This window comes from Lepidochelys kempii, chromosome 14 (genome assembly GCF_965140265.1).
Source record: "Lepidochelys kempii isolate rLepKem1 chromosome 14, rLepKem1.hap2, whole genome shotgun sequence".
Classification (NCBI taxonomy): Eukaryota; Metazoa; Chordata; order Testudines; family Cheloniidae; genus Lepidochelys; species Lepidochelys kempii.
The window spans coordinates 30,763,452-30,905,576 of NC_133269.1; the positions used below are offsets into that span (position 1 = coordinate 30,763,452).

The 142,125-nt window shown below is 47.3% G+C and overlaps 3 protein-coding genes, 2 long non-coding RNA genes and 2 pseudogenes across 10 annotated transcripts; 2 read left to right on the top strand and 5 right to left on the bottom strand.

Annotated features, from left to right (window-relative positions):
• Positions 1-2,685: 2,685 nt before the first annotated feature.
• On the top strand, positions 2,686-13,955 carry LOC140898210 (uncharacterized). Of its 3 annotated transcripts, XM_073311712.1 has the most exons (4): positions 2,686-2,817; positions 3,929-4,009; positions 9,957-10,186; positions 10,397-13,955. In XM_073311712.1, the coding sequence occupies exon 4, from the start codon at positions 10,482-10,484 to the stop codon at positions 12,399-12,401; it is 1,920 nt and encodes a 639-aa protein (XP_073167813.1). In that variant the 5' UTR covers positions 2,686-2,817; positions 3,929-4,009; positions 9,957-10,186; positions 10,397-10,481; the 3' UTR covers positions 12,402-13,955. The 3 variants fall into 3 exon arrangements, with proteins under 3 accessions (XP_073167813.1, XP_073167811.1, XP_073167812.1); XM_073311710.1 differs by lacking the exon at positions 3,929-4,009; XM_073311711.1 differs by lacking the exon at positions 3,929-4,009 and having other exon boundaries at positions 9,957-10,102.
• A 7,309-nt stretch (positions 13,956-21,264) lies between these two features.
• LOC140898115 (uncharacterized) lies at positions 21,265-77,376 on the bottom strand. The gene is made up of 8 exons (XM_073311565.1): positions 77,327-77,376; positions 62,703-62,952; positions 56,611-56,720; positions 55,201-56,050; positions 51,166-51,218; positions 34,712-34,831; positions 32,249-32,362; positions 21,265-24,964 (listed from the first exon to the last, which is right to left on the bottom strand). Exons 3-8 carry the CDS (start codon positions 56,678-56,680, stop codon positions 23,787-23,789), a joined length of 2,385 nt encoding a protein of 794 aa, XP_073167666.1. The 5' UTR covers positions 56,681-56,720; positions 62,703-62,952; positions 77,327-77,376; the 3' UTR covers positions 21,265-23,786.
• On the bottom strand, positions 37,219-42,162 carry LOC140898242 (uncharacterized). Of its 2 annotated transcripts, none has more exons than XM_073311813.1 (3): positions 41,694-42,162; positions 38,431-39,037; positions 37,219-37,860 (listed from the first exon to the last, which is right to left on the bottom strand). In XM_073311813.1, exons 2-3 carry the CDS (start codon positions 39,014-39,016, stop codon positions 37,610-37,612), a joined length of 837 nt encoding a protein of 278 aa, XP_073167914.1. In that variant the 5' UTR covers positions 39,017-39,037; positions 41,694-42,162; the 3' UTR covers positions 37,219-37,609. The 2 variants fall into 2 exon arrangements, with proteins under 2 accessions (XP_073167914.1, XP_073167915.1); XM_073311814.1 differs by lacking the exon at positions 41,694-42,162 and having other exon boundaries at positions 38,431-38,842; positions 38,939-40,337.
• An 8,237-nt stretch (positions 77,377-85,613) lies between the features above and the next one.
• Positions 85,614-95,165, bottom strand: LOC140897981 (uncharacterized; annotated as a pseudogene).
• Positions 95,166-99,959: 4,794 nt separating this feature from the next.
• LOC140898252 (uncharacterized) lies at positions 99,960-111,610 on the bottom strand. Its single transcript, XR_012154930.1, has 3 exons — positions 111,524-111,610; positions 109,598-109,783; positions 99,960-100,928 (listed from the first exon to the last, which is right to left on the bottom strand). It is a non-coding gene; the product is annotated as an uncharacterized lncRNA (long non-coding RNA).
• Positions 101,845-119,772, top strand: LOC140898249 (uncharacterized). Of its 3 annotated transcripts, none has more exons than XR_012154924.1 (3): positions 101,845-101,924; positions 114,258-114,377; positions 115,051-116,064. It is a non-coding gene; the product is annotated as an uncharacterized lncRNA (long non-coding RNA). The 3 variants fall into 3 exon arrangements; XR_012154923.1 differs by lacking the exon at positions 101,845-101,924 and adding an exon at positions 116,091-119,772 and having other exon boundaries at positions 114,038-114,377; positions 115,051-115,390; XR_012154925.1 differs by lacking the exon at positions 101,845-101,924 and adding an exon at positions 117,168-119,772 and having other exon boundaries at positions 114,038-114,377; positions 115,051-115,390.
• Positions 119,773-129,634: 9,862 nt separating this feature from the next.
• Positions 129,635-133,593, bottom strand: LOC140898116 (uncharacterized; annotated as a pseudogene).
• Positions 133,594-142,125: the final 8,532 nt, after the last annotated feature.

Consider the following 142,125-nt stretch of genomic DNA (forward strand, 5'->3'; position numbering starts at 1 on the left):
ATGAACAGAACAGGTAATCATAGAATCATAGAATATCAGGGTTGGAAGGGACCTCAGGAGGTCATCTAGTCCAACCCCCTGCTCAAAGCAGGACCAATCCCCAGCTAAATCATCCCAGCCAGGGCTTTGTCAAGCCTGACCTTAAAAACTTCTAAGGAAGGAGATTCTACCACCTCCCTAGGTAACGCATTCCAGTGTTTCACCACCCTCTTAGTGAAAAAGTTTTTCCTAATATCCAACCTAAACCTCCCCCACTGCAACTTGAGACCATTACTCCTTGTCCTGTCCTCTTCTACCACTGAGAATAGTCTAGAACCACCCTCTCTGGAACCACCTCTCAGGTAGTTGAAAGCAGCTATCAAATCCCCCCTCATTCTTCTCTTCTGCAGACTAAACAATCCCAGTTCCCTCAGCCTGTCCTCATAAGTCATGTGTTCCAGTCCCCTAATCATTTTTGTTGCCCTTCACTGGACTCTCTCCAATTTATCCACATCCTTCTTGTAGTGTGGGGCCCAAAACTGGACACAGTACTCCAGATGAGGCCTCACCAATGTCGAATAGAGGGGGACGATCATGTCCCTCTATCTGCTCGCTCTGCCCCTACTTATACATCCCAAAATGCCATTGGCCTTCTTGGCAACAAGGGCACACTGCTGACTCATATCCAGCTTCTCGTCCACTGTCACCTCTAGGTCCTTTTCTGCAGAACTGCTGCCTAGCCATTCGGTCCCTAGTCTGTTGCTGTGCATTGGGTTCTTCCGTCCTAAGTGCAGGACCCTACACTTATCCTTATTGAACCTCATCAGATTTCTTTTGGCCCAATCCTCCAATTTGTCTAGGTCCCTCTGTATCCTATTCCTGCCCTCCAGTGTATCTACCACTCCTCCCAGTTTAGTATCATCCGCAAATTTGCTGAGAGTGCAATCCACACCATCCTCCAGATCATTTATGAAGATATTGAACACAACCGGCCCCAGGACCGACCCCTGGGGCACTCCACTTGACACCGGCTGCCAACTAGACATGGAGCCATTGATCACTACCCGTTGAGCCCGACAATCTAGGCAATTTTCTACCCACCTTATAGTGCATTCATCCAGCCCATACTTTTTTAACTTGCTGACAAGAATACTGTGGGAGACCATGTCAAAAGCTTTGCTAAAGTCAAGAAACAATACATCCACTGCTTTCCCTTCATCCACAGAACCAGTAATCTCATCATAGAAGGCGATTAGATTAGTCAGGCATGACCTTCCCTTGGTGAATCCATGCTGACTGTTCCTGATCACTTTCCTCTTATGTAAGTGCTTCAGGATTGATTCTTTGAGGACCTGCTCCATGATTTTTCCAGGGACTGAGGTGAGGCTGACTGGCGTGTAGTTCCCAGGATCCTCCTTCTTCCCTTTTTTAAAGATTGGCACTACATTAGCCTTTTTCCAGTCATCCGGGACTTCCCCCATTCGCCACGAGTTTTCAAAGATAATGGCCAATGGCTCTGCAATCACGGCCACCAATTCCTTTAGCACTCTCGGATGCAACTCGTCCAGCCCCATGGACTTGTGCATGTCCAGCTTTTCTAAATAGTCCCTAACCACCTCTTTCTCCACAGAGGTCTGGCCATCTATTCCCCATGTTGTGATGCCCAGCGCAGCAGTCTGGGAGCTGACCTTGTTCGTGAAGACAGAGGCAAAAAAAGCATTGAGTACATTAGCTTTTTCCACTTCCTCTGTCACTAGGTTGCTTCCCTCATTCATTAAGGGGCCCACACTTTCCTTGGCTTTCTTCTTGTTGCCAACATACCTGAAGAAACCCTTCTTGTTACTCTTGACATCTCTCGCTAGCTGCAGCTAGATTTGGCCCTCTTGATCATCAAGTGATCCATCCCCTGTGGCCCATTCCCAGCTTCTGGCAAACAGAGCCGATAGAAACATCCCTGTCCATCCTGGTTAACAGCCATTGATAGACCTATCCTCCATGAATTTATCTAGTTCTTTTTTGAACCCTGTTATAGACTTGGCCTTCACAACATCCTCTGGCAACCGGTTCCACAGGTTGTCTGTGTGTTGTGTGAAAAAATACTTGTTTTTGATTGTTTTAAACCTGCTGCCTATTCACTTTAACTGGTTAAACTATTTTATAATGTATTCCTTTGTCTTTTTAAAGGAATTGAATATCTCTGGGGGGCAGCCACAAGGCAGGATGGAAACACAATTCCAAGGAGTGGATTACTTGTAACTAGAGTAATGGTCCCAAACAGAATTTGGATAAGAGATCCCTCCTTTATTAATTAATTGCTACTTGAGCTGTTTGAGCCCTCAAGTCTCCCATATACCTACTCTGATTTCCCACAGACCTGCCAGAAAGATATCTGGCTTGTGAGATTTCAGGTGGGTTGCTTTACTTTTACTGAGTGCAGGGTTCTATACCTGGCTTACAATGGAAGGTTATAGTTTCAGCTATATAGCTATGGAGAGACCAGCATTGCTCCAGAATATACATCTGTCGACCTGATTCGTTCCTGTGCTGCCTTTCTGTCTCCGGTGGGGAGGGGAGAGAAGGAAATTTTGATTAGGGAGCTGTGGCCACCAGAGGGCTCTGGTTATTGTTAAGGGAGGGAGGCTGCTACCTCCATGGCTTTTTCAGCCCAGAGCCTGATGATAAGAGGCTGAACTTCCTGGGTCACAGGACACTGATGCATCCCTTCGTAATTAACCCCTCTCTCTGCCCAGACCGGGGGGCACTTTCTGCGGTAGCTGGAACCAGCCCCTGGGCAGCCCCGGACTCTGCCGACACCAGCCCCTGAGCCGGAGCCTGCAGGTGAGGGGAGAGACCCGGGGAAGGGCTGGGGCCGGGCAGGAAAGTGACTCTGCACCAACGGCCCCTCCTCGCCCCAACTCTGCTCCCGGGGGCGGGGGTCTGCGAGTCCCGGAGCTGCTGCCCTCCCTGACCCCCCCAGGCTCTGCCCCCCTGAGCGCCTGCAGGAGCCGAGCCAGCGCCGGGAGAGCGAACGGGCTGGGCCAGGGACCGAGTCTCCCAGCCCGAGGGGGCAGGAGGGAGACAGGGGCAGAGACTGGCAGGGGCAGCAGGAGCAATCAGTGGGGAGGGAGGTTCCCGGCTCCCAGCCTTGCCCAGCCCCATTCCCTGCAGCACCCCGGGCAGATTGACTTCCCTGGGGAGGAGCAGGGAGAGGAAAAGCCAGTTCCTGCCTCTGCCTGGTCCCCACCCTGCTGGGGGGATGCGCTGCCGTGGGGACAGTGTCAGGGGGACCCCCATAGGTATATCTATCCTGCATTGTAAACCCAGGTCTGTGGGACCCGAGTCTGCAGACTTGGTGTTCCTAAGTCCACGTTTTTGCGTGCACACTGTATGGTATACCTGGGTTTATGATTTCTGGATCTGAGCCTCACAACCTTGCTGACCCAAGTCAAAACTTCTGATTCTGGGGGCATAATCCAGCCTATGCCAGGATTCCTAGCACCCTCCCTAGCTGTTGCTGCTCTAGATCTCGGCGCACTGTGGGAAAACTTGACTGTCCATTTTGCGGCACTTGACCAGAAGTTGCCTTAGCCTGCCAACACGTCCAGCCTCTTGCTGAGCTGTAGTCACGCTCCCTGCAGCCAGTGCTAGTGTAATCCACACACCATCTGGGTGTGGTGTTCTGTCCCCTCTAGTGGCACTGAGACCACTTCGAGTTTAATGAGACTACTATAGCCTTAGTTAAGGGCCACATGACTTTTAGCTCATGCAGTAGAGACTCGTGCATTTAGCTCCAGAGGTCCCAGGTTTGCTCCTGCTCGCTGATGACCGGGTTTGTCTGTGGTCTGTATTACACAGAAGGTCAGGCTAGATGATCACAATGGTCCTTTCCAGCCTTGGGATGTAGGTATCTATTGAACTGGTCCAGCTTGCACTTTTACTCCTGTTTCAGGAAAGAGGTGGAGCATCCCTGAGATACTGTGCATGTTGCAGTGGTGTTTTCTGACTTTCTGAAGACACCTCTCGGAAGGAGGTACAGATATTCCAGACTCCAACTGGCAGAAGCTGCTCATGACTTGCTGTTGCCGCAGATTCTCCATATGTAGACCTGCGCTTCTGGAGCAGGGCCATACGTATGGACTGGTGGGACCACGTTGTTTTGTGGACCTGGGAGGACCAGGAGTTGATCCAGAACTTTCTCATGGAGAAGCAGAGGTTCCTGGAGCTGTGTGATCAGCTTGCCCCAACCCTCCCGGGTCAGGACTCACCCATGAGGGAGGTCATGCCGGTCCAGAAGCAGGTGGCTATAGCCATCCTGATGGCAGTAGACTGGAAGCACTGGAATGTGTTACCTAGGGAGGTGGTAGAATCTCCTTCCTTTGAGGTTTTTAAGGTCAGGCTTGACAAAGCCCTGGCTGGGATGATTTAGTTGGGGATTGGTCCTGCTTTGAGCAGGGGGTTGGACTAGATGACCTCCTGAGGTCACTTCCAACCGTGATATTCTATGATTCTATGATACTCCTGGCTGCTACAGGTCCATTGCTAACCAGTTTGGTGTGGGTACTGTGGGAGTGGAGGTGTGTGAGGCCATCAGGACTGTGATTTACCCAAAGGTGGTGGGCATAAACATTGTCTCTGAAATAATTGCTGGTTTTGAGAGAACAGGCTTTACAAATTGTGCTGGGGCCATCAGTGGGACTCCCCTGCCTGTAGTTTGCCCTCTTCAAGAAGCACGTGAATACATAGACCACTAAGGGTACTACTCCATGATTGTGCAGGCCCTCGTCGATCACATGCCTATTGACGGACGCTAATGTTGGCTTCCCTGGCAAAGTGTGTGATGCTGGGTTTTCCGCAGATCAGGACTTTACCTTCAGACAGTCTGGGACAGTATTCCCACCAAATAACATTGTTGTTAATGGAGTAACTGTCCCCAGGGGTTCTCAGACTTTTTCTTTCTGAGCCCTCCCTTCCTCCCCCAACTCCACAGCTCACCTGTGCCACAACAACTGTTTTTCTGCGTATCCAGTAGAGTAAATTAAAAGACAGGGCCGGCATTAGGGGGTAGCAAGCAGGGCAAGTGCCTGGGCCCCCATGCCACAGGGGTCCCCACAAAGCTAAATTACTCAGGCTTTGGTTTCAGCTCCAGGTGGCAGGGCTCAGGCTTCATCTTCATCCACTGATAATGGGCATCAGCTTTCTGCCCTGGACCCCAGTGAATCTAATGCTGGCCCTGCTCTCTGGTTTATTTTGGCAGACCCCGTGAAACCTGCTTGCAGCTCTGCAGGGACCCCAAACTCCTGGTTGAGAACCACTGTTCTAGGGGACCCCACATACCCTCTTTTGCCATGGCTTATGAAAATGTGCTCTGATCTCAGAAGGCCTGATAAAAGATTTAATTACACCTTCAGTTTACTACCTATGGGTTTACAATCCTTTTAGGTAGTCCACTTTCTGGAGGACATAACAGTTCTGGAGATTCCTGAATGGCAAAGGGATCTTCTATTCCAAGATGCCTGGAGCAAGTCATCCAAATGCTTGCTAAAGAGCTTTTCAGGCTTATAGTGACTGACCAGCACATATATGATTGGAGGGGGCTAGTGACTTTCAAAGGAGGCCCTAGAAAGTATGCCCTGCTGCAAAATGTGACCACCCACCTGCAGTTCCTGTACTGAGAAAAGTTGGCAATCATCAGGATTGGTTGAAAATTCATGGGGAAATCAGTAGGATGTTGTGTTTGCCTGCAGATGTATTGCAGCCTCCCTGAATGCTCCCTGAAATAATGCAGTGACCTAAGGACAGCTTGGGCTCACAACACTGGCCCTGATCATACTTCTGTAACAAAGGATTACAAAGCACTCCATCCCTGGAACATTTATGGACTCATAGTACAGGACCTGTGGATCACATATAACCTCCCGGTTTATTTCAGACAGTTCATATGGCATCCATGGATTACATACTCCCCTTCCCCCAGACCATAACAGTCTTCAGTAATTGGTCAGGTAGCTCAGGATGGTCTGGTATGACCAAGTCGCATGGTGCGGCATACTGTTGGGGAGGGCAATGTAAGATTCTTAATTTTAGCACCCCAACAAAACAACGTGTGCGTGTCTAGTACAAATTTCACCATAGCTGCATGTTTAACTTTTCTTTTCCCTTCTCAGTATCCTTTTTGAATTTCACACAGTGGTAGGGGTGGTGGGAGGGGTGATGCCAAGGTACTGGTGTGTGTTCTGCCAGCTTGTAATAATAATTTAATTCGGCCGTAAGCTGGAAATCCATCCCAGCTGTGTTTTAATAACAACAAATGTGGAGGCAGAAGCTTAACAGGTTCTGGTGCTACTTCTAGCTCTTCTGCCCATTCGGCTGCAGGCTACTCCTCGGGGCATGCTCAAACAGCTCCTCTGAGTATGGACCCAGGATGTGTTGCAGCTTTTCCAGCAGCAAAGCCTCCCCAGCGACCTGCGTGAGTGTCAGAGTCACTTCCTGAGCTTGATCCAAAGGCTCCTGGCTCTCCTGGGGTGCTGCCAGGAAATTGTCATGTGCTGCTGTGGACTCAGAGCTTGCTGCAGTTCCCAGTACTAGGCTGAATTCCTTGTCTAAGAGGCAGGTAAACAGAAATGTGGTTGTCATCCCTGACTCCAAGTAGTTGGTCTCAAGCCACCAGATTCTTTCTCTGCATTGAGCAATGGTCCGGTCAATCTCCGACACTGCCAGCTTCTCCGATATGTCCTGGTACACAAGCTCTTATCTGGTACTCTTGCTGAAGTCAAGCATCTTGGTTGCCTCACATCAGAGCGTAACCAGAATCTGGCTTTGTTCCTGTGACCAGCTAGCAATGCGCTTGGTGGAAACATGGCCTAGGATATCTTCTTACTGGCCATAACTAATGTAGAAGATGGTAAACTGTGCTTATAGTTCAGCAGTCAGAATAAAAGGGAAGGGTTAAATGCTGAGCAGCTGGATGGGAACCAAGGGGGGTTGCTTCTGGTGCTTGGGAGTCAAGTGGGTAGTGTTGGGATAGCAGGGCTGAGAAATATTGGCCCATGAGATTTCAGGAAAGCGTCGGCAGACTTTCCAGACTTGAGTTTGGTGACTCGGGCTTGATCTATGTCCAGACTGCAAAATGATAGCACTTGGACCTGAATCCCAGTGGGACTTGGACTCAGACCCAACATCCCTGGTGGGTCCTAGGATTTGGGTCCTGAGGATTTACTGACCCAAATCAGAAAGATTTGTGCGAGGACGGTAGAAGGGGTTTGGGCTCAAACCTGAGTCTGAATCTGGGTTTATAATGCCACGTAGCTATACCCAAAGCAGCTCCTTAGAGTCCACTCTTCTCTGGCATTTGATTCAGAGACTTTGTTACTGGAGAGTGCTTAAAAATGTTTTTGTGCATTTCATATTGGTGGGATCAGCCGGATCTGCTCCATAATAAAGTGAACAAGCATTTTTCCAGTGTGGCAAAGTCTAGAGTATCTGTCTGCAGGAAAAGAGCCTGGGGGGAATCGGGGTATGAAAGGGCCTAAAGCCCCTTCAAAAACCTCCTCGGTCACCCTTCTCACCCCGACAGGCTACAGAATAACATCCTAGTTTCACCCCAGATGGTCCCATCATCCTAGGGGACGGGGAAGGGAAATGTCTTCAGGGGAGCCAGCTCAGGTACGGGATTGTCAGGTAGCTGTTTGGGGGGGTGGGGGTGGCGGTGGAGGAGGAAGAAGGGTTCATGGTGGGGTGGGGGCAGGATAGTAGTAAAGACTTGTGAATTGCTTAAAATGAGGCCTTTTCTTTTTAGGAACAAACTGTTTGGGATGGGGTGGGAATTCCCTGAACTCTGCATTCAGAAACCAAAGCCCTGAAGTGCTCATAGATGGATTGGGCAGGGGCTTCTGGAAATAGTTTCTGGTCCCAGTGGGGTGAAAATCCAGAGCCTAAAAATAAAGAAATGAGTGTATCAGAAATAGCTAGATAGGACAACTGTCCGAGTAACTCCAGGGAAGTTCTCACAAACTCCCAGTCCTGCCCAAGCCCAAGCCCAGACGCGGCCCCCCAGCTCCCAAAATAGACCAGGCCAGAGAAACAGAAGTACCAAGACCTGAGGATGAAGCTGGATTCATTTGTCATTGTAAAGAGCATATGGCACAGGCACAGTCTCTTGACTCAGCTTTTCTGCTGACAGCAATTTGTGTATTATTGTTTTGGTTAATGGGCACCGAAAATTTGCCTTTGAGACAAATTAAATTAATGCCACTTAAAGCCAGCGCCAGCAGAACCCAACGAGTGCCCCATCCCCCATAGATGCTAGCCCTCCCTCCTCAAAACCAGGTCAATACCTCAACCCTGCTGAATCCTCTGAACAGATGTGGGTTATTTTGGACCCAGGTGGGATGAGGAGTAGATTCCAAAGTATGAGGGAGAACCAGCTGCCGTGCTCTGTGGTATGGAAGGACATGTCCAAAGGATGGATTCTGAGATGGAGGGTTCCCAGTGCATCTTTTTCTGTCACTGGCATAAGAGAAGGAATGTTTCTATTTATGGAATGCAAAAAATTTGTCTGCAAAGTCTGTTCTTCCCAAATCCCCAAATTGTTGCTTACTGCTGAGGGGACTGTTATCTTCTGGATATTTGGTGACATCATTTCCCTTGCTGTAGGTCTGGGCAGTGATTGAGTCATGTCCTGCATTGTCCAGAGATGCCAGAATCCCCTACAGGGGGTGCAACGTGTCTCTCACTAGGAAGCTTCCCCAAAGGGCCTCTATAATTGCTGAGGGGTAATGATGCAGTAGCTTAGTGATGCTGTGAATAGTGTGCTTTGTGTGCCGGTGCCTGCAAGTTCCAATCTGACAGAGGTGAATTTTCTCTGGAGAGGAAATGTGAGCCAGGGAACTAGCCTGGTACTCTTGAGATTCAACGTGAATTTCCTACTCTGCTCCAGATTCTATCTGTGATGCTGTACAAAGTGTTTCCTGGGCCCTAATTCGCCACCTGTAAAATTAGAATTTTTTTTAATTTGCCTAGGAGCTGCTGTTGTGGAGCAGGACCCTGCTGTGCTAGGCACTGTACAAACTGAACAAAAAGACAGTTTCTGTCCCAAGGAGTTTTCAGTCTAAGTAATAATAATAGGTCTTCCCTATCTCACATGGGTGCTTTGAGGATAAATAGATGATGAATTATGAGGTGCTGAGAAACTAGGGTGATGGTGGTCAGATAAGTGATTGAAATATCTAGAAAATAGCGATTAATATCAGATTGTCTACTCTTTGCAGTTGTTTTTCCTCTTTGTGACATGCCTGCAAACAGATAGCAGCATTCTCAGCTGTATTCAGGAGGATTACAGATTTCCTTCTTTATTCTTGGCCAGCAGGTCATTCAGATTGTGACTCTTACAACTGCATGTACCCTATGCTCCAGGGTTTTTTTTGCTGGGCCCCCCTTTGAAAATATTTCAGGCTGTGACAACACCCCCCCACTCCCAGAAAAAAGTGATGGCAAATTACTGTAGATACTCATAGGAGCACTAAGCAAAGCATGTAATCATCATCTCTGCAGTCAAAAGCACTGAAGCCTTTCAAATAGTGTAAAGCAACAGTATGGTAGTGCCACCCTTACTTCTGCACTTCAGAGCTGGGTAGCCGGAGAGCGGCGGCTGCTATATTCCCCCCTCCCACTCCAGTTCTCCTTTCCGCCATCCGGGAATTTGAAATATGGTAACCCTAGCAAAGGATATAAAGGTTATCACAATATTTTTTGTGATCTCACGACTCCCCTGCAATAGTTTTGTGACCCCCTTTTGGGTTGGGACTCTAAGTTTGCGAAACGCAGCTATACTCCTTTTGTAACTCAGTTGTGCAGCTAATGTGAGATGCCCCATTCTCAAAGTAATAAACTGGGTGTAAAATCCTGGAACGTTCTTTGTTGGAAAGACACAAAGAATGTGTAACAGACCCTGATCTTACATGTTTTCCTTCCCTCTGCAGGATTTCTGATTCACTGTCTGTGATCTCCTGGATGGAACAAGGGGAGGAGCTGTGGGTCCCAGATCTCCAAGGATTTGAGGGACAGGAGATCCCAGGAGGCACGTGCGCCAGTGGGGAACTCATTCAAGCAACTCAGAAGCCCTCAGGTGCATGAATTAAAAAGCTAGGATTCCCGCCAAAGCCCCGGAGTTCCCCCAGTTCTGCCTGATCTCACCCCAGGTCTCCATCAGGTATTGTATCCTCCTGGCAGATGCTGTTCATGGCTTCCTACTCACCTTTGTCATAAGCTCCCTCCCTTCCCCCTTCCTTTCTCTGGGGGTTCAGATAGTCTGAATTGGCAGGATTGGCTCCTCTTCTCTCTCCTCTGGGTGAGTTGGAGGGTTTGTGGGGGATATGATTCCTGTTTTTCATCCCTCATGATTATTTCACTCTCTTTGCAGTTCCCGTTCCTGAGACTCTTGTTCTCCCTGGCAGAGGCAAGGACTTGTGTCCGGATTCTCTCCATTTATTGCAGTTGCAGAGGGGATGGTAAATGAGGATGTGGAGGACAATCCCCAGCAGAACGTCCCTAACAAGCTGGGGCTGCAGGGGCTTGACCATGGAGAAGCTTGTGGGACTGACAGCAGCTCAGAAAGGCAGCAGAGAAACTGCTCAGGAAAGAGAGAGGTTCAATCCCTTCCGAGTGACAAAGGATTCAAGGGCAAGAATGTCCCCCAGAACTACCCCACTGGAGAGAATATACACCTGGATACGGAGTGTGGGGAAGCCTCTGGTCTGCACTCAGGCCTGGGACAACGTCAGACAGCCCAGTGGGGAGACAAACCCCATAAATGTGCTGAGTGTGGGAAACGCTTTTGTGGGAGCTCGAACCTGATTACGCATCAGAGAATCCATACGGGAGAAAAACCCTATCACTGCCCCGACTGTGGGAAAAGCTTCAGCGTGAGATCAAACCTCACAACCCATCGGAGAATTCACACAGGAGAGAAACCCTATAAGTGCCCTCACTGTGATAAAAAGTTCAGCCAGAGCTCAGACCTCACTAAACACCAGCGAATCCACACAGGGGAGAGACCCTACGGATGCGATGCATGCGGGAAAAGCTTCAGTCGGCGCTCTCGGCTCCTGACGCACCAGAGAGTCCACACGGGAGTGAAACCTTATAAATGCCCTAAGTGTGGGAAAAGCTTCCGCGTGAGCTCCCATCTCACTAAGCATCGACGGACCCACACAGGAGAGAGGCCTTATCCTTGCTCGGAGTGCGGGAAGAGCTTCAGCCAGAGCTCAGACCTCACTGCCCACCAGAGGACCCACATGGGGCAGAGACCCTACGGATGCCCTGACTGCGGGAAAAGCTTCCGCCAGAGCTCGCACCTCGTTAGACACCAGAGAACCCACATGGGCGAGAGGCCCTTCAGATGCACTGAGTGTGGGAAAAGCTTCAGCGTGAGCTCAGAACTCCTCTCCCACCAGAGAACTCACACTGGTGAGAGGCCCTTCACCTGCCCCAGCTGCGGGGAGAGCTTCAGCCGGAGCTCCACCCTGGTCCTACACCAGAGAATCCACAGCCAGGAAAAGCCCTACAAATGCCCCGACTGCAGTAAAGGCTTTGGACGTAGGTCACTCCTCATCCTGCACCAGAGGATCCACCTCGGGGACAGACCCTACAGCTGTGGGGACTGTGGGGAGAGCTTTATTGACGGCTCCAACTTTGTGAAACACCAGAGAGCCCATGTGGGAGAGAAGCCCTACAAATGCCCCGAGTGCAGAAAAGGCTTTGTGCGCAGCTCGGATCTCATTAAACACCAGAGAATCCACGCTGGGCACAAGCCGTTCACATGCACTGAGTGCGGAAAGAGTTTCAGCGAGAGCTCCAACCTGCACAGGCACCGGAGGGCCCACATGGGTGACCGGCCCTACATGTGCTCCAACTGTGGGAAGAGCTTTGGCCAGAGCTCTGACCTCATCAAACACCAGCGCACGCACATGGGTGACCGGCCCTACAAATGCACTGACTGCGGGAAAAGCTTCAGGCAGAGCTCAGACCTGGTCAAACATCAGAGGATCCACAATGGAGAGAAGCCCTACAAATGCCCGGACTGTGGGAAAAACTTTAGCGTGAGCTCAAGCCTTGCCTTGCACCAGAGAATCCATGTCACAGTGAAGCCCTACGAGTGCCCTGAGTGCGGGCAAAGCTTCAGCGTGAGATCCACCCTGTCTACGCACCAGAGGATCCACAGTGGAGAGAAGCCCTTCAAGTGCTCCGATTGTGGGAAAGGCTTTGGCCGCAGCTCCAACCTGGTCAGGCACCAGCGGATCCACACCGGGGAGAGACCTTACCGGTGCTGGGACTGTGGGAAAAGCTTCACTCAGAGCTCAATCCTGAATAGACACCGGAGAGTCCACATGGGAGAGCGGCCTTTCCTGCCTGCTGCATCAAAGTGATGGACTAAGCCAATGATACCTTGGCCAGCTGGCCTGAGGGTTTTTGGCACTCGTTGCCTGGCCATACACTCCTCATGGCAAGAGACAGCTGTGACCCTGGGCTGGTGTGACTGCGAATGATGATTTTATTATCCATATAAATGTCTAGCCTTTTCCTGAATCCTAGTACACTTTCCTCCCCTCAGTACTTCCTTGGTTCTTTTCCTGGAGGCCTGAGTTCCCTCATGGCGGCTGAGGCCTTGTCTACACAGGAAAGTTAAGGTGTGAATTTAAACTGATCTAGTTATCCCTGTTTAACCCCCAGCCCCATGTGGAAGCTTTTATTCCAATATAATAGTGGTCTTTTTCCAGTTTAGTTTATATAGTTTAGCCACAGGAATTAAGCAAACTGAATACGGCACTCTTATGCTGGTATCACTGGCAAAACTTTCCCCACACAGAGAAGTCCTGGGGCTCTCTGGTTTCTGGAACTTTGTGGAGTAAGTTCCCCCCCTCCCCTTGTGTTCCAACAGTGGAAATGCATGGATATCTTCTCAGTGATCTCACAGGCTTCTTCAGGTCGGTTCAAATCTTAACCCCTTCCTTGCTGCTTTCCCAAAGGTCAGCGTTAGCTAGCCAGTGGTGACAATGACTCAGACTTAGCTGAGTCCGTCACTGTACAGCAGCATCAGCCGCTCTCCGTGGTGGAAACAGCGCTAGGGACAGTTCAATGGTCCATGTTTGTTGGGGGTGGGAATGTTGATAGAAAGTGAGCTGAAAGGGGCTGTTCAGATAAAATACCCACAACAAACACTGGAAAAGGATCTAGATTCTACTCTCAGTGATGCTAGGTTGAATACTGAGTGGCCCCAGCAGACTCAGTGGAGTCACTCTGGATCGATCCTGGTGTAGGATAGAGTGGAATGTGGCCAGATGGGGTGCGTCTACAAAATGGGAAAAGTAAAACCCATGGTGGTGAGTTTATGAGCCCGGGTCTACAGACTCAGGCTTGCAGGGCTCACACTAGGAAGCTAAAAAGCTGTGTCCATGTTGTGGCTTGGGCTGGAGCTCGAGCTCTGAAACCCAGCCTGAGCTGGAAAGTCTACATGGTAGCATGAGCCCCGCAAGCCCCAGACTGTAGACACAGGCTCTGTGCCTCACTGAGATATTTTTGCTGTGTAGACGTACCCATGGCATTTAATGGTTTATTATCTCCTCTTACTCTCTGCTAAGAACTCTGTTGTTACAGTGGGAGGATATGTACTCCACAAGTGTGTGTTTCCCCACTGGTTCCTATAAGGCTTCCTGTATTAATGGTGTTGCTTTCTTGGCAGATTCAGTGAGGTAGGAAATACAGCAGCATTTTACCAGAGGAATGATTTTTTTCAGTGGAAATTAAAATATATTTCTGTGCAGAATGTCTTCCCCCAAATCAGGCTGGCAGTCTGGGGGACATCAGCACAGCCACTGGAGAAGCTGGAGATGCATTTGCCATAATCCCTGATATCAGTTATATCATCTCAGTGCTGCTTTGATACTTGTCATTTTGTTAAATATCCTTTTTCTTTGAGTGCATTTGTCAGTCCTTGTGTGAATGTTGGTTTTGCTCGCTGTTCATGGAGGCCTGGTCCTCAGCTGCTACATAGCAACATAGAGCGATGCTGATTTATTCCAGCTGAGGTTCTGGCCCAAAGAGAGTACAGCTGGGATGTTTTAAAGAAGCTTAAAAGCATATAAACAAGTTCTATGAGGTCACATCCAAGGTACCTTTTTGTAACAATTGCAGCATTGTTCTCTGCTGTATATTTATAAGACATCCATGCAAGAGATGTCCTCTGTGTGTCATGCATCCACAGGGTCTGGTTTAGGTCCAGCTGTAATCCTGAGGAGTGACTCCAATAGACTGCCAGGTCCCAAGAATTTTGGCGATCCTGGTCTCTCTCCATGGCTCCCTGCAGCAAGTCCAGCGGAGCCAGTCTCCTGTGAGAGACTTGTCCTGTACTCCTCCAAAGTGCAATGTTCGCTGTAAAGTATTTGCAGCGACACCAGGAAGCCTTTTCAAAACAAGGTAACAATTTATTAGTCAGCTGGCTCACAGAATCTGAAAGTCCTTAGGTTGCATAGAAGGAAAAAAAGGTGAAGACAGAATTTGGTCTGGCCCATGTCAGGGCTCTACCCACAAGCTGCTGTAAAATCCATTTGGGCTCTGTCTCAGTGCCTGTGTCTGTGGTTCCAAGTATATGTGTTTCAGAGGAGCAGCCATGTTAGTCTGTATCCGCAAAAAGAAAAGGAGGACTTGTGGCACCTTAGAGACTAACCAATTTATTTGAGCATGAGCTTTCGTGAGCTACAGCTCACTTCATCGGATGCATTCAGTGGAAAATACAGTGGGGAGATTTTATATACACAGAGAACATGAAACAATGGGTGTTACCATACACACTGTAACAAGAGTGATCAGGTAAGGTGAGCTATTACCAGCAGGAGAGGGGGGGGTACCTTTTGTAGTGATAATCAAGGTGGGCCATTTCCAGCAGTTGACAAGAAAGTCTGAGGAACAGTGAGGGGGCGGGGGGGAATAAACATGGGGAAATAGTTTTACTTTGTGTAATGACCCATCCACTCCCAGTCTCTATTCAGGCCTAAGTTAATTGTATCCAGTTTGCAAATTAATTCCAATTCAGCAGTCTCTCATTGGAGTCTGTTTTTGCAGTTTTTGTGTTGAAGAATTGCCACTTTTAGGTCTGTAATCGAGTGACCAAAAGAGATTGAAGTGTTCTCCAACTGGCTTTTCAATGTTATAATTCTTGATGTCTGATTTGTGTCCATTTATTCTTTTACGTAGAGACTGTCCAGTTTGACCAATATACATGGCAGAGGGGCATTGCTGGCACATGATGGCATATATCACTGGCAGATGTGCAGGTGAACGAGCCTCTGATAGTGTGGCTGATGTGATTAGGCCCTATGATGGTGTCCCCTGAATAGATATGTGGACACAGTTGGCAACAGGCTTTGTTGCAAGGATAGGTTCCTGGGTTAGTGGTTCTGTTGTGTGGTGTGTGGTTGCTGGTGAGTATTTGCTTCAGGTTGGGGGGCTGACTGGAACCAAGGACTGGTCTGTCTCCCAAGATCTGTGAGAGTGATGGGTCGTCCTTCAGGATACCAAGCTCATCTGGTTGTAGATTCTTGATGATGTGCTGGAGAGGTTTTAGTTGGGGGCTGAAGGTGATGGCTAGTGGCGTTCTGTTATTTTCTTTGTTGGGCCTGTCCTGTAGTAGGTAACTTCTGGGTACTCTTCTGGCTCTGTCAATCTGTTTCTTCACTTCAGCAGGTGGGGATTGTAGTTGTAAGAACACTTGATAGAGATCTTGTAGGTGTTTGTCTCTGACTGAGAGGTTGGAGCAAATGCAGTTGTATCGTAGAGCTTGGCTGTAGACAATGGATCGTGTGGTGTGGTCTGGATGCAAGCTGGAGGCATGTAGGTAGGAATACCAGTCAGTAGGTTTCCGGTATAGGGTGGTGTTTATATGACCATCGCTTATTAGCACCGTAGTGTCCAGGAAGTGGATCTCTTGGGTGGACTGGTCCAGGCTGAGCTTGATGGTGGGATGGAAATTGTTGAAATCATGGTGGAATTCCTCAAGGGCTTCTTTTCCATGGGTCCAGATGAGAAGATGTCATCAATGTAGCGCAAGTAGAGTAGGAGCATTAGGGGACAAGAGCTGAGGAAGCGTTGTTCTAAGTCAGCCATAAAAATGTTGGTATCCGCATGGCTCTACAGTATGCCGATAGCAGTGCTGTTGATTTGAAGGTATACATTGTCCCCAAACGTGAAATAGTTATGGGTGAGGACAAAGTCACAAAGTTCAGCCACCAGGTTTGCCGTGACATTATCGGGGATTCAGTTTCTGATGGCTTGTAGTCCATCTTTGTGTGGAATGTTGGTGTAGAGGGCTTCTACATCCATAGTGGCCAGGATGGTGTTTTTAGGAAGATCACCGATGGATTGTAGTTTCCTCAGGAAGTCAGTGGTGTCTCTAAGATAGCTGGGGGTGCTGGTAGTGTAGGGCCCGAGGAGGGAGTCTACATAGCCAGACAATCCTGCTGTCAGGGTGCCAATGCCTGAGATGATGGGGCGTCCAGGATTTCCAGGTTTATGGATCTTGGGTAGCAGATAGAACCTCGACCAGGGGTATTCTAGGGGTGTGTCTGTGCAGATTTGTTCTTGTGCTTTTTCAGGGAGTTTCCTGAGCAGATGGTGTAGTTTCTTTTGGTAATCCTCAGTGGGATCAGAGGGTAATGGCTTGCAGAAAGTGGTGTTGGAGAGCTGCCGAGCAGCCTCTTGTTCATATTCCAACCTATTCATGATGACGACAGCACCTCCTTTGTCAGCCTTTTTGATTATGATGTCAGAGTTGTTTCTGAGGCTGTGGATGGCGTTGTGTTCTGCACAGCTGAGGTTATGGGGCAAGTGATGCTGCTTTTCCACAATTTCAGCCTGTGCACGTCGGCGGAAGCACTCTCTGTAGAAGTCCAGTCTGTTGTTTCAACCTTCAGGAGGAGTCCACCCAGAATCCTTCTTTTTGTAGTGTTGGTAGGAAGGTCTCTGTGGGTTAGTATGTTATTCAGAGGTGTGTTGGAAATATTCCTTGCGTCGGAGACATCGAAAAGAGGATTCTAGGTCACCACAGAACTGTATCATGTTCGTGGGGGTGGAGGGGCAGAAGGAGAGGCCCCGAGATAGGACAGATTCTTCTGCTGGGCTAAGAGTATAGTTGGATAGATTAACAATATTGCTAGGTGGGTTAAGGGCACCACTGTGGTGGGTTATTCCCCCTCCTCCCCCTCCCCCCCCGGCTCTCCTGCTGGTAATAGCTCACCTTACCTGATCACTCTTAGAATCATTTCATAGAATCTCAAGGTTGGAAGGGACCTCAGGAGGTCATCTAGTCCAACCCCCTGCTCAAAGCAGTGCCAATCCCCAATTTTTGTTACAGTGTGTATGGTAACACCCATTGTTTCATGTTCTCTGTGTATACAAAATCTCCCCACTGTATTTTCCACTGAATGCATCCAATGAAGTGAGCTGTAGCTCATGAAAGCTTACATTCAAATACATTTGTTAGTCTCTAAGGTGCCATAAGTCCTCCTTTTCTTTTTAAGCGTGTGTGTGTGCGCGCGCGTGCGCTGTGTCCTAACTCTTAACACCTGACACTTTTCCCCTCCAAAGCTTGTCTCTCTCACCAACAGAAGCTGGTCTCTCTACTACCTCTCCTCTTTCTTCTCCAGCTGGGAGACCTTCTCTCTGCAGGGAAGCCGAGCAGTGTGGGAAATCTCCTTCCTCTTGGCTGTTAGTTGCTAGGTGTTACTGTCCCGACCACTGGGGTTTACATTCACATGTGTAGACTTTATTTAGTTTGTTAATGATTCTGGTTTCCTGCTGAGTTAACAGCTCATTCCCTTCGCTTTACACTCAAGGCTTGTCTACACTTAAAACGCTGCTGTGTGGCTTGCACCACTGTAGTGCTTCATTGAAGACACTACCTATGCTGACAGGAGGGCTTCTCCCATCAGCGTAGGTATGCTTCCTCCCTGAGAGGCAGTAGCTAGGTGGATGGGAGAATTCTGCGTCGTTCACAGGTGTAGATTTTCACACACCCCTTAGTAATGTAGTTATACCACGGCAATGCAAAGCCCAGAGGGAAACTGAGGCACACACAGGAATCATAAAAATATTACCAAAGCCCCCACATTCATCATATTATGGAAGTTATGTACAGAAGAGCATGCCCTTTCCCTAACACCACAGTAAACCCTACTTAGACAGTGTACGACAGATGGCATGTAAGAGTACAGAGTAAGAGTAAAAAATTACTGGCCTATATAGACCGCCAAAATTCACACCTCACTGAGCTTCATAGTTAGCTGTCCTGTACCCTGAATTACCCCTAAGGAAGGCTGCACAGTTGGGTGAAAGGAAAATATATAATGGATGGATTCTATTAAAATGAGTGAACTACACCCCAAAGGGAGCAGAGAAGTTGCATAAAAAGCGAAAGGCAAACATTTTCAGACTTAAGACTCATCGTTTGTAAAGCCACTCCGTGCTTAAACTTAAGAGTCGGTTTGCTTTTTACCCTTTTGCTGAATAGATTTTGGGAGGAACTTTATTTTCCAGCCCAGAGGCTTGCATCACCTGGCTCTATGCAGCCTAGTTGAGGTGTGTGCCTTGATACAGTCCTTAATTTCACCCCTTATTTTATTTGCATGCCTAACTGCTTTTCCCCCTCTGACATTGTGTTCACTCTTCCAGGCTGGCATTACTTTTTAAAGCTTTATTTAACTTATTTTGCAACTTTCTACCGCCTTCCTCTCCTCTTTCCTCCTCCACCTACCCTTTAAAACCAGAGCACAGGAATCCCTTATCCAAGGCTGGTTTCAGAGTAGCAGCCGTGTTAGTCTGTATTCGCAAAAAGAAAAGGAGTACAAGTGGCACCTTAGAGACTAACCAATTTATTTAAGCATAAGCTTTCGTGAGCTACAGCTCACTTCATCAGTTGCACTCCTTTTCTTTTTATCCAAGGCTAGGTCTCTAACAGGGGCCTTTTGTCTTCTGTGGGGATTTTTAGCAAATGACAGCTCGTTCTTGTCATAAGGGGCTCCCCTTGACTCCCTACAAAGTCCCAGGATAAAGTAAATTGAGCCAATTTGGCTAAAATTAAAGTTAAAAATTAAAAATAAAGGGTTAAGGAATCATTTATTCACCCATTCTGTGCGCATACTCCTACCTACAGCATCCTGCCACCCAAGCCATGTGTTGATCACATGACAGGAAGTAGGAGACAGGCTGGTGGCAAGTATAGTGGTACTTGAAAATAGCCAGATGAAAACAAAGAACTTGAAAACAAAATTATTTCAACTTGACAGAAACATTGTGGTTGACTCAAAACTAAATGAAAAACCAAACCAAAGATTTCTAGTCGATCAAAATGTTTTGGAAGATTTGAAACAAAATGTGTTTGAGTTTCTCAGTTTCATTAAAACCAAAAAATCCATTATGCGCTCACCTTTGCTCTCTGCTACTGTTTTATTCTACTAATAAATGAAATAGTGATAGGAAGGGAAAAGTGCTAACAGGAGGATCTGAAGTTTATACCTTTTTGGATAAAATCTGACAGAGCTTTTCTCACCAGCTGAACGTACTTTTATAGACTACCATGAAGTCATGGGAATGTTGAGAGAGATTATTATTTCAATGAAATAACAATTTTTGAAGCACAAATACCTGAAAGAAGGATTCCCCACAGCCTGTGGGGAATTCACTAAGATTAGCAAAGATTTTGAAGGTGCCAATCCCTAAAAGACCTACAGGGATAATTTCAGGAGGTTTCACATAACTTAAAAGGAAGAGGGTTCTGTAGAAAAGTTCTTAGAAATGTACACAGTCCAAGTTTTTTTAAAAACCTGCCATATCTGATGGAGCAAACATGTCTCAGTCCTTGGGCAGATCTAATAATCACTGTGGAATTTGAGGGGAGCCCAAAGGGGAGCAGTAATGAGGTTAGATTTTAAAATGAAGATTTGATGGGCTATTCCTACCCACCCCCACTTTTCACCTCTCCCTGTGATGTCCTTAACTGCACATAGAAGACCATGGCCTGGTCTATACTACAAAGTTAGGTTGACATAACTCCATCTCCCTCCCTCCATTTCATTATGATTCACCCCTTCCCTTCATTGCAATGTCACCTCCAGAGAGACAAAGGGGAACCTAAAACTGTGACCATTTCATGGTTCCCTGAAACTGCTCTTTCCTGGGCATTAAAAATAGGTGAGCAGATTCCAAAGAGCTGTGAGACTTCTGACACCCAGGATTGAGCATCACTTTCCTGCTCTTCCCCAGCATTTTCTCTCTCACGCACATGGAGGCTCTGCCTCAGGAGCTGATGCCAGCTGAGCCCAGAGCTGCCCTTGTGGGCTAGTTCCAGCCACCGGAGAAAGTGCCCCACTCTGGTAGGCACAGAGGCAGATTTAATGAAGGTCTGTCCATGGCCCAGATCCCACTTGGGAAGCTGCAGGTCCAACTTCTGGATGTTGTTGCTATTGCTGCTACTCTCTGCATGTGACCCAGAAGCTCAGCTGATACTGGAGTGGAGGGAACAAGACACGCCCCCTCCATAGCAATTACCAGAGCCACTAGTGCTTGGAGCTAATTAAGCCCCCTCCAAACCTCACTGTATTCAGATACAGAGTTGTGTGATGGCCAAATTGAAAAAAATTTGGTTAGTTTCAGACTGAAAGTGACTTTTCCCTCACAAAAAACAAACAAAAACAGGTTGAAATAAAATGTGGATTCAAAATATTGACATTGCTGAAGTTTTTGTTTTGTTTTCAGCCAGACTGTTTCCAAAATCAACTTGAATTCTTAAGTAGTTTCAATACCCCCCAAAACACATTTTCGGTCAATTTACTATTCACTGCAAAAAATAAAAAATTCACTCAGCTCCAACCCAGCTACCCTAAAGCAAAGCAATCCACTTTTGAAAACTTGTGCATCAGACATAAACAGATACAAGCATCTCCTAAAGTTGAGGTATGACCAACTTCCAGATGAAATTTCTGTGGGGCAGCAGAAGAAAGAGAGACTTCAGCTTGGAATCGCTACAGGCCAAATCCTGAGATCAAGGGACCTTTGCTGAGAAGAAAAGGAGTACTTGTGGCACCTTAGAGACTAACCAATTTATTTGAGCATGAGCTTTCGTGAGCTACAGCTCACTTCGACTGTAGCTCACGAAAGCTCATGCTCAAATAAATTGGTTAGTCTCTAAGGTGCCACAAGTACTCCTTTTCTTTTTGCGAATACAGACTAACATGGCTGTTACTCTGAAACCTGTCATTTTGCTGAGAAGGGAACTCAAAATTTACATCTCAATAGGCCACTTCAATCTTGAGTGGTATCCCCTCTTCTCCATGCCTAATCATTTTTAAATTGCATATCAGGGCAGGGGACATGCTCTGGCAATGAGATCTGGGGAACAGTCTCCCCAGTGGAAAGAGTGGGAAGCCCGGGTTTTAGCACGGACAGTCAGTTGAAGGTTTTGGAACGAATGTGTAGTCACAAGCGACCTGATTTTTGGAAAGGGTGAGGGATGGGTGGTGTTTCAAGTCGCAGTTTTCCAACCCAGCAACACTAGTACAAGCCAGGTGTCCCATCCTCATGCACAATATCCACAGGCGTTGATAAGCACATTTTAAATGTTTTATTTGCAGTCATAAGGGCTGGACATTTTTTTCTTTAAAAACCTGATTATTTATTTGTATCACCACAGTGCATAGGAGCAGCTCTATATTTAGGTTCTGGAACAAAATTCTGCAGCAAGGGGTGGGAGTGGGGTGGATTCGGCTGTTAATGCCACAGCCACAAAATTGCAGACAACCTGCAGAACACCCCCGCTTTGCTGAGGGAAACAGAAAGGATGGGAGCAAATGGACATTTTCCACTTCTAACTTTGCTTATTTTATTATACTCCATTTCAAATTAAGTAAACTGGGAATTTATAATCCAGGAACTGCAATTTCAATGTAGATACCCTGTCAGTACTGCTAACTCATACAAGGAGCAGATTAATTCCTCAGTTGATTCTCTTGTTATGTAGTTTTATACTGAACCCAGGTATTTTACACTCCACCTAAATTAATAATTATTTACACCTGCCTTATGCTGGGATTAACTCTTTGATACTTGCTCCTAGAAGAATAAATGACATTGAAAATAAAGCGAGTCGTGACAGGAGAAATACAGCACATGTGATAACTCAGATTCTAACTAGGGCAGGTATAAGGAATTCAGCCATGGAGCTATCTTAGTCATAGGATTTTTTAATGGGTATATGTCAGGGGTAGCCAAACCACAGCTCGTGAGCCACATGCAGCTCTTCTACAATTAAAGTGCAGCCCATGGAGCCCCCGACACCCTCCTATTCTCTGCCTACCAGATTGGAGGCAGGGAGAGCTTAGGGCTTCTGCGCTGTAGTGGGGAGAGGGCTTCTGCCCTTCAGCCAGGTGGTAGGGCTAGGGGTTTCGGCCTCACAGGGCACGCTGGCCAGGGCTCGGAGCTTCAGCAGAAGCACAGGTGCGCTGCATCTCTCGAACTACCGAAGATTGTCGTATACAGCTCAGAGGGTCAGTAAGTTTGGCTACCGTGGCATATGTATATGTCAGAGCTATTATAGTGTAATGCATTAAGAATGAAACTAAATGGGCAATAGTAACGTATTGATGGTTCTGTGAGGGTGACTATATCAAAAAGCAGACCTCTGATGTAATTACAGGCACTAGAGCCTTGGGCAGATACAAAATTTGTATCTGTATCCGATCTGTGGTCTGCAAACATGATCTGCAGATACCAAGTGGATATCCGCAGATTTTCAGGGCTCTGGGTATAAAATTTGGATCCGTATCCATCCGCAAGCATGGTCGATATTCATGGATGCAGATATACACAGATTTGCAGTGCTAGGACAGTGTTATCAACAGACTTTCCCACAGGCCCCAATCTCACCCCATTTTCACTTGTGTTGTAAGACTCAGAGTTTAGGAAACTCAGTTACATTTTATTCCTCTGCATTTCAAGTAAGAAAAAACCACATCATCCCCATTCTGTCCCACATGTCCAGTTCAGGACATTGCAAACCCAAACCACTCCACCAGTGCTCCTGAATGTATCAGTTTTCTTAACTAGAATACGGTTAAGAATAAATCAGAAACTGCAGCAAACAAAAGAAAGATGGTTCTAGATAAAAAGGAAAAGCAAAATAAGAAAGGTAAATGTAAGAGCTTAACAGAGAATATTCAGTTTGCTGAAAGTAATAGTCAAATCCAGTTAATTCAATACAATAATCAACCTGATCGCTATGAGTGAATCTTCTGTTTAGGGAAGCTGAGTTAGTTACCAGTTTTAATAACTCCCCCTATGGTCCAGGAGGTCAGACTTCAAAGATTTGACATCTATATAGCCAGGTTTGGGAGTTTTGCATTAAATCACTCCCTACAGGGTTGAAGAACGCATGAAAACACATGCCTGCATCGATACAAAGTACTATGAACATTCTGCAGATTCATGTGCATGATCTCTCTCAGTATAATGGTCTTTGAAGATATGCCTATGTTCATCATCTGTGTCACAACTCCCAAGCAACTGTGCCCTCCAGAACCATCCTCTCTGGTTCCTATCCTCCCTGCTGCTATCTCTTGACCCCAGGCATACACTGGAGCCAAAGCCCAGATTCTCAAAAGCTATTTATGCTCCTGACGTCTATTGATTTCAACAGAAATTAGGAGCCTCACTACCTTTGAGGAACCGGGTCCAAACACAGCCATTGTTAACGGGAAAAGGCCAGGGTATTATTCACCATGGCTAGGTTGGAGCCAGGCTTTTTTTATACAGAGTTTTCCTCTGGTGTGAGTTCTCTGATGTCGAACAAGGTTTGAACTCCGGGTCATGCTCTTCCCACAGTGGGAGCACTGATAGAGTTTCTCTCCTGTGTGGGTTCTCTGGTGGGCAATAAGGTTTGAGCTCCGACTGAATCCTTTCCCGCACTCGGGGCATTTATAGGGCTTCTCTCCTGTGTGGATTCTCTGATGTGTAATAAGGTCTGAGCTCTGACAGAAGCTTTTCCCACAGTCCAGGCACTTGTAGGGTTTCTCTCCCTTGTGGAACCTCTGATGTCTAATGAGGTGCGACATCTGACTGAAGCTTTTCTCGCAGTCGGGGCATTGGTAAGGTGCCTCTCCAGTGTGGGATCGATGATGTGCAACAAGGTGTGAGATTCTATTGAGGCTTTTCCCACACTCAGAGCATGTGTAGGATTTCTCCCCTGTATGGGTTCTCTGGTGTGTAATAAGGTCTGAGCTCTGACAGAAGCTTTTCCCACACTCCAGACACTTATAAGGCTTCTCTCCTGTGTGGAACCTTTGATGTCTAACAAGGTGAGACATTTGACTGAAGCTTTTCTCACAGTCCGGGCATTTGTAAGGCATCTCTCTACTGTTCACAGTAAGGTGTGAAACCCCCCGGAGGCTTTTCCCAGAGTCGGGACACTTATATGGCTTCTGGCCCGTGTGCGATTTCAGATGATTAATAAGCTGTGAGTTGCGACGGAAGTTTTTCTTGCAGTCGGGGCATTTATAGGGCTTCTCACCAGTGTGGATTCTCTCATGTGTAGTAAGGTGGGATCTCTGACTAAAACTTTTCCCACAGTCCAGACATTTATAGGGTTTTTCTCCTGTATGGATTCTCTCATGGGCAGTAAGGTGTGATCTCCAACTAAAGGCTTTCCCACATTCAGCACACCCGTAGGATCTCTCCCCCATGTGGGCTCTGAGCTGGCTCGTGGTTTCATTAAGAACATTGAAACCTCCCTGGTAGGCACTAGATTTTTCCTCTCTCCCCCCTTTGTGGTTTCCCTCCTCCCTCTCTGATATGTGCTGACTCTGCTCAGGACTCTGGGAAACAATTCCTTTGGCTCTTTCTGAAAATGTCCCATTTTGGTCCACTTGCTCAGGATCTTCCGGAGGAGCACCTGTAAGATAATAGGGCAATAAGTAGTAGCCAACACGGGATTTGTCAAGAACAAATCATGCCAAAACAACCTAATTTTTTTTTTGGACAGGGTTACTGGCCTTGTGAATAGGGGGAAAGCAGTAGATGTGATATATCTTGATTTTAGTAAGGCTTTTGACACAGTTCCACGTGATATTTTCATAAGCAAACTAGGGAAATGTGGTCTAGATGAAATTACTATAAGGTGGGTGCATAATTGATTGAAAGATCATATTCAAAGGAGTAGTTATCAATGGCTCACTGTCAAACTGGGGGATGTATCTAGTGGAGTCCTGCATGGATCTGTCCTGGGTGCAGTACTATTCAACATTTTCATTAATGACTTGGATAATGGAATGGAGAGTATGCTTATAAAATTTAGGGATGACACCAAGCTGGGTGGGAGTGGGGGCATGTACTTTGCAGGACAGGTTTAGAATTCAAAATTACCTTAATGAATTGGTCTCAAATCAGCTAGATGAAATTCAGTAAAGACGGGAGTGGAGGGAAATAATCAAATGCACAGATACAAAAATGGGGAATAACTGACTTCAGCGGTACTGCTGCCTAGAGGATCTGGGTGTTATAAGGGAATCACAAATTCAGTACGACCCAACAATGTCATGCAGTTGCAAAAAAAAAAAAAAAAAAAGGCTAAAATCATTTTGGGGTATATTAACAGGAGTGTCCTAAGACAGACACAGCAAGTAATTGAGCACTGGTAAGGCCTCAGTTGGAGTGTTATGTCCAGTTATTAGGTGCCTCACTTTAAGAAAGATGGCATGGACATAAAAATGCAAATAGGCTTGGAATCGCAGTAACTGTTTGGGCACCTAAAAATTAAATGCCGAGACGCTGAACATCATAATGCCTGACTTACGTGCCTAAGCTCCGAAACAATTCATGGGGAGAGACAGGTGCCTTAGACTGCAGTTGACAAAACCCAGCATGGTAGGTAGGGAGCTAGCTATGCTACCCAAAGTGTGAAGCCTCACCCCTCTCACAGAGATAGGCACTTAAGTCCAGGTTGCAGAGCAGTGCCGGGAACCATCTTTGCAGTTGGGTTCCTATGCCATTTTTGCAAGAGGCAGGTGGAGGGGTGGGAGGAGCTCCTCATAACTTTTAGCCCAGGATCCAGTCCCCCTGCTCCAAGTGACTTTTTAAATTATTTATCCACGGTGCAACAGCTTCCACAAGAGTGAGGGACTATCGCATAGCTCAGTGGTTAGAGCACTCACCTGAGATCTCCTTGCAAATCCCTTCTCTGCTTCAGATGGAAGGGGCCTTGAACCGGGTCTTTCCTATGTCCAAAGTGAATACCCTAAGGCTAAGTACACTGGGCTAAGGTTTTTAGTGAGGTTCTCCTCTCCCCCACCACTGACTGTTTTGTGTAAAGTTGCTTGAGGGGCCTGATCCGGTAGGCGGCCTCTGAGCACGATGACTGGCTCAACACCTGCACACAACTGAGGCAGCTCCATGCCTGTCTTTCCCTGGTTTGTAAGTCACTCTGGGGCTTAGGTGGGAAATAAGTATCCAGATTCTTAGAGGGAGGCAGCAGTGTGCACACCCAGAGGAAGAAACGTAGGTGCGTAAGGAACTTTGCCTGCCAAACGTAGGCACTGAGTGAGTGCGCGGGAGTTTGGTGCATCGCAGTGGAGCGTAATATAAGAATTTAGGTGCCTAAACTCTTTTGGGGTATCCAGGCAGACATGGGCAAATTGGAGAGTCAAGAGGGGAAACACAAAAATGATCAAAGGTTTTAAAAAAAACTTGCCCCGCGAGGAAAGGTTGAAGAGAAAGAGGAAAAACTTGGAGATGGGCCCTGTTAACAGTCGTTAAATACGTTAAGGGCTGTTATAAAGCGGGCCACCTGCTTCGAGCCAGCAGCCTTATAAAAAGGCAGCCAGTTGCAAACTGAGTGAGCAGCGAACAGAGGACAGGCAAAACAGAGGGAGTTTGCCTGCGGGGAGTTCGTTCAGTGTTTTTTGCCTTTCAGGCTCCTGTGAGCAACATCTGAGGAGCCTCTCCAAAGGAAGACATGGAAAGTGAACGGTCAGCTGATGTGACCTGCTCAGAATGTGCCATGTTTGTCTTTCTACCAGAGGACAGAAGTGACTTCGCCTGTATGAAGTGAAAGCTGGTCTGCATACTGGAAGAGAAGGTTAAAGGACTAGAGAACCAAGTATCAACCCTGTGTTGCATCAGAAAAAAAATGAAGGTTTTCTGGATAGAAGTCAGTGTTTAGTTCTGGAAGTACACCATGATGAAGAATCAGAGAGGGCAGTGCAGAACGGGGAACAATATTGGCAGCGTGTGACCTCCAGAGGAAGAAAGAGGAGAAGCTGTGAACCCCCAATACACAGATAGAGATGTGAAACCGTTTTCAGGCTCTCTGCACAGGTACTACTGCGGAGAAGGATTTGGAAGAGCCCTCTGGGGGAAGGAATCAGAAGGAGACCCCATCGGCCGGAAGGCATGGGATGCATTGTCCTAGGGATGGGGGGGTTCCATGATCACCACTCCCAAGAGGAGATGAGTAGTGGTGGTCAAGGACTCCCTCCTAAGAGGAACGGAGTCATCCATCTGCTGACCAGACCAGGAGACTCGAGAAGTATGCTGCTTGCCTGGAGCTAGAATCCAGGATGTGACGGAGCGTTTGTCGAGACTGAACAAGACCTCGGACCGCTACCCCTTCCTACTTCTCCACGTGGGCACCAATGATACTGCCAAGAATGACCTTGAGTGGATCACTGCAGACTACGTGGCTCTGGGAAGAAGGATAAAGGAGTTTGAGGTGCAAGTCGTGTTCTCATCCATCCTCCCTGTTGAAGGAAAAGGCCCAGGTAGGGACTGTCGAATTGTGGAGGTGAATGCATGGTTACACAGGTGGTGTCAGAAAGAGGGCTTTGGATTCTTCAACCATGGGATGCTGTTTCAGGAAGGATTGCTAGGAAGAGATTTGCTAACCTAGTGAGGAGGGCTTTAAACTAGGTTTGCCAGGGGATGGTGACCTAAGCCCAGAGGTAACTGGAAGAGTGGGATACTGGGAGGAAACAAAAGGGAGGAGGGTACAAGATGGGAAGCCTCCTCATTCATACTGAGAAAGTAGGGTAATTGGCTAGTTATCTTAGGTGCATGTACACGAACGCAAGAAGCCTGGGAAACAAGCAGGAAGAACTAGAAGTCCTGGCACAATCAAGGAACTATGATGTGTTTGGAATAACAGAAACTTGGTGGGGCAGTTCACATGACTGGAGCACTGTCATGGATGGGTATAAACTGTTCAGGAAGGACAGGTAGGGGAGGAAAGGTGGAGGAGTTGCACTGAGTCAACAGTGTGCCCTTGTTGCCAAGAAGGCCAATGGCATTTTGGGATGTATAAGTAGGGGCATTGCCAGCAGATCGAGGGACGTGATCGTTCCCCTCTATTCGACATTGGTGAGGCCTCATCTGGAGTACTGTGTCCAGTTTTGGGCCCTACACTACAAGAAGGATGTGGAAAAATTGGAAAACGTCCAGCGGAGGGCAACAAAAATGATTAGGGGACTGGAACACATGAGTTATGAGGAGAGGCTGAGGGAACTGGGGATGTTTAGTCTACGGAAGAGAAGACTGAGGGGGGATTTGATAGCTGCTTTCAACTACCTGAAAGGGGGTTCCAAAGAGGATGGTTCTAGACTGTTCTCAGTGGTAGCAGATGACAGAACAAGGAGTAATGGTCTCAAGTTGCAGTGGGGGAAGTTTAGGTTGGATATTAGGAAAAACTTTTTCACTATGAGGGTGGTGAAACACTGGAATGAGTTACCTAGGTAGGTGGTGGAATCTCCTTCCTTAGAAGTTTTTAAGGTCAGGCTTGACAAAGCCCTGGCTGGGATGATTTAATTGGGGATCGGTCCTGCTTTGAGCAGGGGGTTGGACTAGATGACCTCCTGAAGTCCCTTCCAACTCTGATATTCTATGATTGTATGTAAGACAGCGGTATGATTGCTCAGAGCTCCAGTTTGAAACTGGAGAAAAGCCTGTTGAGAGTCTCTGGGTTAAGTTTAGAGGCGAGAGCAACAAGGGTGATGTTGTGGTGGGTGTGTGCTATAGACAAGCGGATCAGAAAGATGACATAGATGAGGCTTTCTTTGGACAACTAACTAAAGTTTCCAGATCACAGGCCCTGGTTCTAATGAGGGACTTCAATCACCCCGACATCTGCCGGGAGAGCAATATAGCAATGCATAGACAATCCAGAAAGTTTTTGGAGAGTGTTGGGGACAACTTCCTGGTACAAGTGCTGGAGGAACAGACTAGGGACTGTGCTCCTCTTGACCTGCTGCTTACAAACAGGGAAGAATTGGTAGGGGAAGTAGAAGTGGGTGGCAACCTAGGCAGCAGTGACCATGAGATGGCTGAGTTCAGGATCCTGACAAAAAGGAAGAAAGGAGAGTAGCAAAATACATACCCTGGACTTCAGAAAAGCAGACTTAGACTTCCTTAGGGAACTGATGGGCAGGATCCCCTGGGAGGCTAATATGAGGGGGAAAGGAGTCCAGGAGAGTTGGCTGTATTTTAAAGAAACCTTATTGAGGACGCAGGAACAAACCATCCCAAAGTGCAGAAAGAATAGCAAATATGGCAGGCGACCAGCTTGGCTTAACAGTGAAATCTTCGGGGAGCTTAAACTCAAAAAGGAAGCTTACAAGAAGTGGATATTTGGACAGATGATTAGAGAGGAGTATAAAAATATTGCTCGAGAATGCAGGGGTGTAATCAGGAAGGCCAAGGCACAATTGGAGTTGCAGCTAGCAAGGGATGTGAAGGGTAACAAGAAGGGTTTCTACAGGTATGTTAGCAACAAGAAGAAGGTCAGGGAAAGTGTGGGACCCTTTCTGAATGGGGGAGGCAACATAGTGACAGATGATGTGGAAAAAGCTGAAGTACTCAATACTTTTTTTGCCTCGGTCTTCACCGACAAGGTCAGGTCCCAGACTGCTGCACTGGGCAATACAGTATGGGGAGGAGGTGAGCAGCCCTCAGTGGTGAAAGAACAGGTTCAGGACTATTTAGAAAAGCTGGACATGCACAAGTCCATGGGTCCGGATCTAATGCATCCAAGGGTGCTGAGGGAGTTGGCTGATGTGACTGCAGAGCCATTGGCCATTATCTTTGAAAACTCGTGGCGATCTGGGGAGGTCCCGGACGATTGGAAAAAGGCAAATATAGTGCCCATATTTAAAAAAGGGAAGAAAGAGAACCCAGTGAATTACAGACTCGCTTCAGTCCCCGGCAAAATCATGGAGCAAGTCCTCAAGGAATCCATTTTGAAGCACTTGGAGGAGAGGAAGGTGATCAGGAACAGTCAACCTGGATTCACCAAGGGCAAGTCATGCCTGACCAACCTGATTGCCTTCTGTGATAAGATAACTGGCACTGTGGATATGGGGAAAGCTGTGGATGCGATATATCTTGACTTTGGCAAAGCTTTTAATATGGTCTCCCACAGTATTCTTGCCAGCAAGTATGGATTGGATGGACTATAAGGTGGATAGAAAGCTCGCTAGATTGTTGGGCTCAACGGCTGGTGATCAACAGCTCCGATATCTAGTTGGCAGCCGGTATCAAGTGGAGTGCCCTAGGAGTCGGTCCTGGGGACGGTTTTGTTCAACATCATTATCAATGATCTGGATGATGGGATTCATTGCACCCTCAGGAATTTTGCAGATGTCACTAAGCTGGGGGGAGAGGTAGATATGCTGGAGGGTAGGGGTAGGGATAGGGTCCAGAGTGACCTAGACAAATTGGAGGATTGGGCCAAAAGAAATCTGATGAGGTTCAACAAGGACAAGTGCAGAGTCCTGCACTTAGGAAGGAAGAATCCCAAGCACCGCTACAGGCTGGAGACCAAGTGTCTAGGCAGCAGTTCTGCAGAAAAGGACCTGGGGAATTACAGTGGATGAGAAGCTAGATAGGAGTCAACAGTGTGCCCTCGTTGCCAAGAAGGCCAATGGCATATTGGGCTGTGTTAGTAGGAGCATTGCCAGCAGATCAAGGAAGTGATTATTTCCCTCTATTCGGCACTGGTGAGGTCACACCTGGAGTACTGCGTCCAGTTTTGGTCCCCCCACTACAGAAGGGATGTGGACAAATTAGAGAGAGTCCAGCGGAGGGCAACAAAAATGATTAGGGGGCTGGGGCACATGGCTTACGAGGAGAGGCAGAGGGAGCTGAGGTTATTTAGTCTACAAAAGAGAAGAGTGAGGGGAGATTTGATAGCAGCCTTCAATTATCTGAAGGGGGGTTCCAAAGAGGATGGAACTAGGCTGTTCTCAGTGGTGGCAGATGACAGAACAAGAAGCAATGGTCTCAAGTTTCAGTGGGGGAGGTCTAGGTTGGATATCAGGAAACACTATTTCACTAGGAGGGTGGTGAAGCCCTGGAATGGGTTATCTAGGGAGGTGGTGGAATCTCCATCCTTAGAGGTTTTTAAGGCTCGGCTTGACAAAGCCCTGGCTGGGATGATTTAGTGGGCGTTGGTCCTGCTTTGAGCAGGGGATTGGACTGGATGACCTCCTGAGGTCTCTTCCAACCCTAATATTCTATGATTGTTCTCCATGTCCAGTGAGGGCAGGATAAGTCATTGGCTTAATCTGCAGCACTGGAGATTAAGGTTAGGTTTTAGGTGAAAGTTTTCAATGATAAGGAACAGGCTTCCAAGGGAGGTAGTGGAATCCCCATCACTGGAGGTTTTTAAGCACAGGTTAGACAAACACCTTTAAGAGATGGTGTAGGTGTACTTGTCCTGCCTCAACGTGAGGGGCTGGACTGGAGGATTTCTTGAGGTTCCTTCCAGCCTTGCATTTCTGTGAATTCTCCTTCTTGCTCACTGTCCAATCTCCTGCTGGGACAGAGAGAATCCAGACAGGAGTTGTTCCATGTGCTGGGGGAAAGGGAATGCAGAAAGGGGAAAGGCAAAGGGAGTAACTAATCCAATTAACTGCAGAGCAGATAAAAATAAATAATGAGACAATTCCTCCTTCCAATCACTCCCCAAACCTTCCCCAGAGGACAGAGAACTGGGGATCAATTCTAGCTCCACATCCCATCCACACACTCAGGGGAGTGGGAGGTACCACCAGGTGTGCTGGAAAGCCATGAGTGACAACTGCCACAAGGATCCTGAATGGGATGGGAGGAGGCAGAACTGGGGCTTTGTGGGAATCCCAGCATTTTACTTTACCCACCAATCTTTTCTGACTCAGTTTATCTGGTTCCACACCTGGGCAGCTGTGTTTCAGGATCTCCCTCTCCTCAGAGCCTCGGAGATCCAGCTCCTCCAACTCTTCTCTTCGTTCCATCTGCGAGATCACATTAGGTTTGGAAATTGGACACACTAAGAAAAGAAAACGGGACATCGATATTTGTGGAGTATTCATTACGAGAAGTGTTCCATGATTATTAACGCAGGCCATTTTAACACATGCAAATCTCTGGGCCAGCTCTCCATTGAATCAGAGCTGCAGGCCACTCTGCTAATGGGAGAATTTAACTATCCACATCTCTGCTGGCGACAAATTCTGCCACACATTCACCACGAACATGGTTTCCCAGCCCACCCAGAAGGGGGATGAGTTTGAATTCAAAGTCAGGCATTGTGGGATATGTTGAGGAGGAGGAGGAAGGACTTGTCCATCTACACAGTCAAGGGGGCTAAGGGGAGAGATTTTACAAAGCTACCATGGGGGGAGAAGGAGTGTCCTGGAGGGAAGACAATTAATAAATTAGAAGCAAAAGACAATATATAAATGGCCAAAACATTGACCTGCTTTATAAAGTCTCTCCCATACTTCATCTCCGTGAGCAATCTGCGGATGTAGCACTGGTTCAGACAGTGCTTAGGTTGCTGTAACTTGCGTCGGCCAGGGGGTGTCTTTTTCACATCGCTGAGTGACGTTAAGTGAGATTGACTTATGCAGTAGTTCCAGAGTAACAGCCGTGTTAGTCTGTATTCGCAAAAAGAAAAGGAGGACTTGTGGCACCTTAGAGACTAACCAATTTATTTGAGCATAAGCTTTCGTGAGCTGGCCCACCTTGATTATCATATACATTGTAAGGAGAGTGATCACTTTAGATAAGCAATTGCCAGCAGGAGAGTAGGGTTGGGGGAGGTATTTTTTCATGCTTTGTGTGTATAAAAGATCTTCTACACTTTCCACAGTATGCATCCGATGAAGTGAGCTGTAGCTCATGAAAGCTTATGCTCAAATAAACTGGTTAGTCTCTAAGGTGCCACAAGTACTCCTTTTCTTTATGCAGTAGTGTAGACCTGTGCTAAATCCTTTTAAACCCACCATGTCTGATAGAACCAACATGTCCTTGGGGACATAAAATCATCTCTGTGGATTATCTCCAGGGGAAGGGAGAGCAGTAACGAGGGTAGATTTTTAAATGAAGAAATAACACACACACTTCTCTTTGTAGTGTTAAAAATGGCTATCTGTCTTAATTTGCTACCAGCAGCAGTTACTGATACATAAGGTATTGTAAAAAAAACTGCCAACTGATGCAATTTGCTATCACTAGCAGTTACTGATATTAAACTGCTATCTGCCCTAATCTGCTATTGGAATATGGGTAGTGAATTGTAACCAGTAGCAGTTACTGATACTTAAGGTTGTTCTTATTTGCTAACTTGTCCTAATTTGCTACCTCTCACCTTTCCCCTTCTAGTACAGAAGAAAAAGTTAGAATTAAAAATTCCAAATTAGAAATCACAGTAAAAAAACATAGCAAGTGCAATACTAGAAACCCAGATGTCATTGCTAAAACTACTAGCAAATACTAACATGCATACTTTCATTATTTGTTATTAAAATATAATATAAATAGCACAATGACATGCCTCCCAGCAGCAGATAAGACAAACTGGTTAACTGCTATGAGACTCCATACAGTCAGATACACTGATAAGGGATTCTTTGTTTCTGAAGGGGTGTACGTAAAATATTTCACTGACTCAAGTCTCCTGCAGCACCTCAGCAGGTTATATCAGGAGCTGCAGTGACTGGGCATTGGGATGCCTGCGCCTTTACAAACCCAGCCCTGGGAAGCCCATGTGGAGAGGTGCTGTCCTGTGGGAGGGGAAATAAAGTCCCCCCCCCATCTTTTGCAAGCACTGGTGTCTCAGTCCACCGGGGTAACTGTTACCCCCTGTGCCTCTGCCGGGGTTTTATCCGCTGTTACCCTCTGGCAGCGCCTCACCCCCGGGCATAACTCCGTCTCTCCCCCCCCCCATCTCTGCTTTTGCCCTTCAGCACCTATCCTAACCCTGCCTCCAGCAACTTGACCCTCCTGACCAGTCAATTTCGGGCCCCTCCTCAGACCCTGACCACCCTCCTCCTCCGATTTGCCCATTTTCAACCCCTGTCAAAAGTAGTCCGCAGAATCTGAGACCAAGTAAGGGCAGGGTGAAGGCAGATGCACCCTAAGTAGCACATTAAGACAGAGAGCAGTTTTTCACACTACACATGCCCTGCCCCAAAGAGACAAAAGGGGAGACCCTCCCACTGCCAACCTGAAACTTCCTCCTCCTCCCCCGAATTCTCTGCGTTTAGCTCTTGGAGCAAAGCTCTGGCAGCAGCTGATGGCCAAGCAAAGGCAGGGGCTTCATTACCGTTCGCTCAGATCTGCACTGCACTTCCCTGCCTGGCCCCAGCCCTTTCGCCCGGGTCTCCCCCGTCACCTGCAGGCTCCAGCTCAGGGGCTGGTGTCGGCAGAGCCCGGGGCTGGGTCCAGCCACCGCAGAAAGTCCCCTCCGCCCCACCCCGCTGGGCGCAGAGCGGTGTTAATGCAGGTCTCTCCCCTACACAGACCCGGATAGGGAGCAGCAGTACTGCCGGTGCACAGCGAATGACCCAGGAAGCTCAGCCATTTACATGCTGAGCAGAGAGAGAGCAAGCGAGCACCATCCCGTCCTCTGTTAGCAATAATCAGAGCCCTCTGGTGGCAGGAGATAGCCCCTCGTTTCCCCCACTGTACAGTAGAACCTCACAGTTACCAACACCAGAGCTAGGAACTGACTGGTAACCACACACCTCATTTGGAACTGGAAGTAGGCAATCAAACAGCAACAAACAAACATTGCACCCTCTGCAAGTTGCAGATGACACTAAACCGGGAGGAGTGGTAGATAAGCTGGAAGGCAGGGATAGGATACAGAGGGACCTAGACAAATTAGTGGATTGGGCCAAAAGAAATCTGATGAGGTTCAACAAGGACAAGTGTAGAGTCCTGCACTTAGGACAGAAGAATCCCATGCACCACTACAGACTAGGGACCGAGTGGTGAGGCAGCAGTTCTGCGGAAAAAGACCTAGGGGTTACAGTGGACGAGAAGCTGGATATGAGTCAATAGTGTGCCCTTGTTGCCAGGGCCGGATAAACTTTTTGTGGGCCAAACATATTTGTGGGTCCCCCGGGGAATGATTGTAAAAGGGGCTGGGGGTAAAAGCACAGTGGGGCAGAAGCTAGGGTTGGTCCCTGGAGCAAGGGAGGGGCCAGGGGTAAACTGCAAGCGCAGCAGGGCTGGGGTGGGGGTAAACAAGGTCCCTGCCCCCCACTCCTGCCCACATAGAGCGGGTACTTACCTGGTTCTAGCCCATTCTCTTCGTCTCTCTCTGCACTGAGCTGCCCCTCCTCCAGCAGCATCAGGACCGGTTCTCTTCCAGCCCTCTGGGGTGGGTGCTGGGAGTGGGAGGAGCAGAAGCTAATGTGGTTACTCCTATAACCAGACTTTTAGTTTCCAGTCAGCACTGGTAACAGGACACGCAGGTCATGACCAGGTCATTCTCTTTAGTCCTGCAGTCAGTCCTACTGAACTGTCTTATGATGAGCAGGCAGGCGATACGGATTGCTAGCAGTTGTACTGTACTATCTTCTGCCGGGCAGGCAAGAGATGAGGATGGCTAGCAGTCGTATTGTACTATCTTCTGCCGGGCAGGCAAGAGATGAGGATGGCTAGCAGTCATATTGTACCATCTTCTGCCGAGCAGCCATGAGATGTGGATGGCATGCAGTCCTTCTGCACCGTCTGCTGCCAGCCAAAGATGGTGGGACTGCATAGTGTTGCACGTCTGGGACGATTCCCAGTGGCTGCGAAAACTTTTGCATGCATAAGGGCACTTTCATGGAACTTTGTGACTTGCTTTCCCCTGCCCTGAAGCGCATGAATACCAAGATGAGAGCAGCCCTCACAGTTGAGAAGCGAGTGGCGATAGCCCTGTGGAAGCTTGCAACGCCAGACAGCTATCGGTCAGTTGGGAATCAATTTGGAGTGGGCAAATCTACTGTGGGGGCTGCTGTGATGCAAGTAGCCCACGCAATCAAAGATCTGCTGATATCAAGGGTAGTGACCCTAAGAAATGTGCAGGTCATAGTGGATGGCTTTGCTGCAATGGGATTCCCTAACTGTGGTGGGGCCATAGACGGAACCCATATCCCTATCTTGGCACCGGAGCACCAAGCTGGCGAGTACATAAACCGCAAGGGGTACTTTTCAATAGTGCTGCAAGCTCTGGTGGATCACAAGGGACGTTTCACCAACATCAACGTGGGATGGCCGGGAAAGGTGCATGACGCTCGCACCTTCAGGAACTCTGGTCTGTTTCAAAAGCTGCAGGAAGGGACTTTATTCCCAGACCAGAAAATAACTGTTGGGGATGTTGAAATGCCTATAGGTATCCTTGGGGACCCAGCCTACCCCTTAATGCCATGGCTCATGAAGCCGTACACAGGCAGCCTGGACAGTAGTCAGGAGCTGTTCAACTACAGGCTGAGCAAGTGCAGAATGGTGATAGAATGTGCATTTGGATGTTTAAAGGCGCGCTGGCGCAGTTTACTGACTCGCTTAGACCTCAGCGAAACCAATATTCCCACTGTTATTACTGCTTGCTGTATGCTCCACAATATCTGTGAGAGTAAGGGGGAGACGTTTATGGCGGGGTGGGAGGTTGAGGCAAATCGCCTGCTAGACACCAGGGCGGTTAGAAGAGCACAGGAGGGCGCGGTACGCATCAGAGAAGCTTTGAAAACCAGTTTAATGACTGGCCAGGCTACGGTGTGAAAGTTCTCTTTGTTTCTCCTTGATGAAACCCCCCGCCCCTTGGTTCACTCTACTTCCCTGTAAGCTAATCACCCGCCCCTCCTCCCTTCAATCACCGCTTGCAGAGGCAATAAAGTCATTGTTGCTTCACATTCATGCATTCTTTATTCATTCATCACACAAATAGGGGGATGACTACCAAGGTAGCCCAGGAGGGGTGGTGAAGGAGGGAAGGAAAATGCCACACAGCACTTTAAAAGTTTACAACTTTAAAATTTATTGAATGACAGCCTTCTGATTTTTGGGCAATCCTCTGTGGCGGAGTGGCTGGTTGGCCGGTGGCCCCCCCACCGCGTTCTTGGGCGTCTGGGTGTGGAGGCTATGGAACTTGGGGAGGAGGGTGGTTGGTTACACAGGGGCTGTAGTGGCAGTCTGTAGGCTCCAGCTGCCTTTGCTGCAGCTTAACCATACACTGGAGCATACTGGTTTGGTCCTCCAGCAGCCTCAGCATTGAATCCTGCCTCCTCTCATCACGCTGCCGTCACATTTGAGCTTCAGCCCTGTCTTCAGCCCACCACTTACTGTCTTCGGCTCGCCACCTCTCCTCCCGGTCATTTTGTGCTTTCCTGCACTCTGACATTATTTGCCTCCACACATTCGTCTGTGCTCTGTCAGTGTGGGAGGACAGCATGAGCTCAGAGAACATTTCATCACGAGTGCGTTTTTTTTTCTTTCTAAGCTTCACTAGCCTCTGGGAAGGAGAAGATCCTGTGATCATTGAAACACATGCAGCTGGTGGAGAAAAAAAAAGGACAGCGGTATTTAAAAAGACAAATTTTATAAAACAGTGGCTACACTCTTTCAGGGTAAACCTTGCTGTTAACATTACATACATAGCACATGTGCTTTCGTTACAAGTTCGCATTTTGCCTCCCCCCACCACGTGGCTACCCCCTCAACCCTCCCCCCTCCCCGTGGCTAACAGCGGGGAACATTTCTGTTCAGCCACAGGCAAACAGCCCAGCAGGAACGGGCTCCTGTGAGTGTCCCCTGAAGAAAAACACTCTATTTCAACCAGGTGACCATGAATGATATCTCACTCTCCTGAGGATAACACAAAGAGATAAAGAACGGATGTTGTTTGAACGCCAGCAAACATACACTGCAATGCTTTGTTGTACAATGATTCCCGAGTACGTATTACTGGCCTGGAGTGGTAAAGTGTCCTACCATGAAGGACGCAATAAGGCTGCCCTCCCCAGAAACCTTTTGCAAAGGCTTTGGGAGTACATCCAGGAGAGCCGCGAATGCCAGGGCAAAGTAATCCTTTCACATGTATAGTATTTTAAAAGGTACACTCACCGGAGGTCCCTTCTCCGCCTGCCGGGTCCAGGAGGCAGCCTTGGGTGGGTTCAGGGGGTACTGGCTCCAGGTCCAGGGTGAGAAACAGTTCCTGGCTGTTGGGAAAACCGGTTTCTCCGCTTGCTTGCTGTGAGCTGTCTACAAACTCATCATCATCATCATCATCTTCTTCGTCCCCAAAACCTGCTTCCGTGTTGCCTCCATCTCCATTGAAGGAGTCAAACAACATGGCTGGGGTAATGGTGGCTGAACCCCCTAAAATGGCATGCAGCTCATCACAGAAGCGGCATGTTTGGGGCTCTGACCCGGAGCGGCCGTTCGCCTCTCTGGTTTTCTGGTAGTCTTGCCTCAGCTCCTTAAGTTTCACACGGCACTGCTTCTGGTCTCTGTTATGGCCTCTGTCCTTCATGCCCTGGGAGATTTTGACAAAGGTTTTGGCATTTCGAAAACTGGAACGGAGTTCTGATAGCACGGATTCCTCTCCCCATACAGCGATCGGATCCCGTACCTCCCGTTCGGTCCATGCTGGAGCTCTATTGCGATTCTGGGACTCCATCATGGTCACCTGTGCTGATGAGCTCTGCATGGTCACCTACAGCTTGCCACGCTGGCCAAACAGGAAATGAGATTCAAAAGTTCGCAGTTCTTTTCCTGTCTACCTGGCCAGAGCATCTGAGTTGAGAGTGCTGTCCAGAGCGGTCACAATGGAGCACTCTGGGATAGCTCCCGGAGGCCAATACTGTCGAATTGTGTCCACAGTACCCCAAATTCAAGCCGGCAAGGCTGATTTAAGCGCTAATCCACTTGTCAGGGGTGGAGTAAGGAAATCGATTTTAAGAGCCTTTAAGGCGAAAAAAAGGGCTTCATCATGTGGACGGGTGCAGGTTTACATCGATTTAACGCTGCTAAATTTGACCTAAAGTCCTAGTGTAGACCAGGGCTAAAAGTGGGAGGGCTAAGCCTTAATGTGGGGTGGGGGAAGCAAGCGGTGGGTGGGCTAGGGAGTGGAGAGGAGCTAGTGGGCAGCGCCATGTCTGCTGTACTGCCCAGGTAGGTTGGAGACTGTGGGGATCAGCTGACACAGTATCCCCAGCACAGGTAACATGACAGCCAGTGGTGGATTTAGAGTCAGTGCGGCCCTGTGCTCAGCTTCATTTTTGGGGCCCCTCCTTGGGACCCAACCAAGAAAAAGAACATTCTCTCTGATCTCCCGCCGCCCCAGTTTTTCATTCTTTTTTTCTTCATCCTCCTCCTTATAAGTAATAGCAAGTAAATGACAATAAAGTGACGTACCTTGATTGTTCTTGATTGTTCTTGTAGTTTAACTTATTTTTCCACAGACCACTTGAAAATCACGGAGGATCTCAATGGACACTTAATGATCTTTCCAAATATTGTAAAAAAAGTTGGCCAGGAGCTAGGCTGAGGGAGGGGGCTCAGGGTTGGGGCAGGAGGTTGGGGTGTGGAGCGCTTACCTGGGGCAGCTCCTGTTTGGTGTGAGGGGTGCAGGTGGGAATGGTGGGCGGGGGGTGCAGGAGCTCCCATTTAGAATCATAGAATCATAGAATATCAGGGTTGGAAGGGACCTCAGGAGGTCATCTAGTCCAACCCCCTGCTCAAAGCAGGTGCTCAGGGTGGGGGTGAGGATGTGTGGGGGGGTGCAGGAGTCAGAGCATGGAGTGTGGGGGGGCTGGGTATGTGTGTGGGGTGAAAGTCAGGGCAGGGGGCTGGGGACGTATGAGGGGGTGCAGGGGCAGGACAGGGGGCTGGTGGTGTGTGAGGGGGGTGCAGGAGTCAGGGCTGGGGAGTTGAGAGGGCGATGCAGGGTTCAGGGTGGGCAGAGGGCTAGGGTTGTGGGGGTGCTCACGGCAGGGGGCTGGAGGGAGTATGCCCCGATTCCAGCCCTTTCCCCAAGGCCCCACCCCTGCCTCTTCTCCTCCTCCCCCGCCCCCGGAGCTCCGCTCTTCCCCCTCCCTCCTGCCGGCAAACAGCTGATTGGCAGCAGGGAGGGGGGAGGGGAGAGAACGTAGCACCCTCCGGGGAAGAGGTGGGGGAGAAACTTGGCTGCCAGTAGAGCCTGTCCTGCTGCAGCAGGAGCTCCAGGAGCCGGCAGCACCAAGCTTCTGCCTCCGCAAGAGAGAGCAGTGGGGGCGGGAGGGGGGAGAAGAGCAGACCAGGGCCCCTTTGGACCGTGGGCCCGGCACCATGGTAAATCCGGTACTGCTTGTTGCAAAGAACGGCATTTTGGGCTGTATAAGTAGGAGCATTGCCAGCAGATCGAGGGACGTGATCATTCCCCTCTATTCAGCATTGGTGAGGCCTCATCTGGAGTACTGCGTCCAGTTTTGGATGTGGAAAAATTGGAAAGAGTCCAGGGGAGGGCAACAAAAATGATTAGGGGGCTGAAGCACATGACTTATGAGAAGAGGCTGAGGGAACTGGGATTATTTAGTATGCAGAAGAGAAGAATAACGAGTGATTTGAAAGCTGCTTTCAACTACCTGAAAGGGGGTTCCAAAGATGGATCTAGACTGTTCTCAGTGGTAGCAGATGACAGAACAAGAAGTAATGGTCTCAAATGGCAGTGGAGGAGGTTTAGGTTGGATATTAGGAAAAACTTTTTCACAGGAGGGTGGTGAAGCACTGGAATGGGTTACTTAGAGAGGTGATGGAATCTTCTTCCTTAGGTTTTTAAGGTCAGGCTTGACAAAACCCTGGCTGGGATGATTCAGTTGGGATTGGTCCTGCTTTGAGCAAGGGGTTGGACTAGATGACCTTCTGAGGTCCCTTTCAACCCTGATATTCTATGATTCTATTATGGGTATGTCTACACTACGAAATTAAGTCGATTTTATAGAAGTTGATTTTTAGAAAATCGATTTATACAGTCAATTGTATATGTCCACACTAAGCGCATTAAGTCGGCGGAGTGCGTCCTCACTACCATGGCTAGCATCAACTTACGGAGCAGTGCACTGTGGGTAGCTATCTCACAGTTCCCGCAGTCTCCGCCACCCATTGGAATTCTGGGTTAAGCTCCCAATGCCTGATGGGGCAAAAACATTGTCACTGGTGGTTTTGGGTACATGTCATCAGTCGCCCCTCCCTCCGTGAAAGCAATGGCAGACAATTGTTTCGCGCCTTTTTTCCGTGCAGACGCCATACCATGGCAAGCATGGAGCCCGCTCAGCTCAGCTCACTGTGACCGCTGCTGTTGTGTCCTGGGTGCTGCTGGCAGCAGACAGTGCAGTATGACTACTAACCCTCATCATCCACCGCTTCTGCTGCAACTCTGCTCTCCTGGTGCCATGAATCCACCTCGCAGGTCCTCTCGTCGTTCTTTATAAATATCTATTCTCGTGGCATCCATCATCATCCACCGTTTCCGCTGGAACTCTGTTCTCCTGGTGCCATGAAGCCACCTCGCAGGTCCTCTCGTCATTCTTTATATCTATTCTCGTGGTATCCGTTGTGATCCACCGCTTCCGCTGCAACTCTGCTCTTCTGCTCTCCTGCAGACGCCATACCACGGCAAGCATGGAGCCCGCTCAGCTCACCACTGCTGTTGTGAGCATTGTAAACACCTCGTGCATTATCCTGCAGTATATGCAAAACTGGGCTAAGAGACGCCAGCACGAGGACAATTTTAATGAGGACATGGACACAGACGTTCCTGAAAGCATGGGCTGTGGCAATTGGGACATCATAGAATCATAGAATATCAGGGTTGGAAGGGACCTCAGGAGGTCATCTAGTCCAACCTCCTGCTCAAAGCAGGACCAATCCCCAACTAAATCATCCCAGCCCGGGCTTTGTCAAGCCTGACCTTAAAAACTTCTAAGGAAGGAGATTCCACCACCTCCCGAGGTAACGCATTCCAGTGTTTTACCACCCTCCTAGTGAAAAAGTTTTTCCTAATATCCAACCTAAACCTCCCCCACTGCAACTTGAGACCATTACTCCTTGTTCTGTCATCTGCTACCACTGAGAACAGTCTAGAGCCATCCTCTTTGGAACCCCCTTTCAGGGAGTTGAAAGCAGCTATCAAATCCCCCCTCATTCTTCTCTTCCGCAGACTAAACAATCTCAGTTCCCTCAGCCTCTCCTCATAAGTCATGTGTTCCAGTCCCCTAAGAATTTTTGTTGCCCTCTGCTGGACTCTTTCCAGTTTTTCCTCATCCTTCTTGAAGTGTGGTGCCCAAAACTGGACACAGTGCTCCAGATGAGGCCTCACCAATGTCAAATAGAGGGGAACGATCACGTCCTTGATTGCTCGCTATGCCCCTACTTATACATCCCAAAATGCCATTGGCCTTCTTGGCAACAACAGCACACTGTTGACTCATTTCCAGCTTCTCGTCCACGGTAACCCCTAGGTCCTTTTCTGCAGAAGTGCTACCTAGCCATTCGGTTCCTAGTCTGTAGTGGTGAATGGGATTCTTCTGTCCTAAGTGCAGGACTCTGCACTTGTCCTTGTTGAACCTCATCAGATTTCTTTTGGCCCAATCCTCTAATTTGTCTAGGTCCCTCTGTATCCTATCCCTACCCTCCAGCGTATCACCCTGATTCTCATGGGTGACTTTAATTTTCCTGATATCTGCTGGGAGAGCAATACAGCGGTGCATAGACAATCCAGGAAGTTTTTGGAAAGCGTAGGGGACAATTTCCTGGCGCAAGTGCTAGAGGAGCCAACTGGGGGGGGGGTGCTTTTCTTGACCTGCTGCTCACAAACCGGGTAGAATTAGTGGGGGAAGCAAAAGTGGATGGGAATCTGGGAGGCAGTGACCATGAGTTGGTTGAGTTCAGGATCCTGACACAGGGAAGAAAGGTAAGCAGCAGGATATGGACCCTGGACTTCAGGAAAGCAGACTTCGACTCCCTCAGGGAACGGATGGCCAGGATCCCCTGGGGGACTAACTTGAAGGGGAAAGGAGTCCAGGAGAGCTGGCTGTATTTCAAGGAATCCCTGTTGAGGTTACAGGGACAAACCATCCCAATGAGTCGAAAGAATAGTAAATATGGCAGGCGACCAGCTTGGCTTAATGGTGAAATCCTAGCGGATCTTAAACATAAAAAAGAAGCTTACAAGAAGTGGAAGGTTGGACATATGACCAGGGAAGAGTATAAAAATATTGCTCGGGCATGTAGGAATGATATCAGGAGGGCCAAATCGCACCTGGAGCTGCAGCTAACCAGAGATGTCAAGAGTAACAAGAAGGGTTTCTTCAGGTATGTTGGCAACAAGAAGAAAGCCAAGGAATGTGTGGGCCCCTTACTGAATGAGGGAGGCAACCTAGTGACAGAGGATGTGGAAAAAGCTAATGTACTCAATGCTTTTTTTGCCTCTGTTTTCACTAACAAGGTCAGCTCCCAGACTGCTGCGCTGGGCATCACAAAATGGGGAAGAGATGGCCAGCCCTTTGTGGAGATAGAGGTGGTTAGGGACTATTTACAAAAGCTGGACGTGCACAAGTCCATGGGGCCGGATGAGTTGCATCCGAGAGTGCTGAAGGAATTGGCGGCTGTGATTGCAGAGCCATTGGCCATTATCTTTGAAAACTCGTGGCGAACCGGGGAAGTCCCGGATGACTGGAAAAAGGCTAATGTAGTGCCAATCTTTAAAAAAGGGAAGAAGGAGGATCCTGGGAACTACAGGCCAGTCAGCCTCACCTCAGTCCCTGGAAAAATCATGGAGCAGGTCCTCAAAGAATCAATCCTGAAGCACTTGCATGAGAGGAAAGTGATCAGGAACAGCCAGCATGGATTCACCAAGGGAAGGTCATGCCTGACTAATCTAATCGCCTTTTATGATGAGATTACTGGTTCTGTGGATGAAGGGAAAGCAGTGAATGTATTGTTTCTAGACTTTAGCAAAGCTTTTGACACGGTCTCCCACAGTATTCTTGTCAGCAAGTTAAGGAAGTATGGGCTGGATGAATGCACTATAAGGTGGGTAGAAAGCTGGCTAGATTGTCGGGCTCAACGGGTAGTGATCAATGGCTCCATGTCTAGTTGGCAGCCGGTATCAAGTGGAGTGCCCCAAGGGTCGGTCCTGGGGCCGGTTTTGTTCAATATCTTCATAAATGATCTGGAAGACCGTGAAGATACTGTGGAAGACCATGTCAAAAGCTTTGCTAAAGTCAAGGATCAACACGTCCACTGCTTTCCCCTCATCCACAGAGACAGTTATCTCATCATAGAAGGCAATTAGATTAGTCAGGCATGACTTTCCCTTGGTGAATCCATGCTGACTGTTCCTGATCACTTTCCTCTCCTCGAAGTGCTTCAGAATTGATTTCTTGAGGACCTGCTCCATGATTTTTCCGGGGACTGAGGTGAGGCTGACTAGCCTGTAGCTACCCAGATCCTCCTTCTTCCCTTTTTTAAAGATGGGCACTACATTAGCCTTTTTCCAGTCATCCGGGACCTCCCCCGATCGCCATGAGTTTTCAAAGATAATGGCCAATGGCTCTGCAATCACATCCGCCAACTCCTTTAGCACTCTCAGATGCAGCGCATCCGGCCTCATGGACTTGTGCTCGTCCAGTTTTTCTAAATAATCCTGAATCACTTCTTTCTCCACAGAGGGCTGGTCACCTCTTCCCCATGCTGTGCTGCCCAGTGCAGTAGTCTGGGAGCTGACCTTGTTCGTGAAAACAGAGGCAAAAAAAGCATTGAGTATATTAGCTTTTTCCATATCCTTTATCACTAGGTTGCCTCCCTCATTCATTAAGGGGCCCACACTTTTCTTGACTTTCTTCTTGTTGCCAACATACCTGAAGAAACCCTTCTTGTTACTCTGAACATCTCTTGCTAGCTGCAACTCCAGGTGTGATTTTGCCTTCATGATTTCACTCCTGCATGCCCGAGCAATATTTTTATGCTCTTCCCTGGTCATTTGTCCAATCTTCCACTTCTTGTAAGCTTCTTTTTTGTGTTTAAGATCAGCAAGGATTTCACTGTTAAGCCAAGCTGGTCGCCTGTCATATTTACTATTCTTTCTACACATCGGGATGGTTTGTCCCTGCAACCTCAATAAGGATTCTTTAAAATACAGCCAGCTCTCCTGGACTCCTTTCCCCGTCATGTTATTCTCCCAGGGGATCCTTCCCATCAGTTCCCTGAGGTTGTCAAAGTCTGCTTTTCTGAAGTCCAGGGTCTGTATTCTGCTGCTTTGCTTTCTTCCTTGTGTCAGGATCCTGAACTCGACCATCTCATGGTCACTGCCTCCCAGGTTCCCATCACTCTTGCTTCCCCTACTAATTCTTCCCTGTTTGTGAGCAGCAGGTCAAGAAGAGCTCTGCCCCTAGTTGGTTCCTCCAGCACTTGCACCAGGAAATTATCCCCTACATTTTCCAAAAACTTCCTGTATTGTCTGTGCACCGCTGTATTGCTCTCCCAGCAGATATCAGGGTGATTGAAGTCTCCCATGAGAACCAGGGCCTGCGATCTAGTAACTTCTGTTAGTTGCCAGAAGAAAGCTTCGTCCACCTCATCCCCCTGGTCCAGTGGTCTATAGCAGACTCCCACCACGACATCACCCTTGGTGCTCACACTTCTAAACTTAATCCAGAGACACTCAGGTTTTTCTGCAGTTTCATACCGGAGCTCTGAGCAGTCATCCTGCTCTCTTACATACAATGCAACTCCCCCACCTTTTCTGCCCTGCCTGTCCTTCCTGAACAGTTTATATCCATCCATGACAGTACTCCAGTCATGTGAGTTATCCCACCAAGTCTCTGTTATTCCAATCACATCATAATTCCTTGACTGTGCCAGGACTTCCAGTTCTCCCTGCTTGTTTCCCAGGCTTCTTGCATTTGTGTATAGGCACTTGAGATAACTTGCTGTTTGTCCTGCTTTCTTAGTATGGGGCAGGGGCCCTCCCCTCTCGCTCTCTCCTGACTAGTGCATCGGAGTTCAAAGCGCTGTCCAGAGCTGTCACAATGGAGCACTCTGGGATAGCTCCCGGAGGCCAATACCATCAATTTGCGTCCACACTACCCCAAATTCGACCCAGCAAGGTCGATTTTAGTGCTACTCCCCTTGCCGGGGAGGAGTACAGAAGTTGATTTTAAGAGCCCTTTAAGTCGATGGAATGGGGTTGGTTGTGTGGACGCATTCATTTTAAAATTGACCTAACGTGGCTAAATTCGACCTAACACCGTAGTGTAACCTAACCAGGCCTATGATTCTAAATACAGGACAGTACTGTGTTAAATGTAAACTATTAAAAAAAAATAAAGGGTAAGCAGCATTTTTCTTCTGCATAGTAAAGTGTCAAAGCTGCATTAATCCAATGTTCAGTTGTAAACTTTGGAAAGAACAGCCATAACATTTTCTTCAGAGTTACAGGTTTTAGAGTAGCAGCCGTGTTAGTCTGTATTCGCAAAAAGAAAAGGAGGACTTGTGGCACCTTAGAGACTAACCAATTTATTAGAGCATAAGCTTTCGTGAGCTACAGCTCACTTCCTCAGATGAGGAAGTGAGCTGTAGCTCACGAAAGCTTATGCTCTAATAAATTGGTTAGTCTCTAAGGTGCCACAAGTCCTCCTTTTCTTTTTTCAGAGTTACAAACATTTCAGAAAAAAGAAAAGGAGTACTTGTGGCACCTTAGAGACTAACAAATTTATTAGAGCATAAGCTTCCGTGAGCTACAGCTCACTTCATCCGATGCATCCGATGAAGTGAGCTGTAGCTGACGAAAGCTTATGCTCTAATAAATTTGTTAGTCTCTAAGGTGCCACAAGTACTCCTTTTCTTTTTATGGATACAGACTAACACGGCCGCTACTCTGAAACCAAACATTTCAGAGTTACCAACAAACTCCCTTCCTGAGGGGTTCCTAACTATGAGGTTCTACTGTATTCAGCTCCCCCTAAAATGGAAACCACCCCTCTTGAAACTTTGCCCGGGCACGAGACACAAACAGGTGCAAGCACCTCGGAATCCTGAAGCCAGACCAACTTCCAGGTGGAATTTCTATGGGGCAGCAGAATGAAGAGAGGCTTCAGCTTGGAAATCCTAAAGATCAAATCATGAGATCAAGGGATTTTTGCCTAATAGAAAACTGAAGATATAACACTGCCCGACCTCCCTAAACACTTTATTCTTGAGGGTTCCCCCTCGCCCCCCACCATCACATTGGTACCTAGCAGATTTTAATCCAATGAGGGTAGGGGAAATGTTCTGTCAGTAAGATCTGTGGAGCTGCGGGACAGCCTCCCCAGGGGAAAGATTGGGAAGTGATTTGGGTTTTAGTATGGACAGTCAGTGGATGATTTTGGAACGCATGCCTGCTGGAGTTTTCCTATGCTATTGGTATCAATTGTCTAGTCCTTGGAGTTCTCATTGTCTCTCTAGATCCTCCAGTAATATGGGTCAGTTTCAACCTGTTCTTCAACAATCTATTCATTCCACCCAACAGCTAGGTGACACGCTCACCTCCTGTCCTCTGAGCTGCCCTTTTGCACCCAATGGATAGCAATGCAAAGCATAGAGGGAAACTGAGGCATGCACAGACATCATAAAAATATCACAGAAAACTCCTACTTTGTCACAGAAGCCCTGAGCTCTGCTCATCTGTGGAAGAGAATTTGCAAGGTCTCTGAACTCCGAACCATCACTAGCATTCCAAATTTTTCCTTGCAACTATCATAGATCTTATTAGTGAAACTCCAGTCCCTTTCCATATTACCAGCAGGGGCTCCAGAGGTGGTTGGCCCAGGGCCTAGCTTTCTCCACTTTCTGTAACCTTTGGGCAGCCCTCCCAACAGTGAACAGCTCTAAGTAAGTAGGGAAGATTAATTCAGGTGCTGAGGAAAAGTGGGGACACGTCACTGGAAGGAGCATGGAATCTGGTCCAAGCATCTTTTCTCTCAGTCTCTATGGATGGGGGATTAGGGATAGGAAGGCAGACTTCCATTCAGGTGAATTCACCTCCTTAGACTTCCACTAAGTGAATTCTCCTCTCCCAAGCTTAACTGTGGACTATGCGGTCCTTTGGAAAACAGATTATGACCTGCATTGTGTTGTGTTGCAAGATGCACATGTCCCCTCCTCCTACACTGTGTATGCGGGGTCCTCTCCTCCCATTCTTGGTCTGTTCAAGGGATCACATATTTCCTTCTTTCTGTCATTCTCCATCAGCGAAATGAAGGTTATTAAAAAAGAAAATAAATGGCAAGTGTTTGAATCTGGGGTGTTGGCTTGATAATTTTCAGTGCAATGAAGTGTACATTTGAAAAGTGATACGAAAGTTGGGCAGTAAGGCTGTAATTTCTGTGTAGTCACATTATGGAGCTGTGGCACTGGGCATGTATGTACTCTGTGCAATGTAAACATAATATTTGATATTTCTTTTGGGAGGCTGTTTGCCAATGTTTTAGTAGAGTTGGGCAAACTTTTTTCAATTCATTTTATTTTTGTTGAAAAATTGCATTTTGCGGAACATGACACCATTTGTCAAATTCAAGTTGGCTAATGGTTCCAGTTGAAAAATAAGTTTTTGAAAGAATCAGAATGTTTCATTTTGATTTTTTTATTCAAAATGATATTTTGATACAAAATTTGGTCAATTAAAAACAAACAAACAAACCCAAACACATACAAATCGGAAAGACACCTGAAATAGCTGAATCAAAATGGAAAACTTAAGAAAAAAGTTGTTTAAAAAAAAAAACAAGATTTTTTTTAAGTTGATTTGAAATATTTTGGTTGATTCAAAATGAAACATTTCTGAGTTCTTTATTTGACCTATCTTTTTCTTTCTTAGTTTTCGGTTCATCACCCTCACCAAAAAATCCATTATTCATTCAGTTCTGTGGCTTAGCTGTACATTTCCCTGTTTTTTTTGTTACAGAGCATATACTTACCTAGTTCACTCTGATTTTAGAGATATGGCCATAACCATATGTAAAATGGGGAATGTGGCACGAAGTGCTAACATCTTTAGAACAGGAATGAATTTACTTGTGCCTCCTGCAGAAGATATACTTTAAGTAACTTACAATATATTTGTTTGGATTTAAAGTGAATATGGACTCATACACCAGGCTGATCAGTGTGTGTTGTTCATGTGTGAATAGTTTTGTGCATCTTTTCCAAAAGGGATTTTAGATTGTGGAGTACAGTCCTCAGATGGCTTAGTAGTTAGCATACCCTGATTCCAGTCTCTTGCATCCCAGCAGGAAGGGCCTTCCATCTACTTTCTAACCCTTATTTGTGGCTTATCCTCACATAAGGGTTTTCAATGTCTTTACTCTCCTTTCTAGAGGGTTATGCCCCTTCTGCAACGAGGATAGTTAGTAGCTGAGCCGGAGCCCTCCTGCTCCACCAGGCTTTGACCCAGGGCCTTACGAGAGACCACAAAGTCAAGCATTCTGGAGTGCGCCGCAGGTGTTGCCCTCCTAGGTCACTTCCTACCCTCCATTTCCCCCAAAATCTCCAAGTCCAATATAAGACCTGGCCTACGCTACAGGGTTAGGTCGAAGTAAGCTGCCTGGCGTTGACCTAGGTGCGAAAGTGTCTTCACTTAAATCTGGCTCCCACTGACATAAGTGACAGGTTTCAGAGTAACAGCCGTGTTAGTCTGTATTCGCAAAAAGAAAAGGAGTACTTGTGGCACCTTAGAGACTAACCAATTTATCTGAGCATGAGCTTTCGTGAGCTACAGCTCACTTCATTGGATGCATACCGTGGAAACTGCAGCAGACTTTATATACTTTATATATACATGATCTCTGTATATGATCTTTATATACTTTATATATTCATGATCTCTGTGTGTATATAAAGTCTGCTGCAGTTTCCATGGTATGCATCCGATGAAGTGAGCTGTAGCTCACGAAAGTTCATGCTCAAATAAATTGGTTAGTCTCTAAGGTGCCACAAGTACTGACATAAGTGCCTCTCTAGGCCCACTTTAGTAACATCACTTCCCCGAGCGGCGTTGAATGTTGAGGATCCCCCTCTGCATGTAGCTGGACCCTTGATTAAAATTAGCCAAAACACTGTGGGCCCCAACAGTGCAAGGAGAAACGGGTGTTACAACAAAACAGTGTGTGTGGAAATGTTTGTGGAATACCGTTGTGGGATGTAGTGTAGTAGTAGCCATGTCGGTCCCAGGATACTAGAGAGACAAGGTCAGGGAGGTGATATCTTTTATTGGACCAACTTCTGTCAGTGAGAGAGAGGCAAGCTTTCTCCATGTGGTTCAAAAGCTCATCTTTCTCACTAAGAGAAGTTGGTCCAATAAAAAATATTACCTCACCCATTTTGCCTGGGGAATTCAAGTCCTGTAAGGCCTGATGTTCTGTATGGGGCAAATGCATCCATGACAGTACTTAAATGCTGCTGTTGATTATTAATTATTCATCATTATTATTAATATTACCCTAGCATAGATTTAACAGTCATTGCAGAATTGGAGAGTGTTCCATGGCTTACCTGGATATAGGGAAGATTGGTTAGACTTTTAAACAAAGAATAAAACCTGCACTCAGTGATTTCTCTGACTGTGCAGGAATGGTTAAATCTCACACACTTCAGGCTGTCTCTCCCATCACCTCCCTCCTTTTCCTCCATCTCCATGTTAATTTTCACCCTTCCTTTCATAAAACCCCCAACACACACACAAGCTCTGAGAGAAAACCCTCTGAATCATCTCTGCCCCTTCTTCCCCACTTCTTCCCTGTATCTGAGCCACCCGCCCCCCCCGGGGGTTTGCTCCCCTACCAGATGCCTGCTGGATCTGAGCAAGGTGTTGTGCCTTCTTGGTTGTTAATATGCTGGTGAGAGGAACGAGAACTATGTTATCAAGTGAGCAAATTCTGCAGGGCTGTGAGATCTGAGGCTATACAGGGTGAGTGTTCAGTAAAAGCAGCAGCTCTGGAACTCACAGACACGTGGGAGTGAGGAGGGGCCACTTGTGCAGGGGAATCACTTTCCTTCCCTACTCCAGCATTTTCACTGAGTTCTCTCTCAAACAACTGACTCAGGAGCTGGTGTCAGCAGAGCCCATGCCTTCCCCAGGAGCCGGTTCCAGCCACTGCAGAAAGTCCTCCCTGGGCTGAGCACATAGGAGGTTTAATGAAGGTCTCTACCCAACACAGACCCCACTGGGGAGCAGCAGCTGCTCAGTCCTGGCTCCAGATCACCATGGAGGGAGCCGGAGAAATGATCTGGGATACTCAATCCTTGACTCCTGATCAGAGGAAAAAAGCAAGGTAAGAAAGAGAGAGCTAGAGAAATATCCCTTCTCCTTCGAGTAACCATGCATGCACACACTCCACTTTAGGTGCACGTGCACCCAATGCACTTGAATCTGAGACTTTTGCCAGCAGTAACACTGGGTGATATCTGCCCCTCATCCCTCGTGCCCAGCTGGGGCATAAAAGGCACATGTCCACCACCTCCCTCTCAGTTCCTTCTCACCGTTCTTGGAGAGAATCGGAGCTCCCTATAGCTTTGCTAATGGTTAGCCAGGCTTACAGTCTTAATTCTGTAAATAGTTCTATAGTGGTGTTAGTTTAATTAGTTCTCAGCATTTGTATAGTTTAGCTATAGACTTTAGCGTAAGTCCTGTGGATTTATTATGAAACATTTCTTGGGTTTTAAACACATGCAGGACTCTGTTCCCTGTCACGAACAGGCAAACAAGCTGTTTGATCTACCTAGGGGGAGGGCATGTGAGGGAATTGCACTTCCTTCCCCTTAGAACAAAAAAGCACAGGGACTACCAATGGAAAGCCCACTTAACGAAGGAGGCCATGCTTCCTTCATGTCCACTGTTGGAACCGGATCAGAGTATGCTGAATCCATGAGTAGTGGGCCCCCTGCTTGCCCAATCTCTATTTAGAAAAGCTGGATGAGCACAAGTCCATGGGGCCAGATGCGCTGCATCTGAGAGTGCTAAAGGAGTTGGTGGATGTGATTACAAAGCCATTGGCCATTATCTTTGAAAACTCATTGCGATCGGAGGAGGTCCCGGATGACTGGAAAAAGGCTAATGTAGTGCCCATTTTTAAAAAAGGGAAGAAGGAGGATACTGGGAACTACAGGCTAATCAGCCTCACCTCAGTCCCTGGAAAAATCATGGAGCATGTCCTCAAGGAATCAATTCTGAAGCACTTCAAGGAAAGGAAAGTGATCAGGAACAGTCAACATGGATTCACCAAGGGAAAGTCATGCCTGACTAATCTAATTTCCTTCTATGATGAGATAACTGTCTCTGTGGATGAGGGGAAAGCAGTGAACGTGTTGATCCTTGACTTTAGCAAAGCTTTTGACATGGTCTCCCACAGTATTCTTGCCAGCAAGTTAAAGAAGTATGGGCTGGATGAATGGACTATAAGGTGAATAGAAAGCTGCCTAGATTGTCGGGCTCAACGGGTAGTGATCAATGGCTCCATATCTAGTTGGCAGCCGGTAACAAGCTGGTCCTGCTTTGAGCAGGGGGTAGGACTAGATGACCTCCTGAGGTCCCTTCCAACCCTGATATTCTATGATTCTATGAAATACAAATTGGGTGAGAAACAGCGTTCCTCCTCCTCTCCCCCAACCTCCTCTAAGCACTCGAATTAATTTCATTAATGAAAACACTATCAGGAATAAATCAGACATCAAAACTAATTAAGATGAAGAAGGTTAGTGGACAGCAGCAGCAGAGCATATGCCCGGAAGAGAAGATGTTCTAGTATGACTGGAAGATAGCTAATGTAATGCCAATATTTAAAAAGTGCTCTAGAGGTGATCCCGGCAATTACAGACCGGTAAGTCTAACGTCAGTACCGGGCAAATTAGTTGAAACAGTAGTAAAGAATAAAATTGTCAGACACATAGAAGAACATAAATTGTTGGGCAAAAGTCAACATGGTTTCTGTAAAGGGAAATCATGTCTTACTAATCTATTAGAGTTCTTTGAAGGGGTCAACAAACGTGGACAAGGGGGATCCAGTGGACATAGTGTACTTAGATTTCCAGAAAGCCTTTGACAAGGTCCCTCTCCAAAGGCTCTTATGTAAATTAAGTTGTCATGGGATAAGAGGGAAGATCCTTTCATGGATTGAGAACTGGTTAAAAGACAGGGAACAAAGGGTAGGAATAAATGGTAAATTTTCAGAATGGAGAGGGGTAACTAGTGGTGTTCCCCAAGAGTCAGTCCTAGAATCAATCCTATTCAACTTATTCATAAATGATCTGGAGAAAGGGGTAAACAGTGAGGTGGCAAAGTTTGCAGATGATACTAAACGGCTCAAGATAGTTAAGACCAAAGCAGACTGTGAAGAACTTCAAAAAGATCTCATAAAACTAAGTGATTGGGCAACAAAATGTCAAATGAAATTTAATGCGGATAAATGTAAAGTAATGCACATTGGAAAAAATAACCCCAACTATACATACAATATGATGGGGGCTAATGTAGCTACAACTAATCAGGAGAAAGATCTTGGAGTCATTGTGGATAGTTCTCTGAAGACGTCCACGCACTGTGCAGCGGCAGTCAAAAAAGCAAATGGGATCTTAGGAATCATTAAAAAAGGGATAGAGAATAAGACGGAGAATATCTTATTGCCCTTATATAAATCTATGGTATGCCCACATCTTGAATACTGGGTACAGATGTAGTCCCCTTATCTCAAAAAAGATATACTGGCATTAGAAAAGGTTCAGAAAAAGGCAACTAAAATGATTAGGGGTTTGGAATGGGTCCCATATGAGGAGAGATTAAAGAGGCTAGGACTTTTCAGCTTGGAAAAGAGGAGACTAAGGGGGGATATGATAGAGGTATATAAAACCATGAGTGGTGTGAAGAAAGTGAATAAGGAAAAGTTATATCCTTGTTCCCATAATATAAGAACGAGGGGCCACCAAATGAAATGAATGGGCAGCAGGTTTAAAACAAATAAAAGTAAGTTCTTCTTCACACAGCGCACAATCAACCTGTGGAACTCCTTGCCTGAGGTGGTTGTGAAGGCTAGGACTATAACAGGGTTTAAAAGAGAACTAGATAAATTCATGGAGTTTAAGTCCATCAATGGCTATTAGCCAGGATGGGTAAGGAATGGTGTCCCTAGCCTCTATTTGTCAGAGGGTGGAAATGGATGGCAGGAGAGAGATCACTTGATCATTACCTGTTAGGTTCACTCCCTCTGGGGCACCTGGCATTGGCAACTGTCGATAGACAGGATACTGGGCTGAATGGACCTTTGGCAGAACAAGGAGTAATGGTCTCAAGTTGCAGTGGGGGAGGTTTAAGTTGGACGTTAGGAAAAGTTAGGACGTTGGACGTTTAGTTTAGTTTAGTAGGACGTTGGACGTTTTTCACTAGAAGGGTGGTGAAGCACTGGAATGGGTTACCTAGGGAGGTGGTGGAATCTGCTTCCTTTGAGGTTTTCAAGGTCATGCTTGACAAAGTCCTGGCTGGGATGATTTAGTTGGGGATTGGTCCTGCTTTGAGCAGGGGGTTGGACTAGATGACCTCCTGAGGTCCCTTCCAACCTTGATATCCTATGATTCTATGAGTATGGCCATTCTTATGTAATGTTCTTCTTGAGAAGTAATAATCAAATCCCATTGCAGCATGGGAAACTTATCTTAGCCTCTTGCTGTGCTCTGTTCCAGGAAATAATTTCATTGTTTGCTTTAATAAGGCTGTTGTGTGCCTCATGAGAGGGCCACTCCAGCCTTGCCAGGCTTTCTGAGATCTGTGGCAAATGGCAGTGGTTTTATTCCTTTTGCCTAGCCCTCATTGGCACAAGGCTCTCTCACGTGTGGATTCTCTGATGCCGAATAAAGGCTGAGTTGTCACTGAAGCTTTTCCCACACTCGGGGCACTCATACGGTTTCTCTCCCGTGTGGATTCGCTGATGTTTAATAAAGGTTGATCGATCAGTGAAGCTTTTCCCACAGTCATTGCATTTATAGGGCCGCTCTCCCGTGTGGATTCTTTGGTGGATAATAAGGTCTGAGCTCCGACCAAAGCTTTTCCTGCAATCGGGGCATTTGTAGGGCTTCTCTCCTGTGTGGATTCTCCGGTGTTTAGTGAGCGTTGAGCTGTCACAGACGCTTTTCCCGCATTCGGGGCATTTATAGGGCTTCTGTCCTGTGTGGGTTCTCTGATGTTTAATAAGATGCGAGCTGTCACTGAAGCCTTTCCCACAGTCATTGCAATTGTAGGGTTTCTCGCTGGTGTGGATTCTCTGATGTTGCATAAGGTGCGAGCTCTGAATGAAGCTTTTCCCACAGTCGGTACATTTATAACGTTTCTCTCCTGTGTGCAGTCTCCAATGTTTAGTAAAGGATGAGTTCGACCTGTATATTTTTCCACAGATGTGGCACGTGTGAGGTTTTGCTCCCATATTGATTCTCTGCTGAATTGTGGTATCAATGGATTCCGTGAAATCTCCCCCAACAGGAGTGGATTTACCTTTCATTTTCCTTGGCTGGTTTCTCTGCTGTCTCTCTGGCCTGCTCTGACCCTCACAGGTGTCTCTCCTCCCAGATCTCTGGGAGATGTTCCTGTTCGATAGTCCTGATACCGTCCCCTGTGGTTGCACTCGCTCAGGACCTTCCTGCTGAGGGGTCTCCTCCTGGTTCTCACTCCCCGTCCCATCACCTGCTGGGACAGAGAGAATCCAGGCAGGAGTCACTCCCTGGGCCGGGGGACAGGGAACCTCAGAAAGGGGAACAGGAAAGTGGGAAACCAAAGTTACCTGGGGGGAGGGATAGCTCAGTGGTTTGAGCATTGGCCTGCTAAACCCAGGATTGTGAGTTCAATCCTTGAGGGGGCCATTTAGGGATCTGGGGCAAAAATTGGGGATTGGTCCTGCTTTGAGCAGGGGGTTGGACTAGATGACCTCCTAACCTCCCTTCCAACCCTGGTAGAAATATCAGGAGCTGAATCCCCAAACCCTTCCCCAGAGGAAAGAGAAAAGGAGGCGAGTTCTGTCTCCACATCCCATCCAAACACTCAGGGGGAAAGAGCTACAGGCAGGTGTCCATCAGGGTGGGTGGGCAGCAATAAGTGACATCTGCCAAGAGGATATGACACCTGCTGGGGGCCATCCTGTCTCGGGCAAGATGAGCTAGAAGCTGGGGAGCTCACAAGCCCTTTGTGGAAATCCCAGCTGTTCCTTTCACTCAAAGATAGTATTGGAGTCCATTTCACCAAATCCTCACCTGTGTCAGTGCTGCTCAGGCTGCCCCTTTCCTCAGAGCCTTGGAGAACTGGGACCCACGCTTGCTCCATCAGGAAGATCACATCAGGTTTGGGAATGGAAAATCCTGTGCTGGGGGGAAAATGGTGAAAATAAGTCTCACTATTAGGGAATACTTGCTACAAAAATATTTCATGTTTTTAAACCCAGACCATTTCTAAATCACAGTTTCTGGACACTCTCCTACTGCGGAAACTGAACTATTAACAGCTCTGTTGGGAAAATAATACAGCCAAACATTCATCACTGAAGAATTATACACAGCAACACACTATTATACTAAAGTGAGATATTTTAAATTCAGTTGGTCCAGATAACTTGCACCAAGTTTAACATTTTCAGAAGCACCTACAGCTAAAGTCTACACTAGGAGCGCTTTACCAACGTAGGAATGCTGGTCTGCTAGACCAATGATTCTCTACCTTTCCAGAGTACTGTACCCCTTTCAGGAGTCTGATTTGTCTTGTATACCCCCAAGTTTCACTTCACTTAAATTGATCTTTTCCGTCAAGTGTTTGGATTTAAATGGATATTAGAGCAATAAACCAATACAAATAGGTTTGAAGTGTGTGAATAAAAATTACGTCCCCTCTTGGACAAGAATATAGGGCCACATTTTTTAAGATATGTAGGTGCCGAGTGAGATTTTCAAAACCCTAAGAAAGGGAAATCATTATTCATCATAATAATAATGCCAAGCTTTTGTCTAGCACTTTTCATCAGTAGATGTCAAAGTACTTTTTAAAAGGAAGGCAGGGTCATTATCCCGATTTTACAGATGAGGAAACTGAGTCACAGAGCGGTGAAGTGACTTGTCCAAGGTTACCTGGCAGGCAAGTGGCAGAGGTTGGAGCAGAACCCAAGAGCATTAGTTCACTAATTTCAATGCTAGGTTTTTCTCAGGTTTACTTTTACCTTGGACAGTACTTCTCAAATCAGGATAGTTATTAATCAACAAGTTTATTAATTCACCAAGACTCTCATAGGAATGTAGCCAACTGTTTTATACATTAAGCTTGGATATCAGATATTCCAGGCATGTCCTGAATGCAAAATACTGCACGCAGGGTCACGTGCCCTCTAGATTTGCTGTTTGGCTTCTACTGAACATGCTCACACGGACTGAGCATGCTCAGTAACAGTGCTGAAGTCAGCTGCCCTCACTCTGCCCCCACACTATCCGCAGGCAGGGACTGTCTCTGGGGCTTGTCTTCTTGGAGCGTTGGGGGTGATAGTCTGTGCTACCTCGATTTAGTGCAGATGGAAAAGGCCTGTGCACCTATGGTGCAAACCCATAAAACATTCTAACTGCCTATTTGGTGCAAATTCTGGAATCCTCTTTCAAAGTGTACTAAGTTGGATTGAATTGAATTAGTGCAGGCTATTGTTTGTGTGCATGCCATACTGCTGTGCGCTACTTTGGAAGCCCCTCCAGATGCATGGAGGCCAAGCACTTATACCATAGAACAATACAAATCTCCAAGATCTCTGATTACATTATCTCATATCACTTATCTATTCTTCAGAATTTCTAATACGTTTATCACACTGTAATTCTCCATGGAGTAAGGATGCCTTTTTTCTTAAGGCACTTTTAAGGATGTGATCCCTGCTATTTATAGTGTTTGGCCTGAAAGGGACTAGTTTAAAAGTGAGGCACTGTTAAAAAAAAGGCAAATGTAATTCTGGGATAGGTCAGGGAAGCTAATGATCCATCCAGCAGAGCAAATTCAGTGATGAATCCTGGTCACGTGCCACCTGAGGCACTTTGCACATACATTATGAAGAAACAGGAGTGTTGTATATAAGACACAGGAGGTAACTGTTCCACTCTACTCAACACTGGAAAAGCCTCAGAAGGAGTACTGTGTCCAGTTTTGAGCACCACGCTGTAAGAACAACGTGAACAAACTGGAGAGGAACACAAATGATAAGAGTTTAGAAAACCTGATCTCTGAATGAAGATTGAAAGAACCGGGCATGTTTCGTCTAGAGAAGAGAAGGCTGAGGAGGGGACATGATAACAGCTTTCAAATATTTAAAAGGCTGTTATAAAGAGGACAATGATCAATATCCAGCAAGGGTAGGATAAGAAAGAATCGTCTTAGTCTGCAGTGATGGAGATTGAGGTTAGATATTATAAAAACCTTTCTAACTATGAGGAATCATAGAATCATAGAATCATAGAATATCAGGGTTGGAAGGGATCCCAGAAGGTCATCTAGTCCAACCCCCTGCTCGAAGCAGGACCAATTCCCAGTTAAATCATCCCAGCCAGGGCTTTGTCAAGCCTGACCTTAAAAACCTCTAAGGAAGGAGATTCTACCACCTCCCTAGGTAACGCATTCCAGTGTTTCACCACCCTCTTAGTGAAAAAGTTTTTCCTAATATCCAATCTAAACCTCCCCCACTGCAACTTGAGACCATTACTCCTCGTTCTGTCATCTGCTACCATTGAGAACAGTCTAGAGCCATCTTCTTTGGAACTCCCTTTCAGGTAGTTGAAAGCAGCTATCAAATCCCCCCTCATTCTTCTCTTCTGCAGGCTAAACAATCCCAGCTCCCTCAGCCTCTCCTCATAACTCATGTGTTCCAGTCCCCTAATCATTTTTGTTGCCCTTCGCTGGACTCTCTCCAATTTATCCACATCCTTCTTGAAGTGTGGGGCCCAAAACTGGACACAGTACTCCAGATGAGGCCTCACCAATGTCGAATAGAGGGGAACGATCACGTCCCTCGATCTGCTCGCTATGCCCCTACTTATACATCCCAAAATGCCATTGGCCTTCTTGGCAACAAGGGCACACTGCTGACTCATATCCAGCTTCTCGTCCACTGTCACCCCTAGGTCCTTTTCCGCAGAACTGCTGCCTAGCCATTCGGTCCCTAGTCTGTAGCTGTGCATTGGGTTCTTCCGTCCTAAGTGCAGGACCCTGCACTTATCCTTATTGAACCTCATCAGATTTCTTTTGGCCCAATCCTCCAATTTGTCTAGGTCTTTCTGTATCCTATCCCTGCCCTCCAGCGTATCTACCACTCCTCCCAGTTTAGTATCATCCGCAAATTTGCTGAGAGTGCAATCCACACCATCCTCCAGATCATTTATGAAGATATTGAACAAAACCGGCCCCAGGACCGACCCTTGGGGTACTCCACTTGATACCGGCTGCCAACTAGATATGGAGCCATTGATCACTACCCGTTGAGCCCGACAATCTAGCCAGCTTTCTACCCACCTTGTAGTGCATTCATCCAGCCCATACTTCCTTAACTTGCTGACAAGAATACTGTGGGAGACCGTGTCAAAAGCTTTGCTAAAGTCAAGAAACAATACATCCACTGCTTTCCCTTCATCCACAGAACCAGTAATCTCATCATAAAAGGCGATTAGATTAGTCAGGCATGACCTTCCCTTGGTGAATCCATGCTGGCTGTTCCTGATCACTTTCCTCTCATGCAAGTGCTTCAGGATTGATTCTTTGAGGACCTGCTCCATGATTTTTCCAGGGACTGAAGTGAGGCTGACTGGCCTGTAGTTCCCAGGATCCTCCTTCTTCCCTTTTTTAAAGATTGGCACTACATTAGCCTTTTTCCAGTCATCTGGGACTTCCCCGGTTCGCCACGAGTTTTCAAAGATAATGGCCAATGGCTCTGGAATCACAGCCGCCAATTCCTTCAGCACTCTCGGATGCAACTCGTCCGGCCCCATGGACTTGTGCATGTCCAGCTTTTCTAAATAGTCCCTAACCACCTCTATCTCCACAGAGGGCTGGCCATCTCTTCCCCATTTTGTGATGCCCAGCGCAGCAGTCTGGAGAGTTAAGCACTGGAACAGGCTACCTAGGGAGCCTGTGGAATCTCCATCATTGGAGGGTTTTAAGAACAGGTTAGACAAACACCTGTCAGGGATGGTCTAGGGTATACCTAATCCTGCCTCAGCCTAGGTGGGCTGGACTAGTTGACCTAATGAGATCCTTTCTAGCCCTGCATTTCTATGACTCTGTGAAAATATCAAAAGCAGTTACTTAAAGTTATTGTTTGAGGCTCTCTGAGGCCAATTTACTTGGACTCACAAAGAAGAAACACGCATATAGCATTATTTAGTTAAAATCTAAAATATGGTTCCTTGAGGTCTCACCAAAAAGGCTGGAGACTCAATTTAGGGCTTGGCTACACTTGCGAGTTACAGCGCAATAAAGGAGCCCCAGGCACACTAGCTCACTCCCTGTCCACACTGGCAAGGCATGTAGAGCGCTCTGACTCTGCAACTACAGCACTGCTGGTACTCCACCTCGGCGAGTGGAATAACGTTTGCTGCGCCCCCGCTGGAGCACCGCGGCGCCAGTGTGGACGAGGTGTTGCATTACTGCGCTCTGATCAGCCTCCGGAAACATCCCATAATCCCCTTAAGTCAAGTGGCCACTCTTGTCATTGTTTTTGAATCGCTGCAGGAATGTGGATATGCCCTTTGAAAGCTCCGTTTCTGACAGCCGGCTGCTTATCTGCTCTGAGACAAAGCAAGCCATTAGTGTGGAATGCTGTGTGTGATATAGAGAGGTGGGGGGGGGAAGGGGGAGAAAGGGGGTCTGCTGCTGTCTGAACTTACAAGACAGCATGCTGACATGCTCTCTCCCCCCACATACACACAACACACTCCCTGTCACACCCCACCCCACCCCACCCCACATTTGAAAAGCACGTTGCGATCACTTGCATGCTGGGATAGCTGCCCACAATGCACCGCTCCCAATTCCACTGCAAGGGCCACAAATGTGGCCATGTCAGTGCGCTTTAAACTGTCAGTGTGGACAGACTGCAGCTCTTTCCCTACTGCGCTCTCCGAAGGCTGGTTTAACTCAAAGCACTCTACATCTGCAAGTGTAGCCATGCCCTAAGTAACTTTCAGTTGTTTATATTAAGAACACAGAGAGAAATTTAGTCTCTGAAATGAACTCTCAGCACTTCTTCTTAGTCCTGGAGGAGGGGACAGCCTACTTGTTGTGGCTGGTCTAAGTGACTGGTAGCACTTCTAAGTTCTGCAATTTCTTTGGTGGGTTTGGCAATCTCTTCTTGTTTCTGTATCCCTGAAGGAGGGGAGAGGCTGGTCTCATTTGATTTCATCTGCTATCCCTCTGGGGAATGTTATAAACCTACTAGTTTGTCCAGTTCTCCACAGAATCTTTTACAAAAATTATTGTGGACTATAAGTCCAAAATTTCTACCATATGAAAAGAGGAGAAAAAAATATAAATGAATAAAGTAACTATTTGGTCCTTTTTTATTCATAAGAAAGAAGAAAAATAGCCATGAAACCTCCCCAATCAAGACAATTTTATAATGAACTGTTATGTTTGGAGAATGAACAAAATAAGTATGCCGCTGTTTTGACCAAAAACAAATGGGTCTTTTAAAGTGGACACATACCAGGGGACAGGTAGAGGCAGTGCAGGACAGATAATTAAGGCTTCATTTTAGTCACAGGTATTTTTAGTAAAAGTCACAGACAGGTCACGGGCAGTAAACAAAAATTCATGGCCCATGATCTGTCCATGACTTTTACTAAAAATACCAGTGACTAAAACTTGGGGAGGGAAGGGGGGGCACTATGGGTGCTGGGGGAGGGTGGCCCAGGTGCTGCAGGGCAGCACGGGCAGTGGCGCATGGCCTGGGATCACTGCTGGTGCTAGGGGGGCATGGGTGGCACTGTGTGGCCCGGGACCCGCACTAGTGCTGCGGGGCGGGGATTGGCAGGGCCAGCAGGCTCCCTACCTGACTGCGCCTCCCTCACAGCAGCAGCAGAGTTTGGGTGAGGGAGGGGGGCAGGGGGTTGGGGTACGGGATGGGGTGAAGTGGGCTCTGAGCGGTGGTTACCTGGGGGCTCCCCAGAAGCAGCGACATCCCCCTCGCTCAGCTGCTAGGCAGAGGTGTGGCCAGGCAGTTCTGAATGTTGCCTCTACCCAGAGCACTGGCTTCGCAGCTCCCATTGGCTGGGAACCCTAGCCAGTGGGCTATGGGATAGTCTGGGGTAGGTCTCTTCTGTTTCAGCTGTCTCACCTTGTGTCAAGGCTGATTTCCCACTCTGGCACTTCAAGTGCAGATGGTGGGGGTCCGCAATTCTTCTAAAAATTAATAGTGGCCACTCCAGGCTTGTATTAACCTCCCAAGGTTACAGCTTTTCCCTGACCTTGGATGGGAGATGCTGCCACCACCCAAATGCAAACCTCTTGGAACCCAGGAAGACGCACTTGGGAATTCCTTTCTGTGCGGTAACCTCAAGCCGTTTCACCCCCACTCCGGGGAAGAGCTGAGAAAGAAAACAAAGGAAATTAGCTGTTTCCCCCAGCTAATTAAACAACATATGCACAAACCTCTTAGGACACCAAAAATCCAATCCTGTTCTTAAAAAAGGTAAATTTTATTAAAAAAACAAAAAGAAAGGAAATACACCTGGAACGTAGGCTTTTGCTAGATTTAAAAAACCCACTTACAAAAATTAAACATCAAGAATAACCTTCTTGAGGTCCAGCTTAAAGGTTACAAGCAAAACAAAAAACATTTGGGGTTAGCACAGAGGAGTCCACAAGCCAGTAAGAAATAAACAGAAATAAACCTAATCGCGTCTTTCTAAACATTCCTGATCTCCTTACATATCTGGCTTCTTAAATAAGTTGTTCTAGACATGAGCTGATGATTTTCATACCTGGCCTTCAGCTTCTCACAGCATAACTGCTCCCTGTTCCCCCCTTTCCCGGAGAACAACACACAGACAAAGGAAAGTTTTTCCCCCCATTTTAAAAAGTTCTAGCCCTCCCATTGGCTCTTTTGGTTAGGTGCCCACTCCTTTCCTTTTACCTGTGGGCTTGTTAACCCTTTACAGGTAAAGTACGTAGAGAACAGCTCCAAGAGGGATTTTATAGCTAAGTGGCTAGGTGGGTGTCCATAAAAGGAAGCTACTCCGCCAATTCATTTATTACACGCCCCCCAAACCACAGATGGTGTTGGCCAGCCTGGTTTAGGTCAGGTCCACACGGGCTGTGATTTTTCCTGGAGGGTTAGGAAACAGAGTTAATAAGTTACATGCACCTCTAATTTCACTAATAATTATATGAAGAACTAAACAGTATTTTTTTTTTTTACATTTCAAGGACTACAATGACTTAGAATGCAGGGACATTTTTACCTGGCTGATTCTGGGAAACCTTCCCAGGAGAGTGCATCAGCCACTTTGTTAGAGGCTCCTGAAATGAGTTGTATTTCAAAATCAAAGTTTTGAAGAGCTAAACTCCACTGAAGAAGTTTTTTGTTAGTTTCTTTGACTGTGTGAAGCCACTTCAGTGCAGCATGGTCAGCCCATAGGTGGAACCGCCATCCCCAAATGTATGGGAGTAGCTTCTCCAGAGCGTACACAATGGCGTAACATTCTTTTTCTGAGACTGACCAGTGGCTTTCCCTCTCAGAAAGTTTTTTGCTGAGAAACACAACAGGATGGAATTGTTGATCTTGTCCTTCCTGTGTTAAAATTGCTCCTACACAGACACTCAGACACATCTGTGGTTATGACGAACGGTTGGTCATAGTTCGGGGCCTTTAGTACAGGGTTAGTCGTAAGGGCTGGTTAAAGGCTTTCTGACACTGCTCACACCACTGAACTGCATTTGATTGTTTTTTCCTGGTTAGGTCTGTCAGTGGAGTGGCAATTTGGCTGTATTGTGGTATAAATCGTCTGTAATACCCGTCCAAGCCCAAGAAGAATTGGACCTGCTTCTTTGACTTAGGGACAGGCCAATATTGGATAGCATTTACTTTAGCCTGTAGAGGGTTGATAGTTCCTTGACCCACCTGGTGTCCAAGGAACATTACTCTGTTTAGGCCTATTGACACTTCTTGGCCTTAATGGTTAATCCTGCCTCCCTTATGCGCTGGAAGACAGTTTGGAGGTGTTCTGCCAATGAATCTGAGAATATGGCCACATCGTCAAGGTAGGCTACTGCAAATTCCCCAAATCCAGCCAGAAGATTATTTACCAGTCTCTGGAAGGTGGCAGGTGCATTTTGCAGTCCAAAAGGGAGCACATTAAATTCATACAACCCTACATGGGTAATGAAGGCTGACCTTTCCTTGGCGGATTCATCTAGCAGTACGTGCCAGTACCCCTTTGTGACAGGTTTCAGTTGGTCCACCAAGCTGCTGGAGGGCGGTGGGGAGCTACTGACTCACTGACAGGCCTTGGTCACACCTTTCTGTCACTAGGGAATTAGCAGAGGGAGGTGTGCCAGCCAGAGTCAGTGGCGCGCCCCTCAGGCAGGGGGAGCGCCGGCAAGAGTCTGTAGCATGCCCCTCAGGCAGGGGGAGCGCCGGCAAGAGTCTGTGGCACGCCCCTCAGGCAGGGGGAGCGCCGGCAAGAGTCTGTGGCTCACGCTGGCCCGGGTTACTGCCTGGTTCCTCCAGTTCCTCTGGGTACTCGGCAGCTGGAAGTCCTGGTAGCCCCAGTCCTTCCTCCAGATCAGGTTTCTCCTGGCCCAGGGCCTTCCCTGGCTCGGCAGCAGGGTCTGGAGGGAACAGCCAGCAGCCTGTGTCTGTCTCCCTCCCTGGTGCAAATAGTGGGCTAAGGGCTTGGTCTGACCCCGCCCACTCAGGCTGAGAGAGTGGCTGTTTACCGTCTGGTTTGGAGGGAAGCCACCCTGGCTCCCTACACCCTTGGTTAAGTCTAAGCTGGAGATGAACTGGGCACGTCCCAGTTTTTCCAATAGCTCATCTGTGCGTGGCATTGGATAGTTGTCTGGGTGAGTTACAGGATTTAGCTTATGGTAGTCCACACAAAACTGGATTTCCCCATCTGGTTTGGGAACCAGAACCACTGGAGAGGCCCATGGACTCTCAGAGGGGCGGATTACACCCATCTGTAACATGTCCTTGATCTCCCGTTCTATTGCTGTTTTGGCTTGAGGAGCCATCCGGTAGGGTTGGGCTCTAATTGGGCGAGCATCACCTGTGTCAATGGAGTGGTACGCCTGTTCTGTCCGTCCTGGGATGGCTGAAAACATTGGCGTGAAGCTGGTGCACAGCTCCTGGATTTGCTGTTGCTGCTTATGCCCAAGGGTGATGGAAAGGCTCATCTCTTCAAAACCACCGTTGCTTTTCCCTTCATAGTAGACTCCTTCAGGCCACTCAGTGTCATCTCTCTCCTGGGCTGTAAACTGGAGAACCTTGATTTCTCGGGAATAAAAGGGCTTTAGAGAATTAACAAGGTATACTTTAGGTCAGGGGTCTCAAAGTCCCAGCCCGCGAGCCATCTGCGCCCCAAGAACGTCTCTCGAATTTCTCCACATCCTTTTTGTAGTGTGGAGAAAACTGGACACAGTACTCCAGATGAGGCCTCACCAATGTCGAATAGAGGGGAATGATCACGTCCCTCGATCTGCTGGCAATGTCCCTACTTATACATCCCAAAATGCCATTGGCCTTCTTGGCAACAAGGGCACACTGTTGACTCATATCCAGCTTCTCGTCCACTGTCACCCCTAGGTCCTTCTCTGCAGAACTGCTGCCTAGCCGTTCCATCCCTAGTCTGTAGCGGTGCATTGGATTCTTCTGTCCTAAGTGCAGGACTCTGCAGTTGTCCTTGTGGAACCTCATCAGATTTCTTTTGGCCCAATCCTCCAATTTGTCTAGGTCCAGCGTATCTACCACTCCTCCCAGTTTAGTGTCATCTGCAAACTTGCTGAGGGTGCAATCCACACCATCCTCCAGATCATTAATGAAGATATTGAACAAAACCGGCCCCAGGACCGACCCTTGGGGCACTCTGCTAGATACCGGCTGCCAGCTAGACATGGAGCCATTGATCACTACCCGTTGAGCCCGACAATCTAGCCAACTTTCTACCCACCTTGTAGTGCATCCATCCAGCCCATACTTCTTTAATTTGCTGACAGGAATACTGTGGGAGACCTGTGTCAAAAGCTTTGCTAAAGTCGAGGAATAACACGTCCACTGCTTTCCCTTCATCAACAGAACCAGTTATCACACCAACAAACTCACAGAACTGAAACATTGCCAGGTGTCTGGCAAATACTTAAAACTCTCTGGCAGGCGAAGAATTGTACAAAGTTGTATGACAGTTTTATTATTTCTAAGAAATTCGAAATAAAAATACAATATAAATGTTTTCTTTTCTGAACACCATCTTCAGTGACATTATTGGCCCGCTAGGAGAATTTGAGGACTGGCACTGGCCCTGAGGTAAATTGAGTTTGGGACCCCTGCTTTAGGTTTTAGGATAGGGGCTGGGAACACTATGAGGTAATTAACAGCTCCCAGGCACTCTTGGACCGTAAATACCCCCTCCCACGACACTTCCATCTTATTGGCCTGGAGCGGTTTCAGGACCATGACTTGGTCACCTACTTTGAAGGAACACTCTCTGGCATGTTTATCATACCAGGCCTTTTGCTCTTGTTGAGCATCCCGTAAGTTTTCTCGAGCAAGGGCTGGAGTGTCTTTGAGGGTGTTTTGCAGGTTGGTTGCAAAGTCCAAAATGTTAGTTCCTGGAGAAGATGTAACCCCCTCCCATTGCTGTTTCACCAAGTGTAATGGCCACTTAACTTCATGGCCACAAACGAGTTCAAAGGGTGAAAACCCCAAACTGGGATGTGGTACAGCCCTGTAGGCAAAGAGTAACTGCTGCTACACTAGGTCCCAATCATTGGAGTGCTCATTCATGAATTTACATATCATGGCCCCCAAAGTCCCATTAAACTTCTCCACTAGGCCATTTGTTTGATGGTGGTAAGGGGTGGCAACCAAGTGGTTTACTCCATGAGCTTCCCAAAGATGTTTCATGATCCCTGCCAGAAAGTTAGTTCCCAAATCCATAAGGATGTCTGAGAGCCGACCTACCCTGGCAAAAATTTTTTCCAATGCCTGCCTTATGCTTTTAGCCCTGGTGTTGCTTAGAGCTACTGCTTCCAGCCATCGGGTCGCAAAATCCATGAAGGTCAGTATGTATAGCTTTCCTCTGGATGTCTTCTTAGGGAAAGGACCCAGAATATCTACAGCTACATGCTGAAATGGATGGGGAATTATGAATTATGATCATATATTTCTCCTGAATTATGGGGAGAGGCTGAAGAGAGGCCTTAGAATCATAGAATCATAGAATATCAGGGTTGGAAGGGACCCCAGAAGGTCATCTAGTCCAACCCCCTGCTCAAAGCAGGACCAATTCCCAGTTAAATCATCCCAGCCAGGGCTTTGTCAAGCCTGACCTTAAAAACCTCTAAGGAAGGAGATTCTACCACCTCCCTAGGTAACGCATTCCAGTGTTTCACCACCCTCTTAGTGAAAAAGTTTTTCCTAATATCCAATCTAAACCTCCCCCACTGCAACTTGAGACCATTACTCCTCGTTCTGTCATCTGCTACCATTGAGAACAGTCTAGAGCCATCCTCTTTGGAACCCCCTTTCAGGTAGTTGAAAGCAGCTATCAAATCCCCCCTCATTCTTCTCTTCTGCAGGCTAAACAATCCCAGCTCCCTCAGCCTCTCCTCATAACTCATGTGTTCCAGTCCCCTAATCATTTTTGTTGCCCTTCGCTGGACTCTCTCCAATTTATCCACATCCTTCTTGAAGTGTGGGGCCCAAAACTGGACACAGTACTCCAGATGAGGCCTCACCAATGTCGAATAGAGGGGAACGATCACGTCCCTCGATCTGCTCGCTATGCCCCTACTTATACATCCCAAAATGCCATTGGCCTTCTTGGCAACAAGGGCACACTGCTGACTCATATCCAGCTTCTCGTCCACTGTCACCCCTAGGTCCTTTTCTGCAGAACTGCTGCCTAGCCATTCGGTCCCTAGTCTGTAGCTGTGCATTGGGTTCTTCCGTCCTAAGTGCAGGACCCTGCACTTATCCTTATTGAACCTCATCAGATTCCTTTTGGCCCAATCTTCCAATTGGTCTAGGTCCTTCTGTATCCTATCCCTCCCCTCCAGCGTATCTACCACTCCTCCCAGTTTAGTATCATCCGCAAATTTGCTGAGAGTGCAATCCACACCATCCTCCAGATCATTTATGAAGATATTGAATAAAACCGGCCCCAGGACCGACCCTTGGGGCACTCCACTTGATACCGGCTGCCAACTAGACATGGAGCCATTGATCACTACCCGTTGAGCCCGACAATTTAGCCAGCTTTCTACCCACCTTATAGTGCATTCATCCAGCCCATACTTCCTTAACTTGCTGACAAGAATACTATGGGAGACCGTGTCAAAAGCTTTGCTAAAGTCAAGAAACAAGAGTCAAGAGCCTTGACCTGGTCTTGGGGCTTTCCCAGCCTCTAGTACACCTCACAAGACCGGACATAGGTAGAAACATCCTTGCCCATTCCCTCACAGTGAAATGACTTCCCCAAATGGTCTTTGGTCTTGTTCACCCCAGGATGGGCACTAGGGTGATCATGGGCTAAGCTCAAGAGCTTTTTCCTAAACTTACTTGGAACTACCAACTGTCTCTGAGGATGCCAGTTCTCCTTGTTCCCACCAGAAAGGGTTTCCTTGTACAAGAGTCCTCCTTTTACAATAAACCTGGACCTACTGGAAGAGCTGAGAGGTGGTGGGTCACTCCGTGCCACTGTCCAAGCTCCCTTGAGGCTTTCATCTGCTTCCTGCTTTGCCTGGAACTGCTCCATTGATGCTGGAGACATTAGTTCCTTGCTGGGTTGTGGACTTGGGCTTGGTCCCACTAGAAGCGATACAGGTGACGGGGGTGTCTCCACTGACTGTGAACCACTCTCCACTAGTGCACTGGGTTGTATTTCAGGCTCCAGTTGAGCTTCTTGCGCCAATGTAGCTGCTGCTGCAGGTGTAGGCTCTGTGGCGCCCTTTGGTGCTGACTCCTCTGACTTTGGTGGGGTTGCAAGTACAGGCTCTGGTGCTGACTGCTCCGCCAGTTCCGATCTTTAGGCTGGTTCTGACTGGGTCCCAGGAACTGGATCTACAACTGTTGTCATAGCCCTGGTCTACACTAGGACTTTAGGTCGAATTTAGCAGCGTTAAATCGATGTAAACCTGCACCCGTCCACACAATGAAGCCCTTTATTTCGACTTAAAGGGCTCTTAAAATCGATTTCCTTACTCCACCCCTGACAAGTGGATTAGCGCTTAAATCGACCTTGCCGGCTCGAATTTGGGGTACTGTGGACACAGTTCGATGGTATTGGCCTCCGGCAGCTATCCCAGAGTGCTCCATTGTGACCGCTCTGGACAGCACCCTCAACTCAGATGCACTGGCCCGGTAGACAGGGAAAGAACTGCGAACTTTTGAATCTCATTTCCTGTTTGGCCAGCATGGCAAGCTGCAGGTGACCATGCAGAGCTCATCAGCACAGGTGACCATGATGGAGTCCCAGAATCGCAAAAGAGCTCCAGCATGGACCGAACGGGAGGTACGGGATCTGATCGCTGTTTGGGGAGAGGAATCCGTGCTATCAGAACTCCGTTCCAGTTTTCGAAATGCCAAAACCTTTGTCAAAATCTCCCAGGGCATGAAGGACAGAGGCCATAACAGGGACCAGAAGCAGTGCCGCGTGAAAATTAAGGAGCTGAGGCAAGCCTACCAGAAAACCAGACAGGCGAACGGCCGCTCCGGGTCAGAGCCCCAAACATGCCGCTTCTATGATGAGCTGCATGCCATTTTAGGGGGTTCAGCCACCATTACCCCAGCCGTGTTGTTTGACTCCTTCAATGGAGATGGAGGCAATACGGAAGCAGGTTTTGGGGACGAAGAAGATGATGATGATGATGAGGTTGTAGATAGCTCACAGCAAGCAAGCGGAGAAACCAGTTTTCCCGACAGCCAGGAACTGTTTCTCACCCTGGACGTAGAGCCAGTACCCCCCGAACCCACCCAAGGCTGCCTCCTGGACCCAGCAGGTGGAGAAGGGACCTCTGGTGAGTGTACCTTTTAAAATACTATACATGGTTTAAAAGCAAGCATGTGAAAGGATTACTTTGCCCTGGCATTCGCGGTTCTCCTAGATGTACTCCTAAAGCCTTTGTAAAAGGTTTCTGGGGAGGGCAGCCTTATTGCGTCCTTCATGGTAGGACACTTTACCACTCCAGGCCAGTAACACGTACTCGGGAATCATTCTAGAACAAAGCATTGCAGTGTATGTTTGCTGGCATTCAAACAACATCCGTTCTTTATCTCTCTGTGTTATCCTCAGGAGAGTGAGATATAATTCATGGTCACCTGGTTGAAATAGAGTGCTTTTCTTCAGGGGACACTCAGAGAAGCCCGTTCCTGCTGGGCTGTTTGCCTGTGGCTGAACAGAAATGTTCCCCGCTGTTAGCCACGGGGAGGGGGGAGGGCTGAGGGGGTAGCCACGCGGTGGGGGGAGGCAAAATGCGACCTTGTAACAAAAGCACATGTGCTATGTATGTAATGTTAACAGCAAGGATTACCCTGAAAGACTGTAGCCACTGTTTTATAAAATGTGTCTTTTTAAACACCACTGTCCCTTTTTTTTTTCTCCACCAGCTGCATGTGTTTCAATGATCACAGGATCTTCTCCTTCCCAGAGGCTAGTGAAGCTTAGAAAGAAAAAAAATGCACTCGCGATGAAATGTTCTCCGAGCTCATGCTGTCCTCCCACACTGACAGAGCACAGACGAATGCGTGGAGGCAAATAATGTCAGAGTGCAGGAAAGCACAAAATGACCGGGAGGGGAGGTGGCGGGCTGAAGAGAGTAAGTGGCGGGCTGAAGAGAGGGCTGAAGCTCAAATGTGGCGGCAGCGTGATGAGAGGAGGCAGGATTCAATGCTGAGGCTGCTGGAGGACCAAACCAGTATGCTCCAGTGTATGGTTGAGCTGCAGCAAAGGCAGCTGGAGCACAGACTGCCACTACAGCCTCTGTGTAACCAACCACCCTCCTCCCCAAGTTCCATAGCCTCCACATCCAGACGCCCAAGAACGCGGTGGGGGGGCCTCCGGCCAACTAGCCACTCCACCACAGAGGATTGCCCCCCCCCAAAAGGCTGTCATTCAATAAATTTTAAAGTTGTAAACTTTTAAAGTGCTGTGTGGCATTTTCCTTCCCTCCTCCATCACCCCTCCTGGGCTACCTTGGTAGTCATCCCCCTATTTGTGTGATGAATGAATAAAAAATGCATGAATGTGAAGCAACAATGACTTTATTGACTCTGCAAGCGGTGATTGAAGGGAGGAGGGGCAGGTGGTTAGCTTACAGGGAAGTAGAGTGAACCAAGGGGCGGGGGGTTTCATCAAGGAGAAACAAAGAGAACTTTCACACCGTAGCCTGGCCAGTCATGAAACTGGTTTTCAAAGCTTCTCTGATGCGTACCGCGCCCTCCTGTGCTCTTCTAACCGCCCTGGTGTCTGGCTGCGCGTAACCAACAGCCAGGCGATTTGCCTCAACCTCCCACCCCGCCATAAACGTCTCCCCCTTACTCTCACAGATATTGTGGAGCACACAGCAAGCAGTAATAACAGTGGGAATATTGGTTTCGCTGAGGTCTAAGCGAGTCAGTAAACTGCGCAAGCGTGCCTTTAAACGTCCAAATGCACATTCTACCGCCATTCTGCACTTGCTCAGCCTGTAGTTGAACAGCTCCTGACTACTGTCCAGGCTGCCTGTGTACGGCTTCATGAGCCATGGCATTAAGGGGTAGGCTGGGTCCCCAAGGGTACATATAGGCATTTCAACATCCCCAACAGTTATTTTCTGGTCTGGGAATAAAGTCCCTTCCTGCAGCTTTTGAAACAGACCAGAGTTCCTGAAGATGCGAGCGTCATGGACCTTTCCCGGCCATCCCACGATAATGTTGGTGAAACGTCCCTTGTGATCCACCAGAGCTTGCAGCACTATCGAAAAGTACCCCTTGCGGTTTAAGTACTCGCCGGCTTGGTGCTCCGGTGCCAAGATAGGGATATAGGTTCCGTCTATGGCCCCACCACAGTTAGGAAATCCCATTGCAGCAAAGCCATCCACTATGACCTGCACATTTCCCAGGGTCACTACCCTTGATATCAGCAGATCTTTGATTGCGTGGGCTACTTGCATCACAGCAGCCCCCACAGTAGATTTGCCCACTCCAAATTGATTCCCAACTGACAAGTAGCTGTCTGGCGTTGCAAGCTTGCACAGGGCTATCGCCACTCGCTTCTCAACTGTGAGGGTTGCTCTCATCTTGGTATTCATGCGCCTCAGGGCAGGGGAAAGCAAGTCACAAAGTTCTATGAAAGTGCCCTTACGCATGCGAAAGTTTTGCAGCCACTGGGAATCGTCCCAGACCTGCAACAGTATGCGGTCCCACCAGTCTGTGCTTGTTTCCCGAGCCCAGAATCGGCGTTCCACAGCATGAACCTGCCCCATTAGCACCATGATGCATGCATTGGCAGGGCCCATGCTTTCAGAGAAATCTGTGTCCATGTCCTGATCACTCACGTGACCGCGCTGACGTCGCCTCCTCGCCCGGTATCGCTTTGCCAGGTTCCGGTGCTGCATATACTGCTGGATAATGCGTGTGGTGTTTAATGTGCTCCTAATTGCCAAAGTGAGCTGAGCGGCCTCCATGCTTGCCTTGGTATGGCTTCCGCACAGAAAAAAGGCGTGGAACGATTGTCTGCCGTTGCTCTGACGGAGGGAGGGGCGACTGACGACACGGCTTACAGGGTTGGCTTCAGGGAGCTAAAATCAACAAAGGGGGTGTCTTTACATCAAAGAGTATTTCAGGCAGGACTTCACGGAGGGTTCCAATAAGAAATGGTGCACCTAAGTTATCGTTCTTATTGGAACAAGGAGGTTAGCCTGGCCTCTGATTGTTACATGGCTAGATTTACCTCGTTGCACCTTCTCTGTGAGTGACTGCAGTGTGACCTAGAGGAATGAGTCCCCTAGACAGGGGAGGGGGGGAAGCAAATGAGTACAAAACAAATCTGGTCTATTTCTTGTTTTGATCCACTCCATCTATCTTTTACATCTTTGGCTGGCAGCAGACGGTGCAGAAGGACTGCATGCCATCCACATCTCATGGCTGCTCGGCAGAAGATGGTACAGTATGACTGCTAGCCATCCTCATCTCTTGCCTGCCCAGCAGAAGATGGTACAATACGACTGCTAGCAATCCTCATCTCTTGCCTGCCTGGCAGAAGATGGCACAGTACGACTGCTAGCAATCCGTATCGCCTGCCTGCTCACCATAAGACGGTTCAATAGGACTGACTGCAGGACTAAAGAGAATGACCTGGTCAAGTCACTCTAAATTAAGTCCCTGCGCCCATGTCTGTCCAGGCGTTCCCAGCCGACGTGGCCAGGAGCACCTCGGACATGACGATGACGGCTACCAGTCGTACTGTACCGTCTGCTGCCACAAAGCAAGGGGTTGCTGCTGCTACTGTGTAGCAAAGCCGTACCGCATCTGCCAGCACCCAGAAGACATAGGGTGATGGTTACCTGAGCGGGCTCAATGCTTGCCATGGTATGGCGTCTGCACAGGTAACTCAGGAAAAAAGGCGCGAAACGATTGTCTGCCCTTGCTTTCACGGAGGGAGGGAGGGAACGGGGGCCTGACGATATGTACCCAGAACCACCCACGACAATGTTTTAGCCCCATCAGGCATTGGGATCTCAACCCAGAATTCCAATGGGCAGCGGAGACTGCGGGAACTGTGGGATAGCTACCCACAGTGCAACGCTCCAGAAGTCGACTCTAGCCTCGGTACTGTGGAAGCACTCCCCCGAGTTAATGCACTTAATGCACTTAGAGCATTTTCTGTGGGGACACACACACTCGAATATATAAAACCGATTTCTAAAAAACCAACTTCTATAAATTCAACCTTATTCTGTAGTGTAGACATACCCAGAGACTCTGCTCTGGGGTCTGGTTTTCCCACCTCTGGCTGGGTCCCTGTAGGAGGCTCAGAAATGGAGTTAGGTGTGGAGGCCTGTTTAGCCTGGCTGCGGATTACCATCCCCACCTGTTTTGTTCACCTCACATGATTTGCTAAGTCTTCTCCCAGCAGCATGGGAATGGGATAATCATCATAGTCCATATTCCTGACAAGCCCTTGTACTGGACAGGCAACCTGGCTGTACGCAAGTTAAAAGAGTTGGCCTTAAAGGGTTCCACCGTCACCTGGGCCTCTGGGTCAATCAATTTGGGGTCCACCAGGGATTGGTGGATAGCTGACACCTGTGCTCCAGTTTCTCTCCACGCAGTAATCTTCCTCCCTCCCACACTCATAGTTTACCTTTGCTCTGGGGGTATGTGCGAGGCATCTCGGCCTAAAGGCTGTCAGTGGGACCCCATGGTGATGAGTTGCAGTTGGCTGGTGCTCTTGGGATAGTTGGCCTTCACATGCCTCAGCTCATTACATTTAAAGCATCATGCAGCTGACTGTGTGCTGGGGCGAGGTGGGTGGTTGGAGAGTGGGGTGGTGGGAGGAGAGGGCATCTTGGGTCTCCCTGGCTGTGTGGAGGGCTCCTCCTTGTGAGGTGGGGCTTTGGGCTGACCCCAATGATGGGGTGTTGTCTTGGGTTGCCCCTTCTGGTATCTGCACCAACTGCTACTAGCTTTCTTCTTCTCCACCACCTCCATCCATTTGGCTCCAATCTTCCCGGCATTGATTACAGTTTTGGGCTTCCTATCTAGGAGCAGGAAAGGAGCAGTGAGGGCCGGGAGGGGAAAGCCCAGAACTGCTGGGTGTAGGGTCCCTGGACTGGAACCTGGAGTAGAGGATGGGCCCGGGTTCCCCCACCAGTCACCATGGGCATGGCATAGACCAAGTGTGGGTCAGTGAATGGGAGGACTGCCTGGGTCACTGTAGTAGTGACAGAGAATTGAAGGGGACTATACCCAGGAAGGGGGGAAATGCTGAGTGACCTAGCCCAGAGGGTTGAATCACGAAGAAGAGGCTGTGCTTCCTGGAATGAGAGAAGGGCTGCAGACCTGAGAGAGCCACTGAGGGATGGCGTGCAACCACTGAAAGGGGCACCAGTCTGACCAAGCAAATCCCCAGAACTGCCAGGAGGCGGTGCCCTCCAGTGGTGAGTACAGCAGCCCCCATCACAGGGACACTTAATCCAATCCAACATGTAATCCAATATTTGGATTAAATATGACAGGCATTTCTGGAAAACAACTCTTTTCAAAGATGTTATGAAATCATGTTAAACTAACATTTATTTTTTAAAAAGAGACTTATTTGGAAGTGCAAAATGTATGAAAAGAAGCTGAATGTTAGCTGGATGTGGCTAGAGCCATCAATAACAAATCATCAAATTACTAAAATTAGCTAAATAAATAACAGTGGCCACAATCTTGCAAAAGGGTCAGAGTGGGTCATTAATTATATACCTAGCTTTCATCATCCTGTTCATCAGTGGCTCTCAAAGTACTTTACAGAAGGAGTCAGTATCATTAGCCCCATTTTGAGGGGGGAAACTGAGGCACAGAGTGGGGCAGTGACATGCCCGAGGGCACCCAGCAGCAGAGCCAGGAATAGAACCCATTTGTCTTGAGTCTTAACCCACAGTTCCCTAAAAAGAGGGAGAGGGTGCTGTTAGGTTATCTACAAGTAGGTTTAGAAAGATTAGATTTTTATCAGTTAACATCTGTAAACGTCAATTTCACCGTACAGGCAAACCCACAAAAAATATTTCCATCGATAATCCAAATTAACAAATAGGCAAACTAAGAAAAATGCTGCCTGAGAACTTATTAGAGTTTGATTTATAGATATTTACTTTGTCTAGATTTTGACATGTGCTGCTGACAATTTTTAGTTTGAACAGTTATGAAGCTTTAACATTTTGAATTTCAGCACCTACTGTCACCACATAATTGCCTGATTCCACGATTGCCCGCCCCTCCTCCAATAATTTCCCGCAGCTAGGACAATTTAAATCAATAAAAATAAAAAGCTTTAAAATAAACATAGATACTATCTGCAAAAAACTATAATAAAATAAAAATCGAAGTCTGCCAAGCCTATTTACCTGGCAGTGTGGAAGTGCGCCTATAAAGACTCAGGATCTAAGACTAAGACCTCTTAGACTTGATGTGCCTGATGAAACAAACACATCTCTGTTCTCACTTTAATATTGAGATCTACTTCTCACTCTGGAATCTGAGGGGGCCCCAGGGCTTGTCTCTGTGGGTGTGGGAGGGAGCGGTAATGGGGTCAGATTATTAAATGAATTAGCCTCCCCCCACCCACTGTTTCCTCTCCCCTAACTGCGCAAATGGATAAATATGCTACATCTCATGCTGCCTCTCCTCTCCCGCCCCATTCTTCTCCGTTTTTTATTTTTCCTCTTCTTCCCCTTCCTGATGCTCCCTCCCCGCCCGCACAGAAAAAGGGGACCCGCCCTGGGGCCTGATCATAGCGCCCTTGTAGTCCCCTTTCTAGCTAACCCGTACAGCCTACCACGGTTTTACCCCTAAGCAGTTCCCAACAGGAAGCACTTGCTTCCTTGCAGCTCAGCTCCGACCCTAGATACATCCACAAGGGAGCAGATTTCTAAAGGGAGCTGAGGTTCCTGGGGGGCCCTTTGTGCAGAGTCACTTTCCTATCCGTTCCCAGCACTTTCTCTATTACCAGAAGTCCCCAGTTGAGGGGTCAATGCTCCGGCAGAGCCCAGAATTACCTTCAAAACCTGCTTCCCGTCTGCATTCTCTACTTTGCTGTTAGTGAGCAGGCTCCGGTGAGCTGAGGATGCTCAGTAACAGCTGCTGAAGCCTCTGCCCTCACTCTGCCCTTATTATCATGGAACTCTGCTTCCTGCTATAAACAAGGGCTAAACGGAGAAGAGGGGGCAAGCTGGAAGGGTTGCCAACCCTCCAGGATTGTCCGGGACTCTCCAGGAATTAAAGATTACTCTTTAATTAAAGAGTAGGTCATGTGATGAAACCTCCAGGAATACAGTAGAAACTCAGAGTTACGAACCCCTCAGGAACCGTCTGTTCATAACTCTGAAACGTTCATAACTCTGAATGAAACGTTTCAGAGTAACAGCCGTGTTAGTCTGTATTCGCAAAAAGAAAAGGAGTACTTGTGGCACCTTAGAGACTAACCAATTTATTTGAGCATGAGCTTTCGTGAGCTACAGCTCACTTCATCGGATGCATACCGTGGAAACTGCAGCAGACTTTATATACACACAGAGAATATGAAACAATACCTCCTCCCAGCCCACTGTCCTGCTGGTAATAGCTTATCTAAAGTGATCATCAGGTTGGGCCATTTCCAGTACAAATCCAGGTTTTCTCACCCTCCACCCCCCCACACAAATTCACTCTCCTGCTGGTGATAGCCCATCCAAAGTGACAACTCTTTGTGAATTGTGTGGGGGGGTGGAGGGTGAGAAAACCTGGATTTGTACTAAAGAGTTGTCACTTTGGATGGGCTATCACCAGCAGGAGAGTGAATTTGTGTGGGGGGGTGGAGGGTGAGAAAACCTGGATTTGTACTGGAAATGGCCCAACCTGATGATCACTTTAGATAAGCTATTACCAGCAGGACAGTGGGCTGGGAGGAGGTATTGTTTCATATTCTCTGTGTGTATATAAAGTCTGCTGCAGTTTCCACGGTATGCATCCGATGAAGTGAGCTGTAGCTCACGAAAGCTCATGCTCAAATAAATTGGTTAGTCTCTAAGGTGCCACAAGTACTCCTTTTCTTTTTTCTGAATGAAACATTATGGTTGTTCTTTCCAAAGTTTATAACTGAACATGGACTTAATACAGTTTTCAAACTTTACTCTGCAGAAGACAAATTCTTTTTACCATCTTAATTTAAATGAAACAAGCACAGAAAGTTTCTTTACCGTGTTAATTTTTAAAAAAACTTTCCCTTAATTTTTTTAGTACATAAGAACGGCCAAAGGTCCACCTAGTCCAGTATCCAGTCTTCCAACAGTGGCCAATCCCAGGTGTCCCAGAAGGAATGAAGGGAACAGGTGCCCATTCCCAGCTTCTGGCAAACAGAGTCTAGGGACACCATCCCTGCCCATCCTGGCTAGTAGTTTATGTTTAACAGAGTATTGTACTGTATTTGCTTTTGGGGAGGATTCTGCTGCTGCCTGATCATGTAATTTCAGTTCCAAATGCGGTGTGGGGTTGGCCAGTCAGTTCATAACTCTGACATTCTACTGTATGTCCAGCCAAAATTGGTCACGCTACCACTTGGAGGGGTAGGATCAGCGGAATTTATGCAGGGGGCAAAATGTATTGGGAGGAGGGTGAAACAGGTGGCAGGAGCGGAGGAGAGGGTCAGACAGGTTAAATTGGGGACAGAGTGCAGGAGGTGGAGTTCAGAAAGCCAGGGGGAGGGAGATGCACTGGTAGACAGTGCCAGAGGGTGAAACCTCAGGATAAGGAGAAGCAGAGGAGATGAAAGTTACAAAAGCCAATCTAATGATTTTTTGATGAAGCTGCCTCATAATATTTGCGTTTTGAACATTTGGGGTTGGCAATACTGCCACAGATTTGGTGATCTGTCTGCAGTGGTTGCCGAGATAGGGTGTAGGTGGCAGAGGGGCTTATGTTCCTCACTGGATTGTTCATCTCAGCCTCCCCTCTCCGGCAGGGCTGTGGTGTTAAAGGTGCAGAGTACCCCAATGCCTAGACAAGACAGTGCTTCTTGATCTGTAACAATGTCTTGAGCTGTCAAAGGAGATTTGATTCAGTGAAATATTTGACTCAGCCTCCTAAATTTGTTCATATGCTACTGGAGTTTAAAATTCCTTGCCAGTTTAGAAAGGTGTATGTCTGCACAAGGCCTCATTGCAGCTCACAAGTGGGTCTTATTCTGCTATTTTGATTGCCTAAATGGCACGCAACCTCCTGTAATCTACAGTAAATGTAGTTTCACTCCTCCATTTATTTATTTTTAGAATGGTATTTTCATTACTCTTATTTTTCTTGTCATGCCATCATTTACCTTGGTTACCATTGTGCTAACCATGCTACAGTATATGTATAGTTTTATAGTAAATAATCACAGAAAACAATAACTGATGCTAGTAGCTAAGCCTTCACATCACATAATGGTTTCTAGTACAACATTGCCTATGCTCTTATTGTGATTTTTTTTAATGTACAATTTTGATTTCAAAATGTTTGTTCTTCCAGTAGCAAGTTTTTTTTTCTTTGCTATCTTATGACTTCAAGGCTGCCACCAAAAAGTTCTTCCATTTCTTTTGACCCACCAAGGAGGACTGCCTTTCTCAGCTATTATTTTGCCTCTCTCTCTCCAGCACCTTAGGGCTTGTCTCTGCTAGAAAGTTTGACCAGTTATACAAGTGTATCTATACCAAAAAAATTCCCCATATGGACACTCTTATTACAATATAAGAGTGCCTTTCTTTGGATTAGTTTAATCTAGGACTGTCGATTAACTGAAGTTAACTCACACTATTAACTCAAAAAAATTAATCGTGATTAATCACAATTTTAATCACACTGTTAAACAATAGAAAACCAATTGAAATGTATTAAATATTTGGGATGTTTTTCTACATTTTCAAATATTTGATTTCAATTTACAATACAGAATACAAAGTGTATAGGGCTCACTTTATATTTTTATTACAAATATTTGCACTGTAAAAATGATAAACAGAGGAAATAGTATTTTTCAATTCACCTCACACAAGTATGTACTGTAATCTCTATCGTGAAAGTGCAACTTACAAATGTAGATTTTTTTTGTTACATAACTGCACTCAAAAACAAAACAACAAAACAATGTAAAACGTTAGTGCCTACAAGTCCACTCAGTCCTACTTCTTGTTCAGCTAATCATTAAGACAAACAAGTTTGTTTACATTTGCAGAAGATAATGTTGCCCACGTCTTATTTACATTGTGACCTGAAAGTGAGAACAGGTGTTCGCATGGCACCATTGTAGCAGACATTGCTAGGTATTTATGTGCCAGATATGCTAAACATTTGTATGCACCTTCATGCTTTGGCTACCATTCCAGAGGCCATGCTTCCATGCCAATGATGCTCGTAAAAAAAAAATGCATTAATTAAATTTGTGACTGAACTCCTTGGGGGAGAATTGTATGTCTCCTGCTCTGTTTTATCTGCATTCTGCCATATATTTTATGTTATGGCAGTCTTGGATGACGACCCAGCACATGTTGTTCGATTTAAGAACACTTTCACTGCAGATCTGACAAAATGCAAAGAAGGTACCATTGTGAGATTTCTAAAGATAGCTACACCACTTGACCCAAGTTTTAAGAATCTTAAGTGCCTTCCAAAATCTGAGAGGGACGAGGTGTGGAGCATGTATGCAGAAGTCATAAAAGAGCAACACTCCGATGCAGAAACTACAAAACCCGAACCACCAAAAAAGAAAATCTATCTTTTGTTGGTGGCATCTGACTCAGATGATGAAAATGAACGTGCATCAGTCCACACTGCTTTGGATTGTTATTGAGCAGAACCCTTCATCAGCATGGAATGGTGGGCGAAGCATGAAGGGACATATGAATCTTTACCATATCTGGCACGTAAATAGCTTGTGACTCTGGCTACAACAGTGGCATGCGAATGCCTGTTCTCATTTTCAGGTGAGATTGTAAACAAGAAGTAGGCAGCATTATCTCCTGCAAATGTAAACTAACTTGTTTGTCTGTGGGTATATCTACACTACGGAATAAGGTCGAATTTATAGAAGTTGGTTTTTTAGAAATCGGTTTTATATATTCGAGTGTGTGTGTCCCCACAGAAAATGCTCTAAGTGCATTAAGTGCATTAACTCGGCGGAGTGCTTCCACAGTACCGAGGCTAGAGACGACTTCTGGAGCATTGCACCGTGGATAGCTATCCCACAGTTCCCGCAGTCTCCGCTGCCCATTGGAATTCTGGGTTGAGATCCCAATGCCTGATGGGGCTAAAACATTGTCGCAGGTGGTTCTGGGTACATATCGTCAGGCCCCCGTTCCCTCCCTCCCTTCATGAAAGCAAGGGCAGACAATCGTTTCGCGCCTTTTTTCCTGAGTTACCTGTGCAGACTCCATACCACGGCAAGCATGGAGCCCATCTCAGGTAACTGTCACCCTATGTCTCCTGGGTGCTGGCAGACGCGGTACGGCATTGCTACACAGTAGCAGTAACCCATTGCCTTTTGACAGCAGACGGTGCAATACGACTGGTAGCCGTCCTCGTCGTGTCCGAGGTGCTCCTGGCCATGTCGGCTGGGAGCGCCTGGTCAGACATGGGCACAGGGACTAAATTTGGAGTGACTTGACCAGGTCATTCTCTTTAGTCCTGCAGTCAGTCCTATTGAACCGTCTTATGGTGAGCAGGCAGGCGATACGGATTGCTAGCAGTCGTACTGTACCATCTTCTGCCAGGCAGGCAAGAGATGAGGATGGCTAGCAGTCGTATTGTACCATCTTCTGCCGAGCAGCCATGAGATGTGGATGGCATGCAGTCCTTCTGCACCGTCTGCTGCCAGCCAAAGATGTAAAAGATAGATGGAGTGGATCAAAACAAGAAATAGACCAGATTTGTTTTGTACTCATTTGCTTCCCCCCCTCCCCTGTCTAGGGGACTCATTCCTCTAGGTCACACTGCAGTCACTCACAGAGAAGGTGCAGCGAGGTAAATCTAGCCATGTATCAATAAGAGGCCAGGCTAACCTCCTTGTTCCAATAAGAACGGTAACTTAGGTGCACCATTTCTTATTGGAACCCTCCTTGAAGTCCTGCCTGAAACAAGCACAGACTGGTGGGACCGCATAGTGTTGCAGGTCTGGGACGATTCCCAGTGGCTGCGAAACTTTCGCATGCGTAAGGGCACTTTCATGGAATTTTGTGACTTGCTTTCCCCTGCCCTGAGGCGCATGAATACCAAGATGAGAGCAGCCCTCACAGTTGAGAAGCGAGTGGCGATAGCTCTGTGGAAGCTTGCAATGCCAGACAGCTACCGGTCAGTTGGGAATCAATTTGGAGTGGGCAAATCTACTGTTGGGGCTGCTGTGATGCAAGTAGCCCACGCAATCAAAGACCTGCTGATATCAAGTGTAGTGACCCTGGGAAATGTGTAGGTCATAGTGGATGGCTTTGCTGCAATGGGATTTCCTAACCGTGGTGGGGCCATAGACGGAACCCATATCCCTATCTTGGCACCGGAGCACCAAGCCGGCGAGTACATAAACCGCAAGGGGTACTTTTCGATAGTGCTGCAAGCTCTGGTGGATCACAAGGGACGTTTCACCAACATCAACGTGGGATGGCCAGGAAAGGTGCATGACGCTCGCATCTTCAGGAACTCTGGTCTGTTTCAAAAGCTGCAGGAAGGGACTTTACTCCCAGACCAGAAAATAACTGTTGGGGATGTTGAAATGCCTATAGTTATCCTTGGGGACCCAGCCTACCCCTTAATGCCATGGCTCATGAAGCCGTACACAGGCAGCCTGGACAGTAGTCAGGAGCTGTTCAACTACAGGCTGAGCAAGTGCAGAATGGCGGTAGAATGTGCATTTGGATGTTTAAAGGCGCGCTGGCGCAGTTTACTGAGTCGCTTAGACCTCAGCGAAACCAATATTCCCACTGTTATTACTGCTTGCTGTGTGCTCCACAATATCTGTGAGAGTAAGGGGGAGACGTTTATGGCGGGGTGGGAGGTTGAGGCAAATCGCCTGGCTGCTGGTTACGCGCAGCCAGACACCAGGGCGGTTAGAAGAGCACAGGAGGGCGCGGTACGCATCAGAGAAGCTTTGAAAACCAGTTTCATGACTGGCCAGGCTACGGTGTGAAAGTTCTCTTTGTTTCTCCTTGATGAAACCCCCCGCCCCTTGGTTCACTCTACTTCCCTGTAAGCTAACCACCCGCTCCTCCTCCCTTCAATCACCGCTTGCAGAGGCAATAAAGTCATTGTTGTTTCACATTCATGCATTCTTTATTCATTCATCACACAAATAGGGGGATGACTACCAAGGTAGCCCAGGAGGGGTGATGGAGGAGGGAAGGAAAATGCCACACAGCACTTTAAAAGTTTACAACTTTAAAATTTATTGAATGACAGCCTTTTTTGGTGGGGGCAATCCTCTGTGGTGGAGTGGCTGGTTGGCCAGAGGCCCCCCCACCGCGTTCTTGGGTGTCTAGGTGTGGAGACTATGGAACTTGGGGAGGAGGGCAGTTGGTTACACAGGGGCAGTAGTGGCAGTCTGTGCTCCAGCTGCCTTTGCTGCAGCTCAACCATACACTGGAGCATACTGGTTTGGTCCTCCAGCAGCCTCAGCATTGAATCCTGCCTCCTCTCATCACTCTACCGCCACATTTGAGCTTCAGCCCTCTCTTCAGCCCGCCACTTACTCTCTTCAGCCCGCCACCTCTCCTCCCGGTCATTTTGTGCTTTCCTGCACTCTGACATTATTTGCCTCCACGCATTCGTCTGTTCTCTGTCAGTGTGGGAGAACAGCATGAGCTCAGAGAACATTTCATCGCGAGTGCGTTTTTTTTTTCTTTCTAAGCTTCACTAGCCTCTGGGAAGGAGAAGATCCTGTGATCATTGAAACACATGCAGCTGGTGGAGAAAAAAAAAGGGACAGCGGTATTTAAAAAGACACATCTTATAAAACAGTGGCTACACTCTTTCAGGGTAATCCTTGCTGTTAACATTACATACATAGCACATGTGCTTTTGTTACAAGGTCGCATTTTGCCTCTCCCCACTGCGTGGCTACCCCCTCAACCTTCCCCCCTCCCTGTGGCTAACAGTGGGGAACATTTCTGTTTAGCCACAGGCAAACAGCCCAGCAGGAACGGGCTCCTCTGAGTGACCCCTGAAGAAAAGCACTCTATTTCAACCAGGTGACCATGAATTATATCTCACTCTCCTGAGGATAACACAGAGAGATAAAGAACGGATGTTGTTTGAATGCCAGCAAACATACACTGCAATGTTTTGTTGTACAATGATTCCCGAGTACGTGTTACTGGCCTGGAGTGGTAAAGTGTCCTACCATGAAGGACACAATAAGGCTGCCCTCCCCAGAAACCTTTTGCAAAGGCTTTGGGAGTACATCCAGGAGAGCCGCGAATGCCAGGGCAAAGTAATCCTTTCACATGTATAGTATTTTAAAAGGTACACTCACCGGAGGTCCCTTCTCCGCCTGCTGGGTCCAGGAGGCAGCCTTGGGTGGGTTCAGGGGGTACTGGCTCCAGGTCCAGGGTGAGAAACAGTTCCTGGCTGTCATCTAAAATTACAGAAATTGTAAGTAAAGGCAAGGAAATGCGTTAGATTATCTTTTGTTTTAGTTTGTGAATTTTCCCTATGCTAAGAGGGAGGTTTATTCCTGTTTTTTGTAACTATGAAGTTGAGTGCAGAGGGGAGTCCTCTGTGTTTTAAATCTTTTATTACCCTGTGAAGTTACCTTCCATCCTGATTTTGCAGGTGTGATTCTTTTACTTTTTTCTTTATAATGAAGTTCTTCTTTTAAGAACCTGATTGATTTTTAGTGTCCTAAAAACCAAAGGGTTTGGTCTGTGCTCACTTTGTTAACCTACTGGTTAGTATATTATTCTCAAGCCTCCCCAGGAAAGGGGGTGAAGGGGCTTTGGGACATATTTTGGGGAAATAGGGACTCCACGTTGTCTTTTTCCTGAATCTTTGTCTAAATCACTTGGTGGTGGCAGCAATACCGTCCAAGGGCAAGGAAAGGATTTGTGTCTTGGAGAAGTTTTTAACCTAAGCTGATAGAAATAAGCTTGGGGGTCTTTCATGTGGGTCCCCACATGTGTACCCCAGATTCCAGGGTATTAGTTTCAGTGTATTTACACTCATGATTCTGAAGTAAACTTTTTGATAGTTTTGTGCTAAGTGCCTGTTGTCTAAAAATGAAATATGAAACTAATTTCATAAATACAGTGTATTTAATAAACCTAGATTCTAAATGTAGAAGGATTAAGCACAAGTAATTGGGTCAGGGATTTTACCACTTTAATATAGGACTTTTGTAGTGGATACATATATCAGAAAGGACAACTGCAGACCCATAGCAATGAAAGCATGTAACTCCACTGGTAATAATCAATAATTCAGTCATCTAGTTAGACATTTTATATCTATGAATTCATGATAAGTACAGGGAGTAAAAAGCAGAACCCCAGTGTAATTATACTGGCTAGATTATACAATATAAAATAAACCTTTAAAGAGACTTTCCCAGAGACCCTATTTCATTACACAGTGACCCATCTTCACATTCTTGACATCTCCAGATAAAGGTCTCAGAGTTTGAGAAACTGGGACCCACTTTACTCCTCTTCATTCAAAGCAAGAAAGTCACAAATAAACCATCATCCCAACTCAGTGCCCAGAGCCGAAGTATCACTGCATTTCTGACCTGAATCCATCTCTGCTCCTGAATGTATCAATTAACTAAAACAGTATCAAGAATAAATCATAGTCACACCACGTAAGATAAAGATGGTTCTAGGTCTGTATCAACAAACTTCAGAGCAGGAGCTAATCAGAGGACGTTCAGAGCTTCTTGAGACATAATAATCAAATCTCTTCACAACATGGGAATCTTATCTCTGCCTCTTGCTCTGCATGCCTCTGTTCTAGGAATGTGATTTCATTATCTACTTTAATAACATGTCCTCATTAGATGGCCAGTACTGTCTTACCCGACCCTCTGATATTCATTGGAATCAGCTGTATTGTTGTTCACTTCACCCATCTTCTAGAGTTTCTCTTCTGTGTGGATTCTCTGATGCCTGATGAGGGATGAGCTGTCACGAAAGCTGTTCCCACAGTCCAAGCATTTAAAGGGTCTCTCTCCTGTGTGGATTGTTTGGTGTCTATTAAGGTGTGAGAGACGACCGAAGCTTTTCCTGCACTCAGGGCATTTGTAGGGCTTCTCTCCTGTGTGGATGCTTTGATGTGTATGTAAGCAGTGTCAGGATGAGCTCCACCCTGACATCTGGTGGTGAGGTGTGGCAAGTTGTGGAAAAGAACTTCAGGGGCCGATCTCATTTGCATAGGCACACCCACCCCGCCTAGAATGAAGCCATAGTTGCCCAAATGGTCACTTTGGCTGCTGTGGGATCCCCAGTGTCTCTGTTATTGGGGCAGAAAGAATAAATGGTTATTACCCTGATTATGGGAACTGTGCTTGGAACTGTACTTGGTCTTTTGTTATGATGGAGGGACTCACCATCATCTAAGTAGCACTCGCTAGGCAAGGGTCATGGGTTCCAAAATTCTGTCAATTGAGAGAGGCTGTGGACAAGTATTAATACCTGGTGGTGTGGGTCCCTTGGTGAGGGCCTTACATGCTAATTGCACTTCCTCCTCTCTCCACTGTGGAACATCAGAGCTAATTTTGATTTCATTTGGAGTCTAGTTACAGGCTGCTGAGCTCACTTTGGGTTAACAGTGCACCAGCACTGAGACTCCCCCTACTACAAGCTGAATTCACCAGAGAGCTGAACTGACTAAGAGCTGAAATCACTGAGTGTTGTGTTAAGTAGTGGGGGAGCCTGAAGTTATATTGTGGAGCAGTTTGTGGGACAGCTGGAGTGCCTTGTGGACAAGCTGGTGGAGCAGTTTATGGGACCGTGGGAGCTGCTGGTGGGACGCAGAGCAGTTTGTGGGAGAGATCCGGTAGGTGCCAGAGGATCTGGGGACGGGGACCCCCCAGGTCTGCAGAATTTGAAGATCCCCACAGGACTGATAGGGCCTCAAGCAGAAGTCACAGTGAGGATTGAAGGGGTGGAGAGTAAAGCACTGCTTGACACTGGATCTCAAATGACTATTATATTTCAGTCATTCTACCAACAGATGCTTAGGCACCTGCCTATACAGCCACTGACTGGTGTTGGCCTGTGTGGCCTCAGCATGGATGAATACCCCTACAAAGGGTATGTCATAGTGCACCTGGAATTCACAGAGGAGGTTGCTGGGGTAAGAGAAGAGGTAGACACAGCTGTCTTAATATGCCCTGACCCTAAAGGGACTTCTGATGTGTCTGTGCTGATAGGGACCAACTCCAGTCTCTTCAAGGTACTTGCAGATTACTGCAGAAGGCGGGCTGGGGACCAGTACCTGAATACCCTGATGATTCATATGCTTTGTGCTGAAGCCTATAGGAAAATTGAGAGCGCTAAAAGGGACGCATCTGAGCTACTGCTTGGGGCACTGAAGTATGCGGGCACGACCCCCTTAGTAGTGCCTCCAAGGACGGAGCAAGAAGTGCTTGTCATGAGTACCTGGCTGAAAGGCAGTAAACGGACATTAGCAATGATAGAGCAGCCAATGGGAGGAGAGCTCCCTGAAGGAGTGCTGGTCCCCAGTGGAGTCATAACCCTACCTGCTGAAGCCCAGAAAAGGGTGACTATACTGATTGCTAATGAAATGAGTAGTGATGTTGTTGTGAAGCAAGGACAAAAGATAGCAGACCTCTTTGAGCCTGAGTCGATTGTAAAACCCCAGTGTGAAACTCAAGTTCTGACAATAGACTCAGCTAAGTTTGACTTTGGAGATTCACCAGTGTCCAAGGACTGGAAAGCTCGCCTGAGGAAGAAACTTTGTGAAAGATCCAAGGTGTTCTCACTGCATGAGTGGGATGTGGGATGTGCAAAAGGAGTAGAGCACAATATCAGACTACATGACTCTCGACCTTTCAGGGAGAGATCTAGGAAGATTGCTTTCTCTGAGATGGAAGATGTGTGACATCATCTTCAGGAGCTGGCTGCGAATGGCATCATTACAGAGTCCCGCAGCCCATACGCCTCACCTATTGTGGTAGTCCATAAAAAGAATGGGAAAATCCGGATGTGTATTGACTACCGCACCCTAAACAGCCGTACTGTGGTCGACCAGTTCACTATGCCTCGAGTGCAAGATGCCTTAGACTGTTTGCTGGGAAGCCAGTGGTTCTCTGTGTTGGATCTTCAAAGTGGATACTACCAGATCCCTCTGGGAGGAGAAGATAAGGAGAAGACAGCCTTCATCTGCCCATTAGGGTTTTATCAGTTCGAACACATGCCCCAAGGGATTTCTGGAGCACCTGCCAACTTTCAACGTCTCATGGAGAAAGTTGTGGGAGACATGAATTTACTGCAAGTGTTAGTTTATTTGGATGACCTGATTGTGTTTGTAAGAACCTTAGAGGAGCATGAATAAAGACTTCTTAAAGTGCTTGATAGGTTGGAGGATTATGGTCTGAAGCTTTCAATTGACAAATGCCAGTTCTGCAGAACCTCAGTGAAGTATGTGGGTCACATCGTGTCCCAAGAGGGTGTGAGTACTGATCCTGATAAAATAGAAGCACTCACTACATGGCCGTGTCCAAGTAACTACAGAGAACGCAAGACCTTTCTTGGATTTGGTGGCTACTACTGCAGATTTGCGAAAAACTATGCTACGATTGTAAAGCCTCTGAACGATCGTACCAGGGGACATCAGTCCAGCAAGAACAAATCTAAGACCAAGAATAAGGGGAGCTCCCCAAAGCCTCCTGTGTAGAGACACTATGGCCCCTTTGAACCATTTGGGCCACGGTGGGATGAGAGATGTGAAAGGGCTTTTCAAGAAATCATGACTTGCCTAACTCATGCTCCAGTCCTAGTTTTTGCTGACCCAAGCAAACCATTTATCCTGCATACTGATACCAGTTTGGAGGGTCTGGGAGCAGTCCTGTACCAGGAAGTGGAAGGCAAACGTAAACCTGTAGCCTTTGCCAGCCAAGAATTGTCTGATAGTGAAACTCGCTATCCCACCCACAAGCTGGAATTCTTGGCCTTAAAATGGGCCATCACTGAGAAATTTTGAGACTACTTGTATGGTGCTCAGTTCCAGGTGTGGACAGACAACAATCCACTGACTTATGTGTTAACAAGTGCTAAGCTGGATGCTACAGGGCAGAGATGGGTGGCCGCCTTGGCTATCTATGAGTTCAGCATTCAGTACCGATCAGGGAGAAGCAATGTAGATGCAGATGCATTGTCCAGGCGTCCGCAGGCTCCAGAAGTTGCTGTGATACCCACAAATAGAGTGAGAGCTATTTGCAGTGTGAGTCGCCGAGAGCCAGAGGCCCGTGAGAGCCTTCAGGGATGTGTTGCAGAAGCTTTGGGCCCCCTGAATGCATGCCTTCTGCTTCAGTGAACTATATTGCATTGGACCAATCTCCTTTGCCCATGCTCAATGCGGCTGACTGGCAAGAAGCCCAGCGGCAAGATATTGACATTCATGATACACTACTTGCCAAAACGAAGGGGTGAAGCCCAGCTGTGGTTGTCCCACCTAACCCGGAGGGTAAACTACTATTGAGAGAATGGACCAAACTAAAACTGATTCAGGGAGTGCTACACCGAATGACCACCGATCCTTTACAAAAACAACGAGCACAACTAGTACTGCCAAAAAAGTACAGAGCCCTGGCCATGAGGGCCCTGCATGATGACTTTGGGCATTTAGGGATGGAGAGGACCCTGGAACTTATTCGTAGTAGGTTCTATTGGCCCCAAATACTGAAGATGTTCGCAGGAAATGTGAGACTTGCGCTCGATGTGTTCAAAGGAAAACTCTGCCCACGGGGGCTGCATATCTCAAGAACATCACCAGCAACAAACCTTTGGAATTGGTATGCATTGATTTCTTGTCTGTAGAGGTAGATAAGAGGAATGTTGGGAACATTCTAGTAGTGACTGACCATTTTACACGGTATGCACAGGCATATCCCACACGTGATCAGAGGGCCACCACCGTCGCTCGAATATTGTGGGACAAATATTTCTCAGACTATGGATTCCCGGCTCGGATACACTCTGATCAGGGGCGGGATTTTGAGAGTCACCTTCTGAAGGAGGTGCTGAAGATAGCAGGAATTAAAAAGTCTAGGACAACGCCTTATCACCTCAGTCCCTGGAAAAATCATGGAGCAGGTCCTCAAAGAATCAATCCTGAAGCACTTGCATGAGAGGAAAGTGATCAGGAACAGCCAGCATGGATTCACCAAGGGAAGGTCATGCCTGACTAATCTAATCGCCTTTTATGATGAGATTACTGGTTCTGTGTATGAAGGGAAAAGAGTGGATGTATTGTTTCTAGACTTTAGCAAAGCTTTTGAAACGGTCTCCCACAGTATTCTTGTCAGCAAGTTAAGGAAGTATGGGCTGGATGAATGCACTATAAGGTGGGTAGAAAGCTGGCTAGATTGTCGGGCTCAACGGGTAGTGATCAATGGCTCCATGTCTAGTTGGCAGCCGGTGTCAAGTGGAGTGCCCCAAGGGTCGGTCCTGGGGCCGGTTTTGTTCAATATCTTCATAAATGATCTGAAGGATGGTGTGGATTGCACTCTCAGCAAATTTGCGGATGATACTAAACTGGGAGGAGTGGTAGATACGCTGGAGGGGAGGGATAGGATACAGAAGGACCTAGACAAATTGGAGGATTGGGCCAAAAGAAATCTGATGAGGTTCAATAAGGATAAGTGCAGGGTCCTGCACTTAGGACGGAAGAACCCAATGCACAGCTACAGACTAGGGACCGAATGGCTAGGCAGCAGTTCTGCGGAAAAGGACCTAGGGGTGACAGTGGACGAGAAGCTGGATATGCGTCAGCAGTGTGCCCTTGTTGCCAAGAAGGCCAATGGCATTTTGGGATGTATAAGTAGGGGCATAGCGAGCAGATCGAGGGACGTGATCGTTCCCCTCTATTCGACATTGGTGAGGCCTCATCTGGAGTACTGTGTCCAGTTTTGGGCCCCACACTTCAAGAAGGATGTGGATAAATTGGAGAGAGTCCAGCGAAGGGCAACAAAAATGATTAGGGGACTGGAACACATGAGTTATGAGGAGAGGCTGAGGGAGCGGGGATTGTTTAGCCTGCAGAAGAGAAGAATGGGGGGGGATTTGATAGCTGCTTTCAACTACCTGAAAGGGGGTTCCAAAGAGGATGGCTCTAGACTGTTCTCAATGGTAGCAGATGACAGAACGAGGAGTAATGGTCTCAAGTTGCAGTGGGGGAGGTTTAGATTGGATATTAGGAAAAACTTTTTCACTAAGAGGGTGGTGAAATACTGGAATGCGTTACCTAGGGAGGTGGTAGAATCTCCTTCCTTAGAAGTTTTTAAGGTCAGGCTTGACAAAGCCCTGGCTGGGATGATTTAACTGGGAATTGGTCCTGCTTCGAGCAGGGGGTTGGACTAGATGACCTTCTGGGGTCCCTTCCAACCCTGATATTCTATGATTCTATGATCACCCCCAAGGTGATCCTCAGCCAGAGAGATTCAACCGAACCTTATTAGATATGTTGGGAACTTTGCGACCAGAGCAGAAGGCAACCTGGAGCCAGCATGTTGCATTTCTGGTGCATGCCTACAATGCCACAAAGAACGATGCTACGGGAGTCACCCCATATCTCTTGATGTTTGGGCGAGAACCAAGATTACCCATAGACTTGTGCTTTGGTGTATCAGAGGATGGAGATAGCTATGAAACTCATCAGCAATAAGTATCCCGACTAAGAGAAAAGCTGCGGGATGCTTATCACTTAGCTACCGCTGCGGCTTGGAAGAACGCAGACCGCAACAAACATCAATATGATGCCAGAGTGCATTTGCAGGAGCTCCAGCTGGGGGACAGAGTCCTGCTGCAAAATTTGGGTATTGCTGGCAAACACAAGATAGCTGACAGATGGAAGGCAATACCTTACCTGGCCATGGAAAAGCTGGGAGATCTGCCAATCTACAAGATCAAACCTGAAGACGGTCCAGGGCAAATAAAGATGGTGCATAGAAACCTTTTGCTCCCTGTGGGGGAATTGGTAAGCACCCCTTATGAGATGGGCCACGACAGGGCAGCCGGGCAGAACAGAGGTGCTAGACCAAAGCCAGCATCCAACATAGACAGCAGGCCCTGTGCTGCTAACTTACCCCTATTCTGCACATCTGAGAGTGAGTCTGAGGAGGAAGACACAACCCTGGTGTATTCTGGGATGGAGACAAGATTTCAGTCTCGATCAGCTGAACCAAACGAGAGTTTTCCCTCTTCCACCCTAAACCCCATGGCGGAATTATTTAGGCCCATTTCTGACACCCCTGTGCCCCTGATGAGACCCCCCTGTGATGACACACACAGGTTATTGGACAGTGGAGACACACAGGTAGAGGATGTCCTGGGCACCTTGGACCCTCCAGCGTTAGAACTAGGAGTGCAGGGGCCTATGCCAGTAGTCAAGGGACCCTCAAAGGAAGCCTCTCCATCCGTCACTCAAGAGGATGTTCCCCCTACCTCGGCAACAGAGATTCTCAATAGACGAGACAGGGTGATAAGACCAGTAAAACGGTTAACTTATGATGCACCTGGGGTGACTAGTGAGGAGCCAATACATTTAGCATACAGGCTTGTGGAAGCTAAAGTGGGCTTCCTGAGGCCCTTTGGAGGAAACCAATGAGTTGGTATAAAGGGAGTGTGATTTGTTGGGACGACAAATTCTCGGCTGGGGAGAGGATGTAAGCAGTGTCAGGATGAGCTCCACCCTGACATCTGGTGGTAAGGTGTGGCAAGTTGTGGAAAAGAACTTCAGGGGCTGATCTCATTTGCATAGGCACACCCACCCCGCCTAGAATGAAGCCATAGCTGCCCAAATGGTCACTTTGGCTGCTGTGGGATCCCCACTGTCTCTGTTATTGGGGCAGGAAGAATAAATTGTTATTACCCTGATTATGGGAACTGTGCTTGGAACTGTACTTGGCCTTTTGTTATGATGGAGGGACTCACCATCATCTAAGTAGCACTCACTAGGCAAGGGTCATGGGTTCCAAAACTCTGTGAATTGAGAGAGGATGGGGATAAGTATTAATACTTGGTGGTGAGGGCCTTACATGCTAATTGCACTTCCTCCTCTCTCCATTGTGGAATGTCAGAGCTAACTTTGATTTCATTAGGAGTCTAGTTACAGGCTGCTGAGCTCACTTTGGGCTAATGATGCACCAGCACGGAGGCTCCCATACTACAAGCTGAATTCATCAAAGAGCAGAGCTGACATCACTGAGTGTTGTGTTAAGTAGCGGGGGAGCCTGAAGATATATTGTGGAGCAGTTTGTGGCACAGCTGGAGTGCCTTGTGGACAGGCTGGTAGAGCAGTTCATAGGATGGCAGGAGCTGCTGGTGGGACGTGAAGCAGTTCGTGGGCCGTCGGGAGCTGCTGGTGGGCTGCAGATCTGAGCAAAGCAGTTTGTGGGGTGGCTGGTGGAGTGGAGTGAAGGCCTATGGAGTTGTGGAGCGGTCAACTTCAGATCATGTAAGATGCCTTTTACCCCCGCCCCCATCTCCACCCAGGTTGGGAGGTAAAGCTCTGTAGATAAACTTTTGAACTCTGGGGCTGCCCTGACTAGGGACAGAGACTTTTAGGTCATTGGACTTCTGGGACTATGGGTGATTTGGGGTTGCTGGACTCAAGAACCAAAGGGAAAGGGCATGCCCCAATTTGCTTTGGGTGGGTTTTTTTGCTCATGGGTTGTGTTATGAATCTTCTTGGTGGTGTTTCCCCACATTGTTTCTCTCTGTTATTAAAAGGCTTTTTGCTACACTCAGACTAGGTGCTTGCGAGAGGGGAAGTATTGCCTCTTGGAGGCGCCCAGCGGGAGTGGTATATATTTGTCCCAGGTCACTGGGTAGGGGCTCGAGCCAGTTTGCATTGTGTTATTGGAATGGATCCCCTAGATATTGAACCCGGCCCTTGTTGCTGCCAACTCTGACGGGCAGAAGGGTTACACGTAATAAGGTTTGAGCTGTCACTGAAGCTTTTCCCACAGTTGGGGCATATATAGGGTCTCTCCCCCTTATGGGTTTTTTTATGTGAAATAAGGTGGGAGCTCAGACTAAAGCTTTTTCCACACTCGTTGCATTTGTAGGGTCTCTCCCGGTGTGGGTTCTCTGGTGTTTAGTGAGGTCTGAGCTCTGGCTAGAGATTTTCTCACAGTCAAGACACTTATAGGGCTTCTCTGCAGTGTGCATTTTCTGATGTGTCATAAGGACTGAGTTGTAACTGAAGCTTTTCCCACAGTCGGGGCATTTATAGGGCCGCTCTCCTGTGTGGATTCTCTGGTGTATAAGAAGATTGGACTGCTGATTGAAGCTTTTTCCACACTCAGAGCATCTATATGGTTTCTCCTCTGTGTGGGTTCTCTGATGTGAAATAAGGTGTGAATAAGCTGCAGTTGAAGCTTTTCTCACAGTCTAGACACTTATAGGGTTTCTCTCCTTTGTGGATTCGCTGGTGAGTAATAAGGGCTGATTTCCAAAGGAAGCTTCTCTCACAGTCACTGCATAAGTTCAGTTCCTCTCCAGAGGCGATTCTCTGTAGTACAGGCTCTTTGGTTTCTTTGAACGCTCTGCTCCTGTGAGTGGATTCATGCTGGATCTCCCCTGCTTGGTTTCGCAGCTGCCTCTCTGGCCTACGCTGACCCTGACGGGCTTCTCCCTGTTCAGTGCTCTGGAAACCTTTCCCTGTGGCTCTACCCGATAAATTCACCTTTGGTCCTACCTGCTCAGAATCTTCCTTCTTGTTCTCCCTCACCGTCCCGTCCCCTGCTGGGGTAGAGAAAGAATCCAGACAGGAATCATTCACTGTGCTGAGGGGAAGGGGAATAGCAAAGGGAGGGTAAAAAACTAATTACTGGGGACTTAAAAGACATCAGGAGGAAAAATCCCCCCCACCCCAACTTTATTTCAAAGGAGGAAGAGGAAGGGACCAATTCAACCTCCTATCCTATCTGAATATAGCTGAAGATTGGTGAAAACTCAGTGATGTCTGCCAAGGGGATATAACTAAATTCTTTTTGAGTCAGTTTCACCAATTCCTCTCCTGTTTGGGTGCCTTTTGAGATCCTTTTCCTTGTAGCCCTGGAGATTGGGAACCACAGGCACTGGCTTCTGATTTTCCCTGGGGGTGCTCAACCCCCACTTAGCCCTAGCCCTTTCCCCCACGGTCCAATCCCTGACCTGCCTCTTCCTGTCCCACCCTACTCCACCCCTTCCCTCAAGGCTTCACCCCCACCCCGCCCTCTTTCTACCCCCTCCCCATGCCTCTCCCCTCCCTCCCAGTGCCTCCTGCATGCCGTGGAACAGCTGTTACGCAGTGTCCAGGAGGCACTGGAAGGGAGGGGGAGGAGTTGATTGGCAGGGCTGCCTGTGGGCAGGAGGGGGGAGCTTGGCTGCTGGTGGGTATTGAGCACCTGCTGATTTTTCTCCGTGGATGCTCCAACCCTGGAGCACCCATGGAATTGGCACCTGTGTTGAGGACCCATGACTTCTGCCCTCATTCCAGCTGGGAGATCAGGTCAGGTTTGAAAAATGGAAATCCTGCACGGGGTTGAAGGGAACAAGTGTTTGATCTTGTTCATTAAGCTCAGTGCTGTTACTGCTTCCAGAGCGAGCGTCTGAGTAGCCTACCCTGAAAGGATCCTTACTCTTCCCAACCCCAGACTACAGGGACTGAGCTATAAATTATACAAGTTCACTTGATGCACTGATCTGGAGCAAGGGTTCATCCACTCTGTCTAGGGAATGGCCCTGACTTACTCCCCTGGGAAGTAGAGCAGAGTTGCTACCCTCTCTAGGTATCTGAGGTACAACTAAGTCTCCATCACTGCCAATTAACCCCCCCTTCTGTTTCAGTGTTTTGCTGAATAGGCATGGTTTGCTGAACTTGGTCCCGAGTCCAGAGACACAATTAACTGGGTATCTGGCTAATGTAGACACCCGCAAAGATTAATAGATTTAAAGGCCAAAAGGGACCAATATCATCTAGTCTGATCTCCTTCATAAGAGAACCTCACCCAATAATTCCTGTATCAACCTGTGTCTTGTGGCTGAGTTAGACTGTGTGGATTTTTTTGAAAAAGGCATCCAGTGTTGATTTGAAGACCTCAAATGATGGAGAGTCCACCATATCCCTGCGAAATTTACTGCAGTGATTAATTACCACAATGACTGTTAAACATATTTACAACCTGAATATATCTAGACAAACTTTCCAGCCACTGGGCATCTTCCTGCTTTTGTTTACTAGCTTAAACAACCTTCTGCTCTCAGAAATCTACTCACTATGATCCAGTCACTTCTTAACCTCCTCTTTGATAAGATAAATAGATTGAGCTTCTTAAGTCTCTCGTTACAAAGCAGGATTTCTCAGCCTCCCATCATTCTCTTAACCAAACCACATCGAATTTATCAGCATCTCTTTTTTGACACAATGTCCAGTAATGGTCTCCTTAATGCTGTATAGTGAAGTACTACCACCTCCCTATTCCTACTTGACATTCCTCTGCTTATACTTCCATGGCTCATGTTAGCTGAATCATAGAATCATAGAATATCAGGGTTGGACGAGACCTCAGGAGGTCATCTAGTCCAACCCCCTGCTCAAAGCAGGACCAATCCCCAATTAAATCATCCCAGCCATGGCTTTGTCAAGTCTGACCTTAAAAACTTCTAAGGAAGGAGATTCTACCACCTCCCTAGGTAACGCATTCCAGTGTTTCACCACCCTCCTAGTGAAAAAGTTTTTCCTAATATCCAACCTAAACCTTCCCCACTGCAACTTGAGACCATTACTCCTTGTCCTGTCCTCTTCTACCACTGAGAATAGTCTAGAACCATCCTCTCTGGAACCACCTCTCAGGTAGTTGAAAGCAGCTATCAAATCCCCCCTCATTCTTCTCTTCTGCAGACTAAGCAATCCTAATTCCCTCAGCCTCTCCTCATAAGTCATGTGCTCCAGACCCCTAATCATTTTTGTTGCCCTTCGCTGGACTCTCTCCAATTTATCCACATCCTTCTTGTAGCGTGGGACCCAAAACTGGACACAGTACTCCAGATGAGGCCTCACCAATGTCGAATAGAGGGGAACGATCACGTCCCTCGATCTGCTCGCTATGCCCCTACTTATACATCCCAAAATGCCATTGGCCTTCTTGGCAACAAGGGCACACTGCTGACTCATATCCAGCTTCTCATCCACTGTCACCCCTAGGTCCTTTTCCACAGAACTGCTGCCTAGCCATTCGGTCCCTAGTCTGTAGCTGTGCATTGGGTTCTTCCGTCCTAAGTGCAGGACCCTGCACTTATCCTTATTGAACCTCATCAGATTTCTTTTGGCCCAATCCTCCAATTTGTCTAGGTCCCTCTGTATCCTATCCCTGCCCTCCAGCATATCTACCACTCCTCCCAGTTTAGTATCATCCGCAAATTTGCTGAGAGTGCAATCCACACCATCCTCCAGATCATTTATGAAGATATTGAACAAAACCGGCCCCAGGACCGACCCCTGGGGCACTCCACTTGACACCGGCTGCCAACTAGACATGGAGCCATTGATCACTACCCGTTGAGCCTGACAATCTAGCCAACTTTCTACCTACCTTATAGTGCATTCATCCAGCCCATACTTCCTTAACTTGCTGACAAGAATACTGTGGGAGACCGTGTCAAAAGCTTTGCTAAAGTCAAGAAACAATATATCCACTGCTTTCCCTTCATCCACAGAACCAGTAATCTCATCAGAGAAGGCGATTAGATTAGTCAGGCATGACCTTCCCTTGGTGAATCCATGCTGACTGTTCCTGATCACTTTCCTCTCATGTAAGTGCTTCAGGATTGATTCTTTGAGGACCTGCTCCATGATTTTTCTGGGGACTGAGGTGAGGCTGACTGGCCTGTAGTTCCCAGGATCCTCCTTCTTCCCTTTTTTTAAAGATTGGCACTACATTAGCCTTTTTCCAGTCATCCGGGACTTCCCCCATTCTCCACGAGTTTTCAAAGATAATGGCCAATGGCTCTGCAATCACAGCCGACAATTCCTTTAGCACTCTCGGATGCAACTCGTCCGGCCCCATGGACTTGTGCACGTCCAGCTTTTCTTAATAGTCCCTAACCACCTCTTTCTCCACAGAGGGCTGGCCATCTACTCCCCATGTTGTGATGCCCAGCACAGCAGTCTGGGAGCTGACCTTGTTAGCGAAGACAGAGGCAAAAAAAGCATTTTGCACATTTGCTTTTTCCACATCCTCTGTCACTAGGTTGCCTCCCTCATTCAGTAAGGGGCCCACACTTTCCTTGGCTTTCTTCTTGTTGCCAACATACCTGAAGAAACCCTTCTTGTTACTCTTGACATCTCTTGCTAGCTGCAGCTCCAGGTGCAATTTGGCCCTCCTGATTTCATTCCTACATGCCCAAGCAATATTTTTATACTCTTCCCTGGTCATATGTCCAAACTTCCACTTCTTGTAAGCTTCTTTTTTATGTTTAAGATCTGCTAGGATTTCACCATTAAGCCAAGCTGGTCGCCTGCCATATTTACTATTCTTTCGACTCATCGGGATGGTTTGTCCCTGTAACCTCAACAGGGATTCCTTGAAATACAGCCAGCTCTCCTGGACTCCTTTCCCCTTCATGTTAGTCCCCCAGGGGATCCTACCCATCCGTTCCCTGAGGGAGTCGAAGTCTGCTTTCCTGAAGTCCAGGGTCCTTATCCTGCTGCTTACCTTTCTTCCCTGTGTCAGGATGCTGAACTCAACCAACTCATGGTCACTGACTCCCAGATTCCCATCCACTTTTGTTTCCCCCACTAATTCTTCCCTGTTTGTCAGCAGCAGGTCAAGAAAAGCTCCCCCCTAGTTGGCTTGTCTAGCACTTGCACCAGGAAATTGTCCCCTACTCTTTCCAAAAACTTCCTGGATTGTCTGTGCATTGCTGTATTGCTCTCCCAGCAGATATCAGGAAAATTAAAGTCACCCATGAGAACCAGGGCATGTGATCTAGTAGCTTCTGTGAGTTGCCGGAAGAAAGCCTCATCCACCTGGTCCGGTGGTCTATAACAGACTCCCACCACTACATCACTCTTGTTGCTCACACTTCTAAACTTAATCCAGAGACACTCAGGTTTTTCTGCAGCTTCGTACCGGAGCTCTGAGCAGTCATACTGCTCCCTTACATACAGTGCTACTCCCCCACCTTTTCTGCCCTGCCTGTCCTTCCTGAACAGTTTATAACCATCCATGACAGTACTCCAGTCATGTGAGTTATCCCACCAAGTCTCCGTTATTCTAATCACGTCATAATTCCTTGACATCACCAGGACTTCCAGTTCTCCCTGCTTGTTTCCAAGGCTTTGTGCATTCGTATATAAGCACTTGAGATAACCTGCTGATCGCCCCTCATTCTCAGTATGAGGCAGGAGCCCTCCCCTCACAGACGTTCCTGCCTGTGCTTCCTCCCACTATCCTGCTTTCCCACTTACCTCAGGGCTTTGGTCTCCTTCCCCCGGTGAACCTAGTTTAAAGCCCTCCTCACTAGGTTAGCCAGCCTGCTTGCAAAGATGCTCTTCCCTCTCTTTGTAAGATGGAGCCCGTCTCTGCCCAGCACTCCTCCTTCATGGAACACCATCCCATGGTCAAAGAATCCAAAGCCTTCTCTCCGACACCACCTGCGTAGCCATTCATTGACTTCCACGATTCGACGGTCCCTGCCCCGGCCTTTTCCTTCCACGGGGAGGATGGACGAGAACACCACTTGCGCCTCAAACTCCTTTATCCTTCTTCCCAAAGCCACGTAGTCCGCAGTGATCTGCTCAAGGTCATTCTTGGCAGTATCATTGGTGTCCACGTGGAGAAGCAGAAAGGGGTAGCGATCCGAGGACTTGATGAGTCTCGGCAGTCTCTCCGTCACATCGCGAATCTTAGCCCCTGGCAAGCAGCAGACTTCTCGGTTTTCCCAGTCAGGGCGGCAGATAGATGACTCAGTCCCCCGTAGCAGAGAGTCCCTGACCACCACCACCCGCCTCCTTCTCTTGGGAGTGGTGGTTGTGGAACCCCCCCATCTCAGGACAGCGCATCTCATGCCTTCCAACCAGCGGAGTCTCCTTCTGCTTTCTCCCGCCAGACATATCATCTGGTCCACCCTCCGCAAAGGTACCTGTGGAGAGAACATGAAAGCGGTTAGTTACTTGTGTCCACGTTGCTGGAACCCGGACATTCCCCCTTCTTCTTCTGGAGGTCACATGTTGCCAAGCTTCTTCACTGGCTTCTTGGCTCCGCTGTGCAACCTGCTCTAAATCTTTAGAGCTTTGTGCCCGTAGAAGCATATCCTGACTTTTGTCCAGAAAATCCTCAGTTTCTCGTATGCAACGCAGGGTTATCTGTTGCTCCAGACTTTCAATCTTCTCTTCCAATATGGAGACCAGCTTGCACTTTGTACAGACAAAGTCGCTTCTGTCCTGTGGAAGAAAGACAAACATGGCACATCCAGTGCAGGTCACAACAGCTGAACCCCCCTCCCTTCCATATCACCTTCCTACTATGAGCTTCCTCAGAGAAGCTGGCAAGTTGGCAAGTTGCTGTCATACCTACAGCATCCTACTGGAAGCTCATATTGTTAGTTTCCATCATGACCCCCTGTAACGATGCTGGTTCTGGTGGGACCCAAATGAGAGTGCCAATTCAGGGCAAATAGCTTCAAGCAGGGTAGTTACAGCCCAAGGCTGCGGTTTCTATGCACACCAAGGCAAACCAAACCAGCCAGCCAGAGAGGACTTCCTTACTACAGCTAGTATTGGGTTAGAAGCCATACCAGTGTATAACATAGAAATGAGCTTTCGTGAGCTACAGCTCACTTCATCAGATGTAGTGATGAAGTGAGCTGTAGCTCACGAAAGCTCATGCTCAAATAAATTGGTTAGTCTCTAAGGTGCCACAAGTACTCCTTTTCTTTTTGCGAATACAGACTAACACGGCTGTTACTCTGAAACATAGAAATGGTTAATCAAACCTACTGTGGAAACCTATTTCAATATTTTACTATCCTTTTAGCTATAAAGTTTCTCCTAATATCTACCTTAAACGTCCACTGTTGCAGATTAAGCCTGTTTCTATTTGTCTTACCTTAGGTGGACAGGAAGAACAGCTGATCTAAAGGAGTTGGCAGATGTGATTGCAGAGCCATTGGCCATTATCTTTGAAAACTCATGGCGAGTGGGGGAAGGTCCCTGACGACTGGAAAAAGGCTAATGTAGTGCCCATCTTTAAAAAAGGGAAGAAGAAGGATCCTGGGAACTACAGGCCAGTCAGCCTCACCTCAGTCCCTGGAAAAATCATGGAGCAGGTCCTCAAGGGATCAATTCTGAAGCATTTCGAGGAGAGTAAAGTGATCAGGAACAGTCAGCATGGATTCATCAAGGGCAAGTCATGCCTGACTAATCTAATTTCCTTCTATGGTGAGAGAACTGGCTCTGTGGATGAGGGGAAAGCATTGGACGTGTTATTCCTTGATTTTAGCAAAGCTTTTGACATGGTCTCCCACAGTATTCTTGTCAGTAAGTTAAAGAAGTATGGGCTGGAAGAATGGACGATAAGGTGGACAGAAAGCTGGCTAGATTGTTGGGCTCAACAGGTAGTGATCAATGGCTCCATGTCTAGTTGGCAGCCGGTATCAACTGGAGTGCCCCAAGTGTTGGTCCTGGGGCCGATTTTGTTCAATATCTTCATTAATGATCTGGAGGATGGTGTGGATTGCACCCTCAGCAAGTTAGCAGATGACACTAAACTGGGAGGAGAGATAGATATGCTGGAGGGTAGGGATAGGATACAGAAGGACCTAGACAAATTAGGGGATTGGGCCAAAAGAAATCTGATGAGGTTCAACAAGGACAAGTGCAGAGTCCTTCATTTAGGATGGAAGAATCCCATGTACCACTACTGACTAGGGACCGAATGCCTAGGCAGCAGTTCTGCAGAAAAAGGACCTAGGGATTACAGTGGATGAGAAGCTGGATATGAGTCAACAGTGTGCCCTTGTTGCCAAGAAGTCCAATGGCATTTTGGGATGTATAAGTAGGGGCATTGCCAGCAGATCGAGGGACGTGATCGTTCCCCTCTATTCGACATTGGTGAGACCTCATCTGGAGTACTGTGTCCAGTTTTGGGCCCCACACTATAAGAAGGATGTGGAAAAATTGGAAAACGTCCAGCGGAGGGCAACAAAAATGATTAGGGGACTGGAACACATGATTTATGAGGAGAGGCTGAGGGAAGGGGGATTATTTAGTCTGCAGAAGAGAAGAATGAGGGGGCATTTGATAGCTGCTTTCAACTACCTGAAAGTGGGTTCCAAAGAGGATGGATCTAGACTGTTCTCAGTGCTAGCAGATGACAGAACGAGAAGTAGTGGTCTCAAGTTGCAGTGGGGGAGGTTTAGGTTGGATATTAGGAAAAAAACTTTTTCACTAGGAGGGTGGTGAAACACTGGAATGCGTTACCTAGGGAGGTGGTGGAATCTCCTTCCTTAGGAGTTTTTAAGGTCAGGCTTGACAAAGTCCTGGCTGGGATGATTTAGTTGGGGATTTGTCCTGCTTTGAGCAGGCGGTTGGACTAGATGACCTCCTGAGGTCCCTTCCAACCCTGATATTCTATGATTCTATGATTGCTGTCCTCTTTAAAACAACCCTTAAAATATTTGAAGACCATTATCAGGCTCTCACTCAATCTCCTTTGTTTAAGATTAAAAATACCCAGTTTTTTAACCTTTACTCATAATTCAGGTTTTTTAAAACAATTATAAATTTTTGCTGCTCTCTTCTGGACTCTCTCCAAATTGTCCACAAAGGCCTGGACACACATAAGGAGTTAGGCTATTATTTATCATTCTGTTATCCTCTCAATGATTACCACATGATTGTTTAATAATGTGTTCCACTATCTTTCCAGGTATCAAAGTTAGTCTGACTGGCTATATTTTTCCTGGGTGCTCCTTGTTACGTGTTTTAAAGATAGGTACAACATTTGCCTTTTTCCTGTAGTCTGGTCCTACGCTTCCCTTTATTTTAATTTTGCTCCTAATGTATTTATAGAAACTCTTCGTATTGTCTTTTACATTTCCTGCTAGATGTAACTCATTGTGCCTTAGACTTTCTGATTTTGTCCCTACATGCTTGTGCTATTCTTTTACATTCATTGTTAGCAATTTATAGAATCATAAAATATTAGGGTTGGAAAAGACCTCAGGAGGTTATCAATTCCAATCCCCTGCTCAAAGCAGGACCAACACCAACTAAGTCATCCCAGCCAAGGTTTTGTCAAGTCAGGCCTTAAAAACCTCTAAAGATGGAGATTCCACCACCTCCCTAGGTAACCCATTCCAGTGCTTCACCACCCTCCTAGTGAAATAGTGTTTCCTAATATCCAACCTAGACCTCCCCCACTGCAACTTGAGACCACTGCTTCTTGTTCTGTCATCTGCCACCACTGAGAACAGCCTAGCTCCATCTTCTTTGGAACCCTCCTTCAGGTAATTGAAGGCTGCTATCAAATACCTCCTCACTCTTCTCTTCTGCAGCCTAAATAATCCCAGTTCCCTCAGCCTCTCCTCGTAAGTCATGTGCCCCAGCCCCCTAATAATTTTTGCTGCCCTCCACTGGACTCTCTTCAATTTGTCCACATCTCTTCTGTAGTGGGGGGACCAAAACTGGAAGCAATACACCAAGTGTGGCCTCACCAGTGCCGAATAGAGGGGAATAATCACTTCCCTCGATCTGCTGCCAATGCGCCTACTAACACAGCCCAATATGCCATTGGCCTTCTTGGCAACGAGGGCACAGTACTGACTCCTATCCAGCTTCTCATCAACTGTAATCCCCAGGTCCTTTTCTGTAGAACTGCTGCTTAGCCGGTCGGTCCCCAGCCTGTAGTGGTGCTTGGGATTCTTCCTTCCTAAGTGCAGGACTCTGCACTTGTCCTTGTTGAACCTCATCAGATTTCTTTTGGCCCAATCCTCCAATTCGTCTAGGTCACTCTGGACCCTATCCTTACCCTCCAGCGTATCTACCTCTCCCCCCCAGCTTAGTGTCATCTACAAACTTCCTGAGGGTGCAATTAATCCCATCATCCAGATCATTAATAAAGATGTTGAACAAAACAAGCCCCAGAACCAACCCCTGGGGCACTCTGCTTGATACTGGCTGCAAACTAGACATCAAGCCATTGATCACTACCCATTGAGCCCGACAATCTAGCGAGTTTTCTATCCACCTTATAGTCCATTCATCCAGTCCATACTTTTTTAACTTGCTGGCAAGAATACTGTAGGAGAGCATATCAAAAGCTTTGCCAAAGTCAAGATATATCCCATCCACCGCTTTTCTCATATCCACAGAACCAGTTATCTCATCATAGAAGGCAATCAGTCTGGTCAGGCATGACTTGCCCTTGGTGAATTCATGTTGACTGTTCCTGATCATCTTCCTCTCCTCGAAGTGCTTCAGAATGGATTCCTTGAGGACCTGCTCCATGATTTTTCCAGGGACTGAGGTGAGGCTGACTGGCCTGTAGTTCCCCGGATCCTCCTCCTTCCCTTTTTTAAAGATGGGCACTCCATTAGCCTTTTTCCAGTCATCCGGGACTTCCCCTGATCGCCACTAATTTTCAAAGATAATGGCCAATGGCTCTGCAATCACAGCAATCAACTCCCTCAGCACCCTTGGATGCATTAGATCCAAACCCATGGACTTGTGCACGATGCGTCCAGGTTTTCTAAATCGTCCTTAACCTGTTATTTCACCACTGAGGGCTGCTCACCTCCTCCCCATGCTGTGTTGCCCAGTGCAGCAGCCTGGGAGCTGACCTTGTCTGTGAAGATTGAGGCAAAAAATTTATTGAGTACTTCAGCTTTTTCCACATCACCTGTCACTAGGTTGCCTCCCCCATTCAGCAAGGGTCCCACACTTTCCCTGACCTTCTTCAAAACAAAATTTTGTTTCCACTTTTTGTAGAATTCTTCAGATCATTAAAGAGCTCCTGATACAGCCAAATTGGCCTCCTACTATCTTCCTATCTTTCATGTTGGGATAGTTTGTTGTGCCTTTAATATTGTCTCCTTGAGAAACTGCCAGCTCTCCTGAACTACTTTTTTCCCTTTGATTTTCTTCCCAGGGGACTCTTCCTTCCAGTTCTGAGTTTGTTAAAGTCTGCTTTATTTTTAAGTCCATTGTCCTTACTCTGCTGCTCACTCCTTCCTTTTCTTAGATCATTTCATGATCAGATTCACAACCAAGTTCCTCCCTGTTAGAATCATCTCTCAAATGGCTGACCCATGCTTACTTCCCCCACCTTCTAAAACAAGAAGTTGTCCCCAGTGGTGATACATAAGGCTGACTTTGTTGGCAGTCTTTGACCACAGAGAATTCCTCAGACACAACAGCACAAAATCTCTCCTCTGATTTCTCATAGACAATGTCCATTTCCACATTTGCGGATGGCCATACCATGAACTGATTTCAGAGTAGCAGCCTTGTTAGTCTCTATCCGCAAAAAGAACAGGAGTACTTGTGGCACTTTAGAGACTAACAAATTTATTAGAGCATAAGCTTTCATGGGCTACAGCCCACATCATCAGATGCTTAGAATGGAACATATAGTATAGTATATAGTATATACACACACACACACACACACACACACACACAGAGAAGGTGGAAGTTACCATACAAACTGTAAGAAGCTAATTAAGATGAGCTATTATCAGCAGGAGAAAAAAAAAACTTCTGTAGTGATAATCAAGATGGCCCATTTAGACAGTTGAGAAGAAGGTGTGAGGATACTTAACATAGGGAAATAGAGGTTGAAGTGTTCTCCTACCGGTTTTTGAATGTTATGATTCCTGATGTCAGATTTCTGTCCATTTATTCTTTTGCTTAGAGACTGTCCAGTTTGGCCAATGTACATGGCAGAGGGGCATTGCTGGCACATGATGGCATATATCACATTGGTAGATGTGCAGGTGAACGAGCCCCTGATGGAATGGCTAATGTAATTAGGTCCTTGCTTACAGACAGCTCCCCAACCTGAAGCAAATACTCTCTAGCAACCACATACCACACAACAAAAACACTAACCCAGGAACCTATCCTTGCAACAAAGCCCTATGCCAACTCTGTCCACATATTTATTCAAGTGACACCATCACAGGACCTAACAACATTAGCCACTCCATCAGGGGCTCGTTCACCTGCACATCTACCAAAAACCGGTAGGAGAACACTTCAACCTCTCTGGCCACTCAGTAAAAGATTTAAGGGTGGCAATATTGCAACAGAAAAGCTTCAAAAACAGACTCCAGTGAGAAACTGCTGAGCTCGAATTAATATGCAAGCTAGATACCATTAACTTGGGTTTGAATAGAGACCGGGAGTGAATGGGTCATTACACATATTGAATATTTCCCTATGTTAAGTATCCTCACACCTTCTTGTCAACTGTCTAAATGGACCATCTTGATTATCACTACAGAAGTTTTTTTTTCTCCTGCTGATAATAGCTCATCTTAATTAATTAGCCTCTTACAGTTTGTATGGCAACTTCCACCTTCTTTGTATGTGTCAAATATAAAGGGAAGGATAACCACCTTTCTGTATACAGTGCTATAAAATCCCTCCTGGCCAGAAGCAAAACACTTTCACCTGTACAAGGGTTAAGAAGTTAAGATAACCTCACTGGCACCTCACCCAAAATGACCAATGAGGGGACAAGATAATTTCAAATCGGGAGGGGGAGGGAACAAAGGGTTTGGTCTGTCTGTGTGATGCTTTTGCCAGGAACAGATCAGGAATGCAGCCTTACAACTCCTGTAAAGTTAGTAAGTAATCTAGCTAGAAAATGTGTTAGATTTTCTTTTGTTTAATGGCTTGTAAAATAAGCTGTGCTGGAGGGAATGTATATTCCTGTTTTTGTGTCTTTTTATAACTAAAGGTTTTGCCTAGAGGGATTCTCTATGTTTTGAATCTGATTACCCTGTAAGGTATTTACCATCCTGATTTTACAGAGGTGATTCTTTTACCTTTTCTTTAATTGAAATTCTTCTTTTAAGAACCTGATTGATTTTTCATTGTTTTTAAGATCCAAGAGTTTGGGTCTGTGTTCACCTGTACAAATTGGTGAGGATTATCATCAAGCCTTGCCCAGGAAAGGGGGTGTAGGGCTTGGGGGGATATTTTGGGGAAAGACATCTCCAAGTGGGCTCTTTCCCTGTTCTTTGTTTAAAACGCTTGGTGGTGGCAGCATACTGTTCAAGGATAAGGCAAAGTTTCTACCTTGGGGAAGTTTTTAACCTAAGCTGCTAAGAATAAGCTTAGGGAGTCTTTCATGCAGGTCCCCACATCTGTACCCTAGAGTTCAGCGTTGGGAAGGAACCTTGCAGGAAAAAACTAACTGTCAGGGTAATTAAGCTCTGGAACAAGCTTCCACAGGAGGCTGTGGAATCCCCATCATTGGAGGTTTTTAAGAACACGTTGGACAAACACCTGTCAGGGATGGTCTAAGTTTACTTGGTCCTGCCTCAGTGCAGGAGACTGGACTTTATGGCCTCTCAAGATCCTTCTAGCCTTACATTTTCTATGATTCTATAGCAGGAAATTGAACCCACATCTCCCAAGTTTCAGTTGACATCCCTACCCACTGGATCATCTTTTCTCTTCTACAAGGTACCAGATACTCCTAGTGAGAGAGAGACCCTTCTCAAAAGAGCTTTTAAACTAAGCAGTCAAGACAGCCAAAGGGTGGATTGTTCTCTCCACTTCAGAGAGAGAGAACTGAGGCCTAGATGGCTTACAACAGGGACTTTTGAAAAAGTCCTGACACCCAAGTCACTGGAAGATGGACACCTCACTCATTTGGGACCCTTCGGGAACATAAGCCTTCAGTGACTTATAAGAGCTCAGACTGGGAGTTCTAGATAGAAGCAGAAGTTTGAGCACAAGACTCCCACAGGGCCCAGTGCAGTGCCTGAATCACAAGACCAACCTTTCTCACTTGTTTTCCTACTGTATTAGTACATCCCACAGAATTCCTCCAGTCCATAAATTACTTCATAAACTCTCCCCCAGAACCCAGCCCCTTTCACTGTGAGGAACTATTTCACAAAGATAAACCACGGCCAGGAAAGCATACCTCCTTCCAAGAGTTCAGCATAGTGTGACCATATTTCCCAAAGGGAAAATGGGACACTCTGTGGGGCTGGCCCAAGCCCTCCCCTCCACCCCCCTGCATGGGGCTGGCCTGAGCTACTCACCTGAACCCTGCCCACTCCCACTCCCCGTGTGGGGTTTGCGTTGTTGCTCGCCCAAGTCCTGTCTGCCCCCTGTGTGAGGCTGGGGCTGGCGTTGCTGCTTTCCCGAGCACTGCCTGTCTGCAGGTTCATCCGCACCCCACTTTTTTGACAAAAGTGGGCATTTGCCCAATTTGCTCTTATCAACTGATCAAGTTGGCAAGAGCAAATGGGACAAATACCCACTTTTCCCAAAAAAGTCGTGACGGCCAGAATAGGGCTTAAAAAAAGGGACTGTCCCGGCCAAAATGGGACATATGGTCACCCTAAGCATATGGGCAGAAGAGGTAGCCCTGGAAGAGCTAACAGCAACCAGTTCCAGCCCTGTGACTTTGATCTATGTCCTTCCTGGGTGGTGAAAGAGAATCGAACATCTGGGGCCTTTCGCTAACGCAGCTGGCTGTGGCAGATCACAGATAAGATGAAGGTGAAGAACATCTGACAATCTGGCCACTGGGGACTTAAGCAGAGCTGAGTCATGAGCCAGTTGCCCATCTACGAGACAGAAGAAGCGTCATAGGCCCCAGAGGATGGAACCTGCTCAGGGAAGTGGTGGTCGGGAAGATGATGAGTTTGTCCCATGTCAAAGCCTTTGTCATCAGGAAAAGTAGCACTATCATGATGCCCCTGAATCGACTGTCTCATGGGGACAGTCTCTTGCACACAGAATCTGAGGGATATAGGGGCTGATCCCCCTGACATATGACGGATGAGTGAAGAACTCTGCACAGAAGCTGACCCAGATGCTTCAGAGACCTCCCAGCTTGTAATGCCCGGGGGAACAGGAATCCTTACCCAGCAAGGTTGCAATCTCATAATTCTCTTGCATAATGATCCTGTAGCAGGCTCTCTGACTGGGGTCTGGTGAAGCTCACTCACTCTCTAGGTGAAATACTCAGCCACCTCTTCAAAGGTCACCAGCTCCACTTCAGCCATTTCCTTTCTCCATCCCCCAGAATCATGGGACAATCTAGAGTCAGGCTGCAAAATAACATTCACATTTATCCACGAGAGCAGGGTGACTAGGGAAGTTTCAGAAGGGGCTTTAATCTATTTCACACTCTGATTCCCAATAGGTTCTTTCTCTAAAGACAAGTTCTAGACTCTGCCAGGACAAATACTGGAGCCAAGATATTAAAAAAGAGCAACCTAAAAATTAAGCTCTTAAATCCATATTCATTCATCTCAGTAAGTTGCTTGATTTTTAAGAATGTGAGCATGTAACATTGGGGTTCAATTCTGAGTGCCCACCAATTTTGCAAACAGGTGCCTGAATATAAAAAACTTAATTTTAGACTCCTCTATTTAAAGATCTTGGCCTTGGTCTCTTTATTGTGGAATCTCCATCATTGGAGATTTTTAAGAGCAGGTTAGAAAAACATCTGTCAGGAATGGTCTCTAGATCATATTTAGTCCTGCCATGAGTGCACAGGACTGGACTAGATGACCTCTCGAGGTCCCTTCCAGTCCTATGGTTCTATTGCAGGGCAGAGCCAGACAGCCCTTCCCACAAGGATTAAGTCTACTGAGACACTGTTAAGCCCTCCCAGTAACAGAAAGAAACGAAGTCAGCAAGACCACTCACATGTTCAAAGGCAAGCAGGTGTGTAAATGCTGGTAGAATCATAGAATATCAGGGTTGGAAGGGACCTCAGGAGGTCATCTAGTCCAACCCCCTGCTCAAAGCAGGACCAATCCCCAATTTTTGCCCCAGATCCCAAATGGCCCCCTCAAGGATTGAACTCACAACCCTGGGTTTAGCAGGCCAATGCTCAAACCACTGAGCTATCCCTGAGTAAAAAAAATCATATTGAATGAAAACAAAACCAGTGAGTATGCACAACAGAGCGTTATTCAGCCCTCCTAACACACGTAACACATTTTTACCAGATGACAGAGATGACAGTGTCTGACATTTGAAATTCTTTCCATCAACTGTAAAACGTCTAGAAAAACTGGTTAAGGTGCTAGAGCTCTTCATCCCCTTCTAACAAAAACGGGCTAAGTGGTTCTTCTGAAAGTTCATAAAATAAATTCAGCGTGGAAAGAGAATTTCAGCCCTAAAGATGAAAATAAGAATTGCCAAAATGGATTGGACACGTAGTCCATCTAGTAACTTTGAACATTTTATAAGCAACCAAAAAGGTCCTTTTAGAATGAAATTGTGCAGCCAACACTGTCAGTGTCACTGTACGCTCCAGCTATACGGAAAGAGCAGAACCAAAGGAGCCGCTTTGGGGGCTCCCCCTACACTGTCCCCAGGGCAGCACATCCCCCCTGCAGCGCGGGGACCAGGCAGAGGCAGGAACTGGCTTTTCCTCTCCCTGTGCCTCCCCTTGTCCCAAGGAAGTCAATCTGCCCGGGGTGCTGCAGGGAATGGGGCTGGGCAGGGCTGGGAGCCGGGAACCTCCCTCCCCACTGATTGCTCCTGCTGCCCCTGCCAGTCTCTGCGCCGGACTCCCTCCTGCCCCTGCCCCCCCCTCGGGCTGGGAGACTCGGTCCCTGGCCTGGCCCGGGGCGGGGCGGTCGCTCTCCCAGTGCTGGCTCAGCTCCTGCAGGCGCTCAGGGGGGCAGAGCCTGGGGGGGTCAGGGAGGGCAGCAGCTCTGGGACTCGCAGATCCCCGCCCCCCCGGGAGCAGAGCTGGGGCAAGGAGGGGCCGTTGGTGCAGAGTCACTTTCCTGCCCGGCCCCAGCCCTTTCCCTGGGTCTCTCTCCCCTCACCTGCAGGCTCCGGCTCAGGGGCTGGTGTCGGCAGAGCCCCGGCGAAAATCCCCTCAGCTGGGCACAGAGTCGAGTTAATGCAGGTCTTTCTCCAGTGTAATACGAAACCCATTTGATACTTTGCTCTGTCTGAGCATGCGCATTATGGGAACTAAAGTGAGCTGTAACTCACGAAAGCTTATGCTCAAATAAATTGGTTAGTCTCTAAGGTGCCATAAGTACTCCTTTTCTTTTTGTGAATACAGACTAACACGGCTGCTACTCTGAAAACGAAGCATGCTCAGTAACCTGTATTGAAGCCACTGCTGGGCACAGTTGGCAACGGGCTTTGTTGCAAGGATAGGTTCCTGGGTTAGTGGTTCTGTTGTGTGGTATGTGGTTATTGGTGAGTATTTGCTTCAGGTTGGGGGGGCTGTCTGTACCGTTGCCAACTGTGCCCACATATCTATTCAGGGGACACCATCAAAGGGCCTAATAACATCAGCCACACTATCAGAGGCTCGTTCACCTGCACATCCACCAATGTGATACATGCCATCATGTGCCAGCAATGCCCCTCTGCCATGTACATTGGTCAAACTGGACAGTCTCTACGTAAAAGAATAAATGGACACAAATCAGATGTCAAGAATTATAACATTCATAAACCAGTCGGAGAACATTTCAATCTCTCTGGTCACGCAATCACAGACATGAAGGTCGCTATCTTATGACAAAAAAACTTCAAATCCAGACTCCAGCGAGAAACTGCTGAATTGGAATTCATTTGCAAATTGGATACTATTAATTTAGGCTTAAATAGAGACTGGGAGTGGCTAAGTCATTATGCAAGGTAGCCTATTTCCCCTTGTTTTTTTCTACCCCCTCCCCCCCCCCCCAACATTCTGGTTAAACTTGGATTTATGCTGGAAATGGCCCACCTTGATTATCATGCACATTGTAAGGAGAGTGGTCAGTTTGGATGAGCTATTGCCAGCAGGAGAGTGAGTTTGTGTGTGTATGGGGGTGGGGGGTGAGAAAACCTGTATTTGTGCTGGAAATGGCCCACCTTGATTATCATGCACATTGTAGGGAGAGTGGTCGCTTTGGATGAGCTATTACCAGCAGGAGAGTGAGTTTGTGTGTGTGGTTTTTGGAGGGGGGTGGAGGGGTGAGAAAACCTGGATTTGTGCTGGAAATGGTCCACCTTGATTATCATACACATTTTAAAGAGAGTGGTCACTTTGGATGGGCTATCACCAGCAGAAGAGTGAGTTTGTGTGTGTGGGGGGGAGGGGGCGGAGGGTGAGAAAACCTGGATTTGTGCTGGAAATGGCCCAACTTGGTGATCACTTTAGATAAGCTATTACCAGCAGGACAGTGGGGTGGGAGGAGGTATTGTTTCATGGTCTCTGTGTGTATATAATGTCTTCTGCAGTTTCCACGGTATGCATCCGATGAAGTGAGCTGTAGCTCACGAAAGCTCATGCTCAAATAAATTGGTTAGTCTCTAAGTTGCCACAAGTACTCCTTTTCTTTTTGTGAATACAGACTAACACGGCTGTTACTCTGAAACCTGTCACTTCTGAAAGGTTGCCGACCCCTAGGGTAGAGGCTCTGCAGGGTAGGGGGAGAGGGGAAAACCCCATGATTGGAGGGGCAGAGCGGGCAACAGGTACCTCAGATGGGCTGAGCCATCTGCAGTGGTTGCAAAAATAACTGGACTGCCTTTGTCTTGTAATCCACTGTAACTGTAGTTTTGTGGCATTAAATTATTTTGTTAATTATTTTTATTACTCTTAGCACTTCATCCTTTACCTTCATTAACATTGTGTAGATGGAGGCCCCAGTGCCTTTGAATTTATATTTTAATAGCAAATAATCATTGAAAATATTAATAGCTGCTAGCCGCTTAAGCGCTCACTTCTCACTGTGCTTCTAGGAGAGCACTTCCTGTTTGGATTGGGATTTTTTAATTCAAAATTTTTGTTTTGTTTTCATACACAAGTTTGTTCTAGGGGTTCATATCATGCTAAGGCTGACTGATTTTCTGGGTTGTTGTCAAAACTTCTTCAGTTTCCTTTGATCTGCTAATGGGGATTACCTTTGTCAACTGCTATCTTGTCTCTCTATCCAACATTCTAGTGCTTAAAGAAAGTGGCACCACTTCTGTGTAGAACGTGGCTCCCAAATATTTGCCACAGACCAGATTTTTAAAGGTTGCTTTTGAAAATCCCACTAGTCACCTACATCCCTTTAAAAATCTGGCCCTAAAGGCATTAAACTATCTTGTATGGAAACCTTCTCAAAGGTAAATTTCTGCTATAATTTTTAGTTAATATAGATCTACAACCCCAAGATAGACTGACAAAAAATTGTCAAGAATTCAAAAAATCATGTTATGCACCCAAAAGTCATTGTGACGATGTGACGCAGCAGGGAGGGGGGAGTGTTGATCTGGGAATGTGCCCTGGGGATGGGAGACCTGAGAGCCTGTAACCTGAGCCAGGAGGGAGAGGAGGAGGGGGCGGTGACACCTCTGCCCAGGAATGTGGACGGAGGCTGCAGCAGGGAACCTGCTGCCTGGGTTTAGTTTTTTCAGTTTGGGGCTGGGTGGAGGAACGCAGGGAACCCCAGGGCTGGGGTCTAAGCTCCCTGCTCCCCCAGAAGGACTCGACTGAGGGGTCCTGGGTGCACCCACAAGCTCTGTTTTGGACTGTGTTCCTGTTGTCCAATAAACCTTCTGTTTTACTAGCTGGCTGAGAGTCTCAGTGAATCCCAGGAAGAGGGGTGCAGGGCCTGGACTCCCCCACTCTCTGTGACAACTGGTGGTAGCGGTGGGATGTACTGCACCCTGTGAACGGCGCTTCCTGTGGTAAGTGACTGGGGAGCAGTAAAACGAAGGGGGGGGATTGACGGGGACCAGGCGTGCTGAAGATTCAGAGAGAGACAGTTTCAGGGGGCGGTTAACCCCTGGGAGTGTGTGACCAGAGAGAAGGACTTTTTCAGTAACAGTGTTGGGAACACTGGGGCATGGCCACTAGGTAACTCGAGGGGATGGAAGACCACGAGTGTCGATGAAGCCCCCTCGCACTAGGCCCTGGTGTCCTTGGCCCCCCCTCCTGCCTGGAGGCACTCGCAGCAGCTCTGTGTGCTAGGCCCAAGTGTCCTTGGCCCCCCCGCCTGGAGGCACACACAGCAGTTATGCTGAGAATCTGCAACAGTATGTTGCAGAGTCAGACTGCCTGAAACTAAGCAAGGCCAAACAGGGGAGATATGGAAGAACAATGCTGAATAAAGCAGCTTTATGTATAGTTTAACAAATGATACAGAGAATCAGGGAACTAGCTGGGAACTGGATTGGCTGGCTATATGGATACTTGGAGCAGCTTGCTATTGGATAAGTATGCTGGGAAAAAGGATGTATAAAAGCCTGTGTAACTTCCTGCTCTGTTGTGCAGGATTTGAGATTTTATTCTCCCTGTACCTTTTTGCAGCTGCAAATAAATTTTTCTGCTTCTCCACCCCGTTGTGATTATTGGGTGTAGCACACCGGGTAACGAACCACTCCAGGTGTTGTTCAGCCTCTCGGCACTGGGTGCCGGCAACAGCTTTTGGCGTCCCTGGGTGGGCTCGAGGCTGCAATTTAGCCTTGCCCGGACCCCTCCTGGAGGTCGAGGATTGCGGCGAGAACCGACGCCCAGCGCGCACCGGTGAGTTCATCGGGGCCTCGGAGGAGACGCGATTTGATCGACCCCAGAGGGCACAACGGTGCAACGCACTCATATAGTGGAGAAGCTGTTGTGGACCACGGTGAAGAACCGGTCCCTTAGACGTGGGGGAGGAGCAGCTGCAGGGCCACGGTGAAGAACCGGTCCCTTGGATCAGGTAGGATCCTTTTAAAATCCGGATTATATGCTCTGTTGGAACCTGGGGACGCCCAGAGTTACCCTGTAGGTATGGGACAGGGACAGAGCTCAGAGGTTAGGGCACGGTGTACGCCCCTAGAGTGCATTCTAGCAAACTGGAAGGTATTTGGTGCGGATCCGATGACTAAGAGCCAATTAAAACGATTCTGTACAGTTGACTGGCCTCAATATCAACTAGAGGACCAGGAGTGGTGGCCACCAGGAGGGTCAATTAATTACAACACGATCCTTCAGTTACTCCTGTTCTGTCAGAGAACAAGGAAATGGAATAAACATATGTATGCGCATTTGTTTCTGACTTTATGTACTCGACCAGATATTTTACAGCGCTGTAATCTGACTCCAACTGGTTTGGTAGCAGCTAATGTTAGTCCCAGACCCCCACCCCCACTGTAATGGCAGAGCCGGTGTCCCCTTTGGCCCCCACACTCCCACCATATAAGGGTGGGATGCCTCGGGTTACAGAGATTGCCCCCTCAGTGGTACTCTATCCTTTGCTTACCGAGACTGTTGTGGCTTGCCCAGGGGCAGACGGACGTCAGGCTACCACTATGCAAGTTTACATCCATGTGCCATTCAATCCAATAGACTTAGCAGCTTTTAAAACACAGGCTGGGGAATTCTCAACGAACCCAAGCAGGTTTATATCTGTCTTTAAGGGGTGCCTCAGTAGTCACAAGCCGGTTGAGACGACTGTAATATCCTCCTGAGAACCCTGTTGTCTGAGGTGGAAAGGGATCAGGTTACAGCTAAGGCAAGGGGAGCGTCAGCGTTCAAGCGAAAAAAAGGAAGAAATCTATCTGTCAAGTTCCTCTCCAAATAATTGTAAGCAGCTCAGGGCATTTCTGGGTATGGCAGGCTTTTGCAGGATATGGATCCCAGAGTTTGGACTGTGGGCTAAACCCCTGTACGACTGTGTAAAAGGAGCAGATCATGACCCCTTCTATTGGACCCCAGAGGCTGACAGGGCATTTAAAATCCTGAAAAGAAAATTGATGGAAGCCCCGGCTCTGGGCCTGCCAGATCTCTCTAAGCCATTTCAGTTGTATGTACATGAACAAAGGGGGGTGGCCCTAGGAGTGCTCACACAGCTGTTAGGAGCATGGAAGCGTCCTGTGGCTTATTTTTCTAAGCAATTGGATCAGGTTGCAAAGGGTTGGCCGGCATGTTTACGGGCGGTCGCAGCTACTGCCCTATTGCTTGAGGAAGCTGAGAAGCTAACATTGGGAGGGGTTATGCAAATCTATACTCCCCATATGGTCCGAGCCTTATTGGATGCAAAGGGAGGGCTTTGGCTCACCCAGGCTCGGATTGCTCGGTACCAGGCTAAGCTGTTAGAGAACTCTGAAGTCACCTTACAGCCTTGCCCCTCCCTTAACCCAGCCACCCTCTTGCAAGAAACAGAGGAACAGAAACATGACTGTTTAGAGATCATAGATGTCCAGTACTCCAGCCGTCCGGATTTAAAGGATGTACCTCTCCCAAATGCAGATTATGAGTGGTACACTGATGGTAGCAGTACTGTAATAGATGGGCAAAGGAGGGCGGGTTATGCTGTTGTGACCCTCCATGACACTGTGGAAGCTGAAGGTTTGCCTGCTGGGACCTCTGCCCAGCTTGCCGAACTAATAGCCCTGACCCGTGCACTTGAACTGTCAAAAGGAAAGCGGGTCAACATTTTTACTGATTCAAAGTATGCTTTTGGTGTGTTGCATGCTCATGCTGGCCTATGGAAGCAAAGGGGAATGCTGACAGCCCAAGGCTCCCCAGTCAAGTACGGGCCCCAAATCCTCCGGCTCCTAGAAGCTGTACAACTCCCCTCGGAAGTGGCGGTGGTACACTGTAAAGCCCATCAAAGGGAGGATCAAGATGTGGCCAGAGGTAACGCCCGAGCAGATAGAGAGGCTAAGCATGCTGCCACCCTGCCATCCCCTCAGACTAAGAATGCCCATATGCATGCCCTTATCCCATCAGTAGGGGAGCTTCCAACCCCTCAGTACTCTGGGGAGGAGAGACAGCTAACTGACAAACTCAGTCTCCGGGAAAAGGAGGAATGGCTCCATTCCCCGGAAGGAAAGGTCCTCTTACCAAAGGGCCTAATCCGGCCAGTGCTGCAGAAACTACATCAAACCACTCATGCTGGCAGGGAAGCACCAGCTAATCGGAAAATACTTTATCACTTCCGGACTCCGACCCCTGGCTGCCCAAGTACAAGCGGACTGCTTAGTCTGCCAAAAGAATAACCCCCGACCGGGACATCCTGTGCCACCAGCTGCCCTAGAACCCACTCCGGGCCCCGGACAAGTGTGGCAAATAGACTTTACTGAGTTTCCCTGGACCCAAGGGTTCAAATATCTCCTTGTCATAGTGGATCGGTTCAGCGGATGGCCAGAAGCCTTCCCATGCTGTAACTGCACTGCCAGAACAGTGGCCCTCAAGTTTGTTAAGGAGATCGTTCCTCGCTTTGGACTCCCCCTGTGGATGGAATCTGACAACGGGACACACTTCACGTCAAAAATCATTCAAAGCATCTCACATGCCTTACAGATCCCCTGGAAACTCCATACGCCCTGGAGACCGCAAGCCAGTGGGGTAGTGGAGCGTACCAATCAGACCCTTAAACGGCATCTCTCAAAAGTGTGCCAAGAAGCCTCACTGCGATGGCCTGATGCTTTGCCCCTTGTCCTACTCCGTATCCGCGTTCTCCCAAAGGGTAGATTAGGGCTCAGTCCCTTTGAAATTATGTTTGGAAGGGCATGGCCCATGAATGGCACCCCGGTTCTGTCAGGGGAATGGGAGTTGGGTAATGTTTTTTTGTCACAGTATATGTGTTCCCTGTCTGCTGTTCTCTTGTCTCTTCACAGGTATACCAAGGATTCCCAGCCTCTCCCCTTGGACTCTCCCGTTCACTCCTTACAGCCCGGTGACTCCGTGCTTGTTCGGACCTGGAAAGACGAGCCTTTCCAGGAAAAGTGGAAAGGACCCTATACCGTCCTGCTGATCTCCCATACAGCGGCAAAGATCGAGAGACACAAGAACTGGATCCATCACTCTCGTCTGAAGGCAGTACCTGCCCCCTCGTCAGCAGAACAGTGGACCGTCCAACCTGCTGACTCCTCATCTAGTGACGATCTCGGGCTAAAGCTACTGTTTAAAAGACACAAATAGCGGGCACCTTAATGCTAAAATGGGCCCACCCAGGTACTGGAGACCCTGGGTTGGGAAGACTCTGGTAATAATTAATTGGGTAACATTGATATTCTTTGTATTAATATTTCCAAATTGTGCATATCGGGAGCATAACTCCTTTGTTTTGCTTGCGCACCATGTTGCTACTTTAACAAACCAGACTGATTGCTGGGTGTGTGCTCCAACTCCACTATCCCCCAAAACGGGAATGCCCCTTGACATGCTGCCCTTGACCCTAGCAGAATTAGCCACCACCAAAGAGCAGGAAAGAACGGACTCACCGTTCTGGAACAAGACCTCTTTACAGCAGGCCACCTATCAGGACCAGGAGTATTCAGTTGCAGTACTCACTGAGGGAGTGTTATGTTTTACCCGAAACCAATCTGATCACTATGGGCATCCTGTGGGAAAGAGCTCCTGTGTTATTACACAGTGGGCTAATGGGTATTGAATAAAGACCAACAGGGGAGGCCAACGGTGTGGGTGTAATGGTTCCTCCCCTTTTAGGGAAACACTTACAAATAATCTTACCACAAAAAAGGGGTTTGAAAATGTAACTTGCCGTCCAGTTAATATCTCCAATGTAGCAAGCCCAAGTGAGAAAACTCAGAGCCAAGGCTGTTGAGTGTTCTCAAAGGGGGGAGTTGTTGGGAACACTGGGGCATGGCCACTAGGTAACTCGAGGGGATGGAAGACCACGAGTGTCGATGAAGCCCCCTCGCACTAGGCCCCGGTGTCCTTGGCCCCCCCTCCTGCCTGGAGGCACTCGCAGCAGCTCTGTGTGCTAGGCCCAAATGTCCTTGGCCCCCCCGCCTGGAGGCACACACAGCAGTTATGCTGAGAATCTGCAACAGTATGTTGCAGAGTCAGACTGCCTGAAACTAAGCAAGGCCAAACAGGGGAGATATGGAAGAACAATGCTGAATAAAGCAGCTTTATGTATAGTTTAACAAATGATACAGAGAATCAGGGAACTAGCTGGGAACTGGATTGGCTGGCTATATGGATACTTGGAGCAGCTTGCTATTGGATAAGTATGCTGGGAAAAAGGATGTATAAAAGCCTGTGTAACTTCCTGCTCTGTTGTGCAGGATTTGAGATTTTATTCTCCCTGTACCTTTTTGCAGCTGCAAATAAATTTTTCTGCTTCTCCACCCCGTTGTGATTATTGGGTGTAGCACACCGGGTAACGAACCACTCCAGGTGTTGTTCAGCCTCTCGGCACTGGGTGCCGGCAACAACAGGGTCCCCCGGGGGATTGCAGCGTGCGGTCCCAGGGGTGGACGAGACTGCAGCTTGACCCTGGCAAAGAGGTGGTGACCTCAAGAAGGACTGGCACACTAGGGGTTTTTCCTGGAAACCGTGGACAGCTGCCCAGGCCTGTGAGTGGCCAGCAGGGAGATGTACGCTAAACGCCTTAAGAGCGACCTGGTGGAGCTGTGCAGGCAGAGGGGGCTGCGCATCGGGAGGTCCACCAAGGAACAGCTGATTGCCCAGTTGGAGGAGAGGGATCACTTGGATGACCCGATCCCTGTCCCTGAGGGAAGCCGCCTGGCAGACGCAGCTTGGGCCCTGGGGCCTGACCGGGCTGGGAGGGGTCAGACTGCTGCTGAGGACATCCCAAGACCCCTCCTACCTATGCCTGGGGGAGGGGTTGGGGGAAGCCTGGTGAATACCGAGGGCAGCCTGACCCTGGCAACCAGCAGGGGATCCTCCCGGCGGAGCTCCCCATCCCTGGAGCGGATGCGGCTGGAATGGGAGAGGGAGATGAAAATGAGGGAGCTGGAGGATCATGAGAAACAACGTAAGCATGAGCAGGAGGAGAAGGAGCGGGAACGTCAGGAGAAGGAGAGGCAACGTAGGCATGAGCAGGAGGAGAAGGAGAGGGAACGTCAGGAGAAGGAGAAACAAAGACAGCATGAACTGGAGCTGGCCAGGCTGAGGAGCAGTGGGGCCCTGGCTGCGGTGAGTGGGGGGGACCCAAGACTGCAAGGAGCTTTCATAAGTGCTTCCTGGCCCAGCAAAAGGAGGGGGAGGACATACATAGCTTCCTGACGGCCTTTGAGAATGCCTGTGAGATGCACAGGGTTGACCCTGCAGACAGGCATGAACCCATCAGCATGTAGGAAATTCCAACTACTACAGAACACTGCAGCTTGTCTGCTCAGCAACACAGGCTATCGCAGATACATCAGGCCATAGAACATCAAATCAAGTTCAAGATCTCAGTCCTTATCTCCATGTCCAGGGCCTAGGATATCTAAAACGCCATCTAAAGCTCCAGGATGAAAACCACAATCTAGTGGCCAGCCAGATTGGTCACAGAGGGGAGCTGGGCTCTGTCGGTTGTGATCCGAGGCTCCTAGGATTGTTGGCAAGACTAACCCAAAGTCCCATGGCAAAGCACCCTGGTCGTATAATCCTTTCTCTTAGTTGAAGTCTATGGATTTTGCTGTGTCATTTTATGACTGGTTACTCCTCAGTCGGTGTTATGTTTTGATGGTTAGCATTCCAAAACACCTCCGGGAGGGTCATCCTGTCCTGGTTTCGATTCAATCAATTATCTTGTGTTTAGGGATGCTAGCCTCCAACTCAGGGTCGTCAATCTGCCCTTCCTCAATCATGGATGCGCGTTGATGGTTTTCTGGTGTTCTTAAGCATCTTCACTCCTCCTCCCTTGACCATCCGACTCTAACAATGGCCTTCACACCTTATCCTTTCCTGATGCATACATTCTTCATTCACACAAACAGTTCTTTACAGGGACCTTCAAAGGTATACGAATAACAGTGTTTTATGTTGAACAAGAAAGGCATAGTAAATTAAATTTTACTAAATCTTTTAACTATCTTGCCTTCCATTGGGGCCTGGACCTTCAAAATTCCTCTAATCTAACTAACATAGGTCCTGTCTTTTTACTTACAAGGCATGAATAAAAAGAAAATGGCTAATACTAATATCAACTATTCTATTCATTAATTCTAATACCTTACCCCTTACTACAAAACATGCAATGTGTATAACAAAACATAATCAATTATATAGCACAGTACCTAAGGTACAACAGTATGGCCTGGCAATGTGCATGCCAAATAAGAGCACTCTTCTCTGTGCCTTAAATGCTCTTTCCTTATCCCTACAGATCAGCAGTAAGAGCAACGCATAATGAATGGACTTTTGCAGCAATTGGTCTGAGCCCAAGAGGTTAACAATGTAGCCACAAATGCCTTATTATCTGTATGCAATATGAAATGGCTCTGTAGCCTCATTTGGGCAATTATCACCTCTGACAGTTAGAGGTGCTGGAACTGCGGGTGCTGTTGCACCCCCTGGCTTGAAGTAGTAATAAAAAACACCAAATCAATTGTCTCCCTCAGCAGCACCCTCACTATAGAAATTGTTCTAGCACCCCTGCTGACAGCAAGCATTTAGAAATGTAAAGGAAGCTAAAAGCTCAGGGCCCTGATCACACTGTGAACCAAAGGACTTTCTCTGTTGCTTTTCCTCTTGTAACTGCCAGTGCAATAAACAGACCTGCCCTGCAACCTGCTGGACTTTAACCTCAGTGTCTCCATCTTAACTGGGAGCAAGAGGGGCTGCAGGCAAGGGGGACGGGGAAGGGAATAACATGTGACACATAAGAGGGCATGTTTGGCTGATGGTTGTGAGACTTGATACTTAGGGGAAATAAACCCTTTGGACCTTAAAGTCTCTGGTGCAGATGCCATTTTGAGCATACTGGGGGTGGGAAAAGTTGCGCAAGTGCAGAGGGGTTCAGAGTAGGGCTGTCAAGCGATTAAAAAATAATTGTGATTAATCACAGTGTTAAACAATAATAGAACACCATTTATTTAAATATTTTTGAATGTTTCCTACATTTTCAAATATATTGATTTCAGTTACAACACAGAATACAAAGTGTACAGTGCTCACTTTATATTTATTTTTTATTACAAGTATTTGCTCTGTAAAAATACAAAAGAAATAGTATTTTTCAATTCACCTAATACAAGTACTGTAGTGCAATCTCTTTATCAAGAAAGTTGACTTACAAATTTAGAATTATGTACCAAAAAACCTAGTCATCTAGGTCATCTAGTCCAACCCCCTGCTCAAAGCAGGACCAATTCCCAGTTAAATCATCCCAGCCAGGGCTTTGTCAAGCCTGACCTTAAAAACCTCTAAGGAAGGAGATTCTACCACCTCCCTAGGTAACGCATTCCAGTGTTTCACCACCCTCTTAGTGAAAAAGTTTTTCCTAATATCCAATCTAAACCTCCCCCACTGCAACTTGAGACCATTACTCCTCGTTCTGTCATCTGCTACCATTGAGAACAGTTTAGAGCCATCCTCTTTGGAACCCCCTTTCAGGTAGTTGAAAGCAGCTATCAAATCCCCCCTCATTCTTCTCTTCTGCAGGCTAAACAATCCCAGCTCCCTCAGCCTCTCCTCATAAGTCATGTGTTCCAGACCCCTAATCATTTTTGTTGCCCTTCGCTGGACTCTCTCCAGTTTATCCACATCCTTCTTGAAGTGTGGGGCCCAAAACTGGACACAGTACTCCAGATGAGGAGTACTCACCAATGTCGAATAGAGGGGAATGATCACGTCCCTCGATCTGCTGGCAATGCCCCTACTTATACATCCCAAAATGCCATTGGCCTTCTTGGCAACAAGGGCACACTGCTGACTCATATCCAGCTTCTCATCCACTGTCACCCCTAGGTCCTTTTCCGCAGAACTGCTGCCTAGCCATTCGGTCCCTAGTCTGTAGCTGTGCATTGGGTTCTTCCGTCCTAAGTGCAGGACCCTGCACTTATCCTTATTGAACCTCATCAGAATACATTCTGGTGGTGGTAGATTTTGCCACCCGCTACCCCGAGGCAGTGCCCTTAGCTTCCATTGAAGCAGACTCTGTGGCAGATGCGCTCCTGACCATTTTCAGCCTTGTGGGTTTCCCCAAGGAAGTCTTGACAGACCAAGGGTCCAACTTCATGTCGGCCCTGCTCCGGTGCTTGTGGGAGAAATGTGGGATCCAGCACAACTGGACCTCAGCTTATCACCCCCAGTCCAATGGGCTGGTGGAGAGGTTCAATGGGACGCTAAAGATGATGCTGAAAACCTTTATGAACCAGCACCCGCAGGATTGGGACAAGTACTTACCTCACCTGCTGTTCGCATACAGGGAGGTGCCCCAGGAGTCTACCGGATTTTCGCCTTTCGAACTGTTATATGGAAGGAGAGTAAGGGGCCCCCTGGACCTGATGAGAGACGAGTGGGAGGGGAAGGCCACTCCCGATGGAGAGTCAGTGGTGGAGTATATCCTGATCTTCCGAGAGAGACTTGCTGAACTCATGGGCCTGGCCAGGGAGAATCTGGCCAGAGCCCAGAAGAAGCAGAAGGTCTGGTATGACTGCACGGCGTGGGCCCTGCCTACACCACCGGGGATCAGGTGATGGTTCTCATCCCGGTGAGAAAGAACAAACTACAGGCCACCCGGGAGGGCCCTTTCAAGGTTGTCAAGCAGCTCAATGAGGTAAACTATGTGGTGGAGCTGTCGAACCGTGCGCACCACCGCCGGGTGTATCATGTGAATATGATGAAGCCATATTATGCCAGGGGGAATGTGGTGTTGGCCGTGTGTGGACAGTGGGAGGAGCAGGGAGATGACCTTTTAGTAGATCTATTCTCTGGGACCAGACCTGGTTCCCCCCTGGAAACAATTCCCCTCTCGGATCAGCTAACCTCTGCCCAGCAAGCTGAGATCAGGGGGTGCTGCATCTGTACCGACAGCTGTTTTCCAGCCAGCCTGGATGCACTAATCTGACTGTCCACCGGGTGCAGACAGGGTCGCACCCACCGATAAGATGCTCCCCCTTCTGAGTCACAGGGAAAACTGCTCAGGACCTGGAAAGAGAGGTCCGGGACATGCTGGTTTTGGGGGTGATCCAGCCATCTGCCAGCCCTTGGGCCTCGCTGGTGGTGCTGGACTCCAAAAAGGATGGGTCGGTCCGGTTCTGTGTGGACTATCAGAAGCTCAATGCCATCACAGTATCTGATGCCTACCCCATGCCCAGGCCTGACGAGCTCCTAGACAAGCTGGGAGGAGCTCGGTACTTTACCACCATGGACCTTACAAAGGCTACTGGCAAGTGCCGCTGGATGCAGATGCCCGGCTGAAATCAGCCTTTATCACCCCTCTGGGGCTCTATGAGTTCCTGACCCTGCCTTTCGGCCTCAAGGGAGCGCCGGCCACCTTCCAACGCCTGGTGGACCAGCTACTGAGGGAGATGGAGAGTTTTGCCGTGGCGTATATTGATGACATCTGTGTCTTTAGCCAGACCTGGGAGGACCACGTGTCCCAGGTTAGACAAGTGCTGGACCGACTCCAGGGGGCTGGGCTGACTATAAAAGCGGAGAAGTGCAAGGTGGGGATGGCTGAAGTATCTTACCTGGGCCATCGGGTGGGGAGCGGCCGCCTAAAACCAGAACCAGACAAGGTGGAGGTGATCAGAGACTGGCCCACTCCCCACATCAAAAGCAGGTCCAAGCCTTTATTGGGATGGCAGGATACTACCGAAGATTTGTGCCCCACTTTAGCGCCATAGCCACCCCCATCACTGAGCTATGCAAGAAGGGGAAGCCAGCCAATGTGTTCTGGACCGAGCAGTGCCAGGAGGCTTTCCGGGAGCTGAAGGAGGCTCTGGTCAGTGGCCCAGTTCTGGCAAACCCAGACTTTGACAAGCCCTTTGTGGTGTTCACCGACGCCTCAGACACGGGACTGGGGGCGGTGTTAATGCAGGAGGATGAAAAGGGGGAGAGACACCCCATCGTGTACCTGAGCAAGAAGTTGCTACCCCGGGAGCAACACTACGCGGCCATTGAGAAGAAGTGCCTGGCCATGATGTGGGCCCTCAAGAAATTAGAGTCCTATCTCTTCGGGCGACACTTCACCGTGTACACCGACCACTCTCCCCTGACCTGGCTACACCCGATGAAAGGAGCCAACGCCAAGCTCCTGAGATGGAGCCTGCTCCTGCAGGATTACGACATGGACGTGGTCCATGTGAAGGGAAGTGCCAACCTGATAGCGGATGCGCTGTCCCGGAGAGGGGCCCTGAACTTCCCCAGGTCACTGGTCAGCGTGACCCGGCTCAGTTCAGTCTTGAAGGGGGGAGAGATGTGAGGATGTGCTGCAGCAGGGAGGGGGGAGTGTTGACCTGGGAATATGCCCTGGGGATGGAAGACCTGAGAGCCTGTAACCTGAGCCGGGAAGGGGTGGGGGAGGTGACACCTCTGCCCAGGAATGTGGACGGAGGCTGCAGCAGGGAACCTGCTGCGTGGGTTTAGTTTTTTCAGTTTGGGGCTGGGTGGAGGAAGGCAGGGAACCCCAGGGCTGGGGTCTAAGCTCCCTGCTCCCCCAGAAGGACTTGACTGAGGGGTCCTGGGTGCACTCACAAGCTCTGTTTTGGACTGTGTTCCTGTTGTCCAATAAACCTTCTGTTTTACTGGCTGGCTGAGAGTCTCAGTGAATCCTAGGAAGAGGGGTGCAGGGCCTGGACTCCCCCACACTCCGTGACAGTCATTACATTAAATAAAATATATTTTGGGGTTTTTTTTATTTGCTTTTTTGTTTCTGAGCCTTTAGCATCCACTAACTTCATATTTTTGCTGTTACCTCTTCCAAAGAATCCATATACTTAAAAACGATTGTACATTCCTATAACATTTAATACTGTTTTGGACTTCCAGTAACATGTAATTTCCCCTAACCCTCCGGTTTTGTAATTGGAAATGTATTCATTGTAATTTCTGTAAGTAATCCACCATCTTTCAAATGCTGGGGTGCACACTCTATTCTTCTATTACTTCATTTGTTGCATAGATAAATGTTGATTTTCTACTAAATTATTTATATTTCTTATTTTATACTTTCATAGATATCAAGGTCAGAAGGGACCACTATGATCATCTAGTCTGACCTCCTGCACAATGCAAGACACAGAATCTCACACACCCACTCCTGCGATAAACCTCTCACCTAAATACTGTAATTTCATAGCTTTCTATGTTGATACGTACATTATGACACATTTCAACGATGTTCTTCATTCTCACAAGCTTATTGTTCTTTACTGCCAAAATCAAAGGCCTGGTCTACACTACAGAGTTAGGTTGATGCAAGGTGGCTTACATCGACCTATTATGTCAGTGTCTACACCAGTGGTTCTCAAAGCCAGTCCACCGCTTGTTCAGGGAAAGACCCTGGCGGGCCAGACCGGTTTGTTTACCTGCCGTGTCCACAGGTTTGGCCGATCGCTGCTCCCACTGGCTGTGGTTCGCCGCTCCAGGCCAATGGGGGCTGCGGGAAGTGGTGCGGGCCAAGGGACGTGCTGGCCGCCCTTCCCGCAGCCCCCATTGGCCTCCCTTGGTGTTCACACCTCAGCTGCTAGAAGAGCGCCTCATCCTCCCTGATTGAACTAACCTCGTTATCCCTAGCCTGATTCTTGCTTGCATATTTATACCTGCCTCTTGAAATTTCCAGTACATGCATCTGATGAAGTGGGTATTCACCCACGAAAGCTTATGCTCCAACACATCTGTTAGTCTATAAGGTGCCACAGGACTCTTTGCCTCTATTGTGAAAGTGCAACTTACAAATGTAGATTTTTTTTTGTTACATAACTGTCCTCAAAAAAAAAAATAATGTAAAACTTTAGAGCCAACAAGTCCACTGAGTACTACTTGTTCAGCCAATCACTAAAAGAAACAAGTTTGTTTACATTTGTGGGAGATAATGCTGCCTGTTTCTTATTTACCATGTCACCTGAAAGTGAGAACAGGCATTTGCCTGGCACTTTTGTAGCTGGCATTGCAAGGTATTTATGTGCCAGATATGCTAAACATTCATATGCCCCTTCATTCTTCAGCCACCATTCCAGAGGGCATGCTGATGATGCTTGTTAAAAAAATAACACGTTAATTAAATTTGTGACTGAACTTCTTGGGGGAGAATTGTATGTTTCCTGTTCTGTTTTACCCTCATTCTGCCATATGTTTTACTGTATAGCAGCCTCGGATGATAACCCAGCACATGTTGTTCATTTTAAGAATCATTTCACTGTAGATTTGACAAAATGCAAAGAAGGTACCCATGTGAAATTTGTAAGGATAGATACAGCCCTCCACCCAAGGTTTAAGAATCTGAAGTGCCTTCCAAAATCTGAGAGGGACGAGGTGTGGAGCATGCTTTCAGAAGTCATAAAGAGCAACACTCTAATGCGGAAACTACAGAACCCAAACCATCAAAGAAAAACAAATCCACCTTCTCCTGGTGGCATCTGACTCAGATGATGAAAATGAACATTCACTGCTTTGGATCATTATCAAGCAGAATCCATCACCAGCATGGACCCATGTCCTTTGGAATGGTGGTTGAAGCATGAAGGGACATATGAATCTTTAGCACATCTGGCACGTAAATAGCTTGCAACTTCGGCCACAACAATGTCGCGCAAACACCTGTTCTCTCTTTCAGGAGACGTAAATAAGAATCGGGCAGCATTATTTCATGCAAATGTAAACAAACTTGTTTGTCTGAGCAATTGGCTGAACAGGAAGTAGGATTGAGTGGACTTTAGTTGGGGATTGGTCCTGCTTTGAGGAGGGGGTTGGACTAGATGGCCTCCTGAGGTCCCTTCCAACCCTGAAATTCTATGCTCTATGATTCTATGTAGGCTCTAAAGTTTTACATTGTTTTATTTTTGAATGCAGTTTTTTTTTACACAATTCTACATTTGTAATTTCAACGTTTATGATAAAGGGATTGCACTGCAGTACTTGTATGAAGTGAATTGAAAAATACTATTTTTTTACAGTGCAAATATTTACAGTGTACATAAATATCTTGTGATGCCAGCTACAACAGTGCTATGAGAATGCCTATTCTCACTTTCAGGTGACATTGTAAATAAGAAGCTGGCAGCATTATCTCCTGCAAATGTAAACAAACTTGTTTGTCTGAGTGATTGGCTGAACAAAAAGTAGGACTGAGAGGACTTACAGGCTCTAAAATTTTACATTGTTTTAATTTTGAATGCAGGTTTTTTGGTACATAATTCTAAATTTGTAAGTCAACTTTCTTGATAAAGAGATTGCACTACAGTACTTGTATTAGGTGAATTGAAAAATACTATTTCTTTTGTATTTTTACAGAGCAAATACTTGTAATAAAAAATAAATATAAAGTGAGCACTGTACACTTTGTATTCTGTGTTGTAACTGAAATCAATATATTTGAAAATGTAGGAAACATTCAAAAATATTTAAATAAATGGTGTTCTATTATTGTTTAACACTGTGATTAATCACAATTATTTTTTAATCGCTTGACAGCCCTACTCTGAACCCCTCTGCACTTGCGCAACTTTTCCCACCCCCAGTATGCTCAAAATGGCATCTGCACCAGAGACTTTAAGGTCCAAAGGGTTTATTTCCCCTAAGTATCAAGTCTCACAACCATCAGCCAAACATGCCCTCTTATGTGTCACATGTTATTCCCTTCCCCGTCCCCCTTGCCTGCAGCCCCTCTTGCTCCCAGTTAAGATGGAGACACTGAGGTTAAAGTCCAGCAGGTTGCAGGGCAGGTCTGTTTATTGCACTGGCAGTTACAAGAGGAAAAGCAACAGAGAAAGTCCTTTGGTTCACAGTGTGATCAGGGCCCTGAGCTTTTAGCTTCCTTTACATTTCTAAATGCTTGCTGTCAGCAGGGGTGCTAGAACAATTTCTATAGTGAGGGTGCTGCTGAGGGAGACAATTGATTTGGTGTTTTTTATTACTACTTCAAGCCAGGGGGTGCAACAGCACCCGCAGTTCCAGCACCTCTAACTGTCAGAGGTGATAATTGCCCAAATGAGGCTACAGAGCCATTTCATATTGCATACAGATAATAAGGCATTTGTGGCTACATTGTTAACCTCTTGGGCTCAGACCAATTGCTGCAAAAGTCCATTCATTATGCGTTGCTCTTACTGCTGATCTGTAGGGATAAGGAAAGAGCATTTAAGGCACAGAGAAGAGTGCTCTTATTTGGCATGCACATTGCCAGGCCATACTGTTGTACCTTAGGTACTGTGCTATATAATTGATTATGTTTTGTTATACACATTGCATGTTTTGTAGTAAGGGGTAAGGTATTAGAATTAATGAATAGAATAGTTGATATTAGTATTAGCCATTTTCTTTTTATTCATGCCTTGTAAGTAAAAAGACAGGACCTATGTTAGTTAGATTAGAGGAATTTTGAAGGTCCAGGCCCCAATGGAAGGCAAGATAGTTAAAAGATTTAGTAAAATTTAATTTACTATGCCTTTCTTGTTCAACATAAAACACTGTTATTCGTATACCTTTGAAGGTCCCTGTAAAGAACTGTTTGTGTGAATGAAGAATGTATGCATCAGGAAAGGATAAGGTGTGAAGGCCATTGTTAGAGTCGGATGGTCAAGGGAGGAGGAGTGAAGATGCTTAAGAACACCAGAAAACCATCAACGCGCATCCATGATTGAGGAAGGGCAGATTGACGACCCTGAGTTGGAGGCTAGCATCCCTAAACACAAGATAATTGATTGAATCGAAACCAGGACAGGATGACCCTCCCGGAGGTGTTTTGGAATGCTAACCATCAAAACATAACACCGACTGAGGAGTAACCAGTCATAAAATGACACAGCAAAATCCATAGACTTCAACTAAGAGAAAGGATTATACGACCAGGGTGCTTTGCCATGGGACTTTGGGTTAGTCTTGCCAACAATCCTAGGAGCCTCGGATCACAACCGACAGAGCCCAGCTCCCCTCTGTGACCAATCTGGCTGGCCACTAGATTGTGGTTTTCATCCTGGAGCTTTAGATGGCGTTTTAGATATCCTAGGCCCTGGACATGGAGATAAGGACTGAGATCTTGAACTTGATTTGATGTTCTATGGCCTGATGTATCTGCGATAGCCTGTGTTGCTGAGCAGACAAGCTGCAGTGTTCTGTAGTAGTTGGAATTTCCTACATGCTGATGGGTTCATGCCCAGGTATATCACATTGTTGTAGTCCAGCCGAGCAGTGACAAAAATGTGGCTGAGGGAGCGAGGTCCTCATCCACTAGGATGGGATGACGTCTTCTAGCCAACCAGAGATGATAGAAACTGTTACTTGTGGATTGTTGCTATGTGAGAGTTTAGTGTCAGCAAGGAATACAAGAACATCCCTAAATTAGAGAGTGAACTGACCAGTTGTGGGTAATTAAACTTAAATGTAGGAACTGAACAGAGGATGTTCGGAGCTTCTTGAGACATAATAATCAAATCCAGTCATGATGTGGGAATCCTATTTCAGCCTCTTGCTCTGCACAGCGCTATTCCAGGAAGGCAGTTTCATTCTCTGTTTTAATAACTATTGCATGTCCTCATCATGTGGCTGCTTCAGCCTGGCCTGACCTCTGAGATTCATGGGAATCGGCACAGGTGTTATTCACAAGACACGGACACTTCCAGCATTTCACTTTTGTGTGGATTCTCTGATGCCTAATGAAGGCTGAGTTGTCCCTGTAGCTTTTTCCACACTCAGGGCATTTGTATGGCTTCTCACCCGTGTGGATCCTCTGGTGCGTAGTGAGGGTTGAGCTGTGATTGAAGCTTTTCCCACAGTCCAGGCAATTGTAGGGTTTCTCTCCTGTGTGGTTTCAGAGTAACAGCCGTGTTAGTCTGTATTCACAAAAAGAAAAGGAGGACTTGTGGCACCTTAGAGACTAACCAATTTATTTGAGCATGAGCTTTCGTGAGCTACAGCTCACTTCATCGGATGCATACCATGGAAACTGTGTGGATTCTCTGATGCATAATAAAGTTTGAGTGCCGATCCGAGCTTTTCTCACACTCAAGGCATTTGTAGGGCTTTTCTTCTGTGTGTTTTTTCTGATGTTTAATGAGGTCTGATCTGTCACTGAAGCTTTTTTCACACTCAAGATCTCTCTCCTGTGTGGATTCTCTGGTGTATAATAAGGTCAGATCTCCGACCGAAGCTTTTCCCACATTTGGAGCAACTGAAGGGCTTCTCTCCTGCGTGGATTCTCTGATGTTTAGAATCATAGAATATCAGGGTTGGAAGGGACCTCAGGAGGTCATCTAGTCCAACCCCCTGCTCAAAGCAGGACCAATCCCCAATTTTTGCCCCAGATCCCAAATGGCTCCCTCAAGGATTGAACTCACAACCCTGGGTTTAGCAGGCCAATGCTCAAACCACTGAGCTACCCCTCCCCCCAGACTTTAGTGAGGTCTGATTGGAAACAGAAGCTTTTCCTGCACTTGGGGCACTTGTAGGGCTTCTCTCCGGTGTTTTCTCTCTGGTGCTTAGTGAGGTCTGATCTGTCACTGAAGTTTTTCCCGCACTCATTGCATTTATAAGACTTCTCTCCTGTGTGGATTCTCTGATGTATAACCAGTTGTGATTGTCGAACAAAGCTTTGCCCACACTTGGGACATTTATCGGGTCACTCTCCAGTGTGGATTCTCTGATGGTGAATGAGGATTGAGCTGACAAAGAATCATAGAATATCAAGGTTGGAAGGGACCTCAGGAGGTCATCTAGTCCAACCCCCTCTTTAAAGCAGGACTAATCCCCAATTTTTGCCCCAGATCCCTAAATGGCCCCCTCAGGGATTGAACTCACAACCCTGGGTTTAGCAGGCCAATGCTCAAACCACTGAGCTATCCCTACCCCCTGCCCTATCCCAACCCTATAGGCGTTTCCCACCATTGGGACACCTATAGGGTCTCTCTCCAGTGTGCATTCTCTGATGTTCAATAAGGCGGGAGCTCCAAGTGAAGACTTTACCACAGTTGGGGCATTTACAGGGCTTCTCTCCCATGTGGATTCTGTAAAGTTTAAAAAGGTTTGACTGCTGTCTGAAGCTTTTCTCACAGTCAGGGCAATTGTAAGGTTTTTCTCCCATGTGGATTTTCCGGTGAGTAATATGGGCTGATCACCAGTGGAAGCTTTTCCCACAGTCATCACACGTGTAGGGTCTCTCTCCTGTGTGTATTCTCTGGTGAGTAACAAGGGCCGAGTGGTGACTGAAGCTTATCCCACACTCATTGCATTTGTAGGGTCTCTCCCTATGTGGATTCTCTGGTGTTTAGTGAGGGCTAAGCTGTCACTGAAGCTTTTCCCGCAGTTATTGCCTTTATAGGGCTTCTCTCCAGTGTGGATTCTCTGGTGAGTAATAAGGACTGATCTCCAGTGGAAGCTTTTCGCACAGGCACTGCACTTGTAGGGTCTCTCTTCAGGAGGCATCCTCGCCTGAACAGTTTCTTTGATTTTCTTGACTCCTCTGCTCCTGTGAGTGGATTTACTCAATCTCTCTGCTGGCTGGATTCTCTGCTGCCTCTCTGGCCTGTGCCACCTTTCATGGGCTTCTCCCAGCTCTGGACTCTGGGAAACATCCCTTTCAGCTCTTCCTGATACCGTCCCCTGTGGTTGCACTTGCTCAGGACCTTCCTGCTGAGGGGTCTCCTCCTGGTTCTCACTCACCGTCCCATCACCTGCTGGGACAGAGAGAATCCAGGCAGGAGTCACTCCCTGGGCCGGGAGTGGTGGGGGTGGGGGGGGAGGGTAAGCAAGGAACAAACTCTAATAATGATTTCCCCTCAAAACCCTTCCTCACTGGAAAGGAAGGAGGGGATTGATTCTGCCTCCACATCCCATCAAGACACTCAGAGAAAAAGCGAGCTACTGCCAGGTGAGTGGGAAACCATGAGTGATGTCTCCTGTGAGGATGTCTCACCTGCCAGGGCAATCCTGACCTAGGTGAGACAAGGCAGAAGAAACCAAAATAACCCTGGGGAGATAAATAAATGTATAAATCAATCAGGGATAAATCCCCTGCAAACCTTCCCCAGAGGAGGTGGACCAATTCTGCCTCCCCATCTCATCCGGATGTGGAGGAGGAGAGGGGTTTTTTCAGTCAGACATGTTTGGTGAAAATCCATTAAGGATGCCTGCCATGCAAATATGAAAATGAAGTCACTTTAGTTGATTCCTCACCTGTGTGGATGTCTCCTGGGATTCCCCTTTCCTCCTAATCCTGGAGCCAGAGGACCCACAGCTCCTCCCCTTGTTCCAACCGGGAGATCACATCTGGTTTGGAAATTGGAAATCCTGCTTGGGGGATTGCAGGGAGGGGGGCGGGGGAGGGGAAAGGAAACAAGAATTGATCTTGTTCGTTAGGGTAAGGGCTGTTAGTAGTATTCCAGACCCAGAATATGAGCAGCCCACCCAGGGAGGCGCCTTCCTCTCCCTAACCCCAGCCTACAGGGACTAGGCCATAAATGGTACAAGATCCCATGATGCACTTGTCTTGAGCAAGGCTTCATCCACTCTGCCTAGGGGAATGAACCTGACTTACTCCCCTGGGGAGTTGAGCAGAGCTGCTACACGCTCTAGGTATCTAGTTTGCAACTAAGCCTCCTCATTGCCAATGAAACCCCTCTTCTTCCCCCGCCCCCATATCCCTCTAAAACACAAGCCAGAAAAAGAAACTATTACTCAGAGTGTGAACAATTTGGTTTGGGGACTGTCCCTATTTATCCATGCAGCACCTGGTTCTCTGGGGCTGTGAGCCTTTATTGGGGCCTTTAGGTGCTTCCTCAGTACAAGTGGTGAAGAAATAAACAGAAGAAATGCCAACCAGGGCCTGGAAATAAGATAATTAAACACCTCTTCCCAGTTCAGCACAGGGAGGGAAGATCCTCCTTCCATGGGGTCACAATGGACTACAGCTAGGTGGTGAAGGGTCAATGAGCCCTTCTCCATCACTCAGGAGACCCACTCTGCCCCCACAGAGGGGCAGACACCATAGGCCTGGTGCTGGGTCTCCTTGCTCCCTCAGCCTGCTTCACACACCTAGAGAGGAAAGCTCGGCAGGAGGAGCAATTATTCTCCAACCTCTGATCCCGTGGGCTCAAACGTGGGAGACTCCTCCGCCCGACAAATCTCACCAATCCCATCTGAATTATCTCCAAGGTGCCCCCCCTGTGGACTCCAGCTCACAGCTTGAGCCCCACTGACTTTACTGGGAGTTAAGCCCACACCAGTTCTTCGCTGAAGAGGGATGCTTGTTGTAACTGGGACCTGAGTCCAGAGAAAAGACTAATTGGGTATCCGGGTAATCTACAGTCCTGAAGACTCAGAATCAGACATGTGAAGGCCCAAAGGACAATTACGTTCAATTAGCCTGACTGCCTGCATAAAACACAGGCCAGAGAAAATTAACCAGCTATTCCTGCATTGAGCATACTGTGACAAAGTTCCTCCTCTACCTTGGTGGGTCCTGCATTTATTGGCGGATTTTCTCACCTCAGAGGTTCACAGCAGCCCTCAGTTTGGCCACTTTTATGGCTCAAATCTGCCGTTCACTCAGTTAGCCTCATCACTGGCCAGCATGGGGAAAGGAAAAAGAACAATCCCTGCAGTCTATGCTGATCCACCTAGTGGATTGGGGAACAGGCCAGAGACCTTCCCCTCTGGTGGAACCTACAGTCCAGTTCAACTCCTCCAGTATCAAGTAGGGAGTTGGGGGGATGGAGGGAACCCAGGCTCGCCCTCTACTCCGGGTTCCAGCCCAGGGCCCTGTGGATTGTAGCGGTCTACAGTGGCTCCTGTAACAGCTGCGTGACAGCTACAACTCCCTGGGCTACTTCCCCATGGCCTCCTCCGAACACCTTCTTTATTCTCACCACAGGACCTTCCTCTTGATGTCTGCTAATGCTTGTACTCCTCAGTCCTCCAGTAGTACGCCTTCTGACTCTCAGCTCCTTGCGCCTCTTGCTCCCAGCTCCTCGCACGCATGCCACAAACTGAAGTGAGCTCCTTTTTAAACCCAGGTGCCCTGATTAGCCTGCCTTAATTGATTCTAGCAGCTTCTTGATTGGCTGCAGGTGTTGTAATCAGCCTGTTTGCCTTAATTGTTTCCAGAAAGTTCCTGAATGTTCTGGAACCTTCCCTGTTACCTTACCCAGGGAAAAGGGACCTACTTAACGTGGGGCTAATATATCTGCCTTCGATGAGCAGATTGTTACAGCTTCATGTACTGCTATCTATCGGAGAAGTTCTTCTTTGTGCAATCTATCCTTAATAGTAGGTGAGGGGGAAGAAGAGAAGTTACAACTGTTAAAAAACTGTGTGTTGTGGGGAACATTCAGTGGTTCCTAATTGTACAATTTTGTTTGAAATGAAATACTGTTTTTTTAGCCATCATGGTTGTAGAAATAAATATACAAAAACATAAAAAAAAACAAAACCCTTCCCTGTTACCTTACCTAGGGAAAAGGGACCTGCTTAACCTGGGATCCAGATCTCTCTCTTTGATCTAAATGCATAACCTTACACTTCTTACTATTACATTTCATCCTATTACTATTACTCCAGTTATAGGATGAAATTTAATAGTGAGAAGTGTAAGGTTATGCATTTAGGGATTAATAACAAGAATTTTAGTTATAAGCTGGGGACGCATCAATTAGAAGTAACGGAGGAGGAGAAGGACCTTGGAGTATTGGTTGATCATAGGACGACTATGAGCCGCCAATGTGATATGGCTGTGAAAAAAGTTAATGCAGTCTTGGGATGCATCAGGAGAGGTATTTCCAGTAGGGATAAGGAGATTTTAGTACCGTTATACAAGGCACTGGTGAGTCCTCACCTGGAATACTGTGTGCAGTTCTGGTCTCCCATGTTTAAGAAAGATGAATTCAAACTGGAACAGGTACAGAGAAGGACTACTAGGATGATCCGAGGAATGGAAAACTTGTCTTATGAAAGGATACTCAAGGAGCTTGGCTTGTTTAGCCTAACTAAAAGAAGGTTGAGGGGAGATATGATTGCTCTCTATAAATATATCAGAGGGATAAATACCGAAGAGAGAGAGGAATTATTTAAGCTCAGTACCAATGTGGACACAAGAACAAATGGATATAAACTGGCCACCAGGAAGTTTAGACTTGAAATTAGACAAAGGTTTCTAACCATCAGAGGAGAGAAGTTTTGGAATAGCCTTTCAAGGGAAGCAGTGGGGGCAAAAGATCTATCTGGATTTAAGATTAAACTCGATAAGTTTATGGAGGAGATGGTATGATGGGATAACATGATTTTGGTAATTAATTGATCTTTAAATATTCATGGTAAATAGGCCTAATGGCCTGTGATGGGATGTTAGATGGGGTGGGATCTGAGTTACCCAGGAAAGATTCTTCTGTAGTATCTGGCTGGTGAATCTTGCCCATATGCTCAGGGTTTAGCTGATCGACTTATTTGGGGTCGGTGAGGAATTTTCCTCGAGGGCAGACTGGAAGAGGCCCTGGAGGTTTTTCACCTTCCTCTGTAGCATGGGGCACAGGTCACTTGCTGGAGGATTCTCTGCTCCTTGAAGTCTTTAAACCATGATTTGAGGACTTCAATAGCTCAGACATAGGGGAGGTTTTTCAGGAGTGGGTGGGTGAGATTCTGTGGCCTGTGTTGTGCAGGAGGTTAGATTAGGTGATCATAATGGTCCCTTCTGACCTTAGTATCTGACCTTAGATCCATTTGTAACTCTTTGCAGTCAGCTTTAGACTTAACTGTCTTGAGTAATTTTAGCATAAGCTTTCGTGCGTAAACCCCCCCACTTCTTCAGATGCATGGAGTGAAAATTACAGATACAGGCATAAATATATTGGCACATGAAGAGAAGGAAGTTACCTTACAAGTGGAGAACCAGTGCTGACAAGGACAATTCACTCAGGGTGGATGTGGTCCACTCCCAATAACTGAGGAGGAGGTGTCAATACCAAGAGAGGGAAAATTGCTTTTGTAGTGAGCCAGCCACTCCCAGTCCCTATTCAAGCCCAAATTAATGGTGTTAAGTTTGCAAATAAATTGTAGCTCTCCAGTTTCTTTTTGAAGTCTGTTTTTGAAGTTTTTTATTGAAGAATGGCTACTTTTAAATCTGTTATTGAATGTCCAGGGACATTGAAGTGTTCTCCTACTGGCTTTTGTATGTTACCATTCCTGATGTCTGATTTGTGTCCATTTATTCTTTTATGTAGAGACTGTCTGGTCTGGCCAATGTACATGGCAGAAGGGCATTGCTGGCACATCATGGCATATATCACATTAGTAGATGTGCAGGTGAATGAGCCCCTGATGGTGTGGCTCATGTGGTTGGGTCCTCTGATGGTGTCGCTAGAGTAGATATGGGGGACAGAGAAGGCAACAGGGTTTGTTATAGGGATTGGTTCCTGGGTTAGTGTTTCTGTGGTGTGGTGTGTAGTTGCTGGTGAGTATTTGCTTCAGGCTTGGGGGCTGTCTGTAAGTGAGGACTGGCCTGCCTCCCAAGGTCTGTGAAAGTGGGGGCTCATTTTCCACGACAGGCTGTAGACCGTTGATGATGTGCTGGAGAGGTTTTAGCTGAGGGCTGTACGTGATGGCCAGTGGTGTTCTGTTATTTTCCTTGTTGGGCCTGTCCTGTAGTAGATGACTTCTGGGTACCCATCTCACTCTGTCAATCTGTTTCCTCACTTCCCCAGGTGAGTATTGTAGTTTTAAGAATGCTTGATAAAGATCTTGAAGGTGTTTTTCTCTGTCTGAGGGATTGGAGCAAATGCGGTTGTATCTTAGGGCTTGGCTTTAGACAATGGATCGTGTGATGTGTCCTGGATGGAAGTTAGAGGCATGTAGGTAAGTATAGCGGTCAGTAGGTTTCCGGTATAGGGTGGTGTTTATGTGACCATCACTTATTTGCACTGTAGTGTCCAGGAAGTGGATCTCTTGTGTGGACTGGTCCAGGCTGAGGTTGATGGTGGGGTGGAAATTGTTGAAATCATGGTGGAATTCTTCCAGGGCCTCCTTCCCATGGGTCCATATGATGAAGATGTCATCAATGTAGCACAAGTAGAGTAGGGGCATTAGGGGACGAGAGCTGAGGAAGCGTTGTTCTAAGTCAGCCATAAAAATGTTGGCATACTGTGGGGCCATGCGGGTACCCATAGCAGTGCTGCTGACTTGAAGGTATAAGTTGTCCCCAAATCTGAAATGGTTGTGGGTGAGGATAAAGTCAACATACAACATAACATACAAAAGCCAGTAATAGAACACTTCAATCTCCCTGGACATTCAATAACAGGTTTAAAAGTAGCCATCCTTCAACCAAAAAACTTCAAAAACAGACTTCAAAGAGAAACTACAGAGCTACAGTATCAGAGGGGTAGCCATGTTAGTCTGTATCCACAAAAACAATGAAAACAGTTGCATCTGAAGAAGTGGGGTTTTTTACCCACAGAAGCTTATGTCCAAATAAATCTGTTAATCTTTAAGGTGCCACCGGACTCCTCATTGTTTTTGCAGAGCTACAATTCATTTGCAAACTTAACACCATTAATTTGGGCTTGAATAGGGACTGGGAGTGGCTGGCTCACTACAAAAGCAATTTTCCCTCTCTTGGTATTGACACCTCCTCCTCAATTATTGGGAGTGGACCACATCCACCCTGAGTGAATTGGCCTTGTCAACACTGGTTCTCCACTTGTAAGGTAACTCCTTTCTCTTCATGTGTCAGTATATTTATGCCTGTATGTGTAATTTTCACTCCATGCATCTGAAGTGGGGTTTTTTACCCACAAAAGCTTACGCTAAAATTACTCAAGACAGTTAAGTCTAAAGCTGACTGCAAAGAGTTACAAATGGATCTCACAAAAGTGGGTGACTGGGCAACAAAATGGCAGATGAAATTCAATGTTGATAAATGCAAATTAATGCACATGGTAAAATATAATCCCAACTATACATACAAAATGATGGGGTCTAAATTAGCTGTTACCCACCAAGGAAGAGATCTTGGAGTCATCATGGGTAGTTCCCTGAAAACATCCTCTCAATGTGCAGCAGCCGTCAAAAAAGCAAACAAAATGTTGAGAATCATTAAGAAAGGGATAGTTAATACAACAGAAAATATCATATTGCCTCTCTATAAATCCATGGTACACTCACATTTTGAATACTGCATGCAGATGTGGTCGCCCCATCACAAAAAAGAGATAATGGAATTGGAAAAGGTACAGAGAAGGGCAACAGAAATGATGAGGGGTATGGAACAGCTTCTGTATGAGGAGAGATTAAAAAAATTGGGCCTTTTCAACTTGGAAAAGAGATGACTAAAGGGGGATATGATAGAGGTCTACAAAATCACAAATTGTGTGGAAAAATTGAATAAGGAAATGTTATTTACTCCTTCCCATAACACAAGAACGATGGGTCACCCAATGAAATTGATAGGCAGCAGATTTAAAACAAACAAAAGAAAGTATTTCTTCACAGTTAACTTGTAGAACTCTTTGGCAGGGGATGTTGTGAAGGCCAAAACTATAACAGGGTTAAAAAAAGAACTAGATAAGTTCATGGAGGATAGGTCTATCTATGGCTATTAGCCAGAATGGGCAGGGATGCAACACCATGTTCTGTGTATCCCTAGCAGCCTTTGTTTGCCAGAACCTGGGAGTGGGAGACAAAGGATAGATCACCTGATGATTACCTGTTCTGTTCATTCCCTCTGAAGCACCTGGCATTAGCCACTGTTGGAAGACATGATACTGGTCTAGATGGACCATTGGCCTTAGCCAGTATGGCCATTGTGATATTCTTATATATAACCCAGATGTATCTGTCCTCCTGCTGTAACCCACTAAACCCCACTCCCCTCCAAGAGCTGAGATAGAAACCAGGAGTCCTGACGGAGTCTCTCTCTTCATAGAGTTAGTAACAAAGTAAGAATATACATAAAAATTCTAAACCTAACCAGTGTCCCTTAAGTGACTTGACACAAGATGTCAGAACATGTTAGTGTAGGAGCTGAGTGGGTCTAATACTTATTTAATTTTCTTTTGTTTATATAGGAATTAGATATAGTGCTCCTGTCAGCTAATTGCTAAGTTATCTGCCAAATACTAGAGTTTTCAAGTGCCTAAGTAGCCCCTGGAATGACAGTTAAAGTTGCCCCTCCCCCCACCAAAATCAGAAATGATACCCCAGTCTGGCCCGTTGATATATTTGCTTTTACTTCCCTTTCTTTATTTAGATTTAGGTGAAGCATAAAAAGGCATCTACCTGGCCAATGCCTTTGATTTACATTAAGTAAGGCAAAGGGGAGGCAGTGTGGCCTAATGAATTGAGGGCAGGACCCCGAAGACCTGGATTCTATTCCCGGCTCACATCCCTGCCCCGTGCCTCAGTTTCCCCATCTGTAAAATGGAGTTAATGATCCTGACCTCCTTGGTAAAGGGCTTTGAGATCTGCTAGTGCAAAGTGCTATTGAAGAGGTGGGTATTATTAATTATTATTAACTATTATTAAAATATCAGCTGACAACGACAGCAGCGTCCCCAAACCAGACACAGGGAGATCAGTGCTCCACGTGCCCTGCCAGTGCTCCCAGAAGAGCCATGCCACCAGTACAACCTTCCCTCCCCAAAAGCCCAGGGAAAAGAACTGGGATTGGCAGCATGGCATGAAGATTGCTAGATGGCAAGAGAACAGGCCATGTGGAAAGCCTGGGCAGTGTACCTTGGCTGTGGCCAGGATCATTAACGCATTCAGATAGAGCCCTTCCCAACAATGCCCCCGAGTATGGGCACAACCATCCAGCAGCTCCAAGGCTCCAGAGGTGTTTAGAAAAGTCCAAATGTTAGCAATGTTATACAGGGAATTCTCCTCACTGTGAAAAATTTGTAACTTAGTCCGAATTTCTCTAGCTTCAGCTCCCAATCACTGGACCGTGCCCTGACCCCTCTCCCCACTGGTACCAGAAATCTTTTCCCCACACAGGCACCTACAGCCTGTGATCGAGTCACCTCTTAACCTTCTCTTCAATAAGCTAAATCAGTGGTTTTCAACCTGTGGTCTGGGGACTCCTGGGGACCCACAGACTGTGTCTAAAATTTCCAAAGGGGTCCACATCTCCATTTGAAATTTTGTAGGGGTCTGCAAAGAGAAAAGGTTGAAAACCACTGAGCTAAATAGATAGAACTGCTCAAGTCTCTGGCAGTAAGGTGGGTTTTCCAGGCTTCCAGTCATTCTGGTAACTCTTTTCTGAGCCCTGCCCAATTTTCCAACATCCTCTTTGAAGTGAGGACACCAGAGCTGGGCTCAGTCTCCAGTAACAGTCTCGCTGACACCATCTGCAGAGGTTTTAGGCGTTGCCAGCCTCCAGGATTGTCCTGGCATCTCCAGGAATTAAAGATTCATCTTGAATGAAAGATTGTGTCATGCCATGGAACCTCCAGGAATAGTCAAACTCTCCTTTAGCCACAGGCTGATAATCCTGATAGTATCAGTAGAGCCCTGCAATTCTGGGGCTATCCGCTTTATATCCTGGACTGTGTTTGCAGATCGGATATGGATACAGATTGTGTATCCGTGCAGGGCTGTAATTAC

What these genes read in the sequence shown, in the direction of transcription:
- LOC140898210 (XM_073311712.1), top strand. Translation starts at nt 10,482, where the DNA reads ATGGTAAATGAGGATGTGGAGGACAATCCCCAGCAGAACGTCCCTAAC.
- LOC140898242 (XM_073311813.1), bottom strand. Translation starts at nt 39,016, where the DNA reads ATGCAGAGCTCATCAGCACAGGTGACCATGATGGAGTCCCAGAATCGC. An exon ending in AGGCGGAGAAGGGACCTCCG is followed by an intron (nt 37,861 to 38,430) that starts GTGAGTGTACCT and finishes TTTCTCCACCAG; the next exon opens with CTGCATGTGTTTCAATGATC.
- LOC140898115 (XM_073311565.1), bottom strand. Translation starts at nt 56,680, where the DNA reads ATGGAGCAAGCGTGGGTCCCAGTTCTCCAAGGCTCTGAGGAAAGGGGC. An exon ending in TCAGATCCAGCAGGCATCTG is followed by an intron (nt 34,832 to 51,165) that starts GTAGGGGAGCAA and finishes GGGTCTGTGTAG; the next exon opens with GGGAGAGACCTGCATTAACA. An exon ending in CCTGAAACACAGCTGCCCAG is followed by an intron (nt 24,965 to 32,248) that starts GTGTGGAACCAG and finishes ATTATCTTACAG; the next exon opens with GTGCTCCTCCGGAAGATCCT.